This window comes from Monodelphis domestica, chromosome 2, assembly GCF_027887165.1.
Source record: "Monodelphis domestica isolate mMonDom1 chromosome 2, mMonDom1.pri, whole genome shotgun sequence".
Classification (NCBI taxonomy): domain Eukaryota; kingdom Metazoa; phylum Chordata; class Mammalia; order Didelphimorphia; family Didelphidae; genus Monodelphis; species Monodelphis domestica.
In genome coordinates, this window is record NC_077228.1 from 112,084,223 (window position 1) to 112,228,401 (window position 144,179).

Below are 144,179 nucleotides of genomic sequence, written 5' to 3' on the forward strand. Positions count from 1 at the left end.
AGAGGAGGATCCTGAGGATTAGAAGGAAGTCACTTATTTAAAGTCATGCAGATAAGACAGGGCAGATCCATGACCAGAAACTACTCCATAAAGCCACAAAATTTCAGAATAGGAAGAAATCTTAATAGATACCTAGTCCAATCAATACCTCCAAAAGAATTTGTGATGGACAGTAATCATACAGCTTATTGTATGAATTCAACAACTCATTTTCATTTAAGTGCCTACTAGGCACTGCCAGACACCAATAGTATGATATATTATCCAGCCTATTTCATGATTCCCAATTGGGAGGAACTCATCTGTCTCCTGAAGTGCCTAGTAGTAGGCAAATATCTCAAACATCCTTTACTCTTCTATAACAAGTCAAACTCAAGGATCCCACTGACTACTGTCTAGTTTATCAGACAGGATCAGGTCTCATCAGTTATCCTCTAGCTGTCAAGTAAGGAAAAATTTTCTTCCACTTTAATTCAAGATTACAATTCCCTTATTTGGAAGGGAATGTGAATCTACTATCTGTTGGCTCCATTAAGAATCCTAGAAATACTTAATTAGAAATAGCTGGATAGTTAGATGATAGGTAAATAGCTAGAAACATAAAAGGATAGATGGATGGAGAGATCGAAATAGAAATATCACAGGGAGATAAAACGATAGATAACTGGATATAGACAGATAGAAAGTTTTACCCCCAATAACATGCATGTTCTTTGATAGCTTGTTTTTTGTCTTTGAAAAAGCAGTGGGTCTTTAATAAATACTTATTTGAATAAAATTAAATTCCCTTTGGGAGAACCATAATATTTTGGAAGTTTTTCTTAAGTATAAATTTTTTGTTTTGCAAAATCTATCCATTGTTCCAAGCTCTTCCTTCTGGGACTAAAGAGAATAAATATAATCCCTCTTGCACATAGCAGCCCTTCAAACACTTGAAGAGAGTTGGTGTTTTTTATTAGCTGAACTGCTTATGGCACGGAGAAAGAAAGAAAGAAGGACATCAAGCTCCGCCAGATGTCTGGATAATTGAGGTCCCTCCAGACTTATGATCTGCTTCCCAAATTCTTCTTCTATTTCCTTATTTCTTGAAGTTATGCATTTCAGTGCAGCCCAAGATTGCATTAACTTGTTTTATTTCTATAACACAGTACTGACTCATTAAGTTTGCCATCCATTAAAGCCAAACTCATCTTACTCACTCTTATACTTGTAATATTGATTTATTGAACCCATGTATACGACTTTACATTTATTTTTGATACATTTCATTGTATTCGATTCAGCTCAATGTTCTGAATTGCCGACACCTTTCTGTGTCTTGACTCTGTCTCATCTACAGACTTGACTTTATTGAAGCCATTGGTAAACATATTAAACAGCCTAGGATCAAGAGTTTCACTGGAAACTTCCTTCTCTGTTGACATTAATGACTAACCTTTGGCTCTAGCCATTCAACCAGTTCAAAATCCATCAAAATGAACTATCACCAACACATATTTCTTCGTCTTCTACACAAAAACAGTATGAGATTTTTTATCAATCTGTATGCTAAAACCTAGGAAAATGATTCAAATGATAGACTAGAGACTAAACTTAGTTATTTCATTGCTTTCAGGAGTTCCCAGATAAGGAAACCTTTTCTATTAAGGCAGATTGGTACTTTTTCTGACATTTTTAGTTTCAGGGAATTGCTTAGACCATTGAGAAGTTAAATGACCTGTCTAGGATCCTACAGGCAGAGACAAGATCTGAATCTAGGTCTTCCTACTCTAAGAGGCCAGTTGTCTAGCTTCTTGATGACAGTGCTCCTCTCCTAGGGAACTCCTAAATACTGATTCATCAAATGGAGAGGCTATAAGAATGGACTAATGAGAAGTAATATGATAGTATATATCAGCCCTAGTATAGAGAGGGATAGTGGGGATTGTAGCAAATACAAGATGTGGATGGAGGGGGACAAAACGTGCTATGAGGGGAAGCCTTAGAATATGTGTCAGATAGAAGATGAGTAAGAATTTAAGTGATAAATGTTTATTATTAATAAGTACAAAGCACTGTGCTGGATGCTGCAGGGTAGGGCAAGGAACAAGCGTTTATTAAGCACCCACTCTGTGCCAAATACAGTCCAATTTTTTTACAAATATTATCTCAGATTCTCACCACAACTCTGTGAGGTAGGTGCTAATATCCCCATTTTACAATTAAAGAAACAGGCAAAGATGAAGTGACTTGTCTAGCATTACACAACTATAAAATATTTGAGGTTAGGTTTGGCTGGGCACTCTAACCACTTTACCAGTTAGCACTGAGGATATAAAGACAAAAAACAAATATCCCTTGTCTTCAAAGACCTCCTATTGTGTCTGCAGAAGCCTCAAATACAGGAGGAAAACTCGTGTCTATTTTAGTTGAGGCGTGATCTAGCCAGTAGGTTATAGAAAGGGTTTTTCCTTATAGGTAGAACACCTTGTTGGGTATAGAAGGAATTCATGCTGCAGATAGGAGCCTGGACTAGGGTCCTTTCCCACACTGATATGGTATGATTCTCTGCTCTCAATCTCCTCCCTCTCTGTGGTAGGCATTTAATTAGATGCATCTTTCTGTTTCCCCTGACAACCTTGAAAAAACTGACAATTCCAAAGAAGAGAAAGGAAAAGATCAAAGCTAAACATAGAGCTGCCACCATCCAGACATCTGTCGGACATCTGGAGAGATGTACTTCGATATGGCAGAGAAACTTCTCAGTGACAGGAAAGAAGGGTGCCTTGGATCCTTAGCTCTATTGAGAAGATGATCCCAGATCTGCTTATCACCTCGAAGGTCAGTAGTAAGAATGGAAAGGCTTGGTCTTTTTGGATTCTTGAATGTGGACTTCACCCTAGTGGGTGCCCTGTTGGCTTAATGTTATGACTCACTTCTCTGTTTAACCAAAGCCTACCCATTCAAGAAGACATCTTTTCAGTCCCTCTTCCCTCTTGAAGCCTTCCATGAACTATCCTAGCCCATGAAAATGTATACATTTCCTTGACCTCAACTTGGTTCATGTGTTAGTCAAAAAGCATTGATAAGGTGCCAGGTACTCTGCAAAACCCTGAACTAGAAAGAAAGAAAGAAACAAACAAACAAACAAAACAACCCTTGCCCTCGAAGAATTCACAGTCTGATTGAGGAGACAACAAGAAATATGTATATATAAACAAGTCATATATAGGATAAATAATAATCAACCAACAAAGGGAAACACTAAAATAAAATAAATTACGAAAGACTTCTTGCAGAAAAAGAGATTTTAAGTTAGGACTTGAACCATGTGTTTAAATTCTATCTCTTTCCTTGGAAAACACTAAATTCTTTTAGAGGATGTGGGTGGAAAGGACTTTACACCATTAGGTTAAAAAACTGTTTTCCTACAATGTGCCAAGGGAAGCTCAAAGAAGTTAGACAATCCCAAGATCACACAGGCCCATGATCCAACTCTGGCAAGAAGCTCAGAGAACATATCTTCTAGTATCCTCAACCTGGTTCAGTGTGGCTCCCTGACAAATGGGTGAGGAATCAAAGATCATGTCCTAGAGTTTTAAGGTACCTGACTCCTCCTCTGCCCTACTGGTTAGGGCTAGGAAAGGTAGCATAATATCCTCTAGTTCTTTCCTGACTTTTAATATGAACTCAAATCCTTAATGTGAAGGAATCATCCCAGTTCTACAGGGGAAAGGAGAAGGACCTGAGGAAGTCAGGGGAGAGGAAACGAAATTAGGAAACTGAGGTGGACATTTTTTACATTTTATAACTGAGAACTCCCAGGAATGAATGAATGAATGAAAATATATTGACTAAACATATACCATGTTCCAAGTTCTGGGTATATAAATATAGTCAATCCTCAACTTTGATGGGGTAACATTCTAGAAAACTGCTCAAAAGTCAAAGCATGAATGTCAAAAACACAAATCTATGCAAAATAGGAAAATAGGTTTGCCTGACCACTAAAAACTCTAACTTTTTGCTAGAGATTGCCAAAAATACACTTTTCTGCATACAATTCTTTATCATAAAACACTAATTATAAAAATATGCACTTTTCCTGACAAAGTAAGCATGAGATAATCCATAAAATGAAATATACAAAATAAAATTGGTAACATGCAAAACATTTTTTCTCATTAGGAATTCTCTAAAATTATATGACCTTTTATGCTAATATCTCAAAAAGAAAAACATTGATTTCACATGATATTCACTTTTTGTAATAGATGAATCCTACAATTCTATAAATACTACATGGTAAATAAAATTCTTAAAACTAGAACATTTTTTAACTTGAATCTTACCTTCCACTGTGTCAGATGGTGGTGTGATGGCATTATATTGTAGACTGTTTTTTTGAAACTATCCATGATCCTTCATGACCCCATCTAGGTCTTCTTGACAAAAATACTGGATTGGTTTGCCATTTCCTTCTCCAGCTAGTTTTACAGATGAGGACACTCAGGCAAATAGGGTTAAGGGTCACCTAGATACTAAAATTTCTGAGGCTGGATTTGAATTCAGGAAGATGAGGTTTTCTGATTTTAAGACCAATACTCTATCCTCTACATCATCTACTGTATAATACTGTGTACTGTACTACTATAAACCTCTCTTCCTTGGCTACCCTCTGAAAACCCAGGGAGAGGTTGTTAGGACTTTCACTGCTATCAGAAGACACTGAGACTGGTGAGGTCTTAACATCACATCAGGGACTGGAGGATGCACCAGTTTGAAAGAATTCTTATCTGGGCTTCTTAAGGGTCTCAGAGTATGGCAGCAAAACAGAGATGTTTAATCTTGAGGCTGTGTCGCCATCCAGGTGATCAATCAGGCCTACAGCAGCTGCAGACATTCTGGTATAAAGTCTATCTAACCCCTTTATTTTTTCACTAAGCTACATCACTGACTTTGCATACCAAAGGACTTCTACTACACTTTGGGGGCATCATCGCAATACAAAACTTAGGCAAAAAAATGAAAGTAGACAATGAATGCATGAAGAGTTATTTGCAAAGGAAGGGTGAACAAGACCAATGAAGCACATAGTAGGATACCAGCCACTGCAGATGTACACCTCTCATTTTTTAATCTCCTCTGCATAGTCTTGAATATGAGGTTGCCAATGCAAAAATGAAAATGAGATTAAAAATATTGAGGATTGACTGTATAAACAAAGAGACAGTCCTTGCCTTCAAGGAGCTGACATTCCAATAAGGGAAGATAATATTGGCAGTTGACTAGAGTCCTCAGCTTTTGGATATTCCAAAGAAGACTGACAAAGATAGCAGCTCTCTGACCTCTCGCCAACTCCACTCAGTCCCTGACATAGGGCACTGGTCTTCACTAATAAGGAAAGAGTCCCATACAGGCTTTGGGGCATAGGTTGCAATATATGTATAAGAACTAGGTTGGAAGGGGGATATGGCAAGTACATGAAGCTTGGAGATGCCCTAGGAGTGACATGGTGGGCCTGGGAATTATTGGTGTTTGGCCTTAGAGTCATCCAGTTCTGTAGCATGAAATTTTCTTTGGTTTTGGTGAGTAGATCTAAATAATGATAGCAATACTAATGATGAGTTGATAAGCATTTACATAGTGTTTTAAAGTTTGCAAAGCACTTTGCAAATATTATCACAGTTTATCCTCACAACAAACTTGTGAGGTTGGTGTGTTTCTTTTCCCCATGTTACAGATGAAGAAACTCAGACCCAGATAGGTCCTCCATCTCTACCTTTGGGCACTCTCCAATAGAGTACCATGTTGAGTTGGCTTCCAATATTATCTTCACTTATTAGAGTGTAAACTCCTGGAGGGCAAGGGCTGATTTGTTTGCTTATATTTATATGTCTGACGCACAGTAAGAGCTTAACTAATGCTTTTGCCTAGGGTTGCATAGCTAATGAGTAGGAGATGTAGGATTTGAACTTGGGTTTCCCTGACTCCATGCTGCCTCTCAAATACTTAAGATTCTGGGATTTTCCTCAGTGCAGTAAACTACTACTTTGGGAATTCCCTTCTTTGAGGTAAATCATACCTCAGTCAGTTAGAGAATGGCTTTAAATCCATAGTAATTAAGTGACTTCCTCAGGGTGAGACAGCTAGAAAGTATCAAAGAGAGAATATGAACTCTTATCCTTTTTACTCTAAAGTTGACATTTTATCCACTATACCATGCTATCTCCTGGCAAGGGATGATGTAGAAAATGCAGGTATTATTAGTATAATACACTAACAGGAAGTTGTCTATACTTAATTGCTGCCACCCACTTGCTGGGCTATTTTCCAGGAAATATCAAAGCTGCAAATGGGAATGTTAAATGCTAATAATCTTGGGCAAATGACACGCCTTCTATGGCCCTTATCTATAAAATTAGAGGATTTTTGCCAATCTTTTTTGTTATGTGGTTGTTGTTGTTCAGTCATGTCTGAATCTTCATGACTTCATTTGGGGTTTTCTTGGCAAAGATGCTAAAGTGGTTTGCCATTTCCTACTCTAGCTCATTTTACAGATGAGAAAAATGAGGCTAATAGAGTTACGTGACTTGTCCAAGTTCACACAGCTTTTAAATAACTGAGGCCAGATTTGAACTCAGGAAAGTGAATCCTCTTGAGTTCAGACCTAGTGCTCTATCCATTATGTCACCCTATATCAACTGCTCCCTCTTCCTTATGAAGCATTCTCAAATCTCTCCCTCCTCTAAACTCCCATAATCCTTTATAAACCTAAAACACTATTATAGATATTAACAATTATTGCTATTAGATCAGCTTCCTTATGACAACTCTGGAAAGTTATTGTGCCCAGGCTGTTGAATACAGTCTCTACTTAAATTAATTTTGCTTAATTGTTCTTTTTTGTTTGTTTGTTAAAGAGAGGATATCTAATGATGGTGTTGTGGGTGGGGAGTCTAATTGGAAGCAGTTGTGATTGAAAAACTAAGTATCAATAAAGCATTTAAAAAAATTACAATGTACAATACAGGTGACTGTGAGTAATCTTGGCACATACCCTCAGCTGCTATATGAATTCTAATGCTCTAGAGAAGAGGTGGGTTGAGGCTAACGGGTCTAAACTTGCACTCGGCTCTTAGGATTGTTTGGATAAGAGATGGGTGTAACAGACTCTTGTGTGATACTTATAGTCCAAGAGAAATGAACTACTTGAACCAATCCTAGTTTCAATTTTGCTCCTCCAACTTTGAACCAACCACTGAGGTCCTTAAATGACTGCTCGGGCTTTGGGCTGAGATAATACTGAGTGGCTCAAGATTCAGTCCCATTTCTGAAAAAGTCACCCATGATTTTTTTTTCCCAGCAAAAGTAGAGCATAAAGAATCCAGTAGGAAGAAGTTCTGCTTTAGGGAAGAAGGGTGGGGCTTTTCCCAATCAAGAATCTACCTTCAGCTTCCGGAAAACACCCTCTTGGTAAATCTATTACTCATAAAGCTCAAAGAAAGGGTGGAGGCATTTCCTTCTTCTTTAGAAAATCATTTCCCTTCTGAAATCTTTTCTTTATTGGAAAGAAGAACTTTTTGAAAAGAAAGATGCTGTTCTCCTATCCATCTTGGGGATTAGGAATCTTTCTCTTTCCAGTGGCCATAAGACTGACCTGTAGGAATAATCCACATGTTAGTGTAGGGCCTGGCATATCGTAAGCATCAAATGAATACTGACAAGACACGGGCACAGTGGATAGAGTATTGTACTTGAAGTTAGGAAGATGTGTTCAAAGCTAGCCTCAGACCCTTATTAGCTGTGTGACTCTTGCCAAGTCATTTCATTTCTATCTGTCTCAGTTTCAGGGCAGCTAGGTGATACAGTGGCTAGAGCAGAGGTCTGGGAATCAGGAAGACTCATCTTCTTTAGTTCAAATCCAGCCTCAGCAACACATTATATGTGTGACCTTGGGCAAGCTACTTAATCCTGTTTGCTTCAGTTTCCACATCCGTAAAACAAATTGGAGGAGGAAATGGCAAATTATTTCAGTATTTTTGCCAAGAAAACCTCAAATGGTTTCACAGAGAGTTGGACATGACCAAAACAACTAAATGACAACAAAAGCAGTCAATATGGCTTCAAAAGATAGAAAATATTCCAACAGGAAATATTGCAGGGGAGGATATCTCAAGGAAAGGTATTGGGGCAACAAAAAGCACAGGGGTTTAAAGAAAAACATAAGGCAATTATAGTAATGAATGAAACATGCCTCATCAATCAATTAATGTTTAATCAATCAATCAACCCATAAGCAATTATTCATCTCTTACTATGTGGCAATCACCAGAGATAAGGTAATATAAAATGGTCACCTGGGATCACCACATCACTTCCTGTTGTCTAATCTTATTCTTTTTATTTCGGGATTCATAGACAGTCTAGTAGATACACCTTGAAATATGCTCATAAATTTTGAAAAATGAAAAATTCTTCCTCTCTCTGTCTCTGTCTGTCTTTCCTTTGCCCTCCCTGTTTGTCTCTGTCAATGTCTATTTTTCTTTCTGCCTTTCTCTCCTCTTTTTGCTTTTCTTTCTTTTTAATTAGCTTGATTCCCCAATACCCCCTACCTCATAGATTCTCCTAAATCTTTTACAAATCATTGCAACTTGTAGGATTTAATAGTTCACCGTTAATAGACATTATTTGTTGACAATATCAAATAGTGTAGAACACAGAAACAGATGTTGAAACCATGTAGAATGTTTTGCAGTAGACTTGTGTCAGGGGTTGATTTTTCCTCTCCTCCCTCATCATCCTTCCAATTGGTAAGAGGAAGATAGAAGGATAAAAGGCATTGAGATGTAAATTTCTCCAGCACTATCCTCTGTGGAAGAAAAGGAACAAAGAATTGTGAACTGAACCTTTCTTGGTCTCACTAGTTGCTACAACTGGCACCCCATACCCCCTAGGCAACCACTGGCTTAAATGGTTGTCTCCTCCTACTTTTACCACCATCCTCTCAGTCCAACCAGTGCCTTTTGTTTCTGGGAGTTGTCACTCTCCATTTCTATCAAGTAGTTTTTTCCATTCTCTCAGGCTCAAAGCTGCCACAGGTTATAGTGACCATCCTTGCTCCTCTCTGCCATGTAGCTAACTAAGCCAGCGTGGAATTCCAAAGTATCTTTCCTTTTCCTACCTTCTTGTTTGCCTCTCCACTCTTGTGGCCCCTCAGATCCAAGGTACAAGTCTCTTTTAAGTTCACAGGAACCAGAAAACCTGGGCACCCTCCTGAGTACTTCCAACCCACTGAGTCTTTCTACTATTTCATTCTCTCTTATCTCTGTGATCCCTAGAGATCTGAGCTAGGGTTATCTGATCATAGGATCATATATTTAGAGTTGGAATGGACTTTACAGGTCTTCTAGTCCTACCTCCTATTTTACAGATAAGAACATTGAGGCCTATAAAAGTTTGTTCCAAGACATATATTTGGAGATAACTAGGCAGCACAATGGATAGAGCATAAGACCTGGATCTGGGCATCAGGAGACAGGAAGACCTGGGTTCAAATCTGACCTCAGACCTTTCCTAGCTGAGTGACCCTGGGCAAGTCACTTAATCTCAATTGCCATTCTTCTGTCTTTAGAACTGATACTAAGACAGAAGGTAAGCTTTGTTTTGTTTTGTTTTGTTTTTTTAAGTCACATATTTGCTAAGTGAAAGAGCTGGGATTTAAACTCAGTGCTCTGGTTCCAAATTCAGTACTTTACACAATGCAAAAGAATTTGCTGTAGGCTAAGATATATTAAATAATTATATTACATTATATATATTAATATGTATAAGATTCATTAAGAATGTTGCATTAGATAGTGTCAAATGTCAAAAGGTAGTGGAGTTTAGACTGTTAAAGTGAGTAGTGGAAGGGCATGGCCAGAGTCTTTTAGAACACAAATCTCACTCTAATGTTTACAGATTAGAAAAAGAAAAATCCAAAGGCAATCTGATATGGTAGAATTATTATCTCTAGACCAGGAAGCTTAGAGGGTCAACCTCTTGTTCAAGGTACCAAAGCATTGTAGAAGAGCAGAAATTTTCATTTTCCAAGTTCTGTTTCCATAATGGGTTCTCCAAAAATCACAGAATTTCAGTAATGGAAGGGACCTCAGTGGTCATTTGTCTAAACCAAACCTGAGCAAGAATCCTTTCTATCGCATACTTTACCAGGCGCTGTTTAGATTTTGTTTGGGGGCCTGTAACAAGGAGAAACCCAGTACTTCTTGAGGCATCCAATCTGATATTTTGATAACTTTCATTGTTAGAAAGTCTTTCAATGCACTAAGTCTAAATTTGCACTTATTCCTCTTGACTCCTCTGGAGTCAAACAGAATAGAACCAATCCCTCTTTTGTAAAATCCTTGGAAACTATTATGTTCTTCTTTCTCCTAATTAATCTTTTCTCCAGGCTTAAAAACATCTGCAGTTCCTCATTTGGCATGAACTTGAGGTCCTTAATCCTCTTACTTGACTTCTTCTGATGTTTTTAGCTACCAATGTCTTCCTGAAATGGAATTCCCAGGACTGAACACAATACTCTCCAGCTATGAGTCATAAGACTAGAGTTCAAATCCCAGGTCTGTTACTTACTATCCATGTGACCTCAGACAAGTTACTTCAAATCTCTGGGCTCCAGTTGGACTAGATGACATTGAAGGGCTCTGCCAACTCTAAACCCCTGTGGCGATGATCTCCTGGCCTGATCCAGGTAGACTTTATTCCATCAAAGGTATAATCTCCGGGACAGTGCTTGTGACCATGCCATTTTGTACAGGTAACAAATAAATTCAAAATCGTTTTAAGGTAGCCAGTGTACATAGTCTATACATCCTAGCTATTTAGCCATTGGACAAGCTTATGGGAGTGACCTCAAAGCAAATAGTTCCAGGGTTGCTATTTAAGTCTTCATAGCATTAAATCTGTCTGTCTCTAATCAGGATACTCATCTGACAAATGAAAGGGGTCTGTACAAATTATTCTTTGTTTCATCCCATTCAAGAACAACCATCCTTTGGTGCATTCACAGTTAAGACAGAGCATGGGCATGTTAGGCAACATTAGAAAACTGTAAAGCTTGGGTACCACTTCATATCAATCCAATTGGCAAAAATTAATTAAAAGTAATGAGACTAAAAGTTGGCAAGGTTATAGAGAAGCTGGTCTGCTCAAGTTGTTGATGGATTTGCAAACTAGTGAAATTTTGGGGGGAAAGCAATCTGGCACCGTATGGCAAAAGATATAAAAACAAACATACTCTTTGACCCCCAAGATTTCACTGTTAGAAATATACATTGAAAATGTTATCAAAAACAATGACAAAAGAGTTATCTATTCAAAAATTTTCATAGCAGTGTAAAATTGAAAATTAATTTTAATTCTATATTGCTAAAATGTAATCAAGCTAGCTTTAATATTCCCTTTTGAGTTTTCTTCCCCTTGTAAAATTGACCCGCCACTCACATCCTGAAGGAAACCACCAAAAGGTCAAGCTTTTGTTATCTCATAACTATTCTATTCTCCAGTAGAAACAGACCATTTATTATGATTTAGATATAAAGAGTGATACTATAAGTAAATTTGGGGAATGTAGAATTGTTTACCTGGCAAATCTGTGGAAAGGGGAAGAATTTATAGCCAAATGAGAGATAGACAATATTACAAGATGTAAAATGGATCATTTTAATTATATAAAATTTAAAAGGTTTTGTATAAACAAAACCAATGTAACCAAGATTAGAAGGGAAACAAAAAGCTGGGAGGAAATTTTTATAGCATATTTCTTTGATAAATGTCTAACTTTTCAAATATATAGAGAACTAAGTTAAATTTAAAAGAATTCAAGTCATTCTCCAACTGACAAATGGTCAAAGAATATGATCAGATTAAGTCAAAGCTATTAATAATCCTATAAAATGTTCTAAATCATTCTTTTAAAAAATAACCCTTACCTTCCATCTTAGAATCAATATTGTGTATTAGTTCAAAGGCAAAAAAGTATTAAGGGCTAGGTAATGGCAGTTAAGTGACTTGCCCAGGGTCATACAGCTAGGAAGAACTAAATAATTCTTTATTAGGAAAATACAAATTAAAACAACTCTGAGATACCACCTCACACCTATCTGATTGGCCAAAATGACAGTAAAGGAAAAAAGTGTGTTGGTGGGAATGTGTCAAAATTGGGACATTAATACATTGTTGATGTTGTGAATTGATCCAACCATTCTGGAGGACAATTTGGAACTACGTCCAAAATGCCATAAAACTGCTCATAGTCTTTGATCCTATAACGCCACCACTAGGTCTGTATCCCAAAGAGATCATAAAAAAGGGAAAGGATCTACTTGTACAAAAATATTTATAGTAGTTCTTTTTGTGGTAGCAAAGAATTAGAAATTGAGGGGATGTCCAACAATTGGGGAATAACTGCATAAAGTGTGGTGTGGCGATAAAATACTGTTGTGCTGTAAGAAATGATAATCAGGATGACTTTGGAAAAAGCTGGAAAGGGCTATACGAACTGACACACAGCAAAATAAGCAGAGCCAGGAGAACATTGTACATGGTAACAGTATTATTTCATGATGATCAACTCTGAAACTTAGCTACCCTCAGCAATAAAATGATCCAGGACAATTCTGAAGGGCTTGTGAGAAAGGATGCTACCCACCTCCAGAGAAAGAACTGTTGCAGTCAGAATACAGATCAAAGCATATGATTTTTCACAGTTTAAGGGTTTGGGTTCTATGAGTATTCTCTTACAACAATGAACAATTTGAAAATATGTTTGCCTGATAATACATGTATAACCCAGATCAAATTGCTTACCATCTTTGAGAGGGAGGAGAAGGGAAGGGAGGAAAACAATTTGGATCGTATAACACTGGAAGACATATGGTAAAAGTTGATATTACATATAACTGGGAAATGAAATGTAAAAACAAGATACTTTCTCTAAAAAATTGTACATGAGCATGACAAAACTATTTTTAAAAGTTAAATAAAAGTGATTTTCATCTAAAAAAGAAGAAATAGACCATTCTCTGTCTCCCAAATATACCCTGTGCTTTTTCCATTTCCATTTGGTTCCCTTATGCTTTAGATGTCCTCATTTCTCCTTTTAATCTATCTTCATCTTCTTATCCAGTCATATCTGACTTTTTGACTGTGTGTGTGTGTGTTTGGTAAAAAAATACTGTACTGGTTCCTATTTCCTTCTCCAGCTCATTTTACAGATGAGGAAACTGAGATTGTGCCACCTAGCCTAAGGGTACTTCTTCTAACCATTGGTTAAAGAATTCAAGTGCCACCTCCCCAGGGAAGCATTGTCTGATTCCCTTGGGTGTAATGATGTTCTTAAGACCTCATACAGCCTTTAATTTTCAAAAAATAAAACCCAAATGGGGTAATGAAAAGTCAGATAGGAAGGAAAACGACTGAATAGCAAAATGTACTTGGTACCTGAATAATTCAAAGGAGTCATGATTTCACTGATGTGGTACTTTCCCCAATCATACAAACCTCCATCTACCTACTACTAATGCACTTATCAGTTATTGTTGTGTTTTCTGGGTATGTCATCCCTTCATCTCATAAACTCCATGAGGACAGAGATTGGGTTTTGTTCAGACTGTAGGCAATTAATAAATGCTTGTCAAATTGGATTGAGGATATAGGAAATAGGATTAGCTTCTTCCCATCTTTACTTTTTGGCCCAGTATCTGGCACCCTCATAAACCTATCTGGAACAGCTCAGATATCTTTCCAGGCAGTCATGAATATTACAATTAGGACTATAATGAATTTAATCCCTGACTTAGGAACTTGATTTCCTGTTTTGGTTCATTCTATTCATCCTTTTTTTTAAATCCCTTACCATTTTCATATCAATTTTAAGACAGAAGAGCAGTAAGGGTAAGGCATTTGGAGTCAAATGACTTACCCAGGTTCAAACATCAAGGAAATAAATGTCTGAGACCAAATTTGAACCCAGATCCTCCTGTCTCCAGGTCTGATTCTCTATCTATAAGTGTACTACTTGTTCTCTTCTTTCTATTGATCTTGATCTACTCCTAGATTCTAGGTAGGTGCTTCCTGACAGCTTCTTTTCAGTCTCATCCTACTCTATAGGGCTACGGGGCATAAAATTGATAATAACTGAAGAGTGTTATGGACCTATCAAGAACAAAGGAATAATCCAGCCATCAGGATTATTACCTCTGCAAAACACCTCTCTCCCTCCCTCCCTCCCTCCATCACATCTCTATCCCAGTTTTCCTAAAACAAGTAGATCAGAGGAAACTGAGGCTGGGAGACAGTTGGATATTATCTGTAAGGGAGGAATAGTTCAAGATGAATACTTGGTGGTGGTGGTGGAGTTAGGTAGATAGCACAGTGGATAGAGCATCAGGGCTAAAATCAGGAGGATCTGGGTTCAGATCTGGACTCAGACACTTATTAGCTCTGTCACCCTGGGCAAGTCACTTAACCCTGTTTGCCTCAGTTTCCTCATCCATAAAAAGGGCTAGAGAAAACCACTCTAATGTCTTTGCTAAGAAAACCCCAAATGGGGTCATGAAGAGTGAGAAATGACTGAAACAATTCAATAATAGCTACAACATGATATCAGTCCTATGAGACAATCAGGAACCAGACCTCTCAGTGGCTCCAGTTACATATCTAATGACTTTAACATTCTTTATCATGCTACCATTTTCTAGGAATGGATTTGGCCTCCTGCTGAACCAAATATCCTATCTTATCTGGACCTTTAAACTGGACTACCAAAGACTAGTCTGGGGGGAGCTAAGTCCCTCAGTTCAGCACTCCCTGGGATCCTGCAGCTTCACTTCATTCCTGTCATTTCCACCCTCCTACCAAGGAAAAAACTAACACCTGAAGAGATGAGTAGAAGATCCTCATAGAAGTTTGCTCATTAACTGAGCCTTCAAGAAAGCTAGAGATTCTAAAAGAGGAAGAGATGCAGAAGAAAAACATAATACTCACCACTTATCAATTGTTTATATGGGTATATGACTTGGGGTTGGGGTTTTAAAAGATTGCTCTACAGACACAGGAGAACATTGTATATAGAAACTGATACATAGTGGCACAATCAAATGTAATGGACTTTTCTACTAGAAGCAATGCAGGATGCAACCCAGGATGATCCAGAGGAATTGATGAGAAAGAACCTACCCACATATGGAGAAAGATCTCTGGGAGCCGAAATGCAGAAGAAAAAACATGATCCATTACATGGTTTGATGGGGACATGATTGGGGTTTTGATGTTAAAAGATCACTCTATTGTAAATATGAATAACATGGAAATAGATTTTGATCAATGATGCATGTATACCCACTGGAACTGCTTGTCACCTCCAGGATGGGAGAGGGAAGAGAGGTGGGAAAAATTATGAATCATGTAACCATGGAAAAATAGTCTCAATTAATTAAAAAATAAGTCTTCTGCCCCTTCCTGTTAGGCCATCAAAAGATGTCACCTCTTCTAAGAATAGATGCTCATATTTACATTAAAAAGATTGCTTTCTTGCAAAAATGAACAATATGGAAATAGGTATCAAGTGATAGCATGTACATAACCCGGGGGAATTGCTAGTTGGCTCTGGGAGGGGGGAGGAAAGAGGGAAAGGAAAGAAAATGAATCATATAAATATGAAAAAATGTTAAAAAAAATAAAAATGTAAAAGAGGAAGTGATGAAGGAGTGCCTTCCAGGAATGGTGGACATCCTGGGCAAAGTCGTGGAAGATGGGAGATAGAATAATGGGTTCAGGGAATAGCAGGTAGATAAATTTGGGGAGGGAACTAAAGGAAGTAAGGCAATTTAAGCCTTAACCTCTCTGAGTCACAAATTTGTCGTCTCTAAAAAATGAGGGAATTGGCCAAAGGCAGCATGGTTAAAAAAAAAAAAAAGAAGGGCTGAAGCAGCTGGGCTGCTCAGTGGTTTGAGAGCCAGGCCTAGAAATAGGAGGTCCTGGGTTCAAATATGACCTCAGATACTTCCTGGGCAAGTCACTTAATGCAAAATTGCCTAGACCTTACCCCTCCTCTGCATTGGAACCAATACTTAGTATTGATTCTAAAATGGAAGGTAAGGGTTTATTTACTTTTTTTTTTTAAGCGCTAAATTCATTGGATTTGTAGCTAGAGTCTCAGGCTACTAGTCTTCTGCTCTGTAATAGCTGTGTGATCTTGAGCAAGTCACTTAATTTCTCTTAGTCTCTCAGTTTCCTCCTCTGTAAAATGAGGAGATAGGACTAGATAATTTCTAAGGTCCCTTCAGCTCTAACTCTATGAGTTTGTGACCAATGAATTTCCCTAATCCTCATCATCATGATCTCATACTGATGACTTCAGTGTTCTGACCCCCACCAGGAACATTATCCCTGACAAGGTTTCCTGTCCAGATCCCTCCCCCATTGTGCAAATAATGTAAAGGAAAAGCTCAAATGCCCCAGGTGTCTTAAAGTGAAATCTTACCAGGTAGTGAAGTAACTTTCTAATTAATCACAATTGAGAGTCCTTTCTCCCCACCCCCTCTCTTCCTTTCCCCCCCTTCCCACCCCTAACCTGATAGTCTCACAACTGTACACACACACAAATTCATGCAATGACTTCTCCATTGGACTAGGAGGGAATTCCAACCTCCTGATACATCTCGGATAGGTATAAAGGTACCCACCACGAAAAGTGCTCGCCCTGCTGCCTCCTCTATAAAACCAGCCGGCTCCATCCATAGAGAATCACAGATTGCCCAGGTGTGGAGGCACTGAGCTTTCACTGATCCCAAGGTAAGTAATGGGCACATTTTCCTAAGCGAATATTTTCTTTCAGGGGAGAGCACTCCTTTCACTCTCTTTTTTAGTTCCATTATCATGAACAGCTGGCTTGTTTGGGGTGTGATAGAGTTAAGAAGAGTCTAGGCTAGTCTAGTATTATTCAGGACCTTTCGACCCTGCACAATGCCGAAGGGAAGGCCGTTCTCTGAAACTAGGGAGTTGAGAGACCATAAAATGCGTTTGTACAGTTCCTCAGTCTCAGAGGTCATGAGAAGAGAAAGTAGTGATAATGGAGAGCATTGGTTCAAGCACGGAGTTGTCTGGATGTGGGATAATGCACTCGTTGGCTTGTATTGGTCCAATTTAGATGGGGCATCTGTGATTGTTACAGACATGGATCTCTTCTTGCATCCTGCCCACACTGAAGATTGGGCAATGGGAAACTGTCCTTGCTTGGAATCTCTTGGAAAATGGCCTAAATTTTTATCTGACTTCAGAAATAGAAATAGTGTGATATAGATGTACAAGGGCAGGTAGGTAGCACAGTGGATAGAGCACTGGGTTTGGAGTTGGGAGGACCTGGATTCAAATTTGGCTTCAGATACTTCCTAGCTGTGTGAACCTGGGCAAGTCCATTAACCCCAATGGCCTCACCAGTTCTACTCTTTTGTCTTAGAATTGATTCCAAGACAGAAGGTAAGGGTATAAAAAACAAAACAGAAAAAGAGCCAGAAGACCCAAATTCAAGGTCTACCTTTATCATCTATTACCTGGCTAGCCTTGAACAAGTCATGTCATCTCATGGATGTAGTGGACCTCAGTGCTCCCATCTTTAAAATGAAGGAGCTGGACTAAATGATCTCTAAAGTACGTTGCAACAGAAAGACTGTGATTCTATGGTCTGTTCTGTTAAGAAATTCAGTCCTCTGCCTGTGTCATATTGCAGACAAGTCAACTTTAATGAGAAGGCTTTAAAAAGTGACTCATCTGAAAATTTGACTTCTTACTTTCTTTCCTGGAAATCTAATTGTTAAAGTCAGGACTGAGTCAGGGTAGCAATAGGGGTATGTAATCCTTACATTCTTACCCATTCCTATCCTCTGACAGATTTCTTTCTTTTTTTTTTAACCTCTCCCAGACAGGACCCAAAGCTTACCCCTGGAAGGCATGATTTTTTAAAATGTGGTATTTTAGTAACACTCTAAACCTGGCAAAGTGTTTTATATACATCATCCCATTTGAACTTTCCAATAACCCTCTGAGGGAGATACTACTGGAAACAGACTCTTTTTACAGAAGAGGAAAAGGAAGAAATAATATTTTTTTAAAAAATTCACCATTCCTTGGATACCTACTGTGTGCCTTGGCACATATTACTTTTACATTACACTCTATTAAGTTTCTAGAAAAGACACAGCACACTGACTTTCAGAGTCTTGTAGGAATGGTTCTCTTTATATAAGACGTAGGGGGGAATAAGCATTTAGAGAAGGAAAATGACCTGCTTGATGGTTGAGCCAGAGGTGAGAGACCAAGGGACCTGAAACTCACTTTAGCTCTCAGACCTCAAGATCTCTATTTCCTAGAATGCATGCTTTAATGCTTTGGTGTCCCATGATACCATTCTTGGGTGGTGATGGGGCATAGGAAATTATAGGATCATAGATTTAGAGCTAGAAGGAACATGAAAGATAAGATAAATCTAATTTTCTCATTTTACTTGAGAGGAAACTAGATTGAGACAGGAGAGTACTTTGCCTGTTGCCAATGAAGAAGGAGAAAAGAGATAAAAATAAAAGGATAAAAAAATTATGATAAAAAAAGAGGCAGGATGACAAGGATGTGTATACGCATGTGCAAGACCTGAACTGGGCATTAGAGTGTCTTGTATTAGAAGGCATCCAAAAGCCTACCTTAAAGAAATGGCATGCCTTAGAGGTGCAATCATAAGGTTCAAATGCCTTTCAGTGACCCTTAGGGCCAGGCCTTATGGTTGGGTGTGACAGGTATGGAGAGACTGGTTGAAAGATCAAATGAAGCCTAAGTGACTAGATGGAGGGAGGAGAAGAGCTAAAACTAGGATTTAGTGATCAGGGCTTTGCCCCAGGGCACTGAATTTAGGAGGTGTTTAAAGTATTTACATCCTGCCAGGATCATAGGGGAAAAAGAAATCTTAGTGTCTGGTGAGCATGACTAATTAGTTAAAATGGGACACTACGTACAAGATATGCTTTTTCCCTCTACTTACTCACTTCTTTCTGGCCCAAGCTCACCTGCTTGTCCATACCATCATCATTACACTTCTGTATTCCAAAGTCTATGTTTCTCCCTAAAGGACCTCATATTCAGGGTTTCTCTGAGTCCCCAGTGAAATTTGTCTCAAAAAGGTGACTCAGAGGCACTTTTGTGCTCATTGTTCCAGGCTCTCAAATGCTTGGTATCTGGGATACTATACTGGTGTACTACAATCGGGGTTGGGGAGAACTCACAAGTATTCCACTGAGTGATAGTTTGGGAAACACTGAACTAGACTCTCCAATCAAAAAGGCTTCCCTGGTGTTTTCTGGGTGCCCACGATCCTAATGCTGGTCAGTTCCAGTGGCTAGAACTAAAGATCCCGAGTCTTTGAAGCTCTTTTCCCCCTGATAATTTACTAGCAGTCAACTAAGGAGTGGGAACCCCAGTCATACCATGACCCCTCTCTCTCTTCCCAACAGAAGTAATTCATTCCCCAACAGGGGTAGAAAGGATGCAGATGGCTACCATTCCTCCTTCTCTATTTCTGCTCATCTTTCTCTGGAGCACAGAGCTGGGAGCTGAAGGTCAAGAAGTCCACTTTGGATCTTGCTGGGTTCAGCGGGCAATTCTTCGAGACTTATGGAGGGCCTTCCAGGCTATGAAGAACACTGTAGTAAGTAAAGGCACTATTCTCAGTCTCACAGGGGTTCAGTGTGAAAATAATGTTGTAGGGAAGAAGGAAAGCGGAATATTTATTCCCCTTGATATATATTATTTATATATAATTTTATGTATGTTATATATATTATTGTTATATATAAAAACCTACTATGTGCCAGGCACATGCTTTATAATTATTAGCTCTTTTGATCCTCGTGACTGCCTTGGGAGGTGTTATGATTAACCACATTTTACATTTGAGGAAACTGAAGAAGATAGAAGTGAAGTAACTTGCTAAAGTCACACAGTAGAAAAATCTCTGACTACTGTCAGATGACCTGGGTTCAATCTTGTTTCTGATACTGTCTGGCCTCTGGGCAAATCATTTAATCTCTCTGGGTCTTAATTTCTTCAACTTCCAACTTAAAGTACTGGACTAGACATGTCTGAAGTTCCTTCCAGTTTGAAATCTCTACTCCTATGAGTCTCTGACAGCAAAAGTAGAACCCCCCAAAAGAACTGGAACAGATTTCCCAAGCTTTAGCTACTGTAATAAGTTATTTGTGAACTAGGGAACCTGATACCAATACCAATAAATACAATGGTCCATATTCCCCATAACACTGCTTAGAGAAAAGTTGGTGGAGGGGCATGGGGAAGACAATAATATCTTCAGACCTCCAGGATCTCACTGTTTGTTTAGACTTGTGCTCCTCTCTGTCTTCTTACCCAGTCAAATTATGGGTCAAGAAAGGACGGGATTGGGTAACCTGAGATGTGGGGCAATCTGGATATGTGTTCAAATCTAAGGGTGCATTACTCCTGAGCTTCCAGGGACTCAGCTTAAAGTATCAAATGAAAATGCCATAAACCTTTGGGGTAGGAAGTAAAATAGCAATGATTTGTGGATCAAAACATGGTAGAGGAGATGTGATGTTATAGAAAAAATACAGCCTGGGCTCTGGTCTCAGCTCCATCACTAACTAGTTGGGAGTCTTTGGATAAGACATTCCATTTCAGTTTCTTCATCTGTAAAATGGGTATAGTGGTCATTTAGATGTCAATTTCAGTTCAAATTACCTACAAATCTAAGATGTTCTCATTTGGAAACAGTATAGTGTAGTGCTGGGGGAGGTCAGGCAAGTTAGGGCAGGAAGCTTTATTAAGCTCTTAATATGTTCCAGGCACTGTGCTAGTTCTGGGGATACTGGTGCAGATCCTGCCTTCAAGGAGTTTACATTCTAACTGAGAAAGACAGCTCATAAAAGAAATGAAAAGTTCAAGGAGTGAGTGAGCATGATGACAAAGCCCAGAGAGGAAGTAGCAGATGCATGGCCAGCTGGGTCTATCCTCAAAGTGGAAGTCCTGCAAGGAACTTGCCAATAGGAGAAAGCTGAAAAGGGAAGGACCTTTTGGAGGAGGGGATAAGTGGGCATATTGGCAATGTTCTGAGAGTCAGAAGCAGATCCAGGGAGGGAATGAAGCTCCAGGAAGTTCCAGGCAAAACCCAGGTAGCTCCCAAGTGAAAATGAAAGCATTGGACTAGGTGGTCTTTATGATTCCTTCTAGCTCTAAAAACTCAGGACCCTACGATGTGTCACTCTGGACCCTGTTGGCTTTGGTGAAGATCTGAGGAAGGCTCTGTCCAAGGTCAAGAACTACCCAATATTTCCCTTTCCCAGAAGGATGATCTTTTGTGTTGGCAAACACCAGAGAAGCCCCCTCCAGACTTCCACTCGCGTTCTGATTCTTAGGCTTGCCCTTTCCTAGGCTACCCTCTTCTGGTTCCTCTCCATTTCTCCTTTGGCTTTACATTTGATGGGTTGAGAGCCATGCTAACTACTGAAGGAGGTTGGCAAAATATTCGCAAAGTTGGGTCCTGCCCTATTTACCCTCTTTCTCTTTCTGTTCTCCAAGCAAGCGCTAGACTGCGACACAGACACACGGCTGCTGCGCCAGGAGTTTCTCCGGAATGCCTCGGTAAATGGGGCACTTGGGACGGAGGGTGGGAGCCACTGCATGTCTTTGCCCAGGGCTTGGTTTCATGGCTCTGGTCTGCCTCACACTGATCTGACTTTGGGGTAAACTTAAACTCCTTCATCTCTCAGTTGGGAATGAACTTCCTACAGGTAGCTCAGAGGCCCATGAACTCCATCACTGGGGAAGACCCAGAGAGGAAGCCATGCCCACAGACATCTTGTTCACATTATCCAGAAAATTATCTCAGCTTGTCACTTCATCTTTCCTAGTGTAGGCAGGCTGAGGGCCTGCTTTGGTCCTGGCTCCAGCCTCTTCTTATTTTCTCTCTCACTTCTTTCCTCATCTTAATCCTTTCCTCCATGGATTCATTAAAAAGTATATATATATGTAAAAAAACAAAAATCCTTATGTTCTGTGTTAGAATAAATATTTTGTTTTGGTTCCAAGGCAGAAGAGAAGGGCTAGGCAATGGGACTTGAGTGACTTGCCCAGGGTCACCCAGCTAGGAAGAGTCTGAGGGCAAATTTGAACCCAGGACCTCCAGTTTTTGAGCCTGGATCTCTAGTCACTGAGTCACCTAACTGTCTCTCTGCCACCACATTGATTCATTCATTTGATGAACATTTATGTGCAGGGGCACTGTTGTTAATCTATAGAAATACAAAGATATGAACGAGACAATCTTCAGCTACCCTCACTGAGCTGTTTCCTTTCCCCCTTGTCCCTACTTTATCATTTCCTTCTTTCTCTGTCTTGATCACTCCTTTTACCCTCTGTTTATTCATTCATCCAATGAATATTTATTAGTAGAAGGAACAGAATTTAAGAATGCCTTAAGGGGGCAAGTAGGTACTTCAGTGGCTTGAGAGCCAAGTCTAGAGATGAGAAATCTTGGATTCAAATGTAACCTCAGACTCTTCCTAGCTGTGAGACCCTGGACAAGTCACTTAACCCACGTTTTCTACTGGTCTGCATTAGAACTAATACAAAGTATTAATTCCAGAATGGAAGATATGGATTTAAAAAAAAACACCTTAGAGAACCAAGCAGTATCAATTAATCCATGCATTTTTATTCATAAGGCAAAGAAAATAGGATGACTTTTTAAAATTTCATAAGTAAAATTATAATAAAAATTGTGTAGCACTTGTTATGACTGGGTCTCCTAATATTTAATGCTATGTACAAGGTACTAGACCTTTGTGCGAACACAGAGACAAAAGAAACAGTATCCACCCTCTAAGAATTTGCCTTCCTTTTCCTCCTGACACTTCCTCTATTTCTCTCCTTTCTTCTCTTTCTTCAGCTACATACTGAAAAAAGGCAAGACTCCTAATTATTTCCCCGAGCTTCCTCTTCTGGACTGTAGCATTAGGGCCCTTCAAGACCCAGGCCTATTCTTTTCATATCTCTTGCCATATATGATGAAATTACTGACCAATCTAATGAATATGGGGATAGAAATGGGCTGAGGAGGGTAAAGGCTTAGGCCAAAGGGTACAGCATGGAGAATCTTAATATTAACTATCATCTTTTTCTCTAGTGGGCTGAAATATGCCACCTCACCAACTCCCTACTGGATTTTTACCTGAAGAACATTTTCAAAAACTACAAAACAAAGGCAGCCAAACTCGGGATCCTGCCACCATTCATGTCTCTGGCCAACAATTTTTTTGCCATCTTGCAGAAATTCAAACGTTGTGTGAGTAGGGCCTGGGATCAGGGTCCAGGGACCAGGGGTGTCTGTTGCTCCACATTGTCATTGACACAAGCACCTACCATCTGACTGGTGTTTAGTGGTCTCAGTACCTTGGACAGGGAGAGCTCAGCCTCACTTCCTCCCCTCCCCTCCCTCTTCTTCCTCCTCACTATCCAGAGGACATATGGATAGATAGGGGTGGATAGAGAGTGATGGAAAGATGAAGAGATAGAAAGATAGGTGGATGGAAAGATATAGATAGATAGACAGAGAGAGATGGGGAGAGATAGAGATAGAGATAGACATAGATAGATAAATAGATAGACAGAAAGATAGATGATGGATAGATAGATGGATGGATGGATAGATAGATAGATAGATAGATAGATAGATAGATAGATAGATAGATGTATGAATGGATAGACAGACAGAACAGACAGATAGACAGATAGATAGATAGATGGATGGATAGACAGGCAAATAGATAGAAGGATGGATAGATAGATGGATAGATAGACACAGACAGATAGATGATAGATAGATAGACAGACAGACAGACAGACAGAAGGATGAACAGACAGACAGATAGCTAGATAGGAATGGATAAATAGGTTTATACAGATGTAGATATAAATGTAGATGGCAACTAGGTGACACAGTAGATAGAATGCCAGACCTGGAGTCAGAAAGATTCATCTTCCTGAGTTCAAATCTAATCTCAGATATTTACTAGCTGTATGACTCTGGGCAAGTCACTTTACTCTGCCTCAGTTTCCTCATATGTAAAGTGAGCTAGAGAAGGAAATAGCAAATCACTCTAGTACCTCTTCCAAGAAAACCAACACTAGTTATAGATAGATAGAACATTCATTAAACACTGATTATATACAAGATACTGTGCTCACTGTTTAGGACACAAGCAAAAAAGGACACTCTACCCTTAAATCTCAGTTCCTACCATTAGGGAGATTGTGGACCACTTAACATTTTTAGAGGCACTAGAAAACACCAGAACATCCAAATGTGTAAAAATTAGTGTTGCAAGATTAGTATGTTGAAGAACAGAAGGGAGATAGGCTAAAGAAGGGTTTGGAATTGGGTCAAGGTTAATCAGGAAAAAAATGTATACCATCATAGAATAGATTTAGAGCTAGAAGGAACTTCAGAATGGGGGCGGGAACAAGCCTTGTTAAACACCTTCTATGCACCAAGCACTATACTAAGATCTTTACAAATATTATCTCATTTGATCCTCACAACAATTCAGGGAGGTAGTGCAGTTATTATCTTCGTTTTACAGTTGAGGAAACTAAGGCAGGCAGAGCTTAAGTGACTTGCTCAGGACCACACAATTAGGAAGTATCTGAAGCTGCATTTGAACTCAGGTTTACCTGATTCCAGATCTGGCATTCTGCACTTTGGCACACCTAATCCAACCCTTTGATTTATAGACAAGGAGAATGGGACTCAGGGAGGCTAAATGATTTGCTCCAGATTACACAAGGAGTAAGCATCACAATCAGAATTTCAACCTAGACCCTCTGACTCTAGAGATAATACATTTTTCAGTGTACCACACTGCCTGGGGGGGGGGGGGGCAACTTTAGAATCTTCCTCCTAGGTCCTTGTTTTATAGCTACACTAAGGTTACAGGTCAGAGGGAGAAGAGATTTGTGTGCTGACCCCAATTCCATTGTTCTTCCTCTTTTCCAGAAGGAAAGGGGGTTGCTTCCTTCAAATGAGAGTGCCCAAAGGAAGTTTGAGCTATTTCAGCAGGAATTTACACAGGTATGTTTGAAGTCATGGGGAGTATGGGGAACTGAAAGGAGGGTAGAGAATAGAGAAAGGGGGTGTGATAGCCCAGTAGCTGTTGATCAGTCTCTGAGAAGTAAAATAAAGGACAGAAAAAGCTTCATAATAGAGTTCAGAGCAGGTGGAGTCATTATTATTGTTCCAAGTTTCACATCTAGCTATAGAGTTGGAAGGGCTCACAGAGCTCCTTTAGTCTAGCAGGTTCATCTTATAGGTAAGGAAAATTAGGCCTACTGAGGTATGATGACTTGTCAAAGGTCACACATCTAGAAAATATCAGAGGCAGAATTCAAACCCAGATCCTCTGACTTAAATTCTAACATCCTTTCCACTACATTCAGATGCATTAGCAGGGAAATGGGTATGTTTGATTTAAACAATTATCCTTTTCCACATCATGAAGATTAGGTACATGACACCCCCATGTTCTGGAAAATCCATGTAAAATTTTTTTGGCCATTCCTTCATAGTAGAGAAGAAGTCTGATTTTTTTTCTTTTTCTGTTATGGGGTGTTTACAGTACCGTATTGTAAATTTTGCATTAGTATGTATTTCCGAGTTTCTAAACCTTTTCTGCATCACCTGATGGTCTTTGTGTGTTATCTGTGACTTCTGCAAAACTTCCTCAAAATTCCCATTTAATTTCTTATATGGACTCATGATATATTGAAACCGTGATGCGGAAAGTCATGATGCAGAAGAGTTAACTGTTCTTGTCATGAGCGTGTCTCCTCTTCTACCCCTTTTCAAATTGATAGGTTATTAATGTCTCCCACCTACTTCATTAGTTTGAGGTGCTTTTGTTTTCTGTGTTTTTTCTCACCACTTCTCATTTCATAAATAGAATTTAAGAGTTGCAAAAGGGATCCTTGACATCGTCTAGCCCACGTCCTTCATTTATAGATAGAATGAGACTCAAAATTCAGTGACTAGCACTGTATCCTCCACTGGACTAACACCTAATTTCTTTCTTTCTTTAGTTGAACCCAGAAGTAAGGCTAACAAAAGCCTTGGGAGAAGTGGATATTCTCTTAACCTGGATGGAGAAAGCCTTTCGCTCATGAGAGCCAAAGCCTACCTGCTGTTCAAAGTTCTCCACCATTTCAATCATGTTCCACTTCCCGTGTTTTTCTTTGTCATTTCATCCTGCCAACAATGTGGCCTCGTGCTCAGACTGGTCCCAGCCTCTACTGTCCACACTTCACCTGGTCTGCTCAGGGAGGCTACACTAAATTTCTGTGACTAATTCTCAAAGCAGATGACAAAGAGCTGGCTGGATGAAAACTATATTTATTCCAGATGTATTTAATAACTTTAAAAAATAATTTAATAACTTATTTTTATTTATGTGGAGAGATTGTAAGCTCCTTTTATTTATATGGGGGTGGGACTAATGAGGATCAGGATTCAAATCCAGTCTCTGACCCTTACTACCTGTGCGATCTTGGGTAAGTTCCTGGGTCTCAGTTTCCTCAACTTTAAAAGGAGGAGGTTGAATTAGATTAGTCTCTAAAGTCTGTTTAAAGTTGGATCTTGGATCTATGGACTAAATATTTCTCTTGTGTCCCTGTGGTACCCGATACAACATTGGGGGATCCAAGGGGGATGCTCAATAAATACTGAATTGAACTGAAAATGTTTACTGTATTTATCTCCTCCTCAATCTCCATTATTTTCTTCTTTCTCCTTTTTTTTTGCTCGCTCTCTCCTCATTCCATGATTTCATTGTTACAGAGAACTCTTGGTGAGGAAATTCCAACTACATTTGCAGACCATGAATTGTTTTGCCATCTATAGTCCTGGAGAATTGCCTGGGTCACTAGAAATTTGTTACAGGAAATTTAAGTAATATTTGTGTCCTTCCTTAGTTGAAGGCATGGAGAACCAACTGTTCCAGGGTGAATATGTAAGAGCCAGAACACAATTCTTGGGTAGCCTATATTTTGATCTAGGTTTTCCCAGAAAGTCTAGTATGGGAGGCAGCTAGGTGGCTCAGTGGATAGAAAGCCAGACCTGCAGACAGGAGGTCTTTGGTTCAAATTTGGCTTCAGATATTTCCTAACTGTATGACTCTGGGCAAATTACTTAACCCCCATTGCGTAGCCCTTACCACTCTTTTTAAAAACCAATATGTAGTATAGAAAGAAAGAGAGAGAGAGAGAGAGAGAGAGAGAGAGAGAGAGAGAGAGAGAGAGAGAGAGAGAGAGAGAGAGAGAGAGAGAGAAAGAAAGAAAGAAAGAAAGAAAGAAAGAAAGAAAGAAAGAAAGAAAGAAAGAAAGAAAGAAAGAAAGAAAGAAAGAAAGAAAGAAAGAAAGAAAGAAAGAAAGAAAGAAAGAAAGAAAGAAAGAAAGAAAGAAAGAAAGAAAGAAAATAAGGAAGAAAAAAGGAAGAAAGGAAGGAAGGAAGAAAAAGAAAATAAGAAACAATTGAAAATAAAAATTTTAAATTACAAGATATTGTATTTTCCTAATTACATGTAATAATAATTTTTAACTTACATTTCCCAAAATTATAGAATATGAACCATCCCCCTCCTTCCCTTTCCTACCACCACTCAGAGATGGTAAACAAATTGATCTGGGCCCTTATTGTGCAAAACACACCTCCATATTGGTCATTTTTGGAGCTTTTTTTAGAGGTGGATAGACAATTAAGTGGATAGAACACCAGGTTTGGAGTCAGGAAGATCTGAGTTCAAATCTATCCACTGACACTAACTAGTCATGTCACCTGGGGCAAGCCACTTAATCTGTTTGCTTTAATCTCCTGGAAATGTCAAACCATCACAATATCTTTGCTAAGAAAACCCCTTATGGAGACACGACTAAACAAAAATAACCCAATGTTTGAGGTTGTCAGAAGAGTTGTATGACCAACTTAATAAGGTCACAGAGAGGCAAGCACATGAATATAACTTTGATTATCTCTCTTCGTGGAGGGTCATGGACATGCCCATTTGACCTGTTTTCAACTCAGTATGGATTAATTGGGAGTGAACCAATGACTCTTATTGTTGTTGAAAGAGTTATTTCTTTCCATCAGGCTTGTAAAAAAGTGAATTGCCAAGTTGCTTCTTTTTCCTGCAAGATTCTAAGAAAGCAGAAAAGCTGAAAATTAGACTTGGATCCTGGTAAGGGAGAGGAAAAGGGATCCATATATGCCCTCAGACTTCAGATGTAGCCCCCAGAAACTTCCAACGACTGCCTTGGGGCAGAGGTACATTGGTGTTCTCACCCATATGACTGGAACTGACCGCCATTTTAATGACCCCAGACTTGGAAATGCAGCTATAAGGAGCCCAAAAACAAGGGGAGGAAGCCCCCTAGATAGAGGAAAGAGGATTTCCAGGGATACCAACTTCAGGGCTGCCTTCCTATCAATCCGAAGTTTAAGAATTCCAAAACCCAGGCTCCTGGAAAGAAAAGGGGGTCTTCTTGGGCATGAGATTATATATATGAATTCCACAGCTAAGGAAGGATAAAGAGACAAAAGCTCCAAGGTAAGAGAAATCTGGATTTTGCCAGATATTCTTCTTATGATTTATGTGGAGGGTGTGTATCTGATGTAAAGGCTCCTCCGGCAGACCCAAATCCATTTTCCTTCTTATTGAGTACATACCCTTACAATGGTACCATAAGGCTAGAGACTGTTACATCTCTTATATATGTGTGGAACTCACTGGAATGTTAGGGGAGCTGCCCACTTAGTATCTGTAAATCCATTTACCTCCTAGGAGAGTTAAAGCCCTCACTATAGAAATACAAGGGCAACGGGATGGCACAGTGTGTAGAATGTTGACCTGGATGGAGCCAGGAAGACTCGTCTTCCTGAATTCAAATCTGGCCTCAGACACTTTTAAAGGGGAGATTTTGGAAGAAGTAATGAAGCAAAGTGCACGCACAGAGTTGATGGAACAGGGAACTTTTCACTGGGGATCCAGCAAGTGTACCAGAATCCTGGATTGGAATCCTGTGAAAATAACTGCCATCAGGGGAGTTGGGAGAAATTCCTGGAGAAGGAAACATCTCTTGGACCCAGCTCTGACTTCCTGTGAACCTTTCTACTTGTTCCTGTGAATAACCCAGTTGATTCCTGCAGATCCTCTTGGTCATTTAAACTGCTACTACTCTGAAGAAGAAATCTCAAACAAGGTTGATCTGAAATGCTCAGTTTACCTGGGATGGGGAGCAAGCTTTGACCTCACCTGGGTAGATCAAGGTCACACCTGACACCTGACTCCATCATTATCTGTTCTTACTCCAGAGACTATTTCCATTGTGGGTTTAGCCTAGATTAGATCAGATTAGAAGGAGAGAATTGAGGTAGAGAAGGAGGGTCAAAGAGACTGTGAAGAGTCAGATGGTGGGATATAGATAACTTTTATTAGTGGTTAGGGAAAAGCCTCAGCCCACATACCTTTCCCCATCCTCAATAACGCCTATAATAAACCTGCTACCTTGATAAATGGAGTCCGAGTGATTGCCTACTGGCCCGAGTCAGAGAAAAGCCATTTTCACTCTCTCTGAGAAGATCATCTTGCTTGACTGGGATGAGTAAAACCCCAGTCAACCATTTATATCATCTTTACATAGTTTACCCTATTTGCCTCAATTTCTTCATTTGTAAATTGAGTTGCAGAAAGAAGTTACAAAACCACTTCAGTATATCCTTGCCAAGAAAATACCAAGTGGGGGTCCCAAAGAATTAGACACAACTGAAACAATTGAGCAACAACATAGTATAGTATTATATAAAGCTAAGTATTTCTTTGGGTCTCTGGAGTAAAAGTGACTCACTGGAATTTATTCTAGGGAAGAGTTGCTTGCTTGACATATTCAAGTTTATCTTTCTGAAGGCTATACAGGCTCTAAAGTGGAACTGTGATTCCAGAACTCTATATAGGGACCTGGGAAAAGGTGGGACTCATCAGGGAAGGAGGAGAAATCCATTATTTATGGAATTTTCTGGATTCTTTATTTTCTGCATTTGTTGTAGAGGTGGAATAAAAGCTGCTCTGGACCCATTGTTCCTCTGAGAACTTATGCAGGAACTGGAGACTCTTTTTACCCATATTCCTGGAGACTTGGACACGAACAATATTCATGCTATATTAGGAAATTTCCCAAAAGGCAACTCTGAATAGAGGTAAAGTGAAACAAAGAGGCAATGATTAAAGTGAGGAGAGGAATTCCTAAGGTTGGACCCAGTTTGTAGAAACTCTAAGCCTGGAGAAGTGGTTCATGATGAGATCTACTCAGGAGTTCTCACACCACAATCTGCACCTTCTTTTCCTGGGACCCCTTTGAACTAAGGATGGGGAAAAGGGCTCCTCCCTACACTTCCATTGAAGGAGGGTCCCAAGGCCAACTTCCTCTTCCTTACCCACCTGGCTACCTTCACTACTTTGGTCTTCTTTATCATACTTCCCCCCACCTGCCACACATGTTTTCTTTCTTTTACCCCCACCTCCTTTTATTTTTCAAACCCTTATCTTTTGTCTTAAAATCAGTACTGTGTATTGGTTCCAAGGCAGAAGAGCAGTAAGGGCTGGGCAATGGGGGTCAAGTGACTTGTGCGGTCACAAAGCTAGAAAGTATCTAAGGCCACATTTGAACCCAGGACCTCCCTTCTGTAGGCCTTGCTCTCAATCCTCTGAGCCACCTAGATATCCCCTTAGTATCAACTCTAAGACAGAAGAGTGGCAGGGACTAGGCAACTGAGATTAAGTGACTTGCCTAGAGTCATATCTAGGAAGTATGTGAGACCATATTTGAACCCAGGTCCTTTCAAATCCAGACCTGGCTCTCTATCGACTGTGCTACCTAGCTGGCACTCTCTGCCTCCTTTCAGCTTCCTTTCATGCATCGTCATTCCCCTTTAGACTCTAAGCTCCTTTAGGTTAGGGACTGGCTTTCTTTTTTCACATTCATATGCCCAGTACCAAGCATGATTTCTAGCACATTGTAGGCACTTAATAAATGTTTTATTGACTGCCTGTCAGTCTGCCTCCTTGGAAGCGTTGCTGCCTCAATAGATGAGTGGGAGAAGCTTGGGGATGGGAAGGGGCTGTGCTTAGGGAAGGCAGGGTCTCTGCCCCCATGTGGGTAGAATAGCAGGAGTGGGCAGGAGGGATGCACCAGGAGCAGAGCAGTGTCAATATCTGAGCATGGCTTAGCAACAGTCTTGGTTGGCATGGAAGCCCAGACCTGGAGGGCTGCAGGGCAACTGAGTCAAGCAGGAAACATTGATATAGTCATGTGAATCATCCTCTTCTGGTTCCGCAAGACCCAGATAATAGGTGCTCCCATATTCATTATTCACAGGAACTGGTGCCTGGAGCTGCGCCATCTTGGAAACCTGAGAACAACCAAAGAACCAACACATAGACTGAGTGGGATGACCGAGGATCAGCTCCCTTGAGGGCAATAGAACACGTGGTCTTGTGAACAGTGGATTTCCCATCTTTTTAAGATATGTTCTTTCTTTTATTTTTTTTAACTCAGCTTCTGCCTTAAAATCTAAACTAAATATTAGCTTCAAGTCAGAGGAGTACTAAGGACCAAGCAATAGATTTTAAGTGACTTGCCCAGGATCACACAGCTAGGAAGACTCTGAGGCCACATTTGAACCCAGGACCTTCCATTTCCAGGCCTGGTCCTCTATCCGCTGAACCACCTTGTTGCCCCCCACCCCCCATTTAAGACATCTCTTGCAGCAGGATTTTCCCACCTCATAATTAGTACCTTCTCCTCTAAAGCTCCTTTCCATCTAGTCTGTATTTATTTTGTATAAACTAGTTTATATTCTTTTGCCTACTAAAACACAAACTCCTGAAGGGTGGGAGATCTTTTTGCTTGGGGGGGGAGGGGGAGACAGGCCTCCCCAGTGCTTAACCCAACACATAGTGGGAGCTCGATAACTGTTTGTTGCCTGGTTCATTCCAGAAGATGAGGGACCTGCACAGGCTTCTCTGCTCCGTGACATCTTGGGGATTTCCAAAGTTTGCTTTAGAGACGTTTTCCCACTCTGGGAATCCGGAAAACCATACACCCAGTCATGGAGGAAATTGCCTTAAAAGGAGCTGGGTTTCTAAAATGATCAGATACCAGAGCCAAAGAAAGTTTTCCCTCCAGGCCTGTATTACATGACGCATGATTCAACTATCTTCCTTCTTGGAGGGTAATTAGGAAGTCAGGCTGAGTCAGGCCCGGTCTTTCCTGGGATATAGACAGTGCATTAGGAAATATGCTACTGAGCTATTCATGAAAAGGCTAACTGATAGCCTGAGGGGGATTTGGAGTCCCCTGTAGAGACAGAGAAGACAGTATTCTCCTCCCAAGAGAGAAACCGGTCACTACCTATCTACGCAGGACTTGGCACATAGTAGGCGCTTAAAAGTTTATTGAGGGAGACAGCTACGTAGCAGAATGGATAGAGCATCCAGCCTGGAGTTGGGAAGACCTGGGTTCAAATGTGGCCTCAGACACTTCCTAGCTGTGTGACCCTGGGCAAGTCTCTTGATCCCCATTGCCTAGTCCTTACTGCTGTTCTGTCTTGGAAGGGATACTTAGACTAAGACAGAAGGTAAGAATTGTTTGTTTTGTTTTAAATTGACTGGATTGGATTAGATTGCCTGGAAGATGCCTGGAATGTAAGTTCCCAAAGGATGGGCATCAGTCTGAGTTCCTTACAGGTCAGGTGCCAGAACAGTCCAATCATGCGCAAGGCATGAGCTGCTACTAATTGATTAATTAACGGACACGCAAGCACTGTGTACCAGACACCGGGGAAGCAAATACAAAAATGAAAATCACGATGATGATATGATTGGGGAGCCATAAGCAACAGATATTATCTTTTTGCCATATGTGTGTTCCTCTTTAATGTACAAAATAGCTATTTGGGGTAGAATTGTAACTAGGCTAGAGTGATCATGACTTTGTCCTAGGGCATAAAATCAATAATAATGGCTACTATTTAAATATCTGATTTTGCCAGGGAGTATTTTGAGTACTTTCAAATCTTATTTCATTGCATCCATACAGTAATACTGAGAGATAAAATACAGGCATTATCCTCATTTTACATCAGATAAAACTGGAGGCAAAAGAAGTGAAGTGACTTGCCTAAGGTGACACCGCTGAGGCTGGAATTGAACTCGGGTCTCTAAGCCCAGTACTCTATCTACTATGCCACCTACCTGCCTCAAAAATGAACATAAAAACTACTTCTTCCACAGAGAAAGAGTTAGGAGATTGAAAATTCAAAAAATGACCAAGGATGATGTGAAAGATGTGCCGACTCTGTGTAGCTGTGGGGACAATGGATTGAAGATTGTTCATTCTCTTCCTTTTCCCTTTTGGTTCCAGAAAACAATCCTCACCCCACATGAACTTCTCTTTCTCTTCCCTCTCTCTTTTCCCAGCACACCACTCTCCCCACCTCTCTTCCTTCTCAAGTGGCACCACTGATCCCCACAGATGAATAACAATCCCAATATCATCTTCTCTTTCCCGTGATGGATGATGGGAAGGTACCTTGAGAAGGTCCCCTCTAATGGAACAGAAAGAGGGTGGGACTCCAGGTTCAATGAGTTGGATTAGATGACCTTTGAGATCCCTTGCAATGATGAAATCCTAGCTTCTAAGGCACTATAGTAACTAATTCTTCCTCTCATTCAACTGAATTTGTCTTAATGAATTCCTGTGTTATTTTCACATAAAAAATTATATATACTTATATTATATGTATAATATAGTATATTTGAGGGCACATATGCTATTGGCCACAACCTTAGTTGGGTGGTGCTTACTCTGGGTAGTGATTGCTCCTGAGAAAAAGCCCTATTAATAATTGCTTTGGTTTGAGGCATTTCTCTGTTTCCTAGGAGGATTTATCACAGAAAATTTATAATTAGAGAGCTCTCTCTAGAATATATTCCACCTTAAAATTTTTTTTCTATTAGTGGTATAAGAAAAAAACTCTAAACTAAGTCAGGAACCTTTGTAAAAAGCTGAATCATCTTAGAAAAATCATTTTATCTCCTTTAGTCTCAGTCTCCTCATTTGTATGCCTGGCAGTATGTCGTACTGAGAAAATAATCAAAACAGAATGATATGGGGCAGCTGGGTGGCTCAATAGATAGAGAGGCAGATCTAGAGACAGGAGGTCCTGATTCAAATCTGGTCTCAGACACTTCCCAGCTGTTACCTAGCCCCCATTGTTCTTCTGCCTTGGAACTAATACTTGTATGGATTCTAAAATGAAAAATAAGGATTTTAAAAAATTATTAAATAACCTCCCCCATTTACTTCCTAGCTGTGTGACCCTGGGCAAGTCACTTAACCTCCATTGTGTACCCCTGTCCTCTCTTCTATCTTAGAACCAAGACACAGCATTGATTCTAAGAAGGAAGGGAAGGGTTTAAATTTTTTTTAAAAAAAGAAAAGAAAAGAAGCACATTGGCCATAATGAAAATCAGGTGGCGTCTCCTTTCTATCTAAGTCTGTGCCTAGTTTTCAAAGGAATATTTCTTTGCTGGTTGCAAGCAAACAGTGTGAGAAAGAGAGAAGAAAGAGGGAACCAAGTCATCACCCATCCCTAGGTGACTAGGATTTTCTGGTTGAAAAGCACATGGCCAGGTGTGAGGAATCTGGCTAGAAGCAACAGCGATCACCATCTGAGTCTGGAAACTAACTCAGATGTCCGAACCCAGAGGGTTCACAGCATCTGCTAAGAAGGTAATATGATTTAAAGGTGGGAGCCCCAAGCTAGGACCCAGGAGCCCTGAAATCAGATTCTTCTCTGCCATCACCCCTTTATGTGATTTTGGACAAGTTTCTTCCTCTCTCTCTCTCTCTCTCTCTCTCTCTCTCTCTCTCTCTCTCTCTCTCTCTCTCTCTCTCTGAGCCTCAGTTTCTTCTTCTGTAAAATAAGCGGGCTGGATTAGATGATCCATCAAGACTTTTCTAGCTCTGGGGACTGTTGGGTAGCTTAGTGGATTGAGAACCAGTCCTAGAGGCAGGAGGTCCTGGGTTCAAATTTGGATTCAGACACTTCCTAGCTGTGTGACCCTTGGCAAGTCACTTAACCCCCATTGCCTAGCCCTTATTGCTCTTCTTCCTTGGAACTAATACACAGTGCTCATTCTAAGATGGAAGGTAATGGTTTAAAAAAAAGACTTTTATAGCTCTAAGATTTTAGAAGTCAACTGAGTTTGAATGCAGACCAAAATAGTTCACTTTCTTCATTTGGGGGGTTTTTGTCTACAAAATCACTAATATGGAATATATTTTTATAAGATTGCACACGGAAAATTTATATCAGATTGCTTACTATTTCAGAGAGAGGAAAGAGAGGGGAGGAAGGGAGAGAATTTTAAATTCAAAATTTTAAAAATCTAATGTCAAAAATTATTTTACATCTAATCGGAGGAAAAAACACTATTACAAAAGATCCTGTAAGTCTAAGAGATGAAAAGAATCTAGGATTAGAGATAGAAGAGCCCATGGAGATGATCTAGTCCAACCATGTTACAAAGGAGGAAGCAGGTCCAAAGACAAGAAAGGATGGAGGCCACACTGGCAATAATGAGTAGGGCCCACTTGTGAACCTGGAGCCGTCACACCAAGAAGGTCTGCAGATGTATGCAAATGAAGATAAAACTGAATGCTTTCAGTTCCCAAACAGCTCCCAGAAGGGTCTGCCTGATACGTAAGTGGAATGAACAGGTGCCTAGTGAGTAAAGTGATCTGATGGGCCAGCCCCTACTCAAAAATAGTTCCCTCACTGGCCTGTGACACAGCCTTGGTGTTAGGAGACATCCTCTTTAAAAATTCAAATTCTCCCTGGGCCCAGGAACACTTTAAGCTATCAGTCATTCACATTTCAATTTATTGTTGTTTAGACCCCATTTTGGGGTTCTTTTGGCAGAGACACTGGAGTAACCACTCCATTTTACAGATGAGAAAATTGAGGCAAACAGGGCTAAGTGACTTTCCTAGGGTCACACAGCTAGGAAATGTCTGAAGTCACATTTGAACTCAGGTCTTCCTGACTTTAATCCTGGGACTCTTTCTACTTCACAATCTAGCTTCTCCCACACTTCAGTAAGTCAATTTAATTATGGCTCCCCATTTCTGGTATTAAGGGAGTATGTGTTTCAATGACCCAGGAGCCACTAGAGGGAAGGTCACTACATGGCAGGTCTCTGGGCAGCCCAAAGGGCTGTTGGGGGTGCAGTGGAGACAAGGGTAGAGATGAAGAGTGGGAGAAGAAAGGGAAGACAAAATTCCACTTGAGTTTTTGCCTAGAGTCACTCTGGACCTGAGTTCAAGGGGAGAGCAAACTTGGCGACTCATTCAAGGCAAAGACCATCCACTTGGATCCCAAGGCAGAGAGGGAAGACTAGTCACTTCAGATTCTTCCTTAGCCCATTCTCCAGTGGAGAAGAGAAAGCTTCAGCCCTGGTGGAGAGGAGGAGCAAATTCTGCTCTTAACCTGACATACTCTAGTCTGTGGGTTCATTGGGCAAGTAGACCCAGAGCCCACTTTTGGTAACCACCCGTCTGTCACCCAACTCTCACCCATGCCTCCTCATATGTAAAAGAGGGACAGAAATACTTGCCCCACAAAGTTGTCACTAGGACTGAATGACATAAGGGATACAGAGGCTTTCTGTAGATACAGGGCATTAGCAGAGGGGGTAAAGTGCCTACCTGGGTAGTGGTGGAATGTTCTAGAACTCCAGGCTCTCTCCCAGAAATGTTTTCACCTAGAGGAGCATAGGATAGAAATGAGGAAATATATTAACCACGTTCTCCCTCTTGACCCCTCCTGCTCCTCTCCAGCCCCACCAGCCAATTCTGTATTTGGAAGGAACTTGGGCAGCTCAGAAGGGGATGGAGTGAATGAGAGCACAAAGAGTCCTTTGGAGTCAGCTTGATGCTATATCTACAAGTCAGTGAGCATACTGTCCCCGCTGATAGATTAAAAATGCTTTGAGGGTGGGGGCTTCTTCATGTCTGTTTTAGTATGTCTAGCACTCAGCATAGTACCTGACATAGGGCAGATACTTAAATAATTCATCATCATCATCATACTGCTCACATTTATGCAATTCTTTAAGTATCTCTAGAGATATTTTGTTTTATAAATTCTTTTTTTTTAACCCTTATCTTCTGTCTTAGTAGGATTCTAAGACAGAAGAGTGGTAAGGACTGGACAATTGGGATTAAGAGACTTGCTCAGGGTCATGCAGCTGGGAAGTATCTGAGGTCAGATTTGAACCCAGGTACTCCTGATTCTAGACCAGGCACTCTATCCACTGTGCTACTTAACTGCCTCCTCATTTTATAAATTCTTGTCAATTTTTTGCCATGTAAAGCCAAGGCAGTAGATATAGAGCCTCAATGGATTCTGGGAGAGAAGAAAGATAGACTCAAGCAATCTTGAGATTGAACCTCTGACGTGAGGGATGTCTACATGGCTTTTAGAGACCCCCCCCCCCCCAAGGCTATCATTACTCTTCATTTTTGCCTGCTACTAACTAGCCTATGGGTTCTGGCTGGATTTCCCCCTAAGACTCTTGATTAGGGAAGACTAAGTCAGGCTTTGTCCCAGGACCCTGAAGGTTAGAGGACTGGCTACCATTTTCCTCTTTTAGCAGTACAGAAACAATTCATCTTAGCACCTGGTCAGAGATGAATGCTGGATGAGGAAATACCTCATACAAATATACATTGACACTTTTTCTGTAACTTATAGTCTAGCTCACTAAGGGTGACTTGCCCAGGGTCACACCTTCAGCATATATTAGAGTTAAGATTTAAACCCAGGTCTTCCTGACTTGTTCATTGGCTCTCTCTACCCCACTACAATACACTGATTTTCAGTGATAGCAAGACAAATTAGCTAAAATATGCAGTTATTTTTATTGAAGGAGAGGGTTGGGGTTGAGAGGAAAGGCTGTGTTAGTATAGTCCCCTCACTCCAAAAGGAAAAAAAAAATACGAGTGTCAATGAAGCACTTTTTAAAAATGCAGTGTTGTACAGCAATGAAATTATTATTTGAAGAATAACTGTGAATGTCACACCAGAGAAAGAACTGATAAAGAAAAACATGCAAAAAAGTTATATATTATATATGTATTACATATTGCATGTATATAATACATGTATTTTGTCAATGATACCTTCTTTAGAGTGGGGGGGGGAGGAGAGAGACATCTGGGAACTTTAGTGTAACAATTTTTAAAAAGTAGGGGAAGCAAAAAAAATTGCAAGGTTATTGTGAGGCTCGAATGAGATATTTATATATGAAGTACTGTGTAAGCCTTAAAGCCTTATACCCACCTTGGTGAACCTATGGCATGCATGCCAGAAGGGGTTGTTCCCTTCCCCCTCTCTACCACATCCAAGAACATTTCTCACATGACCCACCCCTCTGCCCAGCAGCCCAATGGGAGCACTTCCTCCCTTCCCTGTCTGGGGTAAGGGGGAAAGTTCACATGTGTCATGAGGGTGCAGTTTGGGTACTCTGTCTCTAAAAGGTTTGCCATCACTGCCCTATTCCAATGTTGGCTATCATTATTGTTATTTTACATATAATCCTCTTCTTTTGTTCTACTATTTACATAGAAATGATCTCTCTGCTTCTGTCACTGTCTCTTTACTTAGTGTTGATTAATTTTCTTTATAAAAATAGTACTACTCTGATTTTAAAATTTAAAATCAGAAGAATAAAATAAGATTAAATAAATAGGAAGCTACCAGTGTTTCTCCTGTGTTTTCCCCCAAATGATCCCAGTTGATTTCATCACTTGTTCAACCCTGCCCTCTTCTCTGTCCTCCATCCAATGGCATCCTTAAAAGTGCCCACAGGGTCTGTTCTTCCTTCCTTTCATGGCCAAATTTTATTTTGTTTTCTCTGGGCATTAACATTGTCCCCCACCCTTTCTCACCATTCTGGTTGGGTCCTTGAACTTGTCGTGGGCAGGCACTGTAGATGTTCTGTTGGGAACGGGGTCTATTAGAGACAGGTCGGTGGAGGCTCCTCTGATGGGAGTGGTACAGGTGGGAGTAAGCTCGACTGGAGGCCTCCAGAGCACTCATCCTTAGAGTTAGTCTGTTGATCCTCTTGGAAAGAGCTTCTCAGGAAGAAAGATCACAGAGTCATAGGTCTGGAGTTTGAAGGGAACTTAGAGGCCATTTAATCCAACCCTTGAATTTTACAAAGGAGGAAACTGAGTCCCAGGGAGGTCGTTGAGTACTGGCTCAATGTAGGACCATTAAACTATCTAGCTAAATTGGGCTATAAGGTGATGCATGTTTACTGTTTACTAAAAAAATTTTTTTAAAGGAGGGGTCATGGATGGATGGATGGATGGTGGACCTACCCATACCAACAAAATCATGGACTCCAGAACTCTAGATACCACTCTCTACATGTGTCTTTATCCCCTTACTAGACTAGCATGAGGGCACACATACTTCTTACTGCACCCAGTTAGCAAGAGAAATTAGTTAAAATATGGGTTACCATTTTTATTAGGGGAGAGGGTTGGAGATGAGAGGAAGGATTGATAATATACACCCCCAAAAGGAAGAAAAGAAATACAAGAAGGTCATTGAAGCATCTTTTAAAAATTCAGGGTTATAACAGCAACAGAAATAGTTTATAGACTATCTGTGTTTGAACAAAAACTGTCTTATATTTGCTTTGGATCTCTCCTAGTAGCTAGTATAGTGCTCCACACATAGTCACAATGAATGGTTATTAAATATTTTTAAAAATCCTTACCTTCCATCTTAGAATCAATACTGTGTATCTGTTCCAAAGCAGAAATGCTGAAAGGGGTAGGCAATTGGGGTTAAGAGACTTGCCCAGGGTCACATCGCCAGGCTTGTGAAGATAGATTTGGACCCAAGACCTCCAGTCTTTAGACCTGCCTCTTAATCTACCTGGCTGCCCCTCACACTATTGATTTTGAGACAAGAAGGTAAAGGTTTTCCAATGGAATTGCTTGTCATCTCCAGGAGAAAGGAGTGAGGAGGGGAGGGAAAGAACATGAAGCATGTAACCATGGAAAAATATTCTAAATTAATTAAATAAAAAATGAAAAAAGAAGGTAAGGGTTTTAAAAATGTTATTCTGTGAAAGTTTATAGGCTCCCCCAGATTGCCAAAGGAGTTCATGTCACAAAAGGTTAAGAACCCCTGCACTAGATGATTTCTAAGGTTCCTTTCTAGATCTAAAACCTATGAAGTGATAGTAACGGTTGGGAAAAGCAGGAGAGACTCAGAAACTTGCTTTTGTTTCTTCTTTCTCTTTTCCTAGCCAATACCCCTTGTTCTTGCATCCCCTTTACTCCTTTAACCTAAATTTTCTTCAAGATTCAGCTCAAATGTTACCTTCTTTTCTTGGGATCTCCCCACCCAACTCCATCCTATCTGCTTTGTTTCTTCCCAAGTTACCTTGTTTGGATTTGGTTTATATCCATGTATGTGGATGTTGTTTTACCCATTAGACTATAAACTTGAGAACAAGGACTGGTCCATTTTTGTCTTTATATCCTTACAGCCTAGGCTGGCACAAAGTAGCTATTATGTCCCTAACTCTAATGCAGGCTCATCAATGGCTCCTTGAGCTGGCAGAACACACTCCAATGTGTGTTTTTAGGTGCTACAACTCTGCCTTGCTCAGGAAGTAGACTCCAGCTTTTACCTCTCCTCTTCTGTAATGTCCTTCCCAGCACCAGGCCCAGAAGCATCATCAAGAACATGCCCAGGGTGGCAAGGATCAGGATGTGAAATCCCCCATCCTTCTTCAGAGATGATCCAAAGTAGGAGGCACTGGAGAGAAAAGGGAGAATGGTAGATAAGGGGATGTAGAAAAGCAGGTAGATTCAAGCAAGGACTATTGGAGGTTGTCAAGAGACAGTAAAGAATTTTTTTTTAAACTCTTACCTTCTGTCTTGGAGTCAATACTGTGTATTGGCTCCAAGGCAGAAGAGAGGTAAGGGATAGGCAATGGGGGTCAAGTGACTTGCCCAGGGTCACACAGCTAGGAAGTGGCTGAGGTCAGATTTGAACCTAGGACCTCGCATCTCTAGGCCTGGCTCTCAATCCATTGAGCTACCCAGCTGCCCCCTCAGTGAAGAATTTTTACAAGACAGAATTTGCACCTCAGACACCTATCTCCATGATCCCCACATACATCTGAATTTGCCAACAAGCCAATAGTCAGAAATCTCCTGTGGCATGTGTACCCTCATGGATTGCTTTGTTTACCCAGTGATCCCACTGAAGCATCTCATTAATTTCCATACAATCCATGCTCCTGACCTGATGTAATGGAAAGAGTACTATATTTGGAGTCAGAGGCCCTGGGTTTTAACCCTAATTCTGCAAAGTTTTACTAGTATGACTATGCAAATCACTTCCCATTTCTGTACTGAAAAATGAGGGGTTTTCCCTTGATATGTTGGCCTCCAAGCTTTTTTTTTCATCTTGTCCTCTATCAGTGACTTTTTTTCTTTGTGGCAAGTATAAGGATGAGATTAGGAATTGGGTCTTGTTATATTAGTTTAGAGATAAGAAGTAGAGAAGCTGGCTTGGGAAAGAATTGGAGTTTCAAAGAGCTGAGACAGTGTCAGTTTTAAATCTAATAGTTTCTTCTGTAACAGTTGGTCTCTGGCAGTTGGCAGAGTCAGGTTCTCTTTCTGAGGGTTTGGAGGAGGTATTCTCTTTTCTCTCTGTGTCTCTGTCTCTGTCTCTGTGTGTGTCTCTCTCTCTTTGTTTCTCTCTGTCTATCTCTGTCTCTCTGTCTCTGTCTCTGTTTCTGTCCCTCTCTCTTTCACTGTCTGAGGTAGAAGGAAAGAGGGGAAGACCTGAAGGAGCTAAGCGTTTTCCTTTTCCAACTTGGGAAACATTAGTGACTATCTATTGTTGTTTTATAAATTGGGTTTCTATCTGAGAAGACCAAAGAAAAATTTGGTCTTTGGTTTGGACTCTGAGTCTGCTAAAGCTCAGAGTCCTAACTTGGTTCTTGCTAAAGCTCAGTCAGCTAGCCTTTGTTATTTTTATAACTTGGAGACAAAGTTAAGAATTATAAGGATTTAGTGTTAGTTTATTTAGAATAGTAAAAATTTGGGTTAGTCAGATCAGGAAGGATCAGTGTAGCCTGCGGAAACAGGAGAAGTGGTTCCTTGTGGAACCAGAGAGTTTTATTTGGGTGGAGTTAGAATCCCTTGGAGTTAGAAATCCTTTTTTATCCTTATATTTTCAATAAATATTTTATTTTTTATAACAAGAGTCTCTTTAGTGTCCTTGTGCCTGGCTTCACTTCATTGATATAAACTTTGTAAGCACAGCAAGCAGAGTAACTAAATCAGTTTATAAATAATAATCAATTCAATTGCTCTTTTATTTTTTCAATTTTCCCATTAATTTTATACTAGACTGGTGAAGGATAGATTTTCTCAATAGTATCTGTATTACTGCTGCTGGTGGTGCCCAAGTTGTGGTTCAGTTATAACCATCTTGAGTGGCTGACTCAGAAGAGAGGAGCAGACTTTGTGGTGGCAAAAAATTGGAAAATGAGGGGATGCCCTTTGATTGGACAATATCTGAACAAATTGTGGTATCTGTTGGTGATGGAATACTATTGTACTAAAAGGAATGACCTGGATGAATTCCATGTGAACTGGAAAGACCTCCAGGAATTGATGCAGAGCAAAAGGAGCAGAACCAGGAGAATGCTGTACACAGAGACTAATACACTGTGGTACAAATGAATGTAATGGACTTCTATACTAGAAGCAATGCAACGATCCAGGACAATTTTGAGGGACTAATGAGAAAGAACACTATCCACATCCAGAGAAGGGACTGTAGGAAAGGAAACACAGAAGAAAGACATTTGTTTGATCACATGGTTTGATGGGGATATGATTAGGGATGTAGACTCTAAATGATTACTCTATTTCAAATATTAGTAATATGGAAATATGTTTTGATCAGTGATACATGTAAAACCCAGTGTATTGCTTGTTGGCTCTGGAAGGGAGGAGGGAGGAGGAGAGGAAAAGAGCATGAATCATGTAACCATGGAAAAATATTATAAATTAATTAATTAGATAAATAAATTTAAAAAATAATAGAGAAGCAGAGGAAGGGGATAGGGTAGAGGGGAATGTTGAGTTATAAAGAGTGAGGATTGGCTTGATTGTGTAGGAGAGAGATCCCATGATTGTCTAATATTGAGAGGATGGAATCTGACCCATTTTCCCACCCTCTGATTCCATAGGTCCCTTGAAGTAAAGCTGTGTCCCTCTGGGAGTCATGCCATGCCTCTCTCCTCTTATAAGAGTACTTTGGAAAACTTTCTAGCTTCTCCTCCACCACTGACTGCTATATTTGATTACCTTCTATCCCTCTCCACCTAGAGGCATCAAGGTTGTCCCATAGATTGAACATTGTGCTTGCCTGGACTCAGGATGACCTTAATTCAAATATGAACTCAAACACTATCTATGTGACCCCTGGGCAAGATATTTCACCCTATTGCCTGTTTGCTCAACTCTAAAATGGGTGCTATAAAAAAGGCACCTCTCTCCCAGGACTATTTTGAGGACCAAATGAGATAATATTTGTAAAGTTCTTAGCATAGGTGCCTGTCAGAAAGCAGATAATAAATGCTTGTTTCTCCTCTTTGCACCCAAAGAGGTTTGTCTTTTCTCAGACTCTTTTAGGGCACTAGTCATCTAATTAGGCACTCTTTTAGGGGACTAGTCATCTAATCCTCTTTAATAGTGAAATGAGAACAAATGAGACAATAAATGTAAATCATTATATAAAAGCTTGTCATCATTGTTGTCATAGTCATTGTCATCATCCTCATTTTACTCCTTAGATCAGATGTTTAACAATGGACTTCTGGAGAGGGCTCTAATAGGGCAGACATTTGTGAGAAGGGGCTTAAGCACCAGAGTGAGGGAAGGGATCTTTCCATGGTGTGTCCTAAATCCTACCAGCCCTCTCTTCTGCATTTAAAGGCACTACCAGGGCTTACCTTTCACTCTGCAGCCTGGTGTGATGAGGATAACTGTCAGTGGGGGCCCTGAGCAGTCTGCCCAGGCGTGGAGTCTTTGAGGCCTCAGAGGATGAGAAGGTCTGGGAGGGGGCTGCTGCTGCTAAGGTATTTCTCAGCAGCAGGACAGGGCTGGTGGGAGAAGGGTGGATGGGTGGTGGTGGTTGGGTTTGGACTTGCCATGGGTGGGTTTTTGGTGCTGAAGTGCTTGATGCTAAGAGATGAAGAAAATGGCAATGAATTAATGTCAGAATAGCCTGATTCTTACATGCCAAGCCAGAGGACATAGGAGGTTTATTCTAGATCCCTAGAGAGCCAGTGTGGCCAACAAATGAGCCCTGGAGGGGACTGGGAGAACTAGGAAAGGACTCAGGTTCCAGACTGGAGGTGTCTGCCCTGATCTTGTTTTGCTCAAACATTCATTCATTCAAAGGAGCAATAGAATTTTCTGAATAGAGCTCTGAATTCAACCACCACCCCCTAGTGTTGATATCTAGTTGCTGCAACCAGAGATCGAGGTCCAGGCCAGTGTGGACAAAAAACAGCAGGGAAAAAGGGCAGATGACTAGTTTTCCATAAAGGAAAGCCCTATCAGTGACTCAACTCTCTTCTCCAAACTCCTTTGAGAATTAGGTTCATCAGCTTATCATGGCCCCTACAACATCTTCAGAATGAGAGTGCAACTCGACCTTTTCTAATCCTTATTCCTTCTTTCTCTTTTCTCCTCTCTTTTCTTTTTCCTCCTCCCTTCTTTTTAATTTCTTCTCCCTTCCCTCCTCCCTTCTTAATTTCTTCTCCTTTACTTCCTTCCTTCTTAATTTCTTCTTCTTTCCCTCCTCCCTTCTTTTTAATTTCTTCTCCCTCCCCTCCTCCCTTCTTAATTTCTTCTCCCTTCTTCTTAATTTCTCCTTCTTCCCCTCCTCCCTTCTTTTTAATTTCTTTTCCCTCCCCTCCTCCCTTCATTTCTTCTCCTTTCCCTTCTTCCCCCATTCTCAATTTTCCTTGTTCTTATCTCCTACCCTTCCTTTCTCCCTTTCCCTCTTCCTTCCCTCCCATCCCTCCTCATGTCTCCTTCCCCTCCTCTTTCTATCTTTGCCCTCTGCCTCCTTTTCCTTTCTCTTCCCTACTTCCTCTTAACTTTCTTCTTCTCCCCTTATTTCCCCTTCTCCAGACACCATCACTCTCTTCCTTTCTCACCCTTTTCTCCCTGTGATTAACAAACCTGACCTTGGGTGGTGGATAGAGAGGAAGAAGCTTCATTTGGTATCCATTCCCAAGGTGGTGGAAGGTATTCAGTGAATTCAGGATACTCCCAGAATGGATAGTAATCTGTAATGGGGTAGAAGGAGGACATAATGAATACTGGGGGCTGGGAATGAGGTCTACCTCTTTGGGCTAGAGAAAGAGGAAGTGGGGTGGAGGAGGGAAAGGGGAGAGAGTTAGGGTATGCTCTGTGGGATGGAGTGAAGCCTGCTGAAACTACAGTAAAATAAGAGGAGAGAGAGGGTCAGAAGAAAAGGAACTGGACAAGGCAAGAAGTTTCCCTAAAGAGAAGGGGATCTCTTGTAAGGTGCAGTAGGAAGTAGGAGAGCTGTTGATGAGGGAGTGGGCAGTTCCCTCTGATCATTAACACCGCCTAATAGAATAGAGGAATACAGAAAGGAATGAGGTCCAGGACACAAATGAAATATCCAATTGATAAAATTCTAAAGGAATGAGCCAGAATAGTGATATCATTATTGCTTATGTCATTCCTTATTTCACACTTCTTTCTGCTGGGCTTCCTTTTCTTTTTCTCTCCCTATACCATCAAGTATACTTTTTTGAGGGTTAATTATCTAGACTGGGAATTATAATATTTTCTGGGTGGCCTTCCTCCCCTCTTCTTTCTCCCCTTCTTTTCATTTCTCCTCCTTTTCTTCTCTACCCATGAACTCTTCCTCTCTTCCTCTCCTTTCTCCTCTCCTTGTGAAATCAGCACCTATACTGCTTCCCCCTCTGAATTCTTTATCTTGTTCTTCTTTTTTTCCTTCTCTCCTATTTATGCTGTCCCTATCCTTCTCAATCTCACCCTGTTCATTAAGTTTTGGCCAACTTACTAATTATTTGCCTTGCTCCAAGAAAGTGAGTAAAAACAGCAAAGGGCACATATTTTACTCCTTAGAGGCATCCTGAGAAGAAAATCTTAGATTAGAGGCAAGTGAAGCTGCTAGTTGAAATGATATTTGGAGATTATCTGTATGTCCCAATTATCCAGATTCCCCTGTGCTCTTGGATTCAGCGTGGATGACTGATGATCAGAAACATTGTCTGGACGAATAAAGAAGCTCAGCCAAGTATTTGGTTGATCTCCCATTTTCATGTGGGGAAAGAGACACCATCCCCTTTCTTGGGAGATGGGGTTCTCCTACCAGTCAGAACACCTACCTTTAGTGACTTTGAGAGTCACTTTCTGGGTCTTCCCCCTGTCTGTCTTATCACCCACTCCACAGGCATAGTTGCCTTGGTCACCCTCTTTCAGCTTCCTCAGCTCTACCAGGAACACATTCTCCTCAGGGAGCAGCTTCAGTGAGACTCTGTCCTCAAAGTTCTTTTCCACAAATCCTTTGTTGGACACTACTGTTTGGCATGATTTCGATATGGCCTCCCGACAGAGATATGTCCTCTGTCGTAGATTCTTCAATGGACATCTGATGACAATGGATCCTCCCAGATATCCAGACAAGTTTATTTTCTCAAGGTTTTTCAGAGCCTTTGAAACTGCAAAGAGAAGGACTTCATGTAAAGGGAGCAATATTTCTATCACAGACCCATTACTTAGTATTGGTTCTAAGACAGAGGGAAAGGATTTAAAAAGGTAATAATAATTTGGCAATGCTTCAAAAATAGAAAAGTTGATCAGTGACAGATTAGATAAATAAGAATGCGAATCAATTGAATATAGTGCTTGAGGAAAAACTCAGGGACACCAACAACCAGGGTAAAGACTATTTGATCAGATGCTCACATGTGGGAGTAGGGGAGACTTAAGATATAAGAAGATGGGAAAGTAGGAAGAAACCAGGTTAAAAGCCATAAGAGTTTATATTGGACCTGGAGGCAATATATAGGAAGTCACTGGATTTTTATTAAGTAGGTAGGTGATAGCATCATCTAGACTTTAGGAAGATCACTTCAACAACTGAGTGAAAGATGGCCTGGAATGAGGAGAGACTTTTGGCAGAGAGACCAACCAGCAAATTATTGAAATAGCCCAGGCTTGAAATACCTGAACCAAGATGATTGGAGAATCAGAGGAGAGAAGGGAAAATGTGTAATCGATGTCACAAAGTTAAAATTGACTGACCTTGGCAGCAGATTAGATCTAGGGGGTGAAAGGGGATGAGAAGTTGGGAAATTGTGAACCTAGGTGATGGGGGGGATAGTAATAATAAGAAAGTTTGGCAGAGAAAAGGTTTGGGAGGAAAAGATATTAAGTTCTGTTTTGGACATATAGAGTTTAAGAGGTCAATAGATCATTTAGTTGACTGGAGGTTAGCCAAGAGGTTAGGACTGGATAAGTAGGTTTGAGAATAATCAGTATAGAGATGACAATAGAAACCATGGGTGCTGATGAGATCAGCAAGGGAAATAATTTAGAGAAAGAAGAAAAAAATGGGCCCAAGACAGAGCCTTGGGGGAGGGGGTTGCAATTAAGGTTAATAAACATGACCTGGGTAAAGATCCAAGCTAGCTCACCAAAAGGAGCACTCCTATAGGGAGGAAGAAAGCCAGGAGAGAGTAGTGTTATAAAAACCTAGAGAGAAGAGATTATCAAGGAGATAAGGGTGATCAACAGTCTCAAAGATTCCAGAAGGATCAAGAATGATGAGAATTGAGAAAAGGCCCTGAGATTTGTCAGCCAATCAACACATCCAATATTTGCTGTGTGCCAGGTGCTGTGCTAAATACTAGATTTGGCAAATAAGAGTTGATTAGTAACTCTGGAGAGAGCATTTTTGGTTGAATGATGAGGTTGGAAGTTAGACTATAGACAGTTAAGAAGAGAGTGAGAAAAAAGGAAGTAGAGACAGCTATTGAAGATAGCCTTCTCAAGGGGTTTAGCCACAAAAGGGAAGAGAGATAAACTATCAAGCCAGCAGGGATGGATGGATTAAGGGAGAGTGTTTTGAAGATGGCTGAAACATAGATGTGCTTATGGGCAAAAGAGAGACAGTCAGTAGACAGACTGAAGATAAGTGAGGAAGTGAATATGATAGATTGGACAATTTGCTGAAGAAGAGGACATAAAATGGTTCTCTTGTACATGTAGAAGGTCTTGGCAAAGAGAAGGGCTACTTCTTCATGTGAAGGGTAAAGGAGGAGACGGTGTCAGAAGGGATGTGAGCAGTATAAGATAAGGAGAAAAGAGACCTCTCAGTTAATGGCTTCAGTTTTCTTTTTTGCTGTAACTCCAAATTGGAAGCTAAGGGGATATTGCTCTATTGAAGAAAGCCTAAACAAATTATAGTACATGGCTATAAAGGAATAATACTCTGCTTCAAGAAATAGTGGCACAGGGGTTTTAAAAATATATTTAATTTAGAGAGGAACAATAAAAGAGGGTGAAAATGAATGCTTATAAATATAAGTTAAAAAAATAGAACCCCTTTTAACCTTGAGGCTAAGGCCACATGATCCTTCTCCCTTCCAAATCACCCTGGTTTTCCCCACATGAAATACAAAATTATATGGTAAAGAAGTGCAAGTAAGAGCTGGAAGGAAACTCAGAGGTCATCTATTCTATAGGAATGCCAGGAACCCACCATTCCTAGAACCTTACCCCTACTAACTTCTTTTCTTTATCTACCTGCTTACCTCCTAGAATTCCACCATTAAATTCCTTTAGACCTGCAAGGTTTTTAAGTCACTGGGAACCATTTATCAGAATGCCAATAAACCAGCTTGGTGTTATACCTCACATCTTTAGCTGATAATACCTCATCAGGAAGACTGAATTCCCAGAGGGATAAAAAGTATCATAGAACCATAGATTTAGGACTGGATAGGACTTTAGAGGTCATCCAGCCAATCCCATCCTTTCACAGATGAGGAAACTGAGATATATTGAGGTTATGTGAATTGCAAAGGATTACACAGTTGAGCCAGGATTTGGACCCAGATTTTCCTGACACTATCCATAAAGTTATGCTACCTCCCAGATTGTCTGAGAGAGGCAGGAGGACACTCTCTCCTGCTGCACCTCAGCCCCAGGAGAAAGCCAAATCTGGCACTTCCTCAAAGCACTTACTTGGTAAGAAGAAAATTATCCAGAAGAGGATGTCCATGGCTCCCTTGCAAGAAAAGATCCCATCCCAGCCACACCTGGGCTGGAGGGAAAGAGGGGATATGTAGCCCACTCAGGGATCTTTCTCTCTCTGAGATATGATGTTTCTTGTCCTAGTGAAAAACAAAAGTCAGAAACCAGGAAATGGTAGGCAATCTTGTTTACAAACCCCCCATGCTGAGAGGAAAATATCAACTTACCACAAAGGAAATCACATAGAGGGTTGAATGGGTATCAGAATGAACACAGGATCTAAGAGTGCAAGGCCAGTTCATTACATCAAGTAGTAGTCGCTAATAATAATATTTCTTTACTGATCTTCAGGACCTTTACCCTGAGGAACATAGTGTGTTTTATAAATGTTTATAGATATAGCAGGCTAAGCTGATATCTATTCTAGGCATATCTCTCAACCTACCCAGTTCCTGCTAGACACAGACTGCCCACTGCCATTGGAATGCTGACCCCTAAATCCTATCTCTATTAGTTATCCCAAAGCTCCTCTCCACTCTAACCCTTGGACCCACTCTCCACTTGGGAAGTTACCTTTTGCTATGTTTTTTCCATCTTTTATGTGATTTTTGCCTCTAAATAGAATATGAGTTCTTTAAGAGAAAGGATTGTCTCAATTTTCAATCAATCAATATAGTTATGTATAGCTTTGATTTCTTCATCTAAACATCATCTATTCATATTTTTGACCATTTATCAATTGGGAAATGGCTTATATTCTTATATATTTTGCAAAGGTCTCTATATGTTTTAGATATGAGTCCTCTATCGGATAAACTCTATAAAATTTCTCCCCAACTCATTGCTTTCTTTCTGATCTTAGCTACATTAGTTCTATTTATACAAAAGCTTTTACATTTAATACTTAGTTAATTCAATTCAATTTAATCATTTTTAAAGCTTTTCAATTTAATTCAATCCAAATTATCCATTTTACATTTCACAATGCTTTCTATCATTTGTTTATTCATAAATTCTTCTCCTATCCATATTTAGTATGTGTCAGGCACTGTGCTAAGTGCTGGTAACATAAAAAGAAGCAAGATAGTCCTGGCTCTCAAAGAGTTTATAGTCAAATGGGAGATGTAACATACAAACACAGAGATAAAAACAACTTTGCACAGGTTAAATAAGAAATACTTAAGAGAGTAAAGGCATTAGAATTAAGTGGGGGTGGAGAATGCTACCAGTAATAGTTGGAATTTCTGTGGGGACTTAAGGATAGCCAGGGAGATCAGTAGGCAGAGCAGAAGAGGAAGAACATTCAAGACATAGAGGACAACCAGAGAAAATGCTTGGAGCTGAAACATGGAGTGTCTTGTTCATAGAATGACCAGGTGGCCAGTGTCACTGGACTGAAGATTACCTGTCAAGGGGTAAGATTTAAGAAAACTAGAATGGTAGAAGAGGGCTAGGTTATGAAGGGCTTTGAATGTCAAACAGAACATTTTTGTATTTGATATTTGATATCTAGAGGTGATAGGGAGCCTCTGGAATTTATTGAGTAGGGTAGTAATGCATTTAAACTTGTGCTTTAAGAAATCACTTTAGTGGCTGAATGGAGTGTAGCCTGGAGTGGAGAGAGGTAGACAGACACAACGGCAGGTTATCACAATAGTCCAGGCATGAGGTGATGAGGTCCTATTCTATGGTGATGGCAGCATGAGAGGAAAGAAGGAGGCATTTCAAAGTGATATTGCAAAGATAAAACCAACAAATTTTAGTAGCAGATTGGATTTGGGGTGGGGGGTGCAATGTGCGAGATAGTGAGGAATCCAGGATGGCTGATAATTTGCCAGCCTTGGGGACTGGAAAGATGGTTCTGCCCTTTACAGTAAAAGGGAAGGTAGGAGCAAGGGAAGCTTGGGGGGGGGGGTGTGAATTCCATTTTGAATGTGTTGAGTTTAAGATATCTACTAGTCATCCAATTCAAGATGTCTGAAAGGCAGGTGGAAGTGAGAGTTTGGAGGGCAGCAGGGAGTTTGGGGCAGAATAGGTAAATTTTGAGAATCATCAGCATAGAGAAAATTAGAGATAAATAAATAGAGGTAATCAAATCCATGGGAGCTGATGTGAAATGTAGAGGGAGAACAGGAGAGCACCCAAAACAGATCTCTGGGGATCCCTTATGGTTAGAGGGCATGATCTCAATGAGGATTCAGCAAAGGAGACAAAGAAAAACTAATAAAATAGCTTAGATAGGAAAAGGAAAAAGTGGTTTCCCAAAAACCTAGACAGAAGATATTATCAAGGAGGAGAGAGAGAGATCAAGAGTTTCAAAGGCTGCAAAGAGTTCAGAGAGAATAAGGACTGAGAAAAGGCCATTGGATTTGGTGACTAAGAAATCATTGGTAACTGTAGAGAAAGTAGTTTCAGTGGGATGATAAGAGTGGAAGGCAAATTGTATGGAGTTAAGACAAGCATGGAAAAAGAGAAAGAGAAGGCACTTATTGTAGATGGTGTTTTCAAGTTTAGCTACAACAGGCCAAAGAGGGAGAGGATGATAGGTGGGATGGAAAAATCAAGTGATGTTTTGGTTTTTTTCAGAATAGAAGAGACATGGGCATGTTTTGGGGCAGTAGAGAATGAGCCAGCAGACACAGGTCAAAAACAAAGTGAAAGGAATGCCCAAGGGGGACAACCTATTGGAGGAGATGGGATGGATTGGGACCACTAGAATAATTAGAGGTTAATTAAGTAGAGGTTTTCTGTTTGTATCCCCAGCATTTATTATAGCACTTTTATAATAACCTATATAAAAAGAATTTAATAAATGTTTTCTATCTCATTCTCTTCCATTCTACTCTCCTCCATTCTCCTACCTCTATTACACAAAGAGCTTTTTCCAGAGCAAAAGAGCTCATGGTTTTCCCTATTCCCATTTCCTCATGTCTAAGGATATCCTATGGTTAAAGGTCCATTAAGTTTAGCTCATTATCATCCACTGGAGTGGAAGGGAATTTGAGAAAACAAATGCCATCTCAGACTATATTGAGAAAGAGATATAGTATCCAAGAGGAGGGTGATGGTCCTGCTGTACTTGGTCAGAAAATGTTTATATGTGTTCTGTATTCAGCTCAGGTGCCACATTTACAGAGAACATGGATAAATCAGAGAGCATCCAAGAAATGACAACCACAGGTTTTTTTTATTTATATAGTTAAAGTTTTTTTTATTTATACTTTTGTATTGTTCTAATTATGTATAAAATCAACCTTTAACATTACATTTCTTTGAAATTTTGAGCCTTAAATTCTCTCTCTCCTCTTTATCTTCCATGAAAAAACAAGCAAGTTGATAAGGATTACATATGTACAGTCATGCAAAAAATATTTCCAGATTAGCCACATACCGAAAAAAGAAAAAAAAAACTTAAAATAAAAAAATATGCTTTGATTTGTTTTCAGATTCCCATCAATTCTCTCTCTGGAGGGGGATAGCATTTTTTATCAAGAATCCATCAGAATGAGATCACTGAGGGGGCAGCTAGGTTGCTCAGTAGATTGAGAGCCAGGCCCAAAGGTGGGAGGACCTGGGTTCAAATCTGGCCTCAGATACTTCCTAGCTGTGTGACCCTGGGCAAGTCATATAACCCCCATTGCCTAGTCCTTACCACTTGGGTTAAAAAAAAAACCCCAGAGAGACAGAGAGAGAGAAGTTCTGTCAGAAAAATGTTGACACTGTACTCTGCATTGCCAGATACAATTTCAATTAAATTATGATTATTTGAAATTAAGGTTTTCCAGTTTAGAGAGAAACATGCAAGCTGACAATTCTACCCAATGCCCTCAGAATCTCTAACACAAAACAATTAGAAATAATATTCATCCACGACATTTCTGAGGGACTTATGAGAAAGAACACTATCCACATCCACAGAAAGAACTGTGGGAGTAGAAACAGAAGAAAAACAACTGCTTGATCACATGGTTCGATGGGGATATGATTGGGGATGTAGACTCTAAATGATCACCCTGTGCAAATATTATTAATATAGAAATAGGTCTTGGTCAATGACACATGTAAAACCCAGTGGAACTGTGCATTGGCTCTGGGAGGGAGGGTGGGAGGAGGGGAGAGAAAGAACATGAATCATGTAACCGTGGAAAATTTTTCTTAATTAATTAAATGAAATTTTCAAAAAAGGAAAAAATTGACATCTCTAACCTAGAGAACAGTGAGACAAATGACAAAACTGTATCATAAAAGTATGAAAGGGATGTTTAATGAAAATTTATAAAAGGAAGCAATGATAGTCAAAAAGAAAAGAAATAATATTCATAGGAATCTTGAACAAGGAAAAGGCCACAATGTGACAATAATACAATTTAGAGTTAACATTCTATTCCATCTAGTCAACTAATCTCCCCAAATTACTTAATTCCTTCTCTGACCATTTCTCTGAAGAGCTCTCTTAGGGTAATTAAAAGGCCCTCCTCCCAGGGTTCTATATCCAAATCCCTTCAAAATGGAGAAAGAGGGACTTCCCTGACTGACCCATTTAGTTGCCCTTAATTGCATTTAAAAAGCAAAACTTTACCTTCCATCTTAAAATTAATACTTTGTTTTGGTTCTAAGGCAGAAGAATGATAATGGCTAGACAATGAGGATTAAGTGACTTGCCCAGGGTCACACAGCTAGGAAGTGTCTGAGGTCAGATTTGAACTCAGGGAGATGAATCTTCCTGACTTCAAGCCTGGCTCCCTTCCATTGTGCAACCTAGCTGTCTAAGAAAAGAACTTTAGTCACCATGCAGTTCTTGGCCTCTACAGAGAAGAAACAGATCCAGGATGCTTTGGAATCTTGTACAATCAAGGACATAGAAAGGGAAACTTTCCATAGTCCTGGGGGAGTATAACCAGTAACCCCTCATCAAACCTCTCTGAGCCAAAGGGAGACTGTAGCTATTCAGAGGTTAGGGGGACAGTTGGGTCCAAGCATTCGTGCTTTCTACAAGGCCATGTTACTCCTAGGTGCTCCCTCCTGTTAGTTACTTTGATATAAATAAATCAAAATATCCTTAGTAGAGGCTGAAAGATTTTCTCAAGCAGGGGGATGGGCCAGAGCAGGTGCAAAGGAAGTGTCTGTCTCAGCCTCCCCATAACCACCCCCAATGCCCCTCACCACAGAAAAGGAAGCAGCCCTGCTGCCCCTGAGAGGAGCTGAACTTGTTTTCCTCTGGGGAGCCAGAGTCCTGGCCAAGTGAGAGTGAAGGTGGGAGCCATATTTAATCTTGTTCCAGGAGTGGCCTGTTATGATTAAAATCATTTTGAGAGACTGATTTTTAGTAAGAATATCAGTTCCTGGATTAGGCCAGCATCCTAAAACCAATAAAGTGACATATAGGTCCTTGGCCCTCTCAATGATCAAAGACCTTGAAAATCCTGGATCAGGTATCTATATATACTTCTGCGAACTCATTATTCAGTTCTTCCCTTGAACATCCCAAGACATTTTAAATTGGTGAATAATTAATTAGGAGGTGGTCCATCCATCAAACTATCAGTCCTTCCATACACTAACAGGTGAGGCAGGTGATGGTGTGCCACTACATAGGAAAGGAATTATTGTGAAACATTCCTGTTAGCCAGATTTGGTGAGAGAAACCCATTCCTAAGGACAAAGAAAATGCAAGAATGTGTAGACTGGATAGTGCCTGAGGTTCAAGTCTTTAACTCAGTAATTCTCTTATATACAGGGATTGGGATCTCTCTACTCCAGAGCCTTTTTAATTCAGGATATGAAAATAAGATCTCACAACAGTAGTGACCTAAGCTCCAATGATCCTGGATTTGCAGTGGAGAGCTAAGATTAGAGATCCAAGGTCTAGAGATGGTGCCTGGGTATTATCCTAAAGGGCTAAAAATGACTAGATTAAAGACCTGGGCTTGAATTCTATCTCTTTATAAGCTATGTAACTTTGATCTTGCTTCCACACCTTCCACACCTATTCTCTGTTGCCATGGATTGGGCATGAATCAACTGGAAACCCATATACAGTTTAGGTCATATAGCCCAAGTCATCTGACAGATGAATCAGGCACATCAGAGGAAGGGGTTGAGATCATCACTTTAGCCCTGGAAATGATCTTAGAGATTACTAAGCCCAATACTCTCACTTTTGTTCAATCAGTTGTGTCTGACTCTTTATGATGCCACTCCAATATCTCTGCCAAGAAAACAAAGTCAAATAATTTGTATAATATTGGGATTAGTTGTTCTTTGAATGTGTGATAGAATTCATTTGTGAATCCATCAGGACTTGGGGATTTTTTCTTAGGGAATTCTTTGATGGCTTCTTCAATTTCTTTTTCTGATATGGGGTTGTTTAGGTAATCTATTTCTTCCTCTGTTAGTCTAGACAATTTTTATTTTTGTAAGTATTCATCCATATCACCTAGATTGCCATATTTGTTGCCATATAATTGGGCATAATAGTTTTTAATGATTGCCTTAATTTCCTCTTCATTAGAGGTGAGGTCTCCCTTTTCATCTTGGATACTGTCAATTTGTTTTTCTTCTTTCCTTATTTTAATTAGACTTACCAGTATTTTGTCTATTTTATTTGTTTTTTCAAAGTGCCAGCTTCTAGTCTTATTTATTAAATCAATAGTTCTTTGACTTTCAATTTTATTAATTTCCCTTTGATTTTTAGAATCTCTAATTTAGTCTTCATCTGAAAATTTTTAATGTTTCACTTCCTAGTTTTTTAATGTGCATGCCCAATTCATTGACCTCTGCCCTCCCTAATTTGTTAACATATGAACTTAAGGATATAAATTTCCCCCTGAGTACTGCTTTGGCTGCATCCCATAGGTTTTGAAAGGCTGTCCCATCATTGTCATTTTCTTCAATGAAGTTATTGTTTCTATGATTTGTTCTTTAACTAACCAGTTTTGGAGAATCATATTGTTTAGTTTCCAATTAATTTTTAATTTACCTCTCCATATGCCCTTACTAATTATTATTTTCATTGCACTGTGATCTGAGAAGGTTGCATTCATTATTTCTGCTCTTTTGCACTTGTTTGCAATGCTTTTATGCCCTAATACATGGTCAATTTTTGTGAATGTACCATGTGCTGCTCAAAAGAATATGTATTCCTTTTTGTCTCTGTCTAATTTTTCTAAGATTTCATTTACTTCTCTTACCTCTTTCTTATTTATTATTTGGTTTGATTTATCTAGTTCAGATAGATGAAGGTTCAGGTCTCCCACGAGTATAGTTTTTCTATCTATTTCATCCTTGAGTTCCCCTAGTTTCTCCTTTAGAAATTTGGATGCTATGCCATTTGGTACATACATGTTGAGTACAGAAATTTCCTCATTGTCTATACTGCATTTTATCAGGATGTAATTACCTTCCCTATCTCTTTTAACTAGATTTATTTTTACTTTGGCTTTGTCATATATCATGATTGCGACTCCTGTCTTCTTTTTATCAGTTGTTGCCCAATAGATTTGGCTCCATCCTCTTAGTTTCACCCTATGCGTGTCTACCTTCCTCATGTGTGTTTCTTGTAGACAACATATGGTCGGGTTTTGGATTCTAATCCACTCTGCTATTCGCTTGCATTTTATGGGTGAGTTCATTCCATTCACATTCAGAGTTATGATTCCTAGCTGTGTATTTCCCAGCATTTTGATATCTACTCCTGGACCTGCCTTTTCTTCTTTCACTATTTCCTTCTACACCAATGTTTGTTTTTAGTTAATCCCCCTAGTTCCCACCCTTATTTTATTCCCCTTTCTACCCCACTCCCTTCTTATTCCCCCCCTTATTTGCCTTGAAGTCTTTCTAAAATGACCCCCACCCTCTCCCTCCCTTGTACTGCTTCCCTCCCCACCAGTCCATTTGTTACCCTTCTACTCCCCTATAAGGAGCAAATCTATTCTCTGCCCCAATGGATTGGATTGTTCTTCCCTCTTTGGGTCAATTTCAATGCACGTAAAAGTTGAGTATTTCCTGTCTCTGACCTCTTTACCCTTCCAGTGTATTGATGTTCTCCCCCCTCCCACCATGAGCTTCTTTGTGACATGAATTTACCTCCTTTTGTTTCTTTTCCCATTTCTTTTAGTATTAACCTCTTTTTTTAGCTCTAGTTGTGTGTATATATATATATATATACACATTTTTGTATGTGTATTTTTGCATACAAATACAAATTTGCATACAAATACAAAAAAATACAAAAAATATGTATTTTTGCATACATATATCTATATACCTATTTATGTCTTGTCATTTCATCCTATGCAGTTTGTCACTGTTCCCTCTAAGTGTAATTGTTCTAGATGCCCAGTTGAAAATAACAATTTTTAAGAGTTACCAATGACCTCTTTTCTTATAGGGATATATATATCATTTTAACTTTTTGGGTCTCTTTAAAAAAAATGTTTTTTCTCTTGTTTTGTTTTTCTCTTTTTTCCCCCCTCTTTTTAAATTACCTTTTAATGATTCTCTTGAGTTTTGTGCTTGGGCATCAAAGTTTCTGTTCAGGTCTGGTCTTTTCTTTACAAATTCTTGGAATTCTTCTATTTTGTTGAATGACCATACTTTCCCCTGTAAGAATATAGTCAGTTTTGCTGGGTAGTTGATTCTTGGTTGTAAACCTAGTTCCCTTGCTTTCCAGAATATCATATTCCATGTCTTTCAGTCCCTCAGTTTGGATGCAGCCAGATCCTGTGTTATCCTCACTGTGGTTCCATGGTGTCTAAATGACTTCTTGGTAGCTTGTAATATCTTTTCTTTGGTCTGATAGTTCTTGAATTTGGCTATAATGTTCCTGGGTGTTGTCAGTTGGGGATTAAGTACAGGAGGTGATCTGTGGATTCTTTCAATCTCCACTTTTCCCTCTTGTTCTAGAATATCAGAGCAGTTTTCTTAAATAATCTCCTATAGTATTATGTCCAGGAATTTTCTTTTTAAATTGTCTCTCCTCGAACAATTTTCTAAATCCTCTGTTTTGTGAATGAAATGCTTCATATTTTCCTCAATTTTTTTTTCATTCTTTTGGTTTTGTTTTATAGTGTCCTGATGCCTTGTGAGGTCACTTAATTCTAGTTGTTGTATTCTGGTTCTTAAAGACTGGATTTCATTCCTGGCTTTTTAGTCATCCTTCTCCTTCTGGTCTGATTTTCTTTGGAGGTCATCTTTCATCTTCTTTACCTCACCTCTCATCTCCTTTGCCTCATTTTCAAGCTGGTTGATTTTGACTTTCAAGACCTATTTTCTGTTTCCAGATGATTTATCTTAGTTTTTAAATTCTTTTCCCAATTGTCTTCAGCCTCTCTTAATTGTGTTTTGAATTGCATTTTGAGTTCTTCCAAAGCCTGTATCCAATTCACTGGGATTTCTGTTTTATTACTTGCCACTTCCTGTGTATTGTTTGTTTTGGGTTCATTGCCTGTGCAGAAGCTGTCAATTGTAATTTCTTTCTTCTTTTTCTGTTGTTTGCTCATATTAACCTCTTCTTTACTCCCCATATTTGTCTGTGTTCTTGCTCCTCTCATTTTTTTGGTTTTGGGGCTTTCTGTCAGTCTCCCCTCTTGGAGCTTTGTCAGATCTCTCAGTGCAGTCTATGGGGGAGGAGTATTGGAGTTTGAGCTTCCCTGTCCTCTGTAGGCTTTTGATTTGATTAAAGTCTAGCCATCAGTTAGAGAAGGGTGTTGGAACTTGGAATTCCCTGAGGTCTGAAGACTTTTCATGGGATTAAGTTCAGCTGGGTTGGGCCAGATGTGCCCTGAGGCCAAAAGCTCCTGGAAGGCTGGAGCAATATGGAAGGTGTCAGCTGTTGTGACCAGGCTGCCAGCTCTTCACTCCCTCTCCAGCTGCTTCCCCACTGCCTCTGTTCGATGCTCTGAGCCTGGCACAGCCCTGCCCACAAGGTACACCCTCCAGACCAACGCCTTTGCCTGCCCAGAGGTTCCTGCTGCCACTGGAGGCTTAGCACTCTAGGTGGGGGGGGGAGGGGTCCTGGGACCTTCCCTCTGCCTTCCCCCTAAACCCAAGTATTCTCAAATTCCAGATTTGGGGGGGGCATACCTTTTGAATTGTGTCCAGCAGGAAGGTTCCCCAGCTCTATCTTGTTGTTAGGTTTGATTTTCAGTCCCCTAGGAACATTTAGTTTGTAATCAGTAAGGAAGGGTTTTCAGAGGTCTGAACTATTGCTGCTCCTAAGCTGCCATTTAGACCTGGCATTCTATCCTCTGTACCACCTAGTTATCCTCTAAGCTATAAAGTTCTCATTCTATAGATAAGGAAACTAAGACCTAGAAAAATGAAGTTATTTGACCAGGTCACTGTGACTCCAAGTTCAGGATTATTTCCACTGCACCAAGTTATTCATCTTTGATGACTATTAGCAATAATTTTCTGATTGGGTACCCTGCCTCCTCTCTTCATCCACTTTTTAGGCCATCATCCATTCAGCTACCAAAGGGATCTTCCTCTAAGGCTCAGATCTAATTACACCACTCCACCCTTATTCAATAAACTGTAATGGCTCCCTATCACTCTATTATCACATATAAAATACTCTGGGTGGAATTTAAAGGATTTCCCAACCCAGCCACTGCCTACTTTTCTGGTCTTTCCATTCTACTTCTGTCTACATATTTTTATAATATAGTCATAACTATCTTTTTCTGCCCCTTCAAAATGATACTCATCTCCCAATTCTCTCCCTTTCTACTGGCTGTCCCCCATTCTAGGCATGCTTTTCCTTCTCACTGTTACTTTCTGGCTTTCCTCACTTCCTTCAAGACTAATATCAAATTCCACCTTTGCAGAATGCCTTTTCCAGTCTTCCTCTACTTCCACCCTCCACCAATGCCTTTTCTCTGATATTACTTTCTATGTTTTCTGTATATAACTTGGAATGTATGAGGAAGACTGGCCCCTCTGGTGGGAGGGCTTGTTGAGTCCTTTTCAGGGCTGCTTTGGTGTTCATCTCTCACCCAACTCTCATCTGTGACTCTAAGGAGCTATAGCATGAGCAGGGACCACATCTTGGTAAAACCATCTGGGAAAATGGACTAAACCAGGTTAATGGTGACCAATAAGCCTTAAACCCACTAAACCCCATTGAGTTAGGGATCATGTGAATCATGTGAAGACTTCCCCCAGTGGAATGGGCAGAATAAGAACAATTTGTTCCAATGGCCATGGAGGAAACTAAAGTAAGAATGCCTAGAAGTTGGTCAAAGCCATCCACTGAACCTAGGCCATAGCCAGTCATCTTGACTTTTGTCTTGGCACTGGACTTGAATGACTCTAGAAGAAAGAATGAGGCTGATGACTTTGTGCAACTCTTCCTCACTTCAAACCAACTCATGTGCAAGTGACACCACTTTTTGACATTATTTGAAAATGAAGAAGGTTCAATAACAATGCAAATTGCTTATAAGATGTCTCCCCCATCAGATATGAGTGACATGAGGGCAAGGACAGAATACAATACTGTGTATTGGCTCCAAGGCAGAAGAGTGGTAAGGGCTAGACAATGGGGGTCAAGTGACTTGCCCAGGGTCACACAGCTGGGAAGTGTCTGAGGCCAGATTTGAACCTAGGACCTCCCGTCTCTAGGGCTAGCTCTCAATCCACTGGGCTACCCAGCTGCCCCCAACAGGAATTCCTCTGTATCCCCAGGGCTTAGCAAAGAACCTGCCATAGAGTAGGTACCATCTGTCCTCTGATTCTTCTTGGTACCACAAAACTATCTATTTTGTGTACATTGTGATCATTCTCACTAAAATTCCAGGTGATACTTGAAGATCTAAAGAGAAAAACCAGGGCAGGGAGGGACTTTAGAGCTGTTGGGTTTAAGTAGATGTTGACCCAAGCAAGCATTTTATGAATTTGGAGGTAACTTTCATGGGATTCACCATTTCCCCCACATTTATTTGTTACATGGAACTGAGAAAGTCACCTCCTTTTTCTTAGTCTCCTCAGCAAAATAGGGAGAATGATCCTTGATTTCTCTACCTCTAATTCAGTCCATTCCAATAAGGATTTATTATTTTATCACTGTCATAATAATAAAAAAATCATGTAAGCTTTAAAGACCTTTAAAAATAGGTGTAGTCATTATTTTTATTACTCTCAGCTAAAACCACATCACAGAGACAACCCAGTAGGGTTAAGCCTACTCTGTAGAGCACAAAGGGTAATCAAGAGGAAAGAGTGCTCTCTTGACCCCTGACCCTGCTGCACCATTGTCAATGGAGCAGTTTAACCCCAGAGACTACCCAGATGAAAAGACAAAGGACAGTCAGTGAGTGGCAAAGAAGCATTTTTGGCATTGTTTCCAGGCCTACTTTTAGCTTTGGATGGAAAGTCTAGCTGAGCTTGTCATGGGGTTGAGGGTGTCCCTAGAGGGCAGAGGGCATGGGGGAGGGTTTCAGTGTGGAGCTCCCTCAGGGGGTTTAATGACTGGAATGTGTCTTCAGGTGCTTTGGAAATAATTCTTCTTTTTGCATGAGGGGAAGATTATATATTTAGAAAACAATCCTGGGTTGACTTTAAGCTGCAAATATGAATAATATGGAAATAGATCTTGATCAATGATACATGTAAAACCCAGAGGGGGAAGGAGTAGGGGAGGGAAAGAACATGAATCATGTAAACATGGAAAAATATTCTCAATTAATTACTTGAATTTATTAAAAAAAAACCATTCCTGTCTCATTACATATAATTGTGAACTCAGTTAATGTCTTGGGTAGCTTTGCCCCAGTAGGGAAGGCAGTAGGTAGCAGTGAGAAGGGAGAGCATGCCAGGAAGGGCATGATGGGTAAAGATAAACTAAGGAATCAAGAGTTACTGGAAATGTTGAAATAGAGCACCAATGGCCACAGAAAGGAGGCTGAGGCTTGACCAAAGGTTTTACAACAGACAAATGGAGTCTGGCCAGGGAACCTGGGCTGAATGGATTCTAATGCTGGCATGCAGTGCTCTGGGGAGAAATGAATCCTTCTGAATTTGGGCAGAAGCCAGGGCCCAGTGAGCTGTCCAGAAGCCACCAGGAAGGAGATAAAAATTAAGCTCAGAAATCTAGTCAGACTTTTTTACCTGCATTTTTACCTGCAATTTTACCTGCATTAATTTGTAAATAATGCTTTTGATAAACTATAAACACAGGGTAATATTTCCATCAATTGCTCCTTTTCTTTTGAATAGTCCACATTTGTTGTTCTATGGGTTTACAGAACTTTTGGTATGGAAACTCCCTCCATAGATATAGTCCATTAATTCATCTGAAACTTATGGTCTTTTAAGAGTTAATTGGGAAAAGAAAAGGTGAAGTGATTTGCCCACAGTCACAGAAGAAGGACTTGATTAAAGTCTTCCTGACTCTAAGTCTAGTACCATGTTGCTTCTTCTCCTTGTGAATGTATCATTTGACTTATCATCATCATTCTGGTCACCATCATCATTATCATTATCAGACAACCCTGTGAGATATTTTTATCCAACCATTTTACAGCTAAGAAAACTGATGCAAACAGAGGTTGCAGCTTGCTCTGTCACATCACTCCAATACTAAGTGTCTGAGGCAGGATTTGAAACCCGATCTTTCTGACTTCAAATTTAACACTATTAATTAAAATTAACACTGAGATCATAACCATCTCAATACTTATTTGAACATTCCAGCTATACATAACAAGAGCAATTTGGCTCTTCTCTCCATTAAATGATAAGAGCACTGGGCCCAGAGAGAGGAAGACATGAATTCAAACTTAGCTTCAAACACTTACTAGCTGTGTGACCCTGGGCAAGTCATAGCCTCTGTTTGCCTTAGTTTTATCAACTGTAAAACAGGGATAATAACAGCATCTACTTCCCAGGGTTATTGTGAGGATTAAATGAGATAGTATTTGTTTAAAAAAAAAACACTTAGCATAGAGCCTGGCATATAGTAGGCACTTTAACAAATTCTTCTTTCTTTCCTTCCTTCCTTCCTTCCTTCCTTCCTTCCTTCCTTCCTTCCTTCCTTCCTTTCTTCCTCTTCCTTCCTTCCTTCCTTCCTTCCTTCCTTCCTTCCTTCCTTCCTTCCTTCCTTCCTTCCTTCCTTCCTTCCTTCCTTCCTTCCTTCCTTCCTTCCTTCCTTCCTTCCTTCCCTTCTATCTTCCTTTATTTCTTCCTTCCATGGTGCTACATAAGAGTTGAGTATGGTTGTGTGAGTTGGACAAGGCACTTAAGCCTGTTTGCCTAGCCCTTGTCCTTCTGTCTTAAAGTTGTTACTAAGACAGGAAGTAGGGGTTAAAAACAAAAGATTTGAATATGGCACTCTCCAGAAGACCTTGATTTCAATTCTGGCTCCACCACTTATCCTTACCTATGTGATCATGAGAAGATACTTTGGAGACTCTTTGGTCCTCTGTTTCCTTATCTCTAAAGTTATGTCCCTTCTGTATAATTGAAAATCTTTTATCCTAAAAAAGAACTACATTTCCTGGGAGCCCACTGACTTCCTGTCATTATGTACTTCCTATAGACAGGGGATAAATATTGAGTTGGCTGTGCTGCTCGGCCTCTTTTTGGCCCTGTTGGTGAGCATGGTGGTGGTGAATGGGGATTTTGAAATGGCTAATCAGTCATGGGCACTTGGTCTTTATTTTGTATCCTCTGTTTTCTGTTTTTTTTTTGTATCCTCTTTTATTTTGTATCCTCTTTATTCTGTTATTTGTAATGATCTTTAATAAATATCCTAAGATGTAACATTTTAATATTTGATATTTAATTTTAATTTTTATACTTCCAACTTAAAATTTATAGCTTCATGAATCTTAGTAGATTGTCTTCATGGGTGTCTGCATTTGAAAAAACCCATTATCCAGTGGTTGTGATGAAGGATTAGAGTAGGATTTGAGCAGAGGTTCTCTGTACATATCCATCACCACCTCGTATCCAGAAATAACAGTCTTGTCTAGTGTGTGGCAAAGAACAGAAGTAGGTATGGACCTGAATAGTAAACATCTCACAGGAGCACTGCAGGGGGATTTGGGGCAAGATTTTTGGGCAAGTATGGTTTCTATCCATTATGTCCAACATGTTCAATAATTAAATGATCAGCCTGTTTATCAACTAAGAACCAACAACCAGAAATTTAGATTATAAAACTCATAACAGACCCCAGAATAAAATAATTTGAGAGTTCAAAGGATTTCAGTTCAATCCAGGCACAGAACAATCCCTACTAGAACATAATGTATAGGTTGTTCAGAGAGGATTAGCGCCTCTGCTATGAGAGCTTAAAGAATCCTTTTGGGGGTTGTTCATCCCGCTTTGGTCTCCACCTCTCACCCAACTCTCACTTGTAGCTCCCAGAAGCTACATGTAGCATGCACAGTGGCCACAACTTGATAAAACCATTTTGACAAATGGGCTGCACCAGATTGAGAGCAACCAAGAATCTTCAAACCCATTGGTGAGTTTGAGGGGGGTATCTACCCCAGGTATGTGAAGACTTCCCCTGCTAGATGAGAAGAATTTGTTCCATTTGCCATGAAGGTGGCCGAAGGTGTTGTGAAGTGCCTTAGAGCTTGGTCAGACTTTGAAGACACCAAGATGACCATCCATTTCATTCTGGGTCATCACCAGTTGTTTTGACCTGTGTCCTGCCACTGGACTTGGATGACGCTAGAAGAGGGAGTGAGGCCAATAACTTTGTGTAACTCTGTCTAACTTAAACTCAATTGATAAGCAAGGCAAGACTTCAACCTGTGATGCCAGTGGTCCTCTCCAAAATGAAGGATAAGCAATAAGATTGCAATATAATTGATATATTTGACTCCCTTAACTTCAGCCAACTAGTTTCCCAACCTACTAATCTTTATTCTCTGACTAGCAAATAGTCAGGGGTCTTCCACCTTAGTACCCTAATGGTTTTCAGCTTCTCCTTAAAGACCTCTAAAAAGGGGGTGTCTACCACTTTCCAAAGCAGCTCATTCCACTTTTGGACAGCTCTCATTATTAGGAAGTTTTCTCCTGATATCAAGTGTAAATTTGCCTCTACAATGCTTACCATTTGTTGCTAGTTCTGCCCTCTGGGACCAACTAGACCAAGTCTAAATTCTCACTTGCATGTCAGTCCTTTGGATTCTTGAAGACAGCTCTCAGGCCCCCATTAATCTTCTCTTTTCCGGGCTAGACATGCTCAATTGCTTTAATGGCTCCTCCTATGGCATGGACTCAAAGCCTTTTATCATTCTGACATTTTCTAACTAAATAAGATGAACCTAGATTATGGAAAGATTCCAATGCTTAAACCAATTATTCTAGAAGAGTCACGGTTCATTTACGGTCTGGAATCTGGAGATTCTGAAGGCTACCTAGAATTCTTTAGAGGGGATCAGCTCCCTGCCCCCAACCCCAAAGGGATCCTGTCCTCTTTGTACTTTTCAGATAGGGAAGCAGCCAAGCCCTGAGTTACCCCTTAATATTTTGTTTGTTGCACTGGTATTCTGAGAAATGGAGCAGCTAAGCAGTACATTGAATGGAGTGCTAGTCCTGGAGTCAGGAAGACTCATCTTCCCCAGGGTACTGATGAGCTGTGTGACCCTGGGTAAGAGACTTAACTCTGCTTGCCTCAGTTTCCTCATCTGTAAAATAAGCTGGAGAAGAAAATGGTAAACCACTCTAGTGTTTTTGCCAAGAAAACCCCAAATGGGGCCACAAAGGGCCAGACATGAATGAAAAACAACTGAACCACGATAACAACTACAATTCTAAGAAAACCCTGGTTTGCTCTGTGAAGTTTAGCCCACTGACAGAAACCACTAATCAAATTTCACAAAAAGCTAGTCCTGTCACAAAACTTGGCCACTGCTCACTCCAACACCAGGACCTCAAAACTTCAAGGCGGGGACGGCTAAGTGGGGACAGGGTCATATTCTTTGGTTCCTCAATTCAATTATTTTTGACTCCTCCAACTGACTCCCAGAACGAATGTCCTAAACAATAAACTTGAAAGTCAGGTCCCTATCTCTATGCATAGTATCTTTATCCATAGAGGAAAGTTGACAAATGCCCATTAAATTGAGTTGGTGCTATTGAGACAACTAGTGCCGAAGATGGCTCTAGTCTCAACTAACATGTTCTCTCTTATAAGAATAATAGCTAACAGTTTATACGGTCTAACTATGCGCCAGTCACTATGGCACCAAGTGTTTTACAAATATTATCTCATTTGATCCTTTTGGCAGACAGAAGAGGTAAGTAATAGTATTATCCCCATTTCAGAGATGACAAAACTGAGGCAGATAAAGCTTTAGGTGATTTGCGCTGGCTTGCACTACTAGTAAATGTGTGAGGCAGGACTTGAACACGTCTTCCAGACTCCAGGTCCAGCAATCTATCTATCTGTTACCTGGCTGCCAGCTGTTCACTGAGACCAATTGGTTAATGTGAAGGACATGGTACTGTGTATCCTGATGTAGTGGAAAGAATACCGAATTTTACCATTATCTTGTGCAATTGTAGGCAAATCTCTGAACCTGTCTGTGACTTCAATTCCTCTTGTCATTGGGAGTTATTGTTTGGTGGTTTCCAACTCTTTATAACCCTGCTTGGAGTTTTCTTTATCTGGAAACCCTTACCTTCTTTCTTAGAATCAATACTGTGTATTAGTTCCAGGGCAGAAGAGTGGTAAGGGCTAGACCATGGTGGTTAAGTGACTTGCTCAAGGTCATACAGCTAGGAAGTATCTGAGGCCAGGACTTCTCAACTCCAGGACTCCATCCAGTGACCTACTTAGCTACCCCCATTTTGGGTTTTCTCAGCACAGATGAGGAATCAGAACATCCTTGTTTCTTGGCAGTTGGCCCTGGAAATTTTGTGCAGGCTCTTTGTCAAACCAGCTCTGTAGAGTAGATGAGCTAGAGCAAGGGAATTTGAAGGGGTGTAAGGTGGGCATAAGACCTATGGAGAAGGAGTGGTGTGTTTTGAGGGTCAATGGGAGAGAGCCCCTTCAGGGCAAGGACTCTCTTTTGCTGGGGTTTTGTGTGTGTGTGTGTTGGCACTACTGACTGACAAAGATATTAGCGTGTGGAGAATGAACCCATTTTAAGTGCAATCAAAACAATGACAATCATGGACTTTAATCAATCAGTGGCTTGAATTAGTGAAGTATCAGCTTGCTCCCCAAGGAAGCTGCTCAAAGAAAAGCCCCAGATCCATTTATTGAAAACCATCCTCTTCCCCAAAGTAATCAACGACGCTTTCCAACCTGGTTAACCTGTAAGCACTGGTGATGTGTGCTCATTCTTCCCTTTGTCCCACTTCTAGGGGAGATAGGATCCTGATGGAAAGTCCCATAGCATTTCCATCGCCTCTGATTTCACTTTCTCCTTTCCTCTCTGTCTACCTCCCATCACCCTTTTCAGCAATGCTGTAACTGGAAGGGGTGGGTGGGTGGGCTGGTTCCAGTTCTGCCACTCATTAGATTTGTGTTCCTTAGGAAAGCAATTTCTCTTCACTGGACCTCAGTTTCCTTCTCTGTAACATATGGTGGGCGTGGGCTACACTATCTCCAAGTTCCTTTCTAGCATTAATATTCAAGATTTCTCTGAATCCCAACAGAAACATGAACTGGCTAGGGCTGCCCAGTAAGGTGTTAGGGTTTAACATGTGACTAGCAACCTCCTTCTAGGGAATGGATTGAAGTTTCCACAGGAGAGAGGAAAAAGTCCCTTTAATCGGATGAGTTGGGGTGACTGGATGATCTTAGATCCCATTGACTTTTTCAGAAGAGCAGTACAGAGAAGTGGTTTGACTCCCAGTCCCTCTCAAAGCAGAGCAATTCCTTCAAAGTCTTACTTCCTCCTTTCCCTACACTGTCATGGAGGGGACTTGATAGAAATGAAACTGATGTACTCGATTCCCTACCTTCTCAGAACAAAAAGGTGAGGAGGGAGAATTAGACTGGGTCGAGGAGGGACATTAAGCCATAAACCCTGAGTAGGGAGCAGATGGATGAGTCAAGGGAAATTGAGGAAGGCAGATGTGCACACCGTGTGGAGCAGAGAGAGTGCTGGATTACTAATAGGCTTTGTGAAGACATGATCCTAGAGGTGATGGAGATGATTGAGCCAGAGAAAAAGGCAGGATGTAGACTGAGGGATCTGTTAAGCATCAGTGGAGCCATCCAAGGGAATTTCATTGGCTATGTAGTTAGACTGCAGCAGGAAGGCGGTGTAGGCCATATCTGCCTCTTCCTTGGAAGACTAAGGGAAAGACAACAGGTTTCAGTTCTTTTTGTGTCAGGGGATGGGAAGAGTGAGGGAGACCATAGAGTGAAAAAGGCTGAAGTCAGAACCCATGCTTCCAAAGTGCATAACCATTCACTACCTTGTCAAGCCCTGGCCTCCTTGTTAGACCCAGTGCATTGTTATCTTTCTCCTTCTACCCTAATCTGATGAATTGTCCTGTAGGTGAGGGGTTGGAGGGAAGAATAGAGACAGAGTGGGGTGGGGCTGTCTTGGTGATCAGAACATAGAAACCCCTAAAAATACCTCCCCTGGTCTCACTACCCTCTTTTGACCCATGAAGTGGAACAGCTCCTGCTTGAAGTTGCATTGAGCATCACCTTTAATCAGGGCTAGCCTATCTGATCCAGTACCCAGGGGGAAAAGCTACACCACCCAGTCACTTGATTTCTATTCTTGGACTGAATTTTCAGTCTTTTCCTACCTCCTACTCAAAAGGGAAGAGCTAGCAGTAAATGCAGCCCACCTGGTACCCCTCCCTTTCCTTCCTCTTCCCTCCCACACACATACTGTATCACTTCATTGCCCTTAAAAGCAAGATAAGGCTGTTTGCTTTGAATGCTGGTGGCTTATAACGTCCAGAGGTAGAACTGGAAGTTCTAGCTCATGCCTCACTACAACTCCCCCATCCTCTTGTGGTGAAACCTTTAACTTCTCTCCTTACCCTTTTGACTTGCTTAGGTTCTTGGATTTCCTCGGGGTTCTCAGTGGGAGTGATGAATTCTGTAGGAAGAGTAAAGGATCATTTAGGAATTCCCAGAGAAATGTCAAAAATAGAGAAATCTCCCACTTTCACACCTAATATTCCTGCTCTATTTTAGAGCTGGAAATCTTAATTTGGAGATCACTAATTCAACCCTCCCATTTTTTTTTAAACTCCTGCCTTCCCTCTTAGAATCAATATTCTCTGTTGTTTCCAAAGCTGACAATGGGGGTTAAGTGACTTGACCAGGGTCACATAGCTAGGAAGTATCTGAGACCAGACTTGAAACCAGGATTCCCCAGCTCCAGGTTGGGATCTCTATCCCCTGAGACACCTAGCTGCTCCCACCCCTCTCATTTTACAGCTGGGGAAATACTTGGGACAGAGTGGACCCCAGTAAGGCTAGGTGACTTGTCAATGGTTATACAAGTACTATATGGTAGATTTGGCATTCAAAGCCAAGGACCACTGGTTCTGAATCCACAATCCCAGGTTGGCTCCCCTCCAGGATCCACCCTCCCTTCCAGGTTCTGTCCTGCCAGAGAGCATACTCCTGAAGGCTCCCTTGGGTGGAAGGTCATACCATCTTCCCCTCTTAGAGTAGTCTCCTGAGCAGAAGAAGCTCCCATGTTGTCATTGGCTCCAAACTTCCTGGGATTCTCTAACTCGGACATACTGATGTCAGTTGTGTAACTTCCAACTGAAATTCGATCTGTCCAAGAAAGCAGAATTAGGTGGAGGGAGGCAGGGGGATTTAGGTCTATCTTTGCTGAGTCCTTTATCTCCACTAGTGTGGAAGAGTTTGTGGGTTGAGGTATTGGGGACCACCATGGTGAACTCACCACTGAACCTCCGCCGTCGGGCTTTGACTATTCCTAGTGCCAATGCACCCACGACCAACACCAGAGCCAGAGGCACCAGGGTGGAGACCACAACTTTGGAGCCTCCACTGTGTTCCTTGGTACTGGAATGAGAAAGGCAGAGAGAGAATTTGGTGGGAGATGGGGCTGGCAATAGGTGGGAATGGAATGGTAGAAATAGGGGGCACTCCAAGATGATTGGAAGGCATGTTTGAGGTGAGATTTCTATCTCCCAGTGCTTTGAGAATATATTAAATAGATCATGATGGCCAGATAGGTTCTTAGGGATCACTTAGTCCAAATACCTCATTTTCACAAAATACTAAAGACCAGAGAGATGAAGATCAATCACATAGGTAGTGATGGCATAGTTGGACATCAAAGCCAAGTCTCTAGACTTTGAAATCAGTGCTCTTTCCTTATCCATCCAGCCAATTCTCCAGAGCTCTTATTTTAACTGTGGCCCCCCACTTCCTCTGTTGGCTTGGCTTGAATAGAGCTTGTACTGTCTCTACATTCTGAATCCCTTTCTTTTCCCAAGAATTGAAATGATTCAAAAATTAAAAATTTCCCAATTAATGGTAGGGTACCATGAAGGACCTAATCGGGGCTTCCATGCTTTCAGAAAAGGACCCTCTAAAGCAAGGATTGAGACCTTGGGTATAGCTTTAAACTTTTTCATATTCAAGCTAGGAGGCTGAGGAATTCTCCAAGAGATCATGGTCCCTTCATGTCACCCTGCCTGGGACCTGCCCCAAAGTAACCTGCCCTTAGTGAAAAGAGGGAATTTGCTGACCTCCCTGGATCTGGAGCAACTTCAATTCCTTTGCCTCTGACATCAGACTTCTCAGCATCCCCACTGGAACTAGCATCTCTGTTTAGCACAGAATTGGCTGGCTGGACAGCAGTCTTGGTGGCTGGAACAGAGCAGAGCTGGTTACATATTACAGATGACACAGAAGAGAAAATGGCCACCCTTAGCCTTAAAAACCCCAGTGCACATGCAAAACCTATATGAGATTGTTTTCCATAGGAAAGGAAGGAAAGGAGAGAATTTGAGCCTCAAGTTCTTTTTAAAATGCTAGAAACTGTTTTTATATATAATTGAGGAAAAAAATAAAATAAAACAAAAAGGATCCTGGTGGGGAGATCATGAATAGACCCAAGAGATCACTCGGGATCCAACCTCCTCATTTATTGATCTATCTATCTATGTATCTATGTATCTATGTATCTATGTATCTATGTATCTTTGTATCTATTCATCCATTTATTTGTTTGTTTGCTTATTTATTTATCGAAACCCTTACCTTCCATCTTGGAATCAATACTGTGTATTGGCTCCAAGGTGGAAGAGTGGTAAGGGCTAGGCATTGGGGGTCAAGTGACTTGCCCAGGGTCACACAGCTGGGAAGTGTCTGAGTCCACATTTGAATCTAGGACCTCCTGTCTCTAGAACTGGTTCTCAATCCACTGAGCTACCTAGCTGCCCCACCAACCTCCTCATTTTATTGATAGTGAACAAGACTAATAGAAGTTAAGGCCATCTTCAGTAGTTCTTTATTGCCTACATGATATAAATCCCTCAAACTGGTATTTAAGACCTTCCAAGCCGAGTTCCACCCCCTCCTATGTAGTCTTATTTTCTTCTGCTTCTCTAGTCATTCTGCTATGCTCTACCCAAACCAGATTTCTGACCATTCCTCATCTAACGATGCACTCCTACCCTCTCAACCATTCCAGGAGATCATCTTCTCTGGCTAGTACATACTCCTGCCTCATCTTCCCTTGTTAAGTCCCTCCCTTGCCTTAAAAAACCAATTTAGGTGTTATCTCCCCTTGGAAGCCTTCCCTGGTTTCCTCTGACTAGGCAAGATACTTTAGTGAGAGCGTAGATTTATAGCATGATTTCAGTTTGGGAAATGCTTTCATATTTGTTGTTTCATTTTGATAGAATGTAAACTCCTCAAAGACTTGGAATTGTTTTATTTTTTTTCTTTTTTTGGAGGTCAGTTGGAGTTAGGATCCTTTTCAAGTTTTCTCAGAGCTCCTGCCTCCTATCACGTCCTACCTTGGACCATGCTTTCTTAAGCTCATGTTGTTGGCTTTTGCTTGTTTTTTGAAGGAACTATGTTCATTGCATACACAGAGTGTCTTGCACAGGACCAGCTACTTAAGAAATGTTTGCTGGATGCTTGTTAAATGGCTGGTCATATAAAGCAGCAGTGCTCTCTTCTCAATCTACCACACTTGCAGGTAGCCCTCAAAGGATTGACACCCAAGTTTGGGAAAAGACAGCTCAGGAATCAAGAAACCAATCTGGGATCCTTGAGGCCCCTCAGTCAATGTTTTGAGGATTAATTAGTGAGACTTAGAGCAGAGGGATCAGGAATATGGACTTCAAAGGGACCTAGGAGGCCATCTAATCGAACGCTCTCATCTTAAAGATGTGGAAACTGGGACCCAGAGGGGTTAAGTGACTTGCCTGAAAGTTGTGAGGATAACTTTTGCAACTAGACTAAGTGACAGAAGCTAGATTTGAACCCAGGACCTAGGACTCCAAATCCTTCCACAGAGTACCATACATGCTGCCTCTCTGGTAGAAGAGAAGGGAAGACTCTAGCAAAAGAGGAATAAGAAGCTCCCTCCAGCTTGTTTGCAACCGTCTCTCTCCATTAAGGTTTATCTTATGATCATCTTCAAAGTCCCTCTAAGTGTCTTCCTATTCATGTGCTGAAGCCATCCCTTCAAAGTCGATACAAAAATTCTAGGATGCTGCCCTCTGGTGGTAGTTTGGCAATAAACACATTCTTAGAACAGCTCCCTAGGGGAGCCTGGCATATGTGAAGAGAGGTTCAACTTTCCTCTCTGGAATGATTTCAGGGTCATCAGCCAACTGACACACCAGAGACATCAAACCTTAAAGGGCACATTCCTCCCCATCCCCATGCTGCCATGCAGAACATCCCCGTTCATCTCTTAGGGTTGTATATAGAGTAAGGGCTCAGCGTGTTCTTCAGGGTCTTCTAATTCCAGCCTCCTCATAACACAGATGGGAATATGGAAGTCTAGATAGGAAAAGTGGTCTGCCCTAAGTCACCCAGGTCATGAGTTCTGGGGGTGGGATTTGAAGCCATGGCTCCTAATTGCATGTTCAGTACTCTTCTCCTTACACTGATGGCCAAGGACCTCGAATGCAGTGGGTGCATCATAAATGCTGAATGAATGGATGAATAAAAGAGCAAATGAATGAGAGAGAATGCAGGATACATAGCATGAGAAAGAGAGAAACTCAGAGAGAGGGAAAGGGATAGAGACAGAGACTGAGAGAGGAAGGGGGGAGAGAGAGAGAAACGGGGGGGAGAGAAAGAGGGACAGAAAGAGGAGATAGGGAGATAGAAGGAGAGAGAGAGGGAGAGACAGAGGCAGACAGAGAAAAAAGAAAGGGGGGAAGGGAGGAAGAGACAGAGAGAGAAGGAAATAAGGAGAGAGAGAGGAGAGGGAAAGAGAGAGAAGAGGGAGGGAGGGAAAGACAGAGAGGAGAGACAGAGAAGAGAGAGAGAAAGAGAGAGAGAGAGGGAGAGGGAGGAAGAAGGAGGGAGGGAAAGACAGAGAGGAGAGACAGAGAAGAGAGAGAGAAAGAGAGAGAGAGAGGGAGAGGGAGGAAGAAGGAGGGAGGGAGAGAGAAAAAGAAAGAGAGCGAGCAAGAAGTAAGGTGTAAACTCCAGACTAGAATTCAGGAAGTGGCCTGGATGTCTGGATTTTCTTCTACAAGACTTACCCTCTTCCACGGACAGATAGACTGCTGTTGTCTGTCCATAGCGCTGGCCCTGCTTCACCCCACACCAGTACCAGCCTTCATGCTCTCTCCTGACAGAGCTCAGGGTAAGAGAAACAATCTTGCTATTTTGATTGCAGTCTACAAAGGCCATGCTATTACCCCCATCCTGGGTGGACAGGGTCTCACAGCCATGGTTGCTCCATCTGCACCAGTATTTCTCATAGGAATAAAACTTGCAGGGGAAGTGACAGGAGATGTTAAGGGTCTGCCCCAGCTGGGCAATGATGTTCCGTGGTGCTATTAAGAGTGGCTGATCTGGGAACAAAGAAGAAAAAGACAAGGTGATGAAGCGGTGGGGAGGGGAAGGGTGTCATGAGGGTATTTAAGGCCCCTACTGCTCATGACAGAGATAAGGTAAAGAGTGCATCTTATCATATCACCTTTCTACTCAATTAATTCCAGTGATGCTCAAGGACCAAACAGAAAATTTTCTGCTTGACTGTTAAAAAAAAAAAAAAACTTTTACCTCCTCTCTTAGAATGAATACTGTGTATTGGTTCCTTTAAGACAGAAGAGTGGTAAAGGCTAGGCAATGGGGGTTAGGTGACTTGCCTAGGGTCACACAGCAAGGAAGTGTCTGATTCTAGATTTGAATCCAAGACCTCTTGTCACTAGATCTGGCTCTCTGTCCACAGAGCCACCTAGCTTCCCTTTCTGCTTGACTTTTAAAGCCCTTCATAACCTATCTTTCCAAGCTTTTAGTCTGACTACTCTCCATATATGCTGTAATTGCCAGTCTTATAATAGCCAATTTGTCTTGCCAGTAAGACTTTGATGACTCTGGAAGGGAGAGGAGGCTGATGGCTTTGTGTTGCTCTGCCTCATTTCAATTCAGTTTATGAGCAAGTCAAGACTTCACCCCATGATGTTACTGAACCTCTTCAAAAATAAGGATGAACAAGAACAACAAAACAATCCAATGACACTGACCTTTGTGCTATTTCTGAAACACAATGCACCATCTCCAGACTTCCTTCCTTCTTTCTTTGTTTCTTTGTTTCTTTGTTTGTTTCTTTGTTTCTTTCTCTTCCCCCCCCCCCCTTTCTTGAAACTTTTACCTTCTGTCTTAGAATCAATACTGGGTATTGGTTTTAAAGCAGAAGAGTGGTGAGAGCTAGGCAATGGGGGTTAAGTGACTTGCCCAGGGTCACACACCTAGGAAGTGTCTGAGGCCAGATTTGAACCTAAGACCTATCCTCTCTGGGCCTGGCTCTCAATCCCCTGAGCCACCCAGCTTCTCCCTCCCCTCCATTATAACTTTTTAAATCCTTGTTGACTGACTGATAAGTTATCATTTTAATGCTTTCAGGTTAGGATCTGAAGATTTATTTCATTTCAATAGAACATTCATTCCTTAAGGGTTTGGAACTGTTTCAGTTTTTCTTTCTTGGAGGCTAACCTGAATGAAAACCCAGGCTCCTTGTTTTGGCAAAAAGCAACAGGAAGCCAATTTGAGCTGCCCAGGGGACATATTGCCCTGGTGTTTATAGCATAGTATGTGGCACATAACATCGTTAAGTTGTTTCAGTCATGCCCAACTCTTCATGAACCCTTTTGGAGTTTTCTTGGCAAAAATACTAGAGTGGTTTGCCATTTCCTTCTCCAGCTCATTTTGTAGATAAGGAAGCTGAAGTTGAACAGGGTCACACAGATAGTGTCTGAGGCTGGATTGGTACTCAGATCTTCCTGACTCCAGGTCAGGTGCTCTATCCACTCATTGTACTACCTAGCTGCCTGCAGTACACAATAGATTCTTGATAAATTCTCAGACTGAATGATTCTTCCTTACTCCAACCCTATTATGAGGTTTGCTGGAAAGTACTATTATCCTCGTTTTATGAATAAGAAACTGAGGTTCATTAGGAGTTAAACATCATGCCTAAGCTCACACATCTAGTAAGTGGCAGAATCACTATAATTCAGATGAATATAATATATTTAGATGAATTGAGGAAGTCTGGTCAGATTTCACCTCTTTTCCAATCACTGTAGATAAAGCCAGTGGGACTAAAAGAATTGATCCAAATCATGTGTGCATGATTAGTACATTTGAAGGTGCTCTCCTGGCATAACCCTTTCTTTACATCTTACAATCAATGCTACATATTGTTTCCAAAGTAGAAGAGCTATAAGGGCTAGGCAATGGAGGCTAAGTGACTTGACCAGGGTCACACAGCTAGGAAATATATGGATCCAGATTTGAACCCAGGACCTTCCCATCTCCAGACCTGACTCTCAATCCACTCAGTAACCTCGCTGCATCCAATCTGGATTTTTTATTGGAATGCTAATGTAGGGAGACTGGTCAAAATACATGTGGAAGGAGAAATAGTGTGGTGTGAGCATTAGTGCCTAGAGCTCTTCTCCTGTGGCATTGTCCCTGGGACCTGTCAACAAACTCCATGTTAACCTCTCCCCTTGCCCTTGACCCAGCTCTTACCTTCAATGATATCAATCCTCACAGAAGATTTCCTGTTGTGCTCTCCATTGCTGAGACACCAATAGTAGCCTGCATCTTCAGAGGTCAGCTGGTTGAGTAAAACAGTGAAGGTACCATTTTCTGGATGGTCAAACAGAGCCACTCTTCCCTCATAGGCCTCTTCCACCATTCCTGAACTGTCTACCAGCTTAGTGCAGTGGCTGTTGTCCTTCCAGTTGCACCAGTACTTCAGAGTGACACTCTCTTTGGGGTTGTAGTGGCAGGTTACTGACACGGAGCCCCCAGATGGGCCTTTCACCACCAGAGGGCTCTGGGGGACAGTGGTCTCTGAAAGTACAGAGAGAGGTTGACTAGAGGATCTCAGCATGGTCATAATCTTGTATGGACCTAGAGCTTTATTTCCTGTGATCTCAGCTGACATTGTTAGTGTTCTCCCTCTCTTTCCATTGTTTTTCCCTACCCATCCCCAAGCAGAATGAAAACTAGAACAATAACTCCTAGCTCCATTTAACAGAGGATAGAACCGAAGTTGCCCCAAATGATTGAAGAAGCCAGCACCTACCATCTTAACTGTCCTGGGCATTTTCTTTCCCTTTCCTCACCCCATACCCAGATACAGAGACATTTAAAAGTCATAAAATATTGTTATTATTAAGGAAGAAATTTGACTAAGAGGGATGAGAGATATTAAAACTAATCCAGAGAGATAGTCAACTTCCCTGGAGAAATATAGGAGTTAAGATAAGCCTACTTTCTTCACGTCCACCCACAATCTCGTTCTTCTCTATCATCCTCTCACCCTACACAAAAGGGTACAGGAGAGGAAGACATAGTCTATTTTAGAAAGAAGGGAGAGCAACAGGGAAGACTTCAGTGGTCCCTGTTATGGTTCTAGGATTCTCAGATTCATCCCTTTGATGTTTTCTGACTTTGGGAATGGGGAGAACCTGGACCACTGAAATCCCCAATAATTTACAAGGTATGTTTTTACCAGTGATTTTCCTCCTCTATTTTCAAAATTTTTACAACTTTGAAGGAGTACCAAAGCAGGAAGGCTGAAATCTTCTCTTGGCCTCCCCCTTATCCAATTGTTTGTGGTGGGGTTATTAAGCAGAGAAAAGGGAGAGGCCCTTGACTGGAAGTCCCCTGAAGAAAGGGCCCAAACATGCTGTCTTGGGTTCTGGAAATTCCAGACATTGGAGCATAGAAGGCTGAAGAGAATTATTATTTGTCTGATCTCTTCCCCCTCTGCCTCAACTCTCCCATGTCTCACCTTCAGAGACAAAGAGCCGTAGAGCTCGGACCAGCGCATCTTCAGATGGCTGACCATCTTTCTGGGCACCACAGTGGTAAAGACCTGCATCCTCTTTTCTCACTTGAGTGAGCATAATGTTGAAGGATCCAGGCTCATCTATAGGGGTGAATAGGATCCTTCCAAGAGTGGCATTATTTATAAATCCCTTGCTGTTGAGGACCAAGTCACAGGTCTCATCTGCCTTCACCCTGCATAGAAACTTAGGCAAGCTTGCCACCGTGCTTCCCAGGGCACAGTTCAAGATCACTGACCCCCTTTGCTCAGCATAAAACAGCTTGGGTTCAAGCTTCAGCAATTGTATATCAAACTTCCTCTGGATTCCAGCGGTACTGTCTTCCCCAACCCCACAGATATACATCCCAACATCGCGTTTCCGGAACTGGTTGATGATGACCACAAAGACTTTGCTGGAAGTACCACTGATCCTAAAGCGGACTCTGCCTGTGTAGTCAGGGCCCACTTGATTCTGAGAATCAATGACCAGTTCACAGTTCTTGCCATCCTTCTTGCATAAGAATTTCTTGTCCTGTAAATTCTGTTGTTGGAAAGGGCAGTTGATAGACACTGTTTTACCTACTTCGGTGACAATGACCTCCGTGTTGTTAGGGAGATTGGGACCTGTAGGATAGAATGGGTAAGGGACCCGGGAAGAATAAGAGAAGAGAATAAGTGCCCAACAAAATCCTGGTACCAATCTTTTCCTCACCTCCCCAAAGAATTCTAGAGTTTGAGAGTGGGAAAGAACTTCAGAGATCATCTAGTCCAACTCTTAGTCAAAGCATTATTCCCCCCATTACATTCTCAGTAAACCTATGGCTGGGGACCTCCAGTGACTAGGAACTCTAGTCTTTCCCTAGCTGCTGACTCTTTTTTTTGGTACTAAAAAACCCAACAAAAATACTGAGGGCTTACCTATCTTTTTCTTTTTTTTAAACCCTTACCTTCTATCTTAGAACCAATGCTGTGTATTGGTTCTAAAGCAGAAGAGTGGTAAGGGCTATGCAAGGGGAGTTAAGTGACTTTCCCAGGGTCACACAGCTAGAAAATATCTAAGGTCAGATTTGAATCTGAGACCTCCTGTCTCCAGGCCTGGCTCTCTATCCACTGAGCCACCTAGGTGCCCTGGGCTTACTTAGGCTAAAAAAGTTTTCATCTGACCTTTCCATCTCCTCAAACTATTGATTTAAATATGTCCTACAAAAAGTTGTCTTCACTTATTAATTCAATTTGTCCCCCATTCATTCACCCTTCAACCCCTAGCAGTCTGGCTTCTAATCCCACTACTCTATAGAAAGTACAGTTTTAAAGGTTGCCCCGAGTCTTACCACTGCTACATGGAATCCCAAGATTTAGGCCAGAAGGATCCTAAGAGACCATCTAGTTGGACCCCCTCATTTTACAGCTAAAGAGCCTGACTGTCAAAGGCAAAGTGATTTGCCAAAGTCACTCTGGTAGAACTGAAATTCTAACTTAGCCCTTCTGATTCTAATTCCAATAGTCTTTCTTTAAAAACAAAACAAAAACAGTCTTTATCTTCTGTCTTAGAATCAATATTATGTATTGGTTCCAAGGCAGTAGAGTGATAAGGGCTAGGCAATTTGAATTAAATGACTTGCCCAGGGCCACACATGTAGGAAGTGTCTGAGGTCACATTTGAATCCAGGACCTCTCATTTCCAGGCCTTGCTCTTTATTTCCACTGAGCCATCTTGCTGCCCCACCTCCCATATTCTTACACTCTTAAGTACTTGTGCAGCTGAATTTTGAGCCCATATGGAAGATATTTATGAATATTAAAATTCATCTTATTAACTTCAACCACTGTTCTAGTTTGTTGAGATGGGTTGGGGGTATTGAGGAATCCTTCTATCAATCAACATATTAACCATCTCTCTCAGCTTCATATTACCCAGAAATTCAGTTAATATATAACTGGTAGCTGGGAAGGATAACATAACCTTCTCTAGACCATAATGTAATCAAGTCTAGCCTAAGTGTTTCCACATTGGACAGACCCCAAGTTAGATTCTAAAATAGGCAACGTTTGTCTTTGAGTCTCCTATAACCTTTCTTCCAGGTCCTTCACCTCCTCAGACTTCTTATAATATCCTCAGTCTTTTGTTTGAGCTTTCTAGCTTAGTTTGCCCTCTGTAGCAATGTTCTGAGCTCCAGTCTTTCCTCTTACCATCCCAATCCAAACTGTCCTATTCTGTACCCTATCATTGGCCTCCTTAATCTCTCCTTGGGAACCAATGATTGAAGCTAATGATTGACAATGTGAACTATGTGACATGTGGAATTTACTAGGGTCTTCTGGGCATACTAGACTTTAAGGCGAAATATTAAGGAAACTGTTTAATCCCTTTCTTGAAGTCTCACAGACAATTAGAATGGAAATTCAGATTTATTAAGCTCTTAGATCAAGATGAAGTAGGGGAGATAAGTGTTCTCATTCCCTCTTTATAGATGAAGTCACTGAGGCAATGAGAGATTAAGATCTGCACAGTATCAGAGCCAAATCTTTTGACTTAAGTGATACATGTTCTCTCATTATTTCAAGATGCCTTCATAAGACAAGAACAAAGCTCATAGAACCCTGATGCTCCCAGTCCCAGAGGCTGTGGAAATCCAAAGGAGAGGCAACAAGAAGGAGAGAGATACTATTCTAAACTATTTCAAGCCAATGAGACTGTACATTAGTCACAAGGGCCTGAAAGAAAACTAGAGAGACTATTTTGTCCAAACCTTTGTGTCTAGCCATGATCATACCTGACCCACCCTTGGCCCTTTTTTTTAGAGATCTCTTTGAAGGAGATTCCAAGGCTATCCTGAGGAAAACAACCATGATAGTGTCTTACATACCTTGTTCTCTGGAAGTGTTTTTACTTGTTTTTCACCTAACTTTATCCTATAAATTAGTTCCCCTGTCCTCTGACCTAGAAGCAGAAATCTTGGTGCTTACCCTGCTGCACCTCCAAGGTGATGTCAAAGGACAAACCCCGACCAATCATGCCCACACCACACTTGTAGGGTCCAGAGTCCTCTGGTACCAGTTGTGAAATCTGTATTAAAAAGGTGCCATTCTTTGGGAAATCGGTGAGATTAGCTCTCCCAGTAAATCTCTCCGAGACATAACCATTTGAGGAGACTATGGTTTCACAGGAGCCCCTTGAATTCCGAAGACAGAAATATTTGCGGTCATGCTTATTGACTGAAGTCTTTGGATAGAAGCAGTTGATGGAGACAGACCCGCCTTGTGTCCCAATCACCTGTTCAGGGCCAAATATTGGACTCTTCATAGAAACCACTGTAGGGAAAAGGGAAAGGACCATGAAATGTGAAGTTTAAGTCTGGTGGCCACCACCAGAAATCAAACCAACATACCTTCCTGATGAATGAGAAGTAAACTTTAATTTTTCATGGATATATAATCCACAGCCTATACCAGTCTATATCCATGTGAAATGATTAACTAATAACAGCTGTCAAAAATAAGACTAGTGTTAAAATTAAATTATATTTCTACTAATAAAAGCATTATATTTTATGAGGTTTAATAAGGATTATTAGAAATCAAGGAATAAATAAGATACAAAGTAATAACTCACGTGCCCATGGCTGATTAGTCAATTTAAAAATCCCTGCTCTTAGCTTACTTACTACATCTTTGCAAAAAGCAGGAGGGAAGAGAGAGAGGTAGGTGTTACTGACAGTTAAAATACTAATTGTGATCTCGCCTAGGTGGAGGCTTAGATGATATTATAGGGAATTCTGGGAAATACCAAGGACTTCTAGGGATTGAAGTCTAGGGTTCAAAATCTTCATTTTAACCCTTCTCCCCCCCCCCCCCCCCGAGGCCCGAGGCCCAAGGAAGACTAGTCTCTCCAATGGGTCTCATAAACATACCAGCCAGGAAATTACAATAATTTGAGGATATGAGGAAAAGAGAACAAAACCAAAGATTGCTAGGTGCATTGACGAAAAGCCAGTTAGGGGGCAGTCTCCTTTGGCATAAAAGTATACATAAAAAACAAATGCATTCAAACCCCACACAGTTCAAATCACATCATCGCAAAGTTCACTCTGGATCTTCTGTGCAGCGTGTTGTCGGTGGAGGCATCTTCATGGCGTCTTCTCCAAACAGTTCATTTTCTGGATTTGGAGAGGTAGCAAGTTTCTTAACCTAACATTACTCTCTCAAAAGGAATTAAAACTTTGCAATTTAAAATAATAATAATTATATATTTCCCCCCCTTGAAGAAGGTGATTGAAAAACACAGGGATCATTTAGGGATGCATGGCTGAGCTATGAAGTATATGAATCAATTGGCAAGAGAAATAAAAGAAAACATAAAAAAAATCCAAATAAAAACAATTTCTGGATGAAATATAAACTATCAAAGTCTTATGTGTAAAAATTCTAAGTAAAGGAAAAATAAATCTATAATAGATCCTTGAATCAGGGCCCAATTAAAATGATATAAGCATTTACCCAATCAGTAGCCAGGACTACAGAAAGTTGCCACATTATGAAAGGCAGAAAAGGGACTAGATTTATATTTTGATAGGGAAGTGTCATTCCCTGGTCTGATTTTACCTTCATTCTCAGGGATAGAGGGAGCCAGGATGATAGCCAAACGTTGGTACTTGTCTGTAAGTATTTTCATGAAGAATGTGGATACAAGGAAGGTCTAAGAAATTGGCTTTTGTCAATGTTCCCAGCAAAACATTGATTTTGATGTCTCTTTCTTCTATTTCCCCTTATCTCTAACTATTGTAGTTTTCCTCTTAGAGGCTAAAATTTTGTATACACCTGCAGTTAGAAATTTTGGGGGGACAGGACACTTATGTTTAGTGATCAATTCGGGAGACTAGTCCCCTGGGCTGTCCTAAACCAAGCTTGGAGCCACCATTGGCACATGTGAGATGCAGGAAGTAAGGTAGAGAATGGCCTTTGGAGTTCTCCTCACTTTCTGTGGAGAGGGCTAGATGCCAGTTTGATCCTGGAGCTCGAGCTTGGAGGAGCCCCGCAGACAGTTTTCCTTCAATCGGTTACGTGAGTGAAAAGGACTGGCTCCCCTTTCCCTTGGTTCTCCAAGGCCTTAAACTCCTGCCTGGCTCAGTCTGAGCCAGAGCGATTTTGAGTTAACTCCTTTCCCTCTCTCCCTCTCTCTCTCTTAATTTCTTCCTCCTATTGTAATTAAATCACCATAAAACTCCATTCTGACTTGAGTGTTTCATTTAGGATTTTATAAATTAAATTCTTGGTGACCAAATAATTATTGCATTCAGTCTCAACCACAAATTTAACATTTATACTAGTACCCTTTGAATGCATCATGTTTGAACTTTTCCCAGCACTTCATTCTTTATTATTGCATTTCATCCTTAGAAAATCATTGCCTGCTAGATAAGGCAGATTAACCTCATTTCACAGATGAGTACACCAAGACCCCTAAAGAACAACTAACTTGCCAGGACTACAAAGGTGGTAGAATTAGAACTCTTGTCTCATAGAATTCCCCATTCTCTTCAAGACTCAACTCAAGCACCACCTTCTACATGAAATCTTTCCTTTGGTTTTTATGCTATTTTTATTTTCTGTTCCAAATTCTCTCTCTCCCTCTGCTCTCTTTCCTACCCATTGTGAAAGCAAGAGATAGGATACCCATTTTACCATATATGATATGAAGTCATACAATACATATTTCCACATTAGCCTACATGAGACCTTGCCTCCCTTTGCCAAATATTCAAATATTCTCTAACAGCCTCTCTTGATTTAACTATGTAATTATTGAATCTATATTTATGTATCTACATGCTAACTTCTCTGATAGAATATAATTTTCTTTTCTTTTCTTTTTTTTTTAAATAACCCTCATCTTCCATCTTAGAATGGCAGAAGAAAGGGCTAGGCAATGGGGGTTAAGTGAGTTGACCAGAGTCACATAGCTGGGAAGTGTCTGAGGCCACATTTGAACCCAGGACCTCCCATTTCCAGGCCTGACTCTAAATCCAATGAGCCCCTTGGCTGCCCTCAGAATAGAATTTTTTTGAGAGTTCAGATTGTTTCATGTTCTGCCTTTGTATCCCCAGTACAGAGCACAGGGTCTGGCACAGAGTAAGTGCTTAATAAATCATTGTTAATTAGAATGGTCGACTGACTACTAGCTAGCCTAGTCTCCTAACTCCCAGCTAGGCCCCTTCTCTAGACTCAGTGGCTTTGGAACTCAGTGATTTGGGTCCCTGTTCTGTACCGGAGCACTCTGATCTGCAGCTCCACACGCCTATTTCCACTCCTCACTCCCCATATCAAACCCTCTAAAGAACTTTGTGAACTCCATGATTTATTTATGTAACATCCACCTCAGGTATGACGTTTATGACACAAGGGGAGGATAAAAGTGGCTTTTCCATATCTCCCCAATATGGCAGATCAGTGATTTGACACGAAGTGTCCAATTTCAAGGTTGGAAGGGAAGTGTGGCCAGGACAAGGGGGTAGGGAGAGGCTCCCCATACTCACCAGGGAGGAGAGCAAGCAGGCAGGCAAGGAAGAAAGCCATTGCAGCTGCCACTGAGAGTTCTCTTTTGACCTGGAACCTGGAAGACAATTATTCCAAGAATAGGAAATGCTCTTGTTCTAAAGATCTCTGTGGAAGGAATGAGGGTTTTGGAGGATGTCAGGAGTGTTTCTGTGGTAACATACTTATTTCCTTCCAAACCTCCACTTAAGGAAGGCTCCCAGGGCAGTCATCTCTTCCTTTTCCCTCTCTCCCACTCTACACTGACTTCCCACATTAGATTAAGTTCTCTAAGGACAGAGACTCTCTTCCCTTTTTCTTATTTGTATCCCCAAAATTTAGCACAGTGATTGGCACATAATAGGTACTTAATAAATGTTTATTGACTGTTACAAATAACTTCAGATTTCTGTATCACCTTTTTCATGGAGGTTTTAAATCACTTCATATAACATATGGGTTGCTATTTAATTATCTGGATTTTGATATGAGGGTACAAGCTTTACCCTAACACCCCAGATTGTGGACCAAGTCAAAGAATACATAAAAGACTCATTTTTCCTTGCATTCCTATGGTGTTAAAAGGGAAGGTGACTTTGAGCCCCTCTGGCCTCTCCCTTCATTTTTTTTTAATCCTTACCTTCCATTTTGGAATCAAGACTGTGTATTGGTTCTAAGGCAGAAGAGTGGTAAGGGCCAGGCAATGGGGGTCAAGTGACTTGCTCAAGGTTACACAGCTGGGAAGTGTCTGAGGTCAGATTTGAACCCAGGACCTCCTGTCTCTAGGCCTGGCTTTCAATCCACTGGGCTACTCAGTTGCCCCCTCTCCCTTTATTCTTGATGACCACAGATAGGCACCTCCCAACTTGCTCCTGATAAGCATCTATTTTATATCCCAGATATCTGATTATCCTCTAAACTGGACAGTTTACCCCCTTTTAAGTTTGAGGCATAGGACATAATCATGTGACCCATCTCAGGTTCCAGAGACTCAGTGACATGCCATCATCATCCTTTCTCTAGTCACATAGGCCCTGTGCCCCATATCCTCGGGGAGGCAGTGTTCCACCTGGATATTGTCTTCTGACCTTTCAACATGACTTCCAAATGAATAAATTTCTCTCTTTTTTTTCTTCAAGCTAGTTATTGGAGTCTGTCATTCTTGACAAGGGCAACCTGTCCAGATCCAAGGTTTTACCTTAAAACTCTCCCACAATAATTCCAATCATATCTGACTCTTTGTGACCCCATTAGGGATTTTCTTAGCAAAGATACTGGAGTGGCTTGCCATTTCCTTCTCCTACGCATTATACAGATGGGGAAATAGACAGAGATTAAAATACTTGCCCAAGGACACACAGCTAGTGTCTGAGGCCAAATATAAATGCCAGTCATTCTGATTACAACACTCTAACCACTGGGATTTTTCCTTTAGCCATGGTATAGAAGAAAGTCTTTTGCATTTTGAATTAGAAGACCTGGGTTCAAATTCCATCTTTGTTATTCTTTATGTCCTTGGACAAATTATTTTCTATCTCTAAGCCTCAGTTTCCTCATCTGTAAAATTAGATTGACCTAGATGATTTATCAGGTCCCTTCTTGCTCTATACCTATAAACTTCTCTTCCACAGTTGATTCAAGGGCCAGGTGTGTGGGACTAGTCACTGATGGTCCATTACTACACCAGAAAGAGAATTAGAACTCAAACCCAGCTCATCTTCTCTGTTCCCTTTAGCTTCAGATTGCCAGCGCGGAGAAGAAACAGGTAATTCCATGGACTTTGCCTTGATTCAGACTTGGGGAATAGCTTGCTAAGGATAAAAAACTTTGGTGGGGGGTGGGGGAAGGAGTGTTGCGAAGGAGGAAGGTAGATCAGGTTTACCTTTAGTAATGGGTGCCTTATAAAGATAGATTGTTAAGGTATGGTGAAAACAGAAGGGGAGAGGAAGGGAGGACCCAAACCAGGAAGAAGTAAACAATCTCCTTGGCATTGCCTCCTGGCTCCCTCTAGATGAGGAGCCCTGCCTGACCCTCCCAGGCCTGGGACTGGCCATCAGCAAATAGAAATGTTCTTCATCTTAATTTTTTCCCCCTTAGGGGATTTCCCATCCAGGAAACATTTTATTTCCTTGTTGAGATAAAGATCTCCTTTTTCTAGAGAAGGGGACTGGGAAGAACAAAAGTGCCTGGAGTGGCTCCTCTCACACTAATTACACCAGATAATTGATCTCAAACTCTTTGCACTAGTACAATGATTAACTTCTAGTTTAGGAAGGCTAGGAAAGTACTTGCATAACAAAAAGAGGTGGGTGGGGTGAGATTTACCCAATCCTGGGCAACCTGGGAGTGAGATCATTTTCCATCTAGAACAGCTGGAGCAGCTCCTGCTAGACCCCCATGCCTATCCGTTAGAACCCCTGGCATTCATTGCCTTTCCCCACCAAATTTGGAGATGGGACACCTCCCAGGGGAGCTGGGAAAATTAATCTGTAATGGTTTCAGTGAGGAGTTGAGGGAGGGAGAGCCAATTACAAAGTAACCAAGGAACCACCCTTTGAATGCAACATTTCAGTCAACAAGTGAACAAAAATATTTTTTAGATTGCAAATCTGATGTGATTTTCCCCATGCCCTCCACCTCTTAAATTATCCTCCTAATATTCCAGCAAGGCTGGACCTGGGTTGCTAAGCAATCATTGTAGGGGAGGAGTGACGGAGGATCCAGGTACAGAGGTTCATCTACTTCTAGGCTGGTGTAGTCACAATCAATTAAGCCAACAAGCACTTAAGCTTACCCTTTTTTACAAGTTTTAAACCATGGGTCCCCAAACTTTTTTCACAGGGGTTCAGTTCACTGTCCCTCAGTCCATTGGAGGGCCGGACTATATAAAAAAACAAAAAAACAAAACTAGGAACAACTGTATACTGCTGTCTGGGATAGTGGAGGCTGCAGTGCTGGCTGTGATGGGCCTGTCAAACCTTGCACAGGCCCATCACTGCCACCACTATACGGGGCAGCAGTACACACAGTGTGGAATCCCCTCCCCCAGATCGCCACTCACCATGCTGAAGTCTTCCATTGTGCAGCTACATAATCCTTTGTGTGGCGCCTCGTTCTCCTTCAGTTACTCTCAGAACAAGGCGCCTCCCAAAGGATTATGTCACTGGAAGTAGTACTATATGTGAGTGCAGCTTCAATTTGCAGCACCCCCACATACAGTTCTCCTCTCACTGACCACCAATGAAAGAGGTGCCCCTTCCAGAAGTGGGTGGGGGTTGGATAAATGGCCTCATGGGGCTACATGTGGCCCTCAGGTGGTAGTTTGGGGACCCCTGTTTTAAACCCTTATCTTCCATCTTAGAATCAATACTATGTATTGGTTCCAAGGCAGAAGAGTGGTAAGGGAGAGGCAATTGGGGTTAAGCGATGCAGCTAGGAAGTGTCTGAGGTCACATTTGAACCCAGAACCCCCTATCTCCAGCCCTGGCTCTCAATCCACTGAGCCACCCAGATGTCCCCCTAAACTCACTCTTACAATGTGCCAGGTGCTGTGATTAGAATTAGATAGTCCAACTCTTCTTGAATAAAGCATTGAGTTGATTCTGTGTGCTTTAGGCCTTATGCAACACCTTTTGCTTGGGACGGGGAACCTAGGTGCAAATGTCATGTCTCCCCCAGTTGAAGGTTTACTCTTTAGGGAGAGGGACTGCTTTTGCTTTTGTCTTTGTACCACCCCACTTCCCCTGGCCCTAGCACAGTGCCTGGCACCTTGGAGATACTTTATAAATACTTGTAGATTGACTGATCTGACTGTTCACAACCAGAAGGGCAAGTCAGCCCTGGTGAAATGTCAGTAGGGGGGCCACATTATCCTAGTCTTAGGAGACAAGGCACCCAGCCCCATCTGGAGAAGGTCCTAACTTCCATCACTCCTTGTCACAATTCCCAAATTACTGGCTCAGACAGTGGCTCTATTTGACACTGTGGCCAGGTGGGACCCAAGTCTCAGGAAATGTTCTGCATTTTAACAGAGAGCTTCCCCAGGCAATATGAATCTGCAAACTGGGAGAAATCTGGGGATAAGAACTTGGGGAAGCTGAGCACAGGGAGGTAGAAGATCTGGAGAAGGGAAGGTGGCTATGTTCACTTGGACACACACACACACACACTCTCAATCTCTCTCTCCTCTCTCTCTCCCTCTCCCTCTCTCCCCCCCTTTCTCTGTCTCAATCTTCCTCTCTACCTCCCTCCCTTTCTCTCTCTCTCACTCACTCTCTCTTCCTCTCTCAATTTCTCTCTCAATCTCTCTCCCCCTTTCTCTCAATATCCCTCTCTCCTTCCTTCCTTCTTTCTTTCTCTTTCTCCTCTCCCCCTCTCTGTCTCAAGCTCCCTCTCTACCTCACTCTTTTTCTTTCTCACTAACTCTCTCTTTCTCTCTCAATCTCTCTCTCTCCCCTTTCTCTCAACATCCCTCTCTCCTTCCTTCTTTCTCTCTCTCTCCCTCTCTCTCTCTTCCTTCCCCCCACACACAATGACTCCCTACTTATTTTAGCTTACTAGAATGTTTGTGTTATTTCATTAATCATAGTTATAGAGCTGGCCTCAAAGGTTATCTCGTCCAAACAACCCCCTTTTGTTTTAAAGGCAATTGGGATTAAGTAATTTACCCAGGGTCACACAGCTAAGAAGTGTCTGAGATAAAATTTGAACCCAGGATCATCTGTCTCCAGGCCTTCATCTCTATCCACTGAGTTATGTAGACATCCTCAAACCCCTCATCTTACAGATAAAGAAATTAAGTTAAATGACTTGCCCAATGTCACATAGGTAGGACCAGGCAGAGTCAATTCAAACTCAGGATCTCTAACTCCAAATCTAATACCCTTTTCATTATACCACCCTGACAGCCCATATTGCTAAATTTATGGCTCCTAGGATCAGATTACTGTCAGATGAGGAGGTATACTGCTACTTACTACACTGAGGAAGATGGGAAGATGAAGGATAGGGTTGTGAAGGCCAGGAACCTGACAAAGAAGGAAATATGTCTAATAAGAAAGTAAACTAAGAATGGGGTGTCAGGATACCTGCTAGCTGTCCTGCTTTGCCATTGATGTGGTACAGTTTTCCTGAACCCTCAGTTTCCTCAACTGGCAAATGAGGATAAAAATTCTTACCCCCCAAAATCAAAGTGCCTACCTCACTTCAAGAGATTATGAATATGACAGCAGTTTGAAAGCTTAATGTAACATTGGGACTGAGGGATGCCTGGGTACACTGACTCTAACACTGTAAGAGAATAGAGTATTGGGGCCTCACTGAATCATCCATAACCCCCTTGGGATTCAAAGAATGTATTTGAAAGATGACTACAGCCAGTGACCTGAGGATGGAAGTTTTCTCTGGAAATCTCAACTAGCCAGGGTTAGTTTCATTTTTAGAAGACTGACCACATCTAGAAGAGCCACTTCACATGCCCATTTATTCCTCCTCCTCCCCTTTTCAAGTAAAAGGAGTTCTTTATCTCAGCAAAGTGCTTACGTGACTGCTTTTTTAGGCTGATAGTATGGCAGGATTTTCAAGCCTGGGACCCAGGAGTCCTTGTGTGTGAAGGAAAAGAGAAGATTGGTTGTGTCGGGGTTAAGGAGAAGGTATGGGCAGCCTAAGACTCTACCCCTATAAGAAGCAAAGATAGTCATGTAGTTGATTAGAATTCTGTCACTGTCACGCATGTCTTCCCAGTGTAGAATCAGGATATAGTCTCAGACACTGAAAGGCCACATGTTAAGATGGTCAGAGGTCCAAAGTTAGGGCCAGAGCATCTAGTTTGAAATCTTGGCTTTACTATTTACTATTTGTTTGAAAATTAATTTGTCTCCTTGGGCCTCAGTTTCTTCATCTCTTCAATGAGGAGATTGCACTAGGTCTAGCGTTCTTAAGCTAGGACATGTGAATGTGTTTTTTAAAAAATATTTGTGTTGCATGCCTGCAATCTCTTGCTAGGGCAGTTAGGTGACACAAGTGGATAGAATATGGGACTCTGGAGTCAAGAAGACTCATCTTTACTAGGAGAACATTGTACAAAGAGACTGATACACTGTGGTACAATCGAATGTAATGGACTTCTCCATTAGTGGCAATGCAGTGACCCTGAACAACCTGGAGGGATTTATAAGAAAGAACACTATCCACATTCAGAGGAAAAACTGTGGGATTAGAAACACAGAAGAAAAACAACTGCTTGACTATATGGATCAAGGGGGATATGATTGGGGATATAGACTCTAACTGATCATCCTAGTACAAACATAAACAACATGGAAATAAGTTCTGATCAAGGACACATGTAAAACTCAGTGGAATTGCATGCCAGCTACGGGAAGGGGTGGGTGGGAGGGGAGGGAAAAATATGATTCTTGTAACCAAGGAATAATGTTCTAAATTGACTAAACAAAATGTTCCAAAAATAAAAATAAAAATAATCAATTAATCTGAATCCCTCCCCGCCAAAAAAGAAGAAGACTCATCTTTCTGAGTTCAAATTTGGGCTCAAATATTTAGTAGCTGGGTGACCCTGGACAAGTCACTTAACTTTGTCTTAGTTTCTTCATCTGTAAAATGAGCTGGAAAAGGAAATGGCAAACCACTCTAGTGTCTTTGCTAAGAAAACCCTAAACGGGGTCGTGAAGAGTTAAGCAGGACTGAAAATGGCTCATAAAAAACAATTCCCTGTTACTTCAAAACCTTGTGGACAGGACTAAAACTAATAAGTACCCCAAAATGTCTGCCATCGATATGATGAGCCCCCAGTATTGACTGGGGGGAGTGGATGGAGGGACCAACCAGTCCAAAGAGGATGAGATTGACCTGGGTTAGATACAAAAGGAGTAGGTCAAAGCTTCTCTGCCTCAAAAGTGGAATCGGAGCCTCTAGTGGACTTTGGTGAGATATGGAGACCCCATCTCCAAAAGATAAATAAGCAAAGAAAGAAAGATACAAATAAATATTTTTTAACAATTTCAAAAGAATTGATTCCTTGTATAATTCCATGTAACTCATTTTATACATTTAAAACGTTTTGAAAAGGGGTTTGCAAGTTTTACTAAATTGCTAATTTATGACCAAAAAAAAAAGGTAGGTGATCGCTAAGGACTGGCATGGCATCAGGATATAGTTGAAATAAACCTGGTTTAGCATCTCCTTTCAGAGTAAAAACTGATGGAATCTGAATGCAGAGCAAAACATATTGCATTTTACTTTCTTTCTTCTTTTTTCTTTTGTGTTTGAGATCTTTAACAAAATGACTAACAAGGAAAAATGTTTTACATGATTGCTCATTTATTAGATTGCTTACTGTCTTAGGAAGAGGGCAGGGTTCAAGGGGGATAAAGGAGGGAGGATGGGAAGAAAGAAAAGAATTTGGAACTCAAATAGTTTTGTTTTGTTTTTTTAAAACCCTTACCTTCCGTCTTGGAGTCAATACTGTGTGTTGGCTCCAAGGCAGAAGAGTGGTAAGGGCTAGGCAATGGGGGTCAAGTGACTTGCCCAGGGTCACACAGCTAGGAAGTGGCTGAGGTCAGATTTGAACCTAGGACCTCTCATCTCTAGGCCTGGCTCTCAATCCACTGAGCTACCCAGCTGCCCCCTCAAATAGTTTTTAAATGAATATTTTAAAATTTATTTTTATATATAATTAGGAAAAAGGAAATATTATAAAAGAAGGAAAAAAGAAAAGAAAGGAAGAAAGGAAGGAAAGAAGAAAAGAAAGAAAAAGGAAGGAAGGAAGAAAAGAAAGGAAGAAAGAAAAAAGGAAGGAAGGAAGAAAGGAAGGAAGGAAGGAAGGAAAGAAGGAAGGAAGGAAGGAAGGAAGGAAGGAAGGAAGGAAGGAAGGAAGGAAGGAAGGAAGGAAGGAAGGAAGGAAGGAAGGAAGGAAAAACTCTGGCTTAGGAGTTGGACTGGATGACTTCTGGAGTCTTTTGTAGCTCAAGATCTTTCTTACTCTAAATTCTAGAGTCTAAATTTGGGATCTTGGAACAAGGATTCCCATTCCTCTTAGCCAAGGGAGGGAAGACTCAGAATCTTTGACTTTGGAGAATCATTTTCTAGATTCCACATCAGCACTCATGGACTGGCAAGGGCTTTCTTACTCATTTATGAATAGGAAGAAAGGTTTGAAATGTAATGTAGGACCAGTAGCCCCTGCACCTATGAGTGGCACTTATGAGGGAGATTAAGGAAGTTTATGTAGTTTATGTTACCCTATTCCTAGAGTCTCAACAGGTTCCAGGAAATAGAAAGTATGAGGAGGATAAGGTTCTCCACAAGAAAGAGGTGAAATAAAGTGAGATAAGGACATCTCCTTGGTGAGCCAGGACCAGGTTACTACTGTCACAGGACCAAAAAGGCAGCCTTTGGAGAACTTTCCCCTCCAGAGGACTAGAAAGGAGTCCCTTGGATTTCCATACAGGGTTGTTTTTTTTTTGTTTGTTTTTTGTTTTTAACAGAGACCTAAGAATATCTGACTTGAATGTAACTGAGCTGGGACTCAAATTCAGATCCTTTGATAACAAAATAGCACTTTTCTATTATACCTGCTGGGTGACCCTGGAAAACTGCCTTGACTTCTTGGTAGCCCTACGTAACCCTCTAAAAGTTTGTTAGACTTGATTTTGTGATCTGTATTACTAGAAAGAGCTTCTACTTTAGGGCTAATCTCTACATCTCCAAGGAAAAGGGGAAGGGAGGGAAGGTAATAAACATTTTTATAGTGCCTATTGTATGCCAGGCACTGGTACTAAGTTCTTTTAGAAGTATTTAATTTGATCTTAATGACAGACCTGCAAAATAGGTGTCATAATTCTCTCTATTTTTTAGTTAAGGAAACTGAGGGAAATAGATCTTAAGTGATTTGCTCAAGATCACGTAGTTAGTAAGTATCTGAGGCTGGGCTTGAACTCAGGTTTTCCTGGTTCCAGGCCTAGACCTCTTTCTACTGTGCCACCAGTTGCCTCTAGTATGCAAAATTACATGTGCTATATGATTATTTATACAATGTGTATATAGTTACATGTATATATACATACATGTATATGAATATGTGGAGAGAGTGAGGAGACAGATTAAGAGAGTGTTAGAGAGAAAGAGAAAGAGTTGAAGAGAATGAGAGAGATAAAGAGTAAGAAGTAGTGAAATTTTGAGAGGGAGAGAGAGGAAAAGGAAAGGAGAGAGACAGAGATGAAGACAGAGAGGCAGAGACAGAGAGGAAGAGACAGAAAGAGAAAGACAGACAGAGAGAGATGGAGAGAAACAGAGACAGAGACAGACAGAGAGAGAGAGAGAGAGAGAGAGAGAGAGAGAGAGAGAGAGAGAGAGGGAGAGAGAGAGAGAGAGAAATGGACAGAAACAGAAAGACAGATAGGGAGATGTAGCGAGGCAGAGGAAAACAGAGATGAGGAGAGAGAGAAAGAAACAGACAGAGGCAGAGAGAGAGGAAGACAGTCCGATGGAGAGGGAGGGAGAGAGAAAGAGGGGAGGGGAGATTGAGAGAAAATGAGTTTTCGGACAATTGGGACTGTTTTATTCTCTCCAGGTATACCCCTTCTGCCTAGCTCAGTGCTGACCACAGTAGGTGCTAATAAATGCTACTTGATATAAAGTACTTTCTGATTACCCAGTACTTTATATGCTTTGGCTCATTTTATTAAGTGGAGAAAAGATAGAGGATCCTCTAGAGTATCAGACTCAAATCTGACCCAGTCTTTTTCCCATTATGCCACACTGCTGTTTTCAATCAGGAATATAACCCAAGCCCCAGTCTCAGAGGAAGAATCAGCCCCTCCTGGCCCTTCTCTATATGGAAACACTTAGATAATGAGCAGATGACAGCAGACTGGACCTTGGAGAGGGTCTAGCCCAATGGCCTCAGTTTCCAGATGGCTAAACTGTGACTCCCCAGAGAGGGAGAAGGGTTCACCTACAGTTGCACGGCAACTTAGTGGTAGAATCAGGGCCTGAACATCTCCTCCTCTTGGCTGCTATGAGCTTCTGAAGCTTAGGATCTTTGCGGTTACAGGGTTCACAGACTTGCCCATGAATATTGGCCTCTGTGGCATAAGCCTAACTTTCCCTCTTCCCTGTTAGGTACTGAAAGGGGAACAAAAGGCTATTTTTTGAGTAATGTGCCTCCACCCCACAAAGATTGAGTAAATGTCTCTGCTTTGCCAGTTCAGGTTTGACTAGGGTAAGTTGAGGAAGAAGGCAAGAATTATGTGGGTCTGGAGAGAGTTAGGAAGAAAATCAGTGCTTAGGAAGGGGAGGCATCACAGTTATAACTAGAAGAGACCACAGGCTCATTCTTTAATAATAAAAACAAAACTCTTACCTTCCATCTTAGAATCAATACTATTTATTGATTCCAAAGTAGAAGAATGGTAGCGGTAGGCAATGGTGGTTAAGTGACTTGCCCAGGGTCACACAGCTAGGAAATATCTGAGGCAAGATTTGAATCCAGGACCAGCCATCTCTAGTCTAGGTTCTCATTCCACTACTACCCCTGACCCCATCATTTTCAATAATAGGAAGATGACAGCCATGTTGTTGAGTCATTTTCAATCAAGTCCGACTCTTCAGGACTCCATTTGAGATTCTCTCAGCATAGATATTGGAGTGGTTGGTCTCTTCCTTTTCTAGCTTATTTTCTAGTTGAGGAAATAATAAGGGACTTGCCCAGGCTGACCCAACTAGTAAATATCTGATGTCCACTGTACCACCTGACTGCCTACAGTCATGTTACATATATTCTCTTCATCAGATGTTATCTGGAATATTTTGTTCATCTTTAAGTTTGTTCATTTAAGATGGGTGTTGATAAGCTAGATGAAATCCAGAAGGGTATATAGAAGCAGGCAGAAGGGCCTTGAGTCTATGTCGTATGACAATTAGTTGAAGAAATTGATGATTCTTAGATTAGAGGAGAGATCCTTCATGAGGGACATCATAACTGTCAAAGTATCTGAAAGGCCATCATGTCGGAAAGGGATTAGACTGGTTTTCTTTGGCCCCAGAGGATATAACCAGAAATGATGAATAGATGTTGCAAAAAGGCAAATGGTGGCTTAATGTCAGGGAAAACTTCCAAGTAATCACAGCTGCCTCAAAATGGAATGGGCTATGTCTGAGGGTGCAGATTCCTCTCCCTGGAAATCCTCAAGCAGAGACTGGCCAACCGCCTGTTGGGTATGTCATAGTGGAGAATCCTTTCCTATATAGATTGAATTGGGTAGATGGTGAAGTCATTTCCACCTCTGATTCCATGCTTCTGACTCTGAGGGAATCCAGTCTGAGAGGCAACAGAGACTCCTCAGATCTTCACCCCAGGAAGAAGAGGGACATTAGGAGGTTGCCACCATGACCACTTGACTTCATTTACCACCACCCAGAGCATTTATAAGCTGCCCAATGGTCAAAGTCATAATAGGAATTCTGAACATGTGGGGCAAAGTCACTTAAATGTGGCTTAGAGAGAAATCATCTGAAGTCCAAGAAGGTCTTGGGAGCCCACCTTAGCTAGAACACTCTTATATCACTAGATTCCCAGAACCAGAGGTTCCATGATACTGTCCTGGTCAGGTGCTATTGTGACAGACAAGAAGGTAGCCCATTCCCCCAGAAAGCCTGACTCATTTGTCCATGGCACAGTAAGTCCAGACTCTTGACCCTTGATCCCCCCGAAATAATCTTCAAAGGAGGCAGGGGCATCAAGATGTCTCAGTAGACTGGAAGCCAGGCTTAGAGATGGGAGGTCCTGGGTTCAAATGTGGCCTCACTTAACCCCCATTGCCTAGCCCTTATTGCCCTTCTGCTATGGAACCAATTCACAGTACTGATTCTAAGACAGAAGGTAAGGGATTAAAAAAACAAAAAAACAAAGGAGGCAGACATGAGGAGGCATTAAGCAGTGGCTAGAAGAAAGTCCTAGAAGTTTTGAGATAGCAATAGGCCCAGTCAAAGTCATAAGAATAATGGGCCAGAGGATCAACAAGAGGAAGAAGCATCCCATAGATGTTGGTATCCTAGGGACAATCCCCAATTTCCCCATCTTAGTTTTTGTTTTACTAATGGTAGACCCTAGCTGAGCAACCTTTTCTCTATGGCAGTGATCTAGACATTCAAGCTCCCTCTACCCTTAAAAGACACCCATGATTTGGTGGAAAGAGCAGGGAAGGGAGCTCTAGTCCCAGGTCTGCCATTAAACAGATCAAAGTGCTGAATTGATCAGCTGGTTCAGCCCCTTGCTTAAAGCAGATAAGGCATTATCATGACTACTTCACAGACTGTTAAGTGACATAGTTCAGGTCACACATAGCTAGTAAGTGGGGGGATAGGAAGGAGCATGGAGGAGTGAGTTATTAGATCTCTGATCTTTTAGCACTCCTGCATCTGCTCTTTCTATTGTATTTTCTTTCCAGGGTGAAGGAGGAGAGGGATGGAGAACTCTAAGCTATACTTGACCTGGACTTTCCCTATTTCTTACTCCTTCCCTGATACATGCCTTTTGGCATGGCTGAAAGAAGTCCCCCTTCAGGGTATGGGGAACTCAGAACTTCCCTAGTCAAGGGATGAGGGTGACCTGTAAAAGGTTTGGGCAAACCAAAGTCTGAGCACTCAGGCTGAACTGGAAACAGCTGACTCTGAAAAACAACCAAAAAAACCCCCCAAAACCCAGGATTTCTGGCAGCAAAGAGGACTGATCAAATCCAATCCACCATGGGGGTTGAGGCCTCTTTCTTTCCTCTACTCTCTTTCTGGATCCATTTTTTACTTTCTGCAACCTCTGAGCAGGTGAGATATGAGCCCTTCTTACCCTCTTCTTCCTTGTTGAGAAACAGGCAGATAGACAGAGAGACCCAGAAATAGAGAAAGACAGAAAGAAGAGAGAGAAGAGAAAGAGACAGAAAGACGAGAGAGAGAGAGAGAGAGAGAGAGAGAGAGAGAGAGAGAGAGAGAGAGAGAGAGAGAGAGAGAGAGTGCCAGAGCCCCAGTCCCAGGGTGCTAAGGAGAACCACATATGGCATGGAATTTGACCTCTGTGCCCCTTGTCAGGTATAGCCAATAATTTCAATTTAATTTGGTTCAACACAAAATTTTAAAGGATTTTTCCTATGTGCTGAACACTGAGGATATGATCCAAAGACTAGAATAAAACCATCCCTGCCTTCAAGGAGCCAACCATCTCTGGAAAGCAAGTAATAAATACTACCTTCCTCTACAGAGAGGATGCCTCTGACCCTCAGGAAAACACACACACACACACACACACACACACACACAAAGTCCAAGCTATAAGGCCCAGAGATCCAATAGGGCCTCAAATGGTCTAGAAATACCAATGACCAGTTACAAAATAAGATTGTTTCTCCTTGCACTGTAACCCGAGTCAAGTCATTCTTCAGACCTGAATTTCTCCATCCATATGAGGGTGGGGGAGAATAAAGTTAAAAGTGACCTCAGAGGTTATCTCCTTCAAGCTTCTCATTGACAAATTAAGAGACTGAGACCTAGGAAAGTTAAATGACTTACCCAAGATCACACATGTAGCAAGAATCAGAGAGGAGATATGAACCCATGTCCTCTGACTTGAGAGCATTTATTCCATTGGACGACTCTGTAAGACCTTATGTTTCATGGCATAACAGATATTAATTATCTTCTCATTTGATCCTCATTTCTCTATGAGGCTGAGTGGTATTATATCCTCTATTTTGCAAATAACAAAAGAGACTCAGATGGGTGAAGATATTTCCCCAACATCAGAGAACTAGTAAATTCAAATCCAGCCTCAGATACTTACTAACTATATGACTCTGGGCAAGTCACTTAACCCTGTTTACCTCCATTGTCTCATTTATAAAATGAACTAGAGAAGGAAATAACAAACCTCTTCAGTCTCTTTGCTAAGAAAACTTCAAATGGAGTCACAAAGGGCCAGACACTATTGAAAACAGCTGAATGACAACAAAACAGCTCTGGGATTTGAACTCAGCTCTTTAGACTCCAAGTCTAGTATTCTTCCTAATACATTCTATCTCCATGTCCTGATAACCTATGTTGACAATGCACTTTAAGGTTAACATGGTGCTCCACAACCAAATTGTCAGATCATCATAACAACCCTATTGAGTATATAGTGTAAATACTATTCTCATTTTACAGATTAAGAAACCAAGGCTCAGAGGAATAAAGCAATTTGTCCCAGGTCATCCAGCTGGTAAATTACAGAATGGGGACTGGCACCCAGGGCTTTTGACTTCAAGACTACTATTGGGGAGACAGCTAGGTGACTCAGTGGATAATACACTAGACCTGAAGTCAGATCTATCCTTAAATATTTCCTAGATGTATATCTCTGAGCAAGTTACTTAATCCTGTTTGCCTAGCCCTTGCCCATCTTTCTGAGAATTGTTACTAAAACAGAAAATAACTATTAATTTTTTTAACCTGTACCTTCTATCTTAGAATCAATACTGTGTATTAAAGTTAAGGCAGAAGTGCAATAAGGGCTAGGCAATAAGGGTTAAGTGACTTGCCCAGGGTCACACAGCTAGGAAGTATCTGAGCCCAGACTTGAGCCCAGGACCTCCCCTCTTTGAGCCTGACTTTCAATCCACTGAGCCACCCAGCTGCTCTCCCATTTTTTTTTAAAGACTACAATTACTGATTCTTAAAATTACAACAAGATGTTTATGTCCTGGTAGCTATAAGAAGTGATGGCACAAGGTTGGGGTTTCTAATTGGGTAGGATGTCATAGATGCAGAAAAGTTGGGGGGAATTGTGTGCACCATGCTGGAGTCTTGAGAAGGGAACATAAGTATGTCACCTTGGTAGCCACCAAAATCAAATATAGAATCCTCTGAAACAGGAGAGCAATCCTGAGCACCCATCGTCCCTGCTGCCCATTGTCCTCCTCCATGAAGGGATAGAAGATTGGGGAGGAGGAAGGCTGGCTGTTGCCCTCGCTGCATCCCCCTACATATCTTTACCACCTGCACTATCCTCATCCATGCCCCCCAAGCCCGTGCCCACTCCTTGGCATAGGGGGCTAAAACTACCCAGTCCCTTCTGCTAGACTTGTCAGTCTCGCAGCCCCTCATTCCTGAGTGTCCTGGCCTGGCTGGTGCCCTGTTCTGGGAAATCTCAGAGAAGTGGGACTCACTCTGGTCTCTTCTCTTCTGTTTCCACCTTCAGGGGCACTGCCCTGTTGCCATTCCAGCTCCTTGAACTCCGAAAGTGTTGTCCCTGCCTCTCCCAGAGGCTGCCAGCAGGGCACTGGAGGCTGCCAAAACTGAAACTATGTGAAATCTGGACCCACACCTGTCTCGGGCTCTTAAAGGGACACCTTCCCGTGGGCACACTGGCCAGAGGGCAGCACGTGACTCCTACCAATTCCCTGGGTCTTTTTCCTTTTGGCTTCTCCGACCCGTCCCATCTGTTCATTGCCTTTTAGCTTTTGGAGAAGCCAATTGACTTAGTTGTATCAATAGGGTGGCCCACACATACACAGGGGGCCAGACTACCTTCTGAGTTGCTTGAAAATGAAAAGGATATTAATATTCATTATCCTTACAAAGTGATTTCTTCCCAAGAATCCTTTGAGACATTCTCTCTATTTTACAGATGGCAACACTAAGGCTTAGGTTATATGGCTTGCCCAAGGCCACCCAGCTGGTAATAACGATTGATAATAACTCACATTCCCATAGTCCACTGCAAAGAGTAAAGCCCTCTCCTTACATCAACACAATGAAGAAGGTATCACAAGTGGAATCAGAGCTTCAGAGCTCGAAGGGTCTTTAAGTTCATTTGTTCCAACTTCCCCTTTTTAACAGATAATGCATGTGGAGCTCGAGAAAGGAAATGACTTGGACAAAGTCACCTAGCTGTCTGAGAGAATAAGAGCTCAAGCATAGACTCCTGGCTCCCACTGGAGGGTCCTGTCCACTTCACCTGAGTGTTCTGCTGAGACTGAATTTCTTAGTCTCAACCCCCTCAGCTCCAGCAACCACCAAAGAGCTCACCTCAGGCCAGCAATGATAAGGGTCCCCTGGATCTACCCTGAAGGAAGCTCACTCCAGATCTCCAACTGTAAGGAGGGGAAAGAATACAGACTTAAGTCATAGGACCTGGGTTCAAATTCTACTTCTGATGTATATTTCCTGTATAACCTTGGTAAAGTCACTTAACATCTCTGAAGACCCAGGCTCCTCATCTGTAAATGGGGAGGTGGGGTGGGGTGGGGGGAACTAAAAATGGTCTCTGAGATTCCTTCTAGCATTAAATCTATCCTATGAGCCTATGTCAGCTCATGAGGTCAGGTCCTAGTTGCTTCCCACCCTCCACTCTTGGAGTATAAAGAGTTCAAGTTCCCTCCTACACACAGCTAACTGGAGAGTCTTTGCTGGACTTTGAGACCCTCCTCAGAGCTGAGCCAAGGCCAACTTGAAGGCCCAGGGATGGTATCCCCTCCTAGAGCCCCTGCTTACCTTAGAACTACATCCTTCGAGGGATTTTTCCAGATAGCTTGAACTTGTCCTGCCAGAAGTGACCCCAACCTGGTCTTGGGCTCCTATTCCCCCACACCATACATGTAGGCATGCCTGCATGCATCTGGCACTACTACATATTCCCACACACATAAACACTCCACCATGCACTCCCGAGCCCATGTTGCTTACCCCATGCAAGGCTGTATCAGAGTCTCCCCATCCCAACACTGACCCAGTGACTTAGCCCAGAAGGGGAAGAAAGAAAAGAGAAGTGGAGTCGAAGCAAGGGAAGGTAGTCGGAGCCCTGGATCCTATTTTGGGCCCAGACACATGCTGCTGGGGTGTCTGGAGTAATGCAGCTTCCCCACCCTGGGGCTTAGTTTCTTCATGTGAATGGAAGGTAGAATGGCTTAGCAGAGCCCACATCCAAATGGAAGCCAGAGAACCTGGACTTTGCTCTTTACTACCTGCCCAATGTGGGTCTCAGTTTCACCATCTGTAAAAGGAGGACAATCAGCTATGTAATAGATGACATTTACCCAGCACTTTAAAGTTTAGGAAACACTATATAAATAGTAAATATATATTACATAACACTCAAGTTTACAAAGCACTATTATATATGTAATTATATTTACAATATAAATTTAAAGTTCTATGTAAATACTTTATACTGTGTATTTGTGTACATGTATATATATATAGAAAGATAACTAGACAGAGAGACAGACAGAAAGATAAATAGATGAATAGAGAGATGATAGGCAGGTAGATAATAGATAGGGAAGGAGGGAGGTAGAGAGATAGGTGATAGATGGATAGATAAATAGGGATAGATGATGAGATAAACAGAGAGAGAGAGAGAGAGAGAGATAGATAGATAGATAGATAGATAGATAGATGAATAAGGATAGATGATTAAACAGATAGATAGATAGATAGATAGATGGATAGATAGATAGATAGACAGACAGAGAGACAGTTAGATAAATAGATGACCCTGGGCAAGTCACTCTTATTTGCCTCAGTTTCCTCATTTATAAAATGAGGATAATAATAGCACTTCCCTCACAGAGTTATTGTGAGGATCAAATGATATAATTGTAAAACACTTAGCCTAGTGCCTGGTACCCAGTCAGCACTAGAGAAATGCTATAGTTAGGTAGCTAGAGAGTCTGGAGAAAGCTTGATGTAGGTCTTTATTTCCCCATCATATCAGATCACCATCTTTGTTGATTTTGGTCACAATGATGTCCCAGTTACTTTTATAGCCTAATTGATCTAGCATTTGCTGGCTTTGATTTCAATAGTGAATACCAGAGTGTTGATGATGGTATAGTGATCAAGTTTATTCCTCCCAAAGCCACTTTTCAGAGGATATATACAATATACACACATATATGTGTATATATATATGAGTATGCTTATGTAATCATACATACATATGTATATGTTTTACATTTTAAACTTTCAGAGCCTTCTGTATACTCTTCTTTTCCCTTGTGAATAACCCTGGGGAATACTTTTGTGGTCTGGAGAATGAAATGACAAGGTGAGGGAAAGAGGTTATGGATGCAATGAGAGAAAAGAGAAACCACTGGTGATTAGGGATTAGGAGTGGCAGTTCTCTAACCCAAGGAACCAAGCAGGCTCAGAGATCAAGCAGTCTGGAAGCTCTCTCTACATTATCATTTGGAGTGGCAAGACCAATAGTGCTTCTGAAAGTGGTAGAAGAAAAGCCTCTTGAGACATTGACAAAGATCCCAAAGAGGAGCTGATCCCCAATCAGCAAGGCTGAAGGCTAGAGAAAGCTCCTCAGTACCATCCAATGGCAGGAAACCTTATGAATCAACTGCTTCTTCAGTTGAATACCTCTAATTCTCAGAATGGGTCAATAGCTACCTTCTGCAACTTCCATTTATCAATTCTCATACAATTCTCTGGAAGTCAGAATCTAGAGCAACAAGGAATCACCAGATGATAAATCCAGAGCTGAAAGGGACTTCAGAGGTCATTTAGTCCAACTCCTCCACTTTGCAAAAGAGGATACTTGAGAATGAGACAGGTTCAATGACTTGCTCATTAGTCCAGATTCAGACCCAGTATCTTGTATGCTGATCCCAGTATCCTATGATACAGAATTGACTAGAAAAGGAAAAGATAAAGGAAAGATATTTCTGATCTCATTTAATTCTCACTAGAGCTTCTTGAGGTATGTCAAGCAAAAATTCCTTTGGTAAGTATGTATTGAGCATCTATTATGTGTTTGGCCCTTGCCAGATGCTGGGAGAGATCCCAAAGCAAACTAAAGTATGATCTCTGTCCCCTAATTACCTGTAATCTAGCTGGATAGATAAGAATAAGCTAACAACAGTCCTGGGCTATATATGCTAGTTGTTAAATTAGTAATTAAGACAAGAACCCCAGGATCATTGGACTTCCCTCAAGTACTAGATCCCATATATACCTGCCCTGGGTAGGGCGTGTATTGTTCCAAAGTTGTGTTCTTATCCATGGAAATTTATTCAGTGAGGGGAAAAAATTCTATAAATAATATGACGGGTACAAGGAATCTAAGGATGCCAGTGAAAATCATTGAATGCTCAAGGCAATACCTGGAGGTCTTATAATATTAAAAAATCTATTCTATCCTGAGAAGACCCTGGTCTTCCTCCCCAGATCTGGTCACTTCTGCCATAACCTTCAGACACATATTCCCAACTCATCTATCCCCCTCCATAGGAATTATGGTGTTCTCTCCTCCTAGTAGTCCTATATATTGATTCATTTCCCTGGTCTTTGGTCTATTGAACTCTTTAAAAAAATCTGCCCTACATCCAGGATAAATTAGAAATGACTACCAGTAGCTAGTACTCCACCCACACATTCCTCAATAATCTTTGATTGCTTATCTGTCAGTAGCTGTGTGACCTTAGACAAATCACTTAACTTCTCCAAGTTTCCTGATCTGACAAATGGTATACTGTCAGATTGGACCTAGCATCTGCTCTTTCTTCTCTGAATTTGTATAGGTTTTGTTTATACTATTTTTAAAATCTGAGATGTCTTGGTGAATATTAGGGGGACACTTAGGATGGGAAATTGTCCTTAGTACTTCTTTTATGGTATGCACATTTTTCTCTTGAGTGGAGTGGGGTGAGGGAGAGATAGGAGTGAAAAAGCTAGACCTGGCTTTGTCTCCCTTTACTGTGACTCATAAGTGTCTGTATAGAGAACCCTGAGTCAAGAATCAGAAGACTTGGATTCAAATCTCACCTTGGACACCCCCTCCCTGCATGACCTTGGAAAAATTATTTATTTTCTCTGGATCTCAGTTCTTTCTTTGTAGAATGAAGAATTTGTGCTAGTTGGCCTTGGAGGTCTCTTCTAATTCTAGATTTATAATTGAAGATACCCTGTGGCTTGAAAGGAAAACTTTTAATAACTGACATGATCTAAGACTTTCAAGTTTACATGGTATTTTCCTATATAATCTTAGTTGAGCCTCATAATGTTTTGAGAGCCAAGCCCATGGTCTCCCAAAGTGAAGGGCCCTTCTGACTAGGTGGAGCAGTCAGGCAAATAAGAGATGAGAGATGACTGAATGTTCAGACCTGTGCTTAGGCATCACTCAGTGTTCTATCATTGCACGGGGCTTACATTTATTTTATAGCTTCAGTGAATACATGCTTTTCTGGCACACAATTTCATTCTCAACATACATGTTCCCATAGAACCTAACAACAGATGCAAAGCCTAAGGAGATAGTCAACAAAACATTGTTGTTAAGTGCAGGGTCAAAGGTTTAATTTTATAAGTGGGATCTCCTGGTAATATTCTGAGGGGGACAGAGTGGGACATCTGTATTAACCCTGCAAGCTAAGTAAGAATAATAATCATAGCAATTCCAATAATAAGGGGATGTTAATAAGGAAAGTCACTTAGTGGGGTTTCTGTGGGTATTTCCATCCTTTCCATCCTGCTTTGCAGTCCCCAGTTTCCACATGGACCGTATCAAACAGCATGGTCTTCGATGGCTCCTGGCAATAATGACCCTTTGAAGTGGGTTATTTCTTTTCTGCCCAGTCCTATGATTTCATCAATGAAGAAGACTTCCAACATAGAAACTCTCTCCATCTATATAGAGCTGATAACTTCTAGACTCAGAGAAATGCCCACAGGACTGAGAGATTAAGTGATTTGTCTGTGGTCACCTAGCTAGAAACATGTCAGAGACAGAACTTGAACTTTTCAAGGATAGGGCTCTATCTACCTACAAAGTATGTACTTTTCTTCCCCCTTGCCCTTTACCATAAAATCTAATAAAGTTTCATCTACTCAGTCTCTTATAATTTCTTCTGGGCTAGAGATAACATAGGGTGTATGCCCAAGATCTAGTACTTAATAAATGTTTGTTAATTGAATGAATACACTTATATCCTGTGTGACTGTGGGCAAATTCCTTGATTTCTCTGGACTCCAGGCTGCTTGGCTGATATAGGAAGAGGTTGAACTAAGTAGAACTCAAAGATCCTTTCTAGCTCCAGGTTTTAGATAAGAAATTGACCCAACTCTCTGAGAGGCAGCTAGGAAGCCACTGTGGATAGAGCACCATAAGAAACTGATTCAACTATCTTAGGAGCAGCTAGGTGGCCCCTAAGGATAGAGGACTGGATTGGAGTCAGAAAGACTCATCTTCCTAATTTTGAATTGGGCCTTAGACATTTACTAGCTGTGTGACCCTGGGCAAGGTCACTTAACCCAGTTTGTCCCAGTTTTTTCATCTATAAAATGAGCTGGAGAAGAGATACTCTAGTATCTTTGCCAAAAACAAAAGCCAAAAAACCAAATGGAGTTATAAAGAGGCAGACAATTGAAAATAACACACCACCACCACCACCTTTGCATGATGCTCTTGCTAGCTGAGCTAATAGTTCAGTCACAAGTAGAGAAGAAAAATCAGGGACTTTAAAATCCATAGACACCTACTGACCATCATACTTGTGTACATATGGAAAGGAGTCCATAGGCATGGAAATTGATAAGACCATGGAACACCACTTACTTGGAGCAGTTATGTGCATACAATCTGTTCTCAATAATCTGTGTGCAGTATTGTGCTATAAGAAATGACAAGTGGAATGATTTCAGAAAAATCTGGACTTGTACAAACTGTTGCAAAGTGAAGTGAGAAGAACCAGAAGAACATTGTACAAAGTGACAGCAATATTTCAAAATGAACAACTGTGAATGACCTAATTATTCTCAGCAATACAGACAATTCCAGAGACTTATGATGAAAAATGCCAACTGCCCTCAAAGAAAGAACTGGAGACTGAATGCGGACTGAAACATACTATGTCTCGTTTTCTTTCATTCTTTCTTTCCTCCTCTTCCTCCTCCTTTCTTTTCTTCTCCTTTTTCTCCTCTTTTTTCTTCTTTCCTTTTCCTTCTTTCTTCTTCTTCTTCTTCTTCTTCTTCTTCTTCTTCTTCTTCTTCTTCTTCTTCTTCTTCTTCTTCTTCTTCTTCTTCTTCTTCTTCTTCTTCTTCTTCTTCTTCTTCTTCTTCTTCTTCTTCTTCTTCTTCTTCTTCTTCTTCTTCTTCTTCTTCTTCTTCTTCTCTTCCTCCTCCTTTTTCTCCTCCTTCTCTTCCTCCTCTTTCTCCTCCTCCCCCTTCTCCTGTCCCCCTCTTCCTCCTCCTCATCTTTCTCATCCTCTTCCTTCTCTTCCTTCTCCTTCATCCTCCATTTGAGAACTCTTCCACAAAATGATTAAAATGGGAAAATATTTTACAAGGTTACATATTTAAAATCGATATCAAATTTCTTGCTGTCTCAGAGAAGGGAGAGGGCAAGGAAGGAGTAAGGCAGGGTTAGAAGAAGGAAACTTTTGGAACTCAGAACTTAAAAAAAATATTAAACATTGCTTTCATATGTAATGGGGAAATATTCTTTTTTATAAACAGATATTTTTAATGGTGATAAATAGGTGTTGATTTTGAAAATTTTATTAATGGGGAAATATTCTTTTTTATAAACAGATATTTTTTAATGGTGATAAATAGGTGTTGATTTTGAAAATTTTATTTAAAAAAATTTTTTCCATGGTTACATGATTCTTGTTGCCTCCCTCTCTTCTTCCCTCCCCCTTCCTAGAATTAACAAGCAATTTTGCTGGATTATACATATAATATCACTCAAAGCCTATTTCAATATTATTCATTTTTGTAATAGAGTAATCTTTTAAAACCAAAACCCAAATCATATACCCATATAAACAAGTGAAAAATCCTATGTTTTCTTCTGGATTTCTACTCCCACAGTTCTTTCTCTTGATGTGGATAGCATTGTTTGTCATAAGTCCCTCAGGATTGTCCTGGATCACTTGCATTGCTCTTAGTAGCAAGGTCTATCATATTTGATCATCCCACAATATTTCAGTTACTATGTACAATGTTCTCCTGGTTCTGCTTATTTCACTCCACATCAGTTCATGGACGTCTTTACAATTCATAAAGAAATCAGGCAGTTCATCATTCTTTACAGCACAATAATATTCTATCACTATCATATATCACAAATTGTTTGGCCATTCTGCAATCGAGGGACATCATCTCAGGAAAATATCCTTTAAAAATAATTTATGTACAGTAAATCTTCTAAGTGAATTCTCCTCAGTGTTTAGTCCTGGGCTGGTTTTCCTTTCCCACTCAGCATTTTTCCTAAGTTCCATCAATTGGGTAATGCCAACTCATTTCAATATCAGCCACAATTTTTTTTCTCTTGGATAAACATATTTATTAAAATTTATTACATATTTATAATCAATGAACAGAATGATGATGACTACCATTCACTACTCTGTACACCCTCCACCCCAGAAAAATTCATTATAGTAACAATAGAGAGATCAAAGACAGAAAACCCAAACATACCCTTGTGTGTAACTTCTCCCTACCTTTGCTCCTTGGCTGCCAGTGACCATCCAGGTCATTTCTATCTGGTTTTGGAAAAACACAGACTTTTTGTACCAGACTCAGGGAGGTTTGAAAGTCCCTCAGGAGCAGCTCAGGGGGAAAACCCTCTGATGGGTGCCACCAACACAAAGTAATCACACAGTCTGACCCAGACACTGACTAGCTGTGGGACAATGGAGAATTCATCAAACTTTTCTGAACCTTGCTTAACTCTTCTGTTAAAAGACTATAATGAATAGAAAGTTGTGGCATCTATCTCAAGGTTGTTGTGAGGAAGACAACAGAGCTGAATGTATATAAAGTGCTTTGCAAATCTTCAAGGACTAAAAAAATGGGAGGTAATATGTAAAGAATGAGAAACCAGGGCCCCTCCGTGGCTCAGTGGATTGAGAGTCAGGCCTAGAGATGGGATGTCCTGGGTTCAAATCTTTTCTCAGATGCTTCCTAACCATGTGACCTTGGGCAAGTCACAACCTCCATTGCCTAGCCCTTACTACTCTTCTGTGATGGAACTGATACATAGTATTGATTCTAAGATGGAAGTTAACAGTTAAAAAAAAAAAGGGTGAGAGTTTTAGGGTTGGAACATCTTGGCTCTCCCAGTTCTTCCTGTGTGACCATGGAAAAGTCAATTAACCTTTCTGGGCCTCATTTCTTCAGCTATAAAATGAGAGGGTTAGGCTAAATGACTTCTAAGATGCCTTCCAACTCTAAATTGCTCCTATCCACATATTACCAAGGTAAAAAGATTGAATTCAGCTGCTTAGCTCCCTGTCATCAGAGACCTTCTATCAAAGCAGATAATGGAGAGACTGCCCATGTAGAGATTTCCTGGCTACCACGCACAACATTGCCTTCTCCTCTTTCAGCCCCCATTTGCACTAGCTGTCTGGCCTGCCTAGAACTCACTTTCACGTTTGGACTCACATGAACAGGTGAGGAAAGAGCTTTGCCATCACCTTTTAAAGGTGGTTTGTTTTTGGTCAGTCATGCCTGACTCTTAGTGATCCCATTTGGTGTTTTCTTGGCAAGGATACTGGAGTGATTTAAATAATTTCCCTCTCTAGCTCATTTGACAGATGAGGAAACTAAGGCAAATGGAGTTAAATGACTTCTCCAGGGTCACACAGCAAGTAAGTATTTGAGGATGCACTTGCACTCAAGTCTTCCAGCTTCCATGACTGATTCTCTAGCTATCATGCCACCCAGCTGTCTTGTTTTACAGGTGAGACCCAGGAGCTTGCCCAAGGAATAACAAGTTAGTAGAAGAGTTTGGACTGGAAGGAACCCAGATCTTTGGATTCCCCACTAGTGTTGCTTGAGCAGCATGTTTTTTCCCCCCCATAAACAAGAATAGAGAATTTATTTAGCAAATGCCCCTGGTTCATTTGCACAATGGCAAGGGCGCAGGAGAAGGTAGCTTTCAAAAGATGTGTCCTCCTCCTCCTCCTCCCAAATGTGGATTTTCATTTGGCAATCCAGCTAATAATAATAAGACTTACAACTAACATTTACAGAGTGCTTTAAGGTTTGCAAAGCACTTCCAAATATTATCTCATTTTATCTTCACAACAAACTTAGGAGGTAGGAGCTATTATTATCCCTATTTTACAGCTAGGGAAACTGAAGCAGAAAAAGATGAATCGACTTGCCCAGGTTCACTCAGCTAGTAACTATCTGAGGCTAACTTGGAATTCAGGTCTTCCAGACTCAGTATTCTAGCCACTGGACAACCAAGCTTCCTAATCATAAATGACAGGAACCATCTACCTCTTACTGACAGTTTATTTTTTTTACTTGGAAATTTTTATTTAATTAATTAATTTAGAATATTTCCCCATGGTTACACGATTCCTATTCTTTCCCTCCTCTCCTCCCACCCCCTCCTATAGCCAACATTCAATTCCTGAGTTTTACATGTGTCACTGATCAAGACTTATTTTCATATTATTGATATTTGCACTCGGGTGATTGTTTAGAGTCTACATCCCCAATCATATCCCCATCAAACCATGTGATCAAGCAGCTGTTTTTCTTCTGTTTCTGTTCCCACAGTTCTTCCTCTGGATGCGTATAGTGTTCTTTCTCATAAATCCCTCATAATTGTCCTGGATCATTGCATTGCTGCTAGTAGAGAACTGACTTAGTTTAGAGACAGTTATCTGGGAGTCTCCAAATTTGATTTGGTATTCTGGGGACTGGGCAACTTCCTTCCCACTCTTCCCATCCCATGATTTGGTGCAGATTGGGAAAGGAGAAACCAACACATTATATCAATCCATATAATTCTTGGTCCAGTCCTTTCCCTTCCCTTTCAGCAGAAGCCCTGGGCTCTCTACCTTGTTCCTTATGTCTTCAACCCCTACCCCCACCTCATGATGATTAGAACGATGATTAGAATGCAGGGCATTGAGTGAGTAAGACCTGAGTTCAAATCCAGGCTCAAACATTTAGGAGCTATGTGACCCTGAGCAAGTCACTTAGTCTCTGCTTGCCTCAGTTTTCAAATCTGTAAAGTGGAACTAATAATAGGCACCTACCTCCTCCTAGGATTGTTATGAGATAATTATTTGATAGTTATGAGATAATATTTGAAATATTTGGATATTTAATAAATTCTCTCTCTCCATCCTTTGAAAACCCAGTCACCTAGGGAATACTTCAGGAGTATTTCCATGGCTTTGTGATCCTGCTCTGGGCAATACTCCACTCAAAGCCTGAAATCCTAGTTTCCATGAGTCTACCGTTCAAGCTTAAGTTAAAACATTGGTTGAAACTCTCTTCCTTGCCCATTCCATGAATCCAGCCTAGAAACTTGACAGAGACAGGCTGAGCTGTTGAGCTATATTGGTTCCTTTGACCTCTTTAAGTCAGAGAGATTCAGTCTGAAAGTCCCACCCTGGTCTAGCCCTCATTCATTTCCAGGTTCATTCATTAGGGGTCAGAAAAAGCTTTTCTTTTTTTTTTTCAAGTGGGGTGGAGGTGTCCCCTGTTCTATTTGAACCAACTTGACCAAAGTACCTAAGCCAGTCCTCACACTTTGTCCCTCTTCCCCTTCCCCCACCTCATCCTTAAACTGAGACAGGAAAGAGAAAGCCACTTTACAACTGACACCCAAAATAAATAGCAAAGGTGTCAGGTGACAAGTGCCCAGCCCAGTCCTACCAGCCCTTGGGGTCTCATAAAGGATTTCAGGAATTTCCTTGTTCCTGGTCTCAGCCCAGTCTGAAACCTCAGGTTCAAATGGGCTACAGGTGTTGAAAAAGAAGGCTCTCCCCAGTCTCCCTCTTTCCTTCCAGTTTAGATTATGTTTCCATAGCAGGCTATCAGGGAGTCAAATTCTGTTGGCCACCAGTGTTTACCATTAGCCTGAGGCAAGTCATTATTCACCTGGCAATTTGATGATCTAGAGCACAGGGATTGTCCAGGGAAGCCTCAGTTCAAATCCTGCTTCAGACATTTGCCACCTGTGTGACCTCTGGCAAATACACTGTCTTAGTTGCTGTCTAAATGTCCTCATCTGTAAAATGGGCATAATGATAACATTCACTTTTGAAGGTTCAGCCTCACTTTCCTCATCTGTAAAATGGGGATATTAATAGTATCAACTCCCAGGGTTGTTGTGAGGATCAAATGAGATAACACAAGCAAAGTACTTTATAAATCTGTATAAATGCTAGCTATTTCTTTTATTAGCATAATCAGTACACCTCATTCTCTTGAGTAGTTATCAAAAGTTATCTCGTGATTTTTCCATTTTCCATGTGACTAGAAGTATACAGGAGCAGTCTTTGGACCCCAGTCCATCCTATCAGTGGGAAAGGCAGCCAAGTTAAATCCAGGAAAGACTTCTTGTAGGTCTAAATGACCTTCTTCCCCAAAACTCCCAGAGCTGTCCGGGAATCCTTTAGATTGCAACACCAGGGGAAAAGAGAGACCTTTGTTTGACACTCTGCTCCCTGAAGAGAGCATTTATGCCTAGACAGAAATGATATTTATGCAAAGAGGAAGAAAGGTTCCTGAGGTTTGAATAAGTAGGACATAATCCTTTCAGTGATTGCAACTCAGATAAAAATTCTCCACTTGGGTCAGGAGATCAAGAGAGACATTCTGGTCCAAGCGTAACCACCCATTAGCCCTAATACCTATACTAGCTTCCATAATGGGGGAAGCACGCCATTTTCTCTGATGGCTGGTGGGCCTTTCCTCTTTGTACCTCCATCCCACCTGCTTCCAACTTCCAGGGTGGGACATGGCATCATTCTCCTGACCCTAAGAGAATAATTGGGTTCTCCTGGAAGGAAGAATTCCCCAAGTGCAATCTGCGTCATTGAATCAGCTGAGAAAAAAAAAAAATAGAGACTTTGGACTTTGACCCCAGATTTAGCACTTCCTCCCCCCCCCACCACCTCAATTTCTCATCTGTAGAAGAGAGTCTTCAAGTAAACTCAACAAGCTTGCATTAAGAATTCATTCTATGTCAGGCACTGGGCTAAGCATTGGGAATACAAATACAAGCAAAAAAAGAGTAACACACACACACACACACAAAACCAGCCCCTGCCCTCAAGGAATTTACTTCCCTGTGGTAGGGAATATCATTACACATAAAAGAGACCTGAAAAGGGGAGAGGAGGAAAGTGCCAGCACTGGAGAGTGGTGGCAAAGTATATAGAGTCAGAAAAGGCAGGAGAGGATGAAGGATGAAGGATGATTGGCCTGATTCCTTCTTACTCTCTCCATCTGACTGCTCCTGGATTTCCAGGCGTTTCCACCATGGCTCAGTTACCTTCTCAGTCTCAAAGTTCTCTTGTTCTCTGAGGCACACAAAAAGAAGGGAAGCCCAGGAACTCTGAGCAGTTTTGTCTTACTTTTAGATGATTCCTAATTGTTAGGAAATAGGAGAGATAGATAAATGGATGAATGGGTAGATACGTATATGTAGATTTATAGATTAGTGTTTTATTAAGCAATTATTATTATTTCTAAATTATATGTATTTATCTATAGCTGGTTGTTGTCTATTGTACTCAAAGAGGGCCAAAATGGCACCACAGTGTTGCCTTTTGACTGGTACATAAATTGGATTTAAGTGAGGCAGACTCATACAAAGTCATCAGCCTCATTTTCTCTTCCACTCATTGAAATCCAGTGGCAAGACAAAAGTCAAGATGATGAATGGAGTTGGCCTTGTTTTTTTTTATGTTTACCTAAGTCCTGAGCCCTCCACTGGGCCTGTCTCAGCTGTCTTCATGACCTTGGAACAAATTGTTCTCATCTATACCTCCCACAAGGCTTCACATACCTGGGGTAGACCTCCCACCCCATCCCAACTCACTGACAGGTTTGAGGTCTATCAGCTACCCTCAACCAGGCTTGACCTTCCTGCCAGGATAATTTATTAAGCTGTGGCCACTTCTTAAAACCACAATGAGAGCTAGGTGGCAGGTGGACACCAAAAAAGGAAAGCAGCCCTAAAAAGGACTCAGCAAGTGCTCACCCCAGAGGGACAAGGAACTTATCTACTATAGACAATTCAGGGGAATGGGAAACCCCCCAAATTCAATTCTATTTGGTTTGCAAGTTTTATAACAGAGTTATATGTAATTTCTGTTTGTCAGAGGCAGATATTAAGGGACAATGAGGGTACAGAAGAATGTAGAAAGAGCAGAGGCATACTGGACTGGGATACACATTTGATATAATGAATTCTCTCAAATCAGAGACCTTGGCAAGCGAATAGGATAGAAACTTTAATCAATAATATCTTTTTGGTAACGGGGATGGCAATTGGCAAGAGATTAAATGACAATGTGGGGGATTGTAGGGTTAAAGTACCTGATCAGAGATAGCTTGATTAAGGAAATGATTGTAAAACCCTAGGATTAGTCCCCAAACTTACTACTTGATTATAGGCAAGTCACTTGATAGGTCAGCTAGATGGTGAGGTAGATAGAGTGCTGGGCTTGGAGTCAGGAAGAACTTTCTGAGTTCAAATGTGGCCCCAGAAATATACTTACTGTATGATTCTAGATAAGTCATTTACCCTGTTTGTCTCAGTTTCTTCATCTGTTAAAAAAAAGTTGGAGAAGGAAATGCCAAACCACTCCAATGTCTTTGCCAAGAAAATTGCAAATGGGTTCATGAATGGTCAAAACTGCATGCCAAAAGTCACTTGAAGACAGTCATGTGGCTTAGGAATGGAAGGAACCTTAGAAATCATCTGGTCCTTCATTTTATAAATGAAGGAAATGAAGCCCAAAGAAAGGACAAATCTCAGGGTCATATAGTTTATGTCAGAGTTGATCACTTCTGTGGCAGTGTGAAGTGTGAACACTAACTTAAGTACCTCACTGGATTGTGAAGACAGGATTAACTTTCCTTTGTCTACCTTTTGATTGAATCAACACAAGTTTGAATTGGGTGGAGGAGCTTGCAAACCACTTAGTGAATTCACACCTTACTTAGTGCTAGGTGAAAAGCCAGCAAGATACTTGAAGAGCTCCATCCTTTTTTCTAACTCAAAACAGTCAGAAATTTGTAAATTCTTTTAAGAATTCACACCCTCGGAAACTGTTTTCTCTTTTGGTGAGTATTCACCCCCTCCAGAAGGTGTGAACTGGTTCCCATGAATACTGCCCCCTGTGCAATGCTAGACAATTTGTAAACTGTGGTTGGCTTGTGAAAGGGGGAAGGGACAACTATAAAAGGCCCTGAATTTCTGGGGCTGAGGGGAAGTCTACTCCAAGAAGGAAGTTGACTTCAAGAAGGAATTGAACTTCAAGAAGTTAGTCAGCTTCAAGAAGAAGGTTGGCTCAAGGAAGAAAGCCAGCCTCAGGAATTATCTTCAGCTTGAGTCATTGTCTTGACCTGCCTCTTGGAGGGAACTTGGGTGAGTGGATAGCTGGTTTTCCCTTCCTGTCTTCTTTTTTGAAGTTCAACAAGTTCTGGCTGAGAAGGTTAATGTCTTCTCTACCCTTTTGTATTTCTCTACTTTCACTCTTTTGACCCCTTTTGTAAATAAAAGCTATTAAAGGTCACTTTGACTTTAAGCAATAATACTTTGAACTATATAGTTTAGTCAAACCCTTCATTTTAACCCTTACAGTAAGAGTTTGATGTGTTTCAACTTCAGTCCTCTGGTCTAATGTTGCTCATTACTTTGACCAAAGTTCTCAAATCTGCCCACATTTTCTCAGCATTACTATTGTTATCTTATAAATTATTCTTCTACTTCTATTCACTTTATTCTGTGTCATATCAGAGACCATCTCCCCAATTTCCTTCCATTATTTCTTATGGCACTTCTTCCATTAAATTAATATATTATAATTTTCATAGCTATTCCTCAGTAGGAGAATAGCCCCTTAGTTTTGATTTTCCAGAAAAGACATATTGAGCCAAACAGCTTGGAATAAATATGAGGCAGGGGGTAGTAAAAGTCAGATGAATGATTAAAAAAATAAAAGCCAAAAGAGTTCCAAAGAAGAAGTCACTCTGGGGTGGAGATGCCAGGGAGATATGATCAGATTTGCACCGGACTTTGAAGTGTGGACAGCATTCAGATAGGCAGAGCAGAGGAGTTCAGGGCCACCAGCAATATGGTATCAAAGAACACTGGGCCAGGTAGTAATCAGTTGACTCAGGATCTAGTTTCAGCTCTGGCACCAATTAAGTTGGAACTTAGCCTCCTAGGAATCAGTGCCTTTATCTGTTAAATGGGCATGATAACACCTGTCCTTTCTCCCTTGTACTTCACACACCCATTATGACCATCAAATGAGATAAGGATGTTTGTGAAAGATTTCTGAAGAGGCATAAAGTATTCTCCTAATGGATCTGGGTGATTATTATTTGTTACTTGACACCTCACTTTCTATTGGTTCACTGCTTTCAGTAGACAGGATGAAATGACTGTCATCTACTGACTTTGGATTGCACACAGAGCCTGACTTCTTTCTCTTGGCACAATATCTGGATCAGTGCCACTGTTTCAGGCTTCCTGTTGCTATGAAGATGTTCCCCATGAAGCATCTGTCTTCAGATCCCTGGCTACCCATTAAAAAGCTTTCCTTCCTCCTATGAGCCTCTACTTCTTGGAAAAGGATTTTTGAACCTAGAGAGGGCAAAAAAAAATTGCATCCCTAAACATAGACTGAGCACTATAGTGTGCAGGGTGTTCTGTTTATATGCCACTTGAACTGATGAGATATATTTTTAAAGATACTGGGTGCATTGAGGTGTTTAATCAGTGGATTAAGAGCCAAGTCTAGAGACAGGAGATCCTAGGTTTAAAGTTGACCTCAGACTTTTCCTAACTGTGTGACTCTGGGTGGGTCATTTAATCCCCATTGATTCTAAGGTGGAAAGTAAGGGTTTAACTTTAAAAACTTGAGTACATACATAATCCTATACATTTTGTTTTATGCATTCAAAAATCATTATTCTGAGAAAGGGGTCGATAAGTTTCACTAGACTATCTAATGGTTCAGGACATAAAAAGGGTATAAGTAATCTTGCACTAGGACAACTCTATAGCTTACCAATATATCAGTAAAAGAAGTAAAAGCAGACTGTGATTTGAGACTATAGCAGGGTTGAGGGGGGAGGCAGTATTCCTCTCTCAGACATGATGTCAGGCAACTATGTACAGAATCCAGACTGAATTTCATTTTTTTATGACTTCTTTTTTTTTTTTACCTAAAAGAGCCATTTCCCAGCTCTCTTAATGTGCCCCTGATGTTAAAGCTTTATTAATGGACAACAGATCATTGTGGAGAGAGAGTCTTTGAATCCTGAGATTCTCCTGCAAAAATCCCCCTGCCTCCCAAACAGCCTACTCAGGGATTTTTTAAAAAGGAAAACCCCAGAAAATTATGACTAGGATAAAATATGGCTGGCTTGATGGACTGCTGGGCTCAGTTTACTCTCCAAGGACTCTAAATTAACTTGGATTTCCAAGGCTGAAGATAAGTGGACCTTGTCCATCAACCACTTGAGTTAGGAGACCGGGGAGAAGGATAGAGGAAGAAGTTAAGGGAAAGGAATTTTCCTGCAGCAACCTACCTGTGGGGTCAGATTAAGTCTCCCAAGCAAAAAGACAGAAACCCATCCAGGATCAGAGCAACCCAGAATAGGAAGGATCCTTCAGGGTGATTCCATTTCCTGCCTCCAAGCATTGCCTCTATTAATTAACCAATCAACAGCATTTATTGAATACTTAGTATGTAAAAGGAACTGTAGCACATAAAAAATAAATAAAATATAGTTTCCTTCCCTCAAAGAGCTTACAATCTAACGATGGGTTTAACTTTAAAAACTTGGACTAAAATAGGACTAAGAGTTGCAATCAGGCACAGTGGAAAGATTACTGAGTTTGAAGTCAGAGGGCCAAGATTCAAATCCTGATTCTGACATTCCTTTTTTGGGGACTTTGAGCAAATCTGAGCCTCAGTTTCTTCTGTAAAATGAGGAGTTTGAACTGGATGGTCTCTGTGGTCCCTTTTGGATCCATGATCCTATGGGATTATATACAATCCAATACCAGACTGTATTTAATGAGTTACTTAATTTTAAAGTCTTTTAGACCAGAAGTGTTGAACATAAGGCTGGCTGTATGTGGTCTACAAAACTCCCACACACAGTCCCAAACCACACCAAAATATAATTGGGAAATATTTTTTAAATACAATGCAACATAGACAATATATTTTAAAACTAAGTCAATATGTGGCCTATAGGGATCCTTGTGTATAGTTAATGGCCTTATTTCTGCTTGGGTTTGGCACCATTGCTTTAGAACCAATGGTATCCAAAGTCAGGTTCTAGGCCCCCTGGGGGAATCATGGTCTGATCTGAGGATTATGCATTCAACCAATCATAGAGTAGAAAAATGAGCCCTATCCCATCCTTCCCACAATTGCCAATTGTAATTGTAAGACGTCTCCAGCACAACCACAGCTACCCTTACTCTCCAGAAGACTCCACTTCACACCTTCCCTTCCTGTGCAAAATCCAACCTCAAATCTTTGAAACCAGCATCATCCCCTCAGGCAATTGTAACCTTACCCCCTTCCCCAATCCCCCCACCCCAAAGCAACTTCACAAGAACCATTAGAAAAATTCTGAACTCTTCCCCTCAGCATACTACCTCCTACTCCCTATAAGCCCCTTCAAAGGGTGGGCTCTGCCCTACTGGACCTTCATCTGTGAATAAAAATCTCACTTCACTTTTCACTTAACAAATGAGTCCAGCAGGATGAGCAAGCACAGACAAGCTTCAACAGATAGCAAGTATTATTACATTATCTTTCCCCTCAATCCCATCTCTCTTCCAAATTTGTCCATTCCTGTGACCATCCTTCTAGTCACCCAAGGCCACCACAATTGTGGCGCCATCTTCTACTCATTATTTTCTCTCACTACACACATGAAACCAGTTGCCAGGTCTTATTATTCCTACTTCTACTCCTGTCCCATCTGTTTCTTTTTCTCCAGTTAACGCAACTCAGTTGAGCAGCCTGTCATTATCTCAACTGTTTTCCACCACTTCAAACTTCTCCCATTCTCAGGCCAAATGAGACACAGCTGCCAAAGTGATTTCCCAGAATTATGGGCCTGACCATGTCACATGCACTCCTCAATAAACTCCAGTGACTCCCTATTGCCCCTAGAACCAAATACTATTCCATATTTATTTCATCCCTTTAACAAGTTTTAATTTTTGTTAAATTTTATAATACACATAATTTTTTAAAAAATCAGTTCATGGCTTTATATTTATTTTGCTTCAAAAAGATTTCATTTGAAACGTATGATCTCTATTTGGAAGGATCATATAGTTGGGACATAGTATCTCTTTATTTTTTTATTTTATTTTGTACAAATTGAACTGTAACATGATTCATTTTCTTTCCCTCTCCTCTTCCCTCCCCTCTCCCAGACCCAATAAGCACTTCCAATGGATTATACAAATGAATATACATAATTATTATAAAAATATGCCTATATGATTTATATGGAAGTATACATATATCATTCATAAATACATAATTATGCTTATATTGGGGAGAGTGGGCTCAAAAACTTTTACTGATAGAAGTTTGGAGACTATTGGAAGAGTTAAGAAAAAGGGAAAATCAATGAAGATTAGAATACTCAGATATAAATTCATCTCATACCAGAGTGACCTAGACAATACAATTCCACAAATTTAGGTATTTAGTACTATGGGGGATACAAAGCTGAAGTAGACACCCTCAAAGAGTTTACAAGTTTTGGGGGTGATGGGTTAAGTACACACCAAAGTAACTATTTTAGAATTTTTGTAATTTGTAAAATTTATAAATTGTTCATTTGTAATTTATACAATTTTGGATGTAAAAAATGCCATATGAGAATTACAAAGTAATTGGGGGATTGGAGGAAAGAGAGATGGCAACTGTTAAATCTTTAAAGAGGTTCCACAGCCTCTGCAGGGATCCATAATTCTTCTTTTTGGAGTCTTACTGAAATGGAAAATCTCTTAATCTGTTCTTTGGGAGTGGAGAACAATTAATGAGCCTCCTTTATTTTAATACTTTCCCAGATTTAAAAATAATGAAGTCTTCCCAGCCTCACCTTTTTCTCTTCTAGGCTGAACCCCAGCTCCTTTGGCCTCCTTTCCTAAATATAGGGAAGAGGCGGTGTACAATGTATGGCCAGGAGATCCTGGCCTTTGTCTTCGGGGCTGATATTAGGCGCTGAGGGTCCCAGATTCCCCTCAGAGAGGCTCAGATGGGCACAGATGGGAAGGTTGATCCTGCCGCCGATTGTCTTTCTTCCTTGGAGATGATGGTGGACGAGTTAGACTCTCTGGGGCTGCCGTAGTTCCAGGCTCGGCTTCTCAGGGAGATCTTGAAAGTTAGTCAGCTGGATTAGAGAAAGCATGGGCATCTCCTGGGTCCGAAGAGCTGCAGAGGCATAGAAAACCTTAGAGAGCCATGGAGTCTGGACAATCCCTTCTCCGGCCTCTTGACCTGGAGACATTACTTGGTTCTCAAAAGTACCAACAGCCAAAGAGCAGTTTGGGCCCCCAGAGCAGTGAGCGCTTTCCGCAGAGGACTGAGGAATCTCTAGCCAGTGGAGTTGGGGCCCCTGGCCCCAGGCCCCTCCCACTAGTCTCAGCCCCAGCCCCAAGCACTCTATAACCTTTTGTTCACTAACACTGAGCCCTGGACCCTGGACTGGCAGGGCACTGATTTAGAAGCATTTCAGCCCAAGCTTGCAGAATGTTCGACGCGTAGAGTATTTAATCAATTCGTCTCTTGGGGAGTCCTTTCCTTCTGTCTCTCTTTCTCTATTTGCCCACACACCGGAGAAAGGGGGTGTCTTGGAGGGCATGCAAGCCTCTAGTTAGCAAATGTGTTAGGACACCTTTTTATTTCGTTAAACTCTTACCTTCTGTCTTAGTAAGGCCTAGGCGATAGGAATCAAGTGACTTGCCCAGGTTCACCCAGCTAGGAAGCATTTGAGACCAGATTTGAACCTAGGTTCTCCAAGTCTGGCAGTCTATCCTCTGTACTACCTACCTGCCCATAGGACCCTTAAAAAACAGTTATTGATGACTTTTGTTTTTAGAAAACCTAAATAACCCCCTTCAACCCTTTCCGAGAGGAGTCATCTCTTCCATCAAATTCTTTTCAAAAACAACTGCCTGATCGATCACATGGGTTGATGGGGATATGATTGGGGATATAGACTCTAAATAATCACCCTAGTGAAAATATCAATAATATGGAAATAGGTCTTGATCAACGATACATGTAAAACTCAGTGGAATTGCATGTTGGCTATGGGGGAGGAGAAAAGGGGAGAAAAAGAACATGAATCATATAATCATGAAAAAATATTCTAAATTAACTAAATAAAATTCTCTCAAAAAATCTTTTCAAAAAAAAAAAAAAAAGAAAAATATGAGAAAATTGAACAAAATCTATTCTTACAATGAAAAAGTCTGCCAGGCTGGACAATATTTCATGCATGCAGAGACAGCCCAGCCCCACCTCTACAAAAGAGGGGGAAGAACCTTTAAGAGCCAAGAAAGATTAAATTTGGTGAGCACAAATTTGCCATTAGAATTGTTAGGATGAAGTTCTAGAGCCAGGTTTGTTACTTCTTACTTGTGTAACCTGGGGAAGCACATTCCCTTCTCTTGTTTTTCATTTCCTCACCTTCAAAATGAGGGACTTAGACTAGAAGATTGAGATTTTCTCCAAGCTCTAAATCTTACGATTCCTATCATCTCCCAAAGAACTCATCTTTAGCATTGTATTAGTCCTGGAAAGATGATTGTGTTCATTTTATAGACAGATAGACTTGTATAAGGGCAGAGCAGCATTTAGATCACTGGTTTCCTACCCTATCCCATCCCCCAGTTCACTACTCTTACCACCCAATACAACTATCTCCCTTGTAGCATCAAAAAGGAGATTGAAGTTCAAGAATTGCCAGTCCTCCCACCCGGAGGACTCCAGTAACTTACAGATCCTCTTTCGGAGCTTCCTTTGCAGTAGCAACAGAACCAGGAGAACAAGTGGGAGCAACACAGTAGAGAAAATGATCAGGATCTGGGAGACACGGTTCTGATCTGGAGGAGAACTGAGGAAGAAAAGGGGAGAGAGGGCTGAAGAAGGGTAGGAAATGGGAAGAGCCCAGGAGAAATCTTGCTTATAATCAGAGCATTCTACAGCTTAAGAGTTGGGAAAGACCTTAGGATCTAGTCCAACCCTCTCATTTGGCCAAGGAAAAATGGAAGCACTGAGAGGTAAAGTCATTTGCCTATAGTCACATAGCTTGCTAGTAGTAACCAGGACTAGAATAACCCAGGCCTCTTTCTTTCTTTCTTTTTTTTAACCCTTACCTTCTGGCAAGGGCTAGGCAATGGGGGTCAAGTGACTTGCCCAGGGTCACACAGCTGGGAAGTGTCTGAGGCCAGATTTGAACATAGGACCTCCCATCTCTAGGACTGGCTCTTAATCTACTGAGCTACCCAGCTGCCCCCTCCCAGGGTTCTTTCTACCACACCATACTATGTGGATATGGCCACATGCTCAAGGTGGTCCAGCCACAGCCTGTGAGAACAGGATGTGTTCTCTATCAGAAATAGAATTGGATTAGGAACTGGGAAAAGGAAGAAAGGAAGGAAGGAAGGAAGGAAGGAAGGAAGGAAGGAAGGAAGGAAGGAAGGAAGAGAAGGAGGGAGGAAGAACAAAGGCAAAAACATCCAGCCCAATTAACTACTTCTCAATTGAGGTATCTGAAGGGGTGGGAGAAGAAGTGACAGATTGAAGTGATATATTGTCATATCTGATGTCCATATTTCTAAATGAGCAGACTGAGGAAAGGAAAGAAGGGAAGGAGAACAAATCCAATAGACTTCTCATGAATACTAAGTTCATTTTTAGGACAAGTGGACAAAGATGGAGAAGGATCCATAGAACTGATTTAAGAGGCCAGAGTGGCAAGAGTGGTACCTCTGAAAGAGATATGTACAGGTTCTTACTTCTCTTTGTTGGACTCATTGCTAGGAGGAATCAGGAGTGCTACTCCCGGGAATCTTCTCAGTGGTTCCTCTGAGTGGCTTTGTCTATTAGTAGCAGTTGTTCCTCCTAAAGTTGAAATTTTCTCTTTTCTTTTGGTTTGTGAGAACCAATCACCCACATCTACATCTAGGGCTATAGCTCTGATGGTCTCCCAAGTCTGTTGGTATGTACCTGGAATTATTTCTCTGAAATTTTCTCTGACTGTTATTGAAGGTCTGGGGGTTCCTGTAATATTTCTGGTGGTAAATGGAAGTATTCCAGCATTCACAATTGCCTCATTTAACCCATTTGTTCTTCTAATGGTTGATCTCCTTTCTCTAATGGTTCCTACGATAGTTTTTGTTCCTGCTCTTGTTCCCAAGACCAAACCACCTTCCATTATGTTTAATGTTCCTTTGGCTTCTGTAGTCTGCCCTTCTGGAACTGGTTCTGCTGCTCTTGTGGTCTTTATGACCCAATCACCAGTACCTGGGATTATTAATCTAATTGTTCCTGGAATCTGTATACCTTTGCTTGAAATGTGTGCTGGTGGTTGAGTGACTCTAGCTAAGGTTAGAGTTCCTCTGATCATTCCTGCCTCTTCTCCTTTTGCAACCAGAGTTGTGTCAAGATCCTGTCTGCCTGAAGCTGGAATTGTTCCTCCAAGAATTCCTGGACTAGGTCTACTTGTAACTGAGGTGATTATTCCAATGTTTTCTGAGGCCTTGGTGATTATGGTTGGAGTTGTATGTCCTCTGCAAATTTCTGCCCCCTGTCCTTTTATAACGAGGGTTGTATCAAAGGCCTGACTCCCTGGAGCTGAAGTTGTTTCAATAGTCTTTGGAACCTGTCCACTTGTAACTAGAGTTGTTCCACTGGTTCCTGGTTCCTGGGTAACTTCAGTTAGAGTGTTCTTTCTTCCACTGGTTCTTGCCTCCTGTCTCTCTGTGAACAAAGCTGTGTCAAGGTGCTGTCCATCTATAACTGAAGTTGTTGTTCCACTGGTTCCTGGTGCCTGGGTAACTTCAGCTACAGTGTTCTTTCTTCCACTGGTTCTTGTCTCCCATTCCTCTGTGAACAAAGCTGTGTCAAGGTCCTGTCCACCTGTAACTGTAGTTGTTGCTCCAGTGATTCCTGGTGCCTGGGTGACTGCAACTGGAGTGGTATCTCTTCTACTGGGTCTTGTCTCCCATCTCTCTGCAAGTAGGGTTGTGTCAAGTTCCAGTCTACCTATAACTGAAGTTGTTGTCTCAAGGGTTTCCATAGTCTGGCTTCTGGTAGCCAAAGCTGTCCCAGGGATGAGGCTTGACGGAATTGTGAGGTTGGCAGAGCCTACATGAAAATTGGTTTGAGATGTTGGGAAAGAACACAGGCTAATTAATGACAATGTTTGTATTTGCATTTTTAGAGGCTACTTTCAGTTGGCTGGAAGCTATTAAACTAACTACAGTCAAGCTAAATATTACATCAGCATTACATCAGTAGGCATGTGGGCTAAAATAAAAATTCCAGAGAAGATCAATATGGTCTCTAGTTCAGGACAGACCAGGGCAAAAGTGGAAAGTGGGCAGTCATCTCCTCTTTCTATTATCTGATCTCATGTTCCACGATTCCCTCTTGCTCAATTATCAGCTGACTTCCCAGAACATATGGTCCAGAACTCTCCTCAAGCCTTTCTGACCCAGAAATGCTCTACCCCTCAAATTTATCCACTTCTCCTCCCCTCACCCCTAACCACTCCTTTCATATTCTCATTCCTTAATTCCACAGCTGGTAGTCAGTTGTTGGGAAGAAAACTCTTTATGAAACAAATCTACAACTCTATGAATAACTGTTAGACTCAAGAGTAGAGGTCCCCAAGCTTTTTACACTGGAGGCCAGTTCACTGTCCCTCAGACCATTGGAGGGCCAGACTATTAAGAAACAAAACAAAACTATGAATAAATCTGTATACTGCTGTCTGGGATGGTGGAGGCTGCAGCACTGGCTGTGATGGGCCTGTCACATCTTGCACCGCCACCACTATAAGGGGTAGCAGTACACACAGTGTGGAATCCCCTCCCCCAGATCGCTGCTCACCATGCTGACATCTTCCATTGTGCAGCCACATAATCCTTTGTGTGGCGCCTCGTTCTCCTTCAGTTACTCTCAGAACAAGGAACCATGCAAAAGATTATGTCACTGGAAGTAGTACTCTATGTGAGTGCAGCTTCAATTTGCAGCACCCCCACATACAGTTCTCCTCTCACTGACCACCAATGGAAGAGGTGCCCCTTCCTGAAGTGCAGTGGGGGCCAGATAAATGGCCTCAAGGGGCCACATTTTGGGGACTCCTGCTCAAGAGGAAACTGTGATTTCTAGGAGAGAGAGTGGGCACTGGAGTCCAAACACTTGAGTCTAAGTCCAGATTATGACATTTACTAGTGTGTGACCATAGACTAGTCATTCAGCCTTAGTTTCCTGATTCGTGAAATGAGGACTATCATGCTTACTTCATAGAGAGCCCTGTGCTCTACCCCCACACCACCTAGCTGCCTTTGGTGTCCAGGTTGGAGTAAATTACCAACTCTAAACTCTAATTCTATGATGCCAGTCTGAGAGGAGGGAGTGCAAAGTACATAAAGCCTAAGTTGGAGTCAGGGAGCCCTTGTTTCATATCTGGTCTCAGACAAAACATGTGTGTACATGCATATGTATAACACATATATGTGGTGTGCGTGTCTATGTGTACATATATGCATACATGTATACACATATAGAAATATCACAGAGAAAATGGATTATTAGATACAAAAAGAACAACAAAAAATAGATATGCCAGACACCTGAGAGGAGTTAGTTCTCAAGGGTGAGCATTACATTTATCTGAGCTTTCTTGGACAGAGAAGCCCAAAAAGGGAAGCATTGGATTAGAGAGCTCCCATTGTCAGGACAAAGGAAAACTACACAATCAACTGGAAGGACTATTTTTTCCTGGATGTTGAATTCTCAGATGCTTCACCTCATGTGCCACTTGCATCCTTTCTGTTGCAACACACATGCATTTTGGGTGCTCACTATCCCCAAGATGACAGACTGCCTCACACTCACTGGAGGTCTTAAGGACCCCTCCTCTGTTCCCTTTTCTCTCCTTTTTTTTAAACCTTCTAGCTTAGAATTAGTACTGTGTATTGGGGTTCCAAGGCAGAAGAGCAGTAAGGGTTAGGCAATGGGGCCTAAATGACTTGCTTAGGGTCACACAGCTAGGAAGTATCTGAGGCCACATTTGAACCCAGGATCTCCTGTCTCTAGGCATGGCTCTCAATATACTGAGTCACCCAGCTGCCCTACCTTTTATCTACTTCTTAAACTCTCCCCTCCCCCCCATTTCTGTCTGATGAGCTCAGTGCAAGTACACCCTACATAATGTTATCCCACCCAACCTAGTGAATTCTTTGTAACCAAAAAGAGTTGTAAAGTCACACCCTGTAGTAATATGGATCTTGAAGATGGTCCCTCCCTCCTGTTCCTGGGCAATTCCTCCATATTCGGATTAGTAAAGAATAGAGAAAAGGACTCATCAAAACACAGTTGCTGGATACACTCAGGAGAATTCTCCAGGTAAAAGGAGAATAGATTCTGAAAGGTTGAGGGTTTCCTGAACAATGGAATCTCTTCTTGGTCCATTCTCCTAATTTAAGCTTTAATAAATTATCTTTTAAGAAGAATACCTCTCACATTTATGATATTATTGCTATGGAATTAACTGCCCTCTACATCCCAAAACTGGGGCTGGAAGGAAACACAGATATCCATCCAGTCCCCTCATTTTGGAAATGAGGGAAGTAGAGCTTCCAGACATTTTCTCTCACACAATCGTAATGGTAGTCAGCATCAAAGGCAAGAATTGAATCTAGACCCTGTTTCCCAAACCAGTACTTTTCCCACTGAACTATGTCTGTTTTCATTAAGGCTGTACCTGTAGAGATGGTCAGATTCATGCTGGAGAAGAGCATATCTGTTCTAGGCCCAATGCCACAGCGATAGTACCCAGCGTCTTCAGGTGCCAACTGGGCCAAGGTCACTATAAACATGCCCTGGCTGGGGAAGTCCACGAGAGTCACTCGGTCCTGGTAGCTCTGGCTGATGAAGATGTTGGTGGAGATAATGGTATGACAGACCCTCTGAGGGAGGGACAAGCGGCACCAATATTTCCTCTGGTGTTTGTTGACTGGTGTGGGGGTATAATGGCACTCAATGGTGACCATTCCCCCAGGGTCCCCAACCACCAATCTCGGACATTTCAAAGCAGTAGTAGCTGGGGGGTGAGAGGGAAAGAGAAGGGGAGAAGTAGATGAGCTACATTTTATTTTATTAAAATTATTTTAAAGTTAAATTAATTTTATTCAATAAACAAAAATTATTTCTTTCTTCTACACATATACCCATGTGGGGGGAAAAGAAAAGGAAAACAAAACTTTGTAATAGATATGCATTGTCAAGCAAAACAAATTTATCAGTCTTTTTTAACCAAGGGGGGAGAGGAGAGGGAGAGAGAGAGAGAGAGAGAGAGAGAGAGAGAGAGAGAGAGAGAGAGAGAGAGAGAGAGAGAGAGAGAGAGAGAGAGAGAGAAGGGCCTGGATCATACAGAAATTGTTTATAATGTATTTGCCCTTCAGGACAGTGATTCACCCAACCCATAGGAGCAAACACATGCTTATCCCCTCTAAGCCTGGGATCTGTCAACTCATTTACTTTTTTTTTAAACCTTAACTTCAATCTGAAAATCAATTCTGAGTATTGGTTCCAAGGCAGAATAGTGGTAAGGTAGTGGTGTTTAACTGACTTGCCTAGGTTCCACAGCTAGGAAGGGACTGAAAGCATATTTGAACCCAAGACCTTCCATTTCTAGATCTGGATCCACTGAGTCACCTAGATGCCTTTCTTGGTTTGCTTCTAAAAGTATCAAGCCAAGAGCTTCATGGTAGAAGAAATGATATAAATGGATAAGCCAAGAGTTGACTGCAGGAAAATGAGGGGATGCCCTTCAATTGGGGAATGGTTGAACAAATTGTGGTATATGTTGGTGATGGAATACTGTTGTGCTCAAAGGAATAATGAACTGGAGAAATTCCATGTGAACTGGAACGACCTCCAGGAAGTGATATAGAGTGAAAGGAGCAGAATCAGGAGAACATTGTACACAGAGACTGATACACTGTGTCACAATTGAATGTAATAGACTCCTCTATTAGCAACAATGAAATAATCCAGGACAATTCTGAGGGACTTATGAGAAAAAATGCTATCCACATTCAGAGAAAGAACTGTGGGAGCAGAAACACATAAGAAAAACAACTGCTTGATCACATGGTTTGATGGAGATATGATTGGATATGTAGATGCTAAATGATCACCCTGTTGCAAATATTAATAATATGGAAATTATAGGTTTTGAACAATGATACACATAAAACCCAGTGGAATTGCTTGTTGGCTCCGGGAGGGAAGAGGGAAGAGGGAAAGAACATGAATCATGTAACCATAGAAAAATCTTCAAAACTAATTAATTAAAAAAACTTTTAAAGAGCTGACTGCAATTATGATGTTCATCAGAAACCTCTTAAACTTTGCAGATTGACTTTGGGTGCAGGCAGGATGGGGCTGTAGGCACAGACAATCTGAATATTTTAGGATTCTAAGACTTACCCCCAGACTCTTACTTACCTTGAAACAAACATAAGATGAAGAGGGGGATCACTTTCCATCCTGCCCTGAGGTAAGTGCCCTGCAAAAATCATTGCACAGGAAATGTGACCTAGCACCTGTGACCTGAGAACAGGCAAATGAATGAATTGGGGCTTTTTTTTAAGGGAGAATTTGCTCACTACTCCACAGTTTCCTCAGCTATAATGGAGTGGGACTGGTTTGGGGATTCTTAATCTGGGTCTCTGAATTGGTTTTTCAAATAACCATATTTTTGCAAGTATTTCAATATAATTGGTTTCTTTTGTAATTCTTTGTATTTTATTTTATACATTTAAAGCATCATTCCAAGAAGGTCTTCCTAAGCCCGTGTTGGTGAACCTATGGCACATGTGCTAGAGCATACAGGAGAGGGCTGCCCACTTCCCCCTCTCCATGTACACCTAAGGACATTTCTCATATCACTTGTCCCTCTGCCTAGCAGTTCAAGGGAAGTGCATATTCCCCTCCATGTCTGGAGTAAGGTGGGGGGGGGGGGCTCACATATATTGTGAGGGTTGTAGTTTGGGTACTCAGTCTCTAAAAGGTTTGCCATCAGTGCCCTAGGCTTTGCCAGATTGCCTAAAGGGTCTATGACTATAAAAAAGCTTAAGAATCCCTGGCCTAGATAATCTTAAAAGTTCCTTCCAGTTCTTCTCCCTTTAGGCATTTGTCCTGAATGGTTCATGCCTTAAAGTTCAGCTAAAGTCTCCATTGACCCTGAGCAGACAGTATGTGCCTTCTCCTCTGAGATGTCTCTGAGATATATTATTCTCTGTCTCCATCTCTTTGTCTCTTTCTCCTCTCATCCTCTCCCTCTCTCCTCTCCCTCTTCTCTGCCTCCCCCTCTCTATATGTTATACACATGTGTGTACATGTATATATCCATGCCAGGAATATACCCGGTTATTTACATGGTGTCTCTCCTAGCAGAATGTGAACTCTTTGAGGATAGGAACTCTATTTTTGCTTTTCCATCTCCATAGCATAGCACAGCCTAGCATACAATAAGTGTTTAATAATGCTTGTTGGCTAAAAAACTGACTGGCTAATGGATGGACCAGTATGAGTGGGAAATTAATGGGAATTGCCCTCTCTGAAAGAGAATTCTCTCTCGAGAATATCTCATGTCTGCCTCCTTCTCTCCAAACATACAATTATCACTCTCATCACCTTTCTTCTATAAGTGAAAAAGGGGAAAAAAAGCATTTTTGAAGCTCTTACTATGTGCCAGGCACTGTGTCAAGGGCTTTACAAATATTATCTCATTTGATCACCTGGACTATTGTAATAGCATCCTCTCTGGTGTCCCTGCTTCCCTGTTCTCGCCTATCAATCCTTTACACAGCTGTGGAATTAATTTTCTTTCTTTCTTTAAAAAAAAAAATTCCTGGGGCAGCTGGGTGGCTCAGTGGATTGAGAGCCAAACCCAGTGATAAGAGATCCTGAGTTCAAATCTGTCTTCAGACACTTCCTAGTTGGGTGACCCTAGGCAACTCACTTAATGTTACCCTATTGCCACTTTATTATTACTATTATTATTATTATTATTATTTAATATTACTATTACCCTTACCACTCCTCTGCCTTAGAACTGATTTTTTAGTAAGTTAGTTATCAGTTGGTTAAAAAAATTTTTTTTAATTTAAACCTGACTTTGTCTTAGAATCAATACTAGATATCAGTTCCAAGGCAGAAGAGTGGTAAGGGCTAGGCAGTTGGGGTTAAGTGGCTTGCCCAGGGTCACATAGGAAGTGTCTGAGGTCAAATTTGAACCCAGGACCTCCCAACTCCAGATCTGGCTCTCTATCCACTGAACCACCTCTCTGACCCTGGTTTTATTTTCCCAAAGCACAGATCTAACTGACTGTGTTAAACTTGTGCTCAAGAACTTCTGAGGTTCCCCTATTGCTTCTAGGACAAATGCAAATTTATCTGCTTGGCACTTAAATCCTTTCATAATGTTGCTTTAGTCTATCTTTTCAGAGTTAGTTCATGTTTTTTCCCTCATGCACTCTATGTTTTAGCCAAACTGACCTCCTTGTTGTTTCCCTGTGATATTCCTTCATGGAGCATCAAGCTTCTACACAGGCTGTCCCTCGTGTCTATGATATCCTCCCTTCTCAATGAACCCCACCTCATGGCATGTAGGTGGCCAAATGGATAGAGCACTGAGTTCAAATCCAGCCTCAGATGCTTCCTAGCTGTGTAACCCTGGGCAAGTCACTTAACTACCTCAGTTTCCTCACCTGTAAAATGGGGATAATAACAGCACCCATCTCAGGGTTGTCATGAGGATCAAATTTAGATAATATTTGTAAAGTACTTAGCACAGTGCCTGGTACATAGTAGATGCATCATAAAACTTTGTACCTTCCCTCTTCTCTTCCCTTCCTTCAAAGTTTATGCTACCTCCTAGGAGAGGCTTTTGTAGACTCTCCACAGGTATTGCTTCTTTCTTCCCCCAACAATGACTTTGGATCTATTTTCTATATACTTTGTATTTACTTATCACTGCACAGTTTTATCTCCCTGACCCTCCACCCCCAGAGTGTAAGGTCCTTGGGCAGGGACTCTAGCCTTCCATCTTTGCAGTCCAAGCACCTAGCGCAATATAGGATTAGAATAAACACTTCCTGGATTGTTTTCCTGTGACTATCATTAATACCTTCCTCCATGGTCACAGAGATTCTGGCTTCCCATCATCTCCCAGTTTCTATCTTCAGAAGACATATGCTGACTCTTCTGTGTTCTCAGACAGTTCTCCTCTCCCTTACTGCTCCCCCAGGGCAGACCCATTTCCTTCTAGATAAGAGGAATTCTCTTGGGGAGAAATTCTATTTTGCTGTTATGAGATACTACTTAGCCATTCTGCCACAGGAGATTAAAAAAAAAAGAGACTGGGGTCAGGCAGATATCAAACTATGCAATGAGTTCAGGTCCTATTCAATTCCCTCCTTAAGTCTTTGGATGCCTAAGGAAGTAGGCTCACCTGTCCCCTGTCTAATTCCCTCCACATCTTCTATTCACTTCAATTGACTTCTCTGACTTTCTATAGCATTCTAATACATTCAAATACATATAGATATACATTTTAAATCCTTACTTTCTTTCCTGGAATCAATACTAAGTACTGGTTCTAAGACAGAAGAGTAGGAAGAGATAGAAAATTGGGGTTAAGTGACTTGCCCAAGATCACACAGCTAGGAAATATCTGAGGCCAGATTTCCTCAGATTCTTTTGATTGTTTTCTCATTGCTCTTTTGCTGTGTAGAGATTGCAGTGTCCTTATGGGTAGAGACTAAGTCTTAGACTGTCCTATGTCCCTACAGAGCCCAATAACACACTAAGCATGTAGGAACTCAAGAAGTACATGCTGGATAGATTTACATCTGGTCTAAGATAATCCCCAAGGATTCAAGATGAAAAATGCCATCTGGTGGGGTCTGAATACAGATTGAAATATACCATATTTAATTCTTCTTCTTCTTTTGGTTCTAATTCTCTTCCATATAATGACTGGTATCGAAAAATGTTTAACATTATTGCTCATGTAAAATCTATATCAGATTGCTTGCTGTCTCAAGGAGCAGGAGAATTTGGCTCAAAATTTAAAAAGAAAAATTAAAGTTACAAATTATTTTACATATTATTGAGGAAAAAATAAAATATTATTTTTAAAAAATTTACAACTGGGTAGAACCTGCCAGAGTTCAGTTTTCATTAGCACAGCCTTTAAAAATCCAAGGTCAGGGGGCAGCTGGGTAGCTCAGTGGATTGAGAGTCAGGTCTAGAGATGGGAGGTCCTAGGTTCAAATCTGGCCTCAGACACTTCCCAGCTATGTGACCCTGGGCAAGTCACTTAACTCCCATTGCCTAGCCCTTACCACTCTTCTGCCTTGGAGCCAATACACAGTATTTAACTCCAAGAGGGAAGGTGAGGGTTTAAAAAAAATCCAAGGTCACCAAACTTGGCTCTGGATAAGAATTGAAAAAATGTACTGCCTTATCCTCTTTGCAAAGGTGGAGCACTCTAGGTGTGGTATATAACCTCTACTCTCCAACACAGCTGATATGTTGGTTGCTCTGGGCAAACTGCCTTTTCCCCTCTTTCCTAACAGGAAGGGAAGAGGACAAGGATATGTTTAGAATTGAAGGTGATGTGAAATTAAAAAATATCAATGATATAAGATTAAGAAAAAGAGTCCAAATTTACCTCCAGCATATGAAAAAGCACTGACCCTGTATAAGTCACTTATCCTCTCTGTGGCTCAGTTTCCAAAATCTATAAAATGAGGCCATTGGGTTCAATTTTGTCTATGGTCCCATCCTATAATCCTATGATTTTTGTACCTGGATTATTGCTTCATAAATTTTGTAGGATTGGCTTAACTCTATTTCACCTAATAAACTTTTTTTTTTCCAAACCCTGACCTTCTACCTTAGAATAAATATTGTGTATTGGTTCCAAGGCAGAAGGAGGTTAAGTGACTTGGGCAGGGTCACACAGCTAAGAAATGTCTGAGGCCAAATTTGAACCTGGGACCTCCTGTCTCTAGACCTGGCTTTCAATGCACTGAGCTACCCAGCTGTTCCCTTACCCCCAAGTAAACTTAAAAAAAAAAAACCCCAAAAACCCTTACCTTCTGTCTTAGAATCAATATTGTGCATTGGTTCCAAGGTAGAAGAGTGGTAAAAGCTAGGCTACAGGAGTCACATCTCATGTCCAGGGTCACTTAGGTAGGAAATGTCTAAGTCCAGATTTAAACCCAGGACCTCCAGACTCCAAGGCTGGCTCTCTATCCACTTAGCCACCTAGCCTTCCCACCCCATCCTTGCAGCCCAATAAACTTTGAAAAAGGACTAAAAACACAATGCTTAGTGACCCTTTATGATTTAAGCCAGACAGGAAGCAGGGGTAATAAGGAAATACACATAAATCTGAAGAACTTAGGGAAGAATGTCTTTTCTATATTTTGGTCTAGACCAGAGTTGGGAGACTTTGTAGCCCTGAGAATTACCACAAGTTTCAGGGGCATGCATACCCAATAGACTTAATGAATTCTCAGAAGCGCCAGAAGGTAGGGAGAATGAAGAAAGGCCAGTGGGCGGGGGGGGGGGGGGGGGGGGGGCGGGGGCTGGAGATACAGACAGACGACAGAAACAGAGAGAGACAGACAGACAGATACAGAGACAGAGACAGAGAGAGACAGAGAGACAGAGAGAGACACAGAGAGAGAAGCAGGGGGAGAGAAGAAAGATGGAACAAAGGAATGAAGAAAGCGTAAAAAAGAAGAATGGGATGGGATATTCCTGCCCCCTCCCTTTTCCATTTGGAAAGGGTGGGGGTTTCACCCAAAGTAACCAACATATGAGCTGTTTTGGAAAGTGTATGCAATATGCCACACCTACACCTATAGTGCACCACCTCTGCATTTTTTTCCAGGGCCAAGTTTGATGACCTTGGATTTTTAAAGGCTGTGCTAATGGAACATGAACTCTGCGGGATCAACCTAGTTGTAATTCTATAGAGCAGATAGGAAAAGAAGGAAAGAGAAAGAGAGGAGGTGAAGAGAAGAGAGAAAAAGCTGACTTTGAACAGTAGTCCTGAGCCATAGTTGGCCACCCCTTGTCTAGTTTCTTTTCTCTCAGAGTCCCTGAGAGATGTCAGGTGTAGGAAGGTAATTGGGTTCATTATAAATTCCCTATGTCCCTCTGTCTATGAACTACTTTTAGTTCAAGTCATACAGTACTGGGCACAGGTTGAGTAATCCTCAAATGAAAGAGAAGTATTAGGGGTCAACCTGTTTCCCTTTAATCCTTGTCTTGTTTCAACTTTGAGTTCTGATTCAGCAGATTTTCTACCTGCTTATTGTACTGATCTCAAAGGCCAGAGCTGGGGATAGATTCCTTCACAATTCTCCCCCCACTCCCGGCTCCAGCTACCCCAGTTAATCTCCCTATGCCAATAAGGGCTGACTTGGCAGATGCTGGGGCCAGAGTATCTTTACTTGGTTTCCCTATTACTCTACAAAGTCCAAATTTGGAGCAATCTCTGGGTTAATGAGAGCAATGAGATCCTGTGGCAGGGCAATGAGGAAGAATGATATTCCATGAGATCAAAAGCCTCTCTAGAGGATTATTAGGCCTGAATGGAGTCCAGAAGGATAAAACTATTCAAGGGAATATCTCCAAGTACTCTTAATGCTTGAGAAGATAGGGTAGAAATGGCCTTGAGGAAAAATTCTCTCTTGGTGAAAAGGGAGCCTTGACTCAGAATACACTTAGGATTGAGAGCTCTTCACTGGAACATAGAACATTGTTAGAAATGTGAGATACCTGCCCATTCCACCCCAACTCAACACAGGAAATCATCAGTGCAGCCAAGAAATAGGTCTCATCTACCCTCTCTGGGCACATTCCTCCAGTATGGCCTTTAAGAATATAGTCTATGTCCTAATCATCAGTTATTAGGTATTTGTTAGAGATGAGGAGGAGGAGGAGGAGGAGGAGGAGGAGGAGGAGGAGGAGGAGGAGGAGGAGGAGGAGGAGGAGGAGGAGGAGGAGGAAGAAGAGAAGAAGAAGAAGAAGAAGAAGAAGAAGAAGAAGAAGACAACAGCATTTGTAGACTTTATGGTTTATAGAGCACTTTCCTCAGGTTGACCACAGGATGGAAAATTTTTATCCACAGAAACTCATTAAAACTGGTTACTAAAGAGTAAAACAGCTGCATCCTCACTATAAGCCAAGCTCTGTGCTAAGCACTTTTGCAGTTTTAAAGAAAAAATGGAATCCCTGACCTCAAGAAGTTTATATTCTAATGGGAGATACACCATATTTTTAAATAGATAAGGTTTATATGAGATACAAATAGGCCCACATCTATGGGGGACTTCAATTATAGGTTCCTTGAAATACTGAAGGATGAGCAAATGTTCTAAGCATTATCCAGATGTCCCAGGATATAAATGGCACAAGTATTCTTTTCCCTGTTGTACAGCTGAAGAAACTAAGCTTCTTTCCATATCCCCATTTGGGAAAGTTTTCCTAAATAATGATGTTATCCTGAGGCTCTGCCTGTACTATCTTGGACCTCTAAACCTATTAGAATCATGCATTTAAAACCAGAAGAGATATTAGAGGTTATCTGGTCCATCCTATCACTTAGTTTTATTTATAAAGAAATAGAGGTCTCAGACCTGTTCCAATGGCTTGCCAAGTTCTCAGAGATAATAATTTAGTGGCAGAGTGAGGAACTGAACCCAAACCTTCTGACTCCAAATTTTCTCCCCTCTCTACTAAATACCTGGTTCTCTCTCTCTCTCTCTCTCTCTCTCTCTCTCTCTCTCTCTCTCTCTCTCTCTCTCTCTCTCTCTCTCTCTCTCTCTCTCTCTCTCTCCCTCTCTCTCTCTCTCTCTCTCCCTCTCTCTCTCCCTCCCCACCCCTTCACCTCTTTGTCCCAAGGTGTTTGGCAAAACTCTATTATTGTCAAGGGGAAGAATAAGAAAGAGAAGCCATGACCTAAAATCCTTGAAACCTCTACCTCAGTGGCTTGATCTCAAGGGAATGTGCTGGCCTGCCCTGGGGAAGCAATGATCCATCCTGTCTGGAGGGCCCCCTAAAGACTTTTCTGTATGCCAACATCTTTGCCCATGAACTGAAATACCTGGGAAGGAAACCATCAGTGTTCACTCACCCCTTCTCCTCTGGGCTGAAAATGGTCGTTCCCTTCCATTTGAGGTCAGGAATCAAGAGCACCTGTATCTCTCCCTTTCCTCCTTTGAGACTCAGATACCTAGATGTCTTCCTCAGATCTGGAGATGGAGCTGAGTTTTAATGGGTGGGATGATGGAAGCTGCTAGAATATATTCAGGAACAAGTCTGACACTCTCACTTGCCCAAGCTCTGTCTGTCTATTCCTCTTCTCCAGATGGAAAGAGCTGCTCTTAGTCTGGCATTTAAAGCTTTCCTGGCCAAGAAGGCAATTCCTCTCTTCCCCCTCCCCAACCAAATGAATGATGCAACAATATGGGCATTGAAAGAGGGAAACTTCAAGATCTGAGAGAGGAATTCCCCTGTCATTTGTCTGTCCATCATATACCCCAGATTTGGAGCTGAAAGGGATTTTAGAAGTCAACTGAAGATACTGAGCCCTGGGAGGTTTAGTGACTTACTCAATCACTCAGCCAGTAATTCCAGAGGTAGTTTATAGGTTTTGTTTTGTTTAGTATCAGTTTTAAGGCAGAAGAGAGATAAGAGCTAGGCCACTGGAGTTAAGTGACTTGCCCAGGTTCACAAAGCCAGGAAGTATCTGAGGCCAGATTTGAACCCAGGTCCTCCCAACTTCAGACCTGGAAGATCTAACCACTTTGCTACCCAGCTGCCCTGGAAGTGGATTTTGAACCCAGGCCTTCCTGACCCCAGATATAGCATTAGCCTCTATGCCACGGTGTTCTGATTGACCCATCCTAGGGAGATAACTTGATCTCCTCTCTGGAATAAATTGCTATTGACCAAGTTTGACCTTCTGCTCATACTCCCTTGTCAGCTAGTTATTAAGCATTTATTAAGCACCTACTATGCACCAGATACTACTAAGCACCGAGGATATCAAGAAAAGCAAAGGAGAGTCCCTGTATGGAGGAGCTCACAGTCTAATGGGGGAAGAGAGCAAGCAAACAAATATGAACAAATGGACTATCTCTAGAACAATAGGGAATAATTGACAGAAGCAAGACATTAGGATTAAGAGCAATTCAAAAAGGGCATCTAGGTGACTCAGTAGATAGAGCACTAGGTCTGGAGTCAAGAGAACCTGGGTTTAAATCTAGCCTCAGATACTTCTTAGCTATGTGACTCAGGGAAAGTCACTTAACCACTTTTGTCTAGGGCTATTACTAGGGCAGAAAGTAAGAAAGAGAGCAGTGCCCAAGCAGTTGGGTGTGAATTTATACCTAAGACAGGGGATGCTATAGTAAGATGCTAAGACATATAGTATACATAAACAAAAATAATTTCCCATGCTAGGTAGAGTGATTATAAAATAAGGCAGAAAATATCTTTATTTTCCTTTGAAAACAATAGTTTTAAAAATATGCATTAGATTGGTCCTATTTTGTCTGTTTCTGGAACTAAAATGAATCTATATAATGAATGGATAGCCCATGTGTCCATTGATATTCATGTGATGCTAAAAGATCTAGATATTCTAATTAAATATGAAATCAGAAGCAGAGTAAGGTATAGTCTTAGGGAATGCCAATTGCAAGGGGCCAAATAATATGTTGGTTAGCAAGTAGAGGGCAGCCTGGCATAAAAAAATTCATAAACTTTGAAACTATGATAGAGCTGTGTTTTCAGTAATCTGAGAACTCTGCTCAGTGGTTTAGGACACAATGCCTTATCCACTGGGATTCTTTAAATATATCCTTGTACATGTCCTATACAAGGGATTTATGTGCTGATCCAACAGGTTGGGCACATTGCTTTATCACTTGATATAGCATGGCTGCCATTGGAGTATGTTATCTGTCTGTTGGTTATCCTGCCCACCATCTTTTCTGATCATACATCATTCTGCCTCTGATTTGATATAATGATACAGTAATAATACTAGCTAACATTTTTATAGTCCTTTAAAGTTCACAAAGCCTTTTTAATATATTGCATCCTATGACCCTTACAACTCTGGGAGGTTTTCAGTTGTTTTTTAATCATGCCCAACTTTTTTGTAGTCTTTATTATTAGATCTACAGATAAGGAAATCTTAACAGACAAAAGGTTAATTGACTTGCCCAGGTCACAAAGTTATTATCTGAGGCAGGACTTATATACAGGCCTTCCGGACTCTAAGTCCAACATTCTATCTTCTATATTACCTACAAGTATCTAAAATGCTAGATTTCACATGCATACTGGTGGAACATGCAGGTTGCCCTCTGGTTGTCCCTCCTTTTATATCATTTAGCTCACTTTCCTTTCCAGCTATGCCTTACTCTGCTTCTGATTTCATTTATAGTTAGAATGTTTAGATCTTTTAATATCACAAGAACACCAATGGATCACCTGGGTTAGTCATTCATTACTCTTCCCTGAAGATACACGGCTAGGCTATTTTCTTTTCTGAGACTACCTGACTACCTTTCTGAATTCTCATCTCTCTGCTTCTAATTTTGCTTATAGAGAGAGTGTCAAGATTGCTTAGGTCCCTGAAAAAGATCTTATATTTAGAATACCAATACCTAAGCTATTCAGACATTTTTCAGTTATGTCCAACCCTTCAGGTCCCCATTTGGGATTTTCCTGTCAATGATGCTAGAGTGGTTTGCCACTTCCTTCTCCAGCTCATTTTTCAGATGAAAAACTGAGGCAAACAGGGTTAAATGTCTTGTACAGGGTTACCAAGTTAGTAAGAATCTAAGAACAGATTTGAACTCAGGAAGATGAATCTTTCTGATTCCAGACCCAGCATTCAATCCACTGTGCCATCTAGCTGCATCCTAATATTTATTAGATGGTCTTAAAAATTCTGTGGTTCTTGGTATCATCTGCCTTTCTTTCTACCAGCCTGCCATCTTTGCTATAGAAACAGAAGGAGCCATTCTTATTTTTGTTTTGTTCTAAATGTGGATTGCCATGGTCATGATATTTTTCATCAGTCAGACGACTGATAATAAAATTCTCTATATCGAACTAGGCTGGCCCTTCAGAAGGAGAGCATCTTTAGTAGATAATGTTTATGAATGAATGTGGCCAAAAAAAATCATATGGTGATCAGTCTTCTGGAGATGTCCTCTCACAGTTAGGTTGTCCATTTCTTGGTTAATAGACACATAATTTATCATTTGGCCTATACTCAAAGCTTTTCTAGTTTGGTAAGAATACACAAATACAGTGCTCCACTGGCCAGATATTAAAAAAAAAAACCCAGTGTTACCTCATTTTCCCCCCTCCCCACCCTGCCATGATGAAATATTCTATCAGGTAGAAGATTGTAGAGGGGTAGTTCTTAAGCTTTTAGATCTCAGGATGCCTTTATACTCTTAAAAATTATTGAAGACTCCAGATCTTTTTGTTTATGTGGGTTATGTCAACATTTACTATATTTGAAATTAAAACAGATAAAATTTTAAAATATGTATTAATTTATTGTAAAATAACACAACCATAGTATATTAACATGAACAACATTTTAAAAAATAACTATTTTCCAAGGCAAAAAAAATTAGTGAGAAAAATGGCACTAATATATTTTTATCTGGTTTAATAGAAGACAGGGATTCTCCTATCTTCTTCTGCATTCAATCTGTTGTGATATGTTGTTTTGCTTAAAGTATATAAAGGAAGCCTGTCCTCATACAGGTATATAGTTGGAAAAGGGAGAAGTATTTTAATAAGCAAATAATGTCTTAGAATTTTTATGAAAATGGTTTTGACTTCACCTACCCTGTGGAAGAGTCCTGAGATCTCAAGAAATCTATGGACCACACTTTAAGGGACTTCCATTGTAGAAGGACTTCACAAAACCTCTCGGACCTCCTACCAATCTGGAACAACTTTAAATGTGAGCCTAATGATAGATTTTGTGCTTGTTATCCAAGAGCTAGCCTAGCTAAATTTGGAAAAGCTTAATAACAGAAGGTCAAACCACTGGATGATGGAGTTATTCTTGGCCATAGACATTTATGAAGATTGTCTATTAAGCTGTCTGCTTTTCAAAGACAAATCTAGCTAAATATAGAGAAATTTATGACAATGGGGGTGTAAAAATGGACTTGAACTCTGGACTTCAATCCCCACAAGCCCTTGTTCCACTTCCCCAAAATGCTTTGTAATCTCACTGAATTCTCAGGTGGGCCAAGATGGAGAAGGGATTTAACCTGATTGCAAAGGCTTTTGTGGCTTTTAGACTTTCGTTTTGGGGCAGACGCAGCTCTTCCATGATATGAGGTTATCTTGTCTAGGCCTCTCTGGCCTAGGCACGTTTTTCGTATCCTGTATTTTCTTTAATCCTTAACTTTTAATAAACCTCTAAAAAATATAATATTCCTTGCAGAGAGAAACTAATTTCTACCTGCCTCAGTTTCCTTAAGTTTTAATCTTTACAGGGGAAGGGTGAGGTGATTATCTTTCTTGATGGATAGAGTACTACCCACTTTGATGAAATCATGGACCTTTTTTTATCCCCCCAAAAAACCGAGTCACCTCATTTTACCCAGGCTAGAAATGCAAAGACTACTTATAGGCCCATTCTTGTTGTTGACTGATATAGGAGTTTTGACTTACTCTGTTTCTAAAACTTGGCTTCCTTCCTCCTGCCACTCTTGGCAAACTTTTGAAATGTATAAGAATTCAGACATATGGGTAAGTTACACAGAGACAATTGCTCATCGGTTGCAAAAGTTATCACACTTATTCTACCTTCCAGCTTTTTGGAACTCAAGAAGGAAGTCTCTGAAATTGCTTAGGAGAGAAGAAAATCCTTCACTTGATTTTTCTGGTTGTGGATATTGTTGTTTGACCTTCACTTTAAAGAAGACCAATGGCATCATGGAGTGATGTCTTGACTTGCTCATAAATTGAACTTAAATGAGGCAGAGTTGCACAAAGCTGTCAGGGTCACTCTCTCTTCCAGAATCATCAAAGTTCAGTGGCAAGCCAAAGGTCAGGGCAACTGATGATGGTCCAAGATGAAGTCTTCAATGAATGATCAAGCTTTAAGTGTTTCCCAGAGCCTGCTTTGATCACCTTCATGGCCACTGAAACAAATTGTCCTCATCTATCCATTCTGCCAGAAGAAATCTTCACATGCTTAGGGTAGACATCGCCCTAAACTCACTGTCAGTTACTCACAAGCTAGTTTAGCCTGTCTACTGAAATGGGTTTACTAGGGTATAATGCTACACGTGCCATAGCTTCTTGAAGCCACAGGTAAGAGGTAGGTGCCAGATGGATGCCAAAGGTAGAAAACAGCCCCAAAAAGGGCTCAGCAAGCCCTCACTTATGCTAGTCCTCTCTGAATACTCCATAACCCTAGAATGATATCACTGGTACTTTCCTTTTACATTTTTATTATACTTGGCCTAGGGTCAATACGTCAGAGAATTAGTCTTTAAAATAGTTTTAAAGAGGTTTGTAGTTAGAATTCAATTAAATTCAGTTATTTATTTAGCCTCCAACTATATGTAAGACATTGTGCTATATGTTGAGGCTACAGAAATAAATATGTCATAGACCACTATAGCAAACCTATGGCATATGTGCCACAAAGGGCACATAGAGCTCTCTCTGTGGGCATGCCTTGCAGTTGCCCATCAGAGCTCATTACTAGAAAGCCAGGGCAGAGCTATTCCCCTCCCCTTCTCCATGTGCCTGAGGACATTCTCACTTCCCCTGCCCTTCTGCCTAGGAGCCAATGGGAACACTTCCTCCCTCCCCTATCTGGAGTAAGGTGCTGGGGGGAAAACTGGGGGAACTTACATGCTGCATGAGGGTGCAGCACAGATAGCAGTCTATTGAGTCTTTGGTGAAGGTAATTCCCATGGTAGGGTTTGGAGAGGAGCTAGGTTTGAGGGGAGCATAGCTCACAGCATGACACAGAGCTGGAGGGGAGCTGAGAGCTGGGGCCACTCTCCTCTCCCTCTCACAGGAGCTTCTGATCACCCATTCCCCTACCCAGCAGCCCAATGGGAATGCTTCCTCCCTCCCCTGTCTGGGATTACAGGGAAGGACTCAGGGGCAAGGTGGGAGGAGGAGCATGGTACTTTGCCTCTTAAAGATTCCCTAACACTAGCATAGACTATATTTTCAAAGAGCTTACAATCTATTGGGAGTGAGGGAAGAGGTGTAGAAGTAGCTATAATATAAAACATCAGAAGATAAATTTAGAAGAAAATCCCTAGGCAAAGTATTATGAGAAATAGGAAGGAGTGCGGGGGGGGGGGGGGGGTTAGGGCAGCCTCCCACAGGGGATAGGGTCTTAGAGGTGGGAGGTTGGCAAAATTATGGATGGGGCACAGCTTTTGCATTCAACCCACAGCACAGGTTTCACAGGATAAACTGCTCTGCCTTGGCTGAGGTCTGGCTTTATTTTATACCCTCATGATCACACATCTACTTGGCACACAGTTTCATTCTCAACATACATGTTTCTATGGAATCTAACAACCGATGTGAAGCCTAAGGAGATAGTCAACAAAACATTACTGTTGAGTGCAGGGTCAGAGGGTAGAATCAACATGATATAGGTTGAGGAATTCAGAGCACCAATTTGTCAGAAGTTTTTATGCCTAGAAGAGAGGGTCCTATCTATCTATCTATCTATCTATCTATCTATCTATCTATCTATCTATCTATCTATCTATCATATATATATATGTGTGTGTGTATATATATATATATGTATATATATATATAAGAATCCTTAGGTTTAATTTTATAAGTGGGATCTCCTGGTAATATCCTGGGGGGACAGAGTGGGACATCTGCATTAACTCTGCAAGCATGTTGCTCTCATCTATTTTTCCTGGGGCTAAGTAAGAATAATAATCATGGCAATTCCAATAATAAGGGTACATTAATAATGAAGGTCACTTAGGGGGGTTTCAGTGGGTATTTCCATCTTTCCTGGGGGCTGCTTTGCAGTCCCTGGTTTCCACGTGGACCATGTCAAATAGCATGGTCTTCATGGCTCCCAGCAAAGGAGAGGCTAATAATTCAGCCAGCATAGACTTTAAGATAAGGAAACATAGGGGGCAGCTGGGTGGCTCAGTGGATTGAGAGCCAGGCCTAGAGACATGAAGTCCAGGGTTCAAATCTGGCCTCAGATACTTCCTGGCTGTGTGATCCTGGGCAAGTCACTTAACCCAGCCCTTATTGCTCTTCTGCCTTGGAACCAATACACAGTATTGATTCCAAGATGGAAGGTAGGGTTTAAAAAAAAAAACAAGGAATCTCAGAATAAAAGTTGTAAAATGATTTGGTCTAAATCATAGAAATTTTGATGCAGAAGTCTTATATCCTCACTAGCAATTCTCTCATGAGAATGTGAGCTTCTTGAGGGTAGGATGGTATTTTTTATTTTATTTTATAGTATTTTATTTGATCATTTCCATGCATTATTCATTAAAGACAAAGATCATTTTCTTTTCCTCCCCCCCACCCCCTGTAGCCAACGCATGATTCCACTGGGTATCACATGTGTTCTTGATTCGAACCCATTGCCATGTTGTTAATATTTGCATTAGAGTGTTCGTTTAGAGTCTCTCCTCTGTCATGTCCCCTCAACTGCTGTAGTCAGGCAGTTGCTTTTCCTCAGTGTTTCTACTCCCACAGTTTATCCTCTGCTTATAAAATGGTGTTTTTTCGGCTGGATCCCCTGCAGGTTGTTCAGGGACATTACACCGCCACTAATGGAGAAGTCCATTATGTTCGATTATACCACAGTGTGTTTGTCTCTGTGTACAATGTTCTCCTGGTTCTGCTCCTCTCACTCTGCATCACTTCCTGGAGGTCGTTCCAGTCTCCATGGAATTCCTCCACTTTATTATTCCTTTTTGCACAATAATATTCCATCACCAACATATACCACAATTTGTTTAGCCATTTCCCAATTGAAGGGCATCCCCTCGTTTTCCAATTTTTGGCCACCACAAAGAGCGCAGCTATGAATATTCTTGTACAAGTCTTTTTCCTTATTATAGGATGGTATTTTTTGACTGTCCTTGTATACTCATCAGTTAACACAGTGTCTGGTACATAGTGAGGATGTAATAAGTATTTG

At 41.1% G+C, this 144,179-nt stretch overlaps 4 protein-coding genes across 4 annotated transcripts; 1 reads left to right on the plus strand and 3 right to left on the minus strand.

Annotated features, from left to right (window-relative positions):
- Positions 1–19,573: 19,573 nt before the first annotated feature.
- IL24 (interleukin 24) lies at positions 19,574–26,396 on the plus strand. Its single transcript, XM_007481291.2, has 5 exons — positions 19,574–19,735; positions 21,640–21,702; positions 23,246–23,404; positions 25,115–25,189; positions 26,194–26,396. The coding sequence occupies exons 1-5, from the start codon at positions 19,574–19,576 to the stop codon at positions 26,275–26,277; spliced, it is 543 nt and encodes a 180-aa protein (XP_007481353.1). The 3' UTR covers positions 26,278–26,396.
- A 3,160-nt stretch (positions 26,397–29,556) lies between these two features.
- Positions 29,557–49,766, minus strand: FCMR (Fc mu receptor). Its single transcript, XM_007481292.2, has 8 exons — positions 49,594–49,766; positions 46,731–47,063; positions 45,531–45,632; positions 44,286–44,517; positions 40,938–41,065; positions 39,175–39,360; positions 36,931–36,986; positions 29,557–31,570 (listed from the first exon to the last, which is right to left on the minus strand). Exons 1-8 carry the CDS (start codon positions 49,628–49,630, stop codon positions 31,385–31,387), a joined length of 1,260 nt encoding a protein of 419 aa, XP_007481354.2. The 5' UTR covers positions 49,631–49,766; the 3' UTR covers positions 29,557–31,384.
- A 17,963-nt stretch (positions 49,767–67,729) lies between these two features.
- Positions 67,730–99,955, minus strand: PIGR (polymeric immunoglobulin receptor). The gene is made up of 11 exons (XM_007481294.3): positions 99,809–99,955; positions 84,599–84,675; positions 81,033–81,377; positions 78,030–78,689; positions 76,757–77,083; positions 74,257–74,571; positions 71,272–71,392; positions 70,458–70,579; positions 70,199–70,327; positions 69,577–69,635; positions 67,730–68,870 (listed from the first exon to the last, which is right to left on the minus strand). Exons 2-11 carry the CDS (start codon positions 84,636–84,638, stop codon positions 68,772–68,774), a joined length of 2,217 nt encoding a protein of 738 aa, XP_007481356.2. The 5' UTR covers positions 84,639–84,675; positions 99,809–99,955; the 3' UTR covers positions 67,730–68,771.
- An 18,999-nt stretch (positions 99,956–118,954) lies between these two features.
- Positions 118,955–136,214, minus strand: FCAMR (Fc alpha and mu receptor). Its single transcript, XM_007481293.2, has 6 exons — positions 136,095–136,214; positions 128,381–128,441; positions 126,633–126,971; positions 122,656–124,006; positions 121,636–121,751; positions 118,955–120,064 (listed from the first exon to the last, which is right to left on the minus strand). The coding sequence occupies exons 1-6, from the start codon at positions 136,131–136,133 to the stop codon at positions 119,958–119,960; spliced, it is 2,013 nt and encodes a 670-aa protein (XP_007481355.1). The 5' UTR covers positions 136,134–136,214; the 3' UTR covers positions 118,955–119,957.
- Positions 136,215–144,179: the final 7,965 nt, after the last annotated feature.

Excerpts from the sequence above, each read along its gene's own strand:
- IL24 (XM_007481291.2), top strand. The coding sequence starts at position 19,574 with ATGCAGATGGCTACCATTCCTCCTTCTCTATTTCTGCTCATCTTTCTC. Across the intron at positions 23,405-25,114 it reads TGCAGAAATTCAAACGTTGT|AAGGAAAGGGGGTTGCTTCC; the intron begins GTGAGTAGGGCC and ends CCTCTTTTCCAG. Across the intron at positions 25,190-26,193 it reads TTCAGCAGGAATTTACACAG|TTGAACCCAGAAGTAAGGCT; the intron begins GTATGTTTGAAG and ends TTCTTTCTTTAG.
- FCMR (XM_007481292.2), bottom strand. The coding sequence starts at position 49,630 with ATGGACATCCTCTTCTGGATAATTTTCTTCTTACCAA. Across the intron at positions 36,987-39,174 it reads TCAAGGACCCAACCAGAATG|GTGAAAACATTTCTGGGAGA; the intron begins GTGAGAAAGGGT and ends ATGCTCCTCTAG. Across the intron at positions 31,571-36,930 it reads AACATTCCACCACTACCCAG|GTTTCCAAGATGGCGCAGCT; the intron begins GTAGGCACTTTA and ends GGTTGTTCTCAG.
- FCAMR (XM_007481293.2), bottom strand. The coding sequence starts at position 136,133 with ATGGAAGGGAACGACCATTTTCAGCCCAGAGGAGAAGGG. Across the intron at positions 126,972-128,380 it reads CATCTTATGTTTGTTTCAAG|CTACTACTGCTTTGAAATGT; the intron begins GTAAGTAAGAGT and ends CTCACCCCCCAG. Across the intron at positions 121,752-122,655 it reads AATGAGTCCAACAAAGAGAA|TTCTCCTCCAGATCAGAACC; the intron begins GTAAGAACCTGT and ends TTTCTTCCTCAG.
- PIGR (XM_007481294.3), bottom strand. The coding sequence starts at position 84,638 with ATGGCTTTCTTCCTTGCCTGCCTGCTTGCTCTCCTCCCTG. Across the intron at positions 74,572-76,756 it reads GAGGATTGATATCATTGAAG|ATCAGCCACTCTTAATAGCA; the intron begins GTAAGAGCTGGG and ends CTTTGTTCCCAG. Across the intron at positions 69,636-70,198 it reads TACTCTAAGAGGGGAAGATG|AATTCATCACTCCCACTGAG; the intron begins GTATGACCTTCC and ends CTCTTCCTACAG.